General features: G+C 35.7%; 1 protein-coding gene across 6 annotated transcripts; it reads left to right on the forward strand.

Moving 5' to 3' along the window:
* Positions 1-2584: 2584 nt before the first annotated feature.
* GABRG2 (gamma-aminobutyric acid type A receptor subunit gamma2) lies at positions 2585-97033 on the forward strand (the record flags this gene model as incomplete). Of its 6 annotated transcripts, none has more annotated exons than XM_080698269.1 (10): positions 2585-2694; positions 27586-27737; positions 29916-29983; positions 30888-31108; positions 34851-34933; positions 35941-36105; positions 86672-86824; positions 92634-92839; positions 95346-95369; positions 96758-97033. In XM_080698269.1, the coding sequence occupies 10 exons, from the start codon at positions 2585-2587 to the stop codon at positions 97031-97033; spliced, it is 1458 nt and encodes a 485-aa protein (XP_080554395.1). The 6 variants fall into 6 exon arrangements, with proteins under 6 accessions (XP_080554395.1, XP_080554396.1, XP_080554397.1 ...); XM_080698270.1 differs by having other exon boundaries at positions 35941-36078; XM_080698271.1 differs by having other exon boundaries at positions 35941-36078; positions 86675-86824.
* Between the last annotated feature and the right edge of the window lie 47146 nt (positions 97034-144179).

Raw genomic sequence — 144179 nt, forward strand, 5'->3', positions numbered from 1 at the left:
GTGGATGCCTGTAACCTCAGTACTTGGGAGGCTGAGACAGGGGGATTGCAGGCTCAAGGCCAGCCTCAGCAACCGAGTGAGACTCCCTTTCAGAAACACAAATTAAAAAGGAATGGAAATGTAGCTTGAAAGTAGAGTGCTTCCAGGTTCAAACTCCAGTACCACAAAGAATATAAAACTTTACATTGGCATTAAAAAATTAATAATGTCCTACATGGTAGAAGACAGAACCTTCACATATAGATTTCTTTTTTTGTTTTTAACAGTCTAACATTTTATATCTTAGTGGCTTTCATATGTGTTTGATTTGGCTTTCTTGGGAAATTTTATAAAGCTTATTGTTTCTATTTTTTCTAGAAATGATGAGAAATAAACATGGACAACTCTTTTTAAATGGCCATTCTGTAAAAAATAGGACAGGGGGTGTAGCTAATAGGTCGAATGCCCCTGGGTTCCACCCCCAGACCCACAATAAATAAATAAATAAATGGCCATTCTGATGTGTGTGGTTTTCACCACTTCACCAATTCATAATATCAGTGTGTTTTTTTCATTTATCTTATTTGCTTGATTTTTGTAGGCATCTAATTAGCCTTATGGAAATATGATCAGATATCTTTACTACAAAACAAAGTTATAAACAAACTAGACTCTTTAAAATAAATTAAATGGTGACTATAAGGAGGGCCAATGTTCCTCACATTGCAAGTAGGAAAAAAAGAATTTCAGAGTAAAGGGGAATTACATTGTTTTGTTTCCATTTAGACAATGGAAAAAGTCAATTGACTGTGCAGGAGTGTTGTCATTTTAACTGGGTACTGTACAAATGTCATAAAAAAAAAACAAACAGCTTTTTTTAAGCCAGAGTTCTCAAGCCGTGAAAGTTTCCAGGTCTATCTGTCAGGCCTTTTTTGCTTCATCATGAGAATTTACACCCTCTGCCTATGCCATTGCCAGAAACCACCAGTTATTCTGCTATTCTTGAGTATAGTTAGAGTTTCTCATGGAGTTTGAAGCTGATTGTCTTGCATTCTGTTTCTATCTTCTGGACTCCTTACTCAAATTCCATTTCTGGAAGATACTCTTCATGCACAAAAGGCACTGGTTTAGAGATGGCTTCCTGGCACTTTCCAGAAAGGGGTTCTTGGTGGTTCCTCTTCGTTTGTACCTCATCATGAACACCTTGGCTTTGGTACATCAACTCTATAGGAACCAGGAGCAGTTCATCCACTTTCTCTCCCATAATGAGTGAATGGGGTTTCCTCTGCGGTGGATGAACTAAGTTGGCATAAAAGGATATCTCCCTTGCATCAGTATCCATGGAAACAGTCTAGGCAAGAAACAAGCATGCTAACACCACTCATCCAACCCAGGAATTTTCAGGATTGCTGCCAACATGACTAAAATAAAATAATAAAATAAACATTAGTCCTTATACAAGAAACAGGAATTCCTCTGCACTGTTAAGTGCCCCCTTGACCATCTCTCTCTTTCTACTTTTCATCCTCAAAACAGCTGCTTATCTTGTGGTCTTTATTCTGTACTTGAGAAATGATTCCCATGCAGTTATGTTCTTCCATCTCCAAGTACTTCTGCTTCTTTACATTTTCACTTGGAATGGAGAATAGACAAGGGAGGAATGGGATTCTGGGGAACACACATTTTTTCCCATGTCTTTCAATGCTATCAGTATTTTCTCCCTTCACTCAAATTGAGATAACCAAATCTGTCCTCATACAGAAGGGCTTACAGGAAAACAGCCCCTCCTCCTCTCCTGTCTGCTGCCCTACCCCCAACATGTTATCAAGATTTCTTAGACTACACCATTTTAAATTAAGGATTCTGGGAAGAGTTGACAAGACAAACCTTCTGCCATTGGTGTTACAGTTCCTGGGTTTGCTAAAACATCTCTTGTGAACAGCAGGCATTCCATGTCCCTGCTTGCAGCAAAGGGTTAAAAAGCCCTGGCAAGACAGCATGCATGTGTTAATTCCCCGCTGCTGCAGCATGCACCACTTCCTCTTTGACCTCATAGTTGATCTGCTTGATACTTAATCACGCAGAGACTCTAGTGATTTTTTTCCTATTTCTTTTACACACACACACACACACACACACACACACACACACACACACACAGAGCCTGCTTTTTCTAAAAGAAAAAGAAAAAGAAAACCAGGAAAATAAGGAAAACAAATAAGTGAAATCTGAAATGATGGAGCTGGAGGAGTTCCCGCGAGTGTAAGCAACGTAGAAGTGCCAGCCTTTTCTCTCTTATTTGTCTGGGTGCGCATCTCTCCCTGCACCCTCCCCCTGCCTCAATTATATTATTCCCCCGGACTTGGAAGCCGCTGCCTGAGCTGACGCTTTGATGGTATCTGCAAGCCTTTGTGCTGATCTTATTTCTGCCCCCTGAATATTAATTCCCGAAGCTGGTAGCAATATATCTCCCCAGTGACGGGATCTACTAGAGGCAGGTGGGGGGAGCCACCATCAAACCATAAGCATAATAATAATACAAAGGGGAGGGGTTCTTCTGCAACCGTGAGAGGCAAGAGGCCAGAGGGGAGGGGGGAAAAAAGCGATGAGTTCGCCAAATACATGGAGCGCAGGAAGCTCAGTCTACTCCTGGACTCCTGTATTTTCACAGAAAATGACGGTGTGGATTCTGCTCCTGCTATCGCTCTACCCGGGGTAAGCTGTGCCTTTTTAGGCGTCGTTTTGTTCTGGAGAGATGGGGGAAGGGGTGAGAATGTGGAATTATGAAGACCACCCAGATTTAAATCACTCTTCTAGGATTTGGGTCTTTGTATATATAAGGCAGTGTAAATGCCTGGGGCGGGAATAGTAGGGAAGAAAGAGGATGGTCACGGTCGTGTGTTAGTCTATTGAATTTGTGTGTGTGTGTGTGTGTTGTTTTAGAGCAGTGAAGCTAGCCTGGTGAAGACCTTGTGTTTGGGGAATAGCATTTTGATACTGCTAGAGTGTGATGTGGAGGTGCGCTAGGCTGATCGACGCTGGCGTTTGAGGCCATGTTGAAGGTATTTGGGAGGGGGTCTGGAAGAGAAAATCACAAATTGGGTCCTGGCACACAAAAAAGAGCTATGTGTGAGGGAGGATGGGGTGGGGGAGGGAGGGCAGCTCTGTTCCAGTACACTCAAGTATCCCTTGTGCCAGCACCTGGGCTTTCAGTCAGCCAGGTTTTCTATCCAGCCCCATTGACCCAGCAGCATGGATCAGCACCAAGGACAGCGCTCCTGCTCAGGGCTACACAGAAAGAGGCTTCTGAATCTGCACAGGACATCCATAGGAGCAGACAGAAGGCCCACAGAGCCGAGGAGCCCTAATGACGTGGAATCCCAGGGACCCTGTACTGATGATTGATACTCCATCCTTGGGAGGGAAGGGGGACTGTTGGACAGCGAGTAGGGGGTGTAGTTGAATAAAGGTTTAGAAGGACTGCATGTCTGGAGAGGAGTTGGTCTTGCTGCAGTCTTGGAAAACATGCTGAACTGAATGCATGCGATTTCAAAATTCTGAAGTGGGCATTAGTGTTTTATATTCTTGCTGCAACAGAGTAGAAAAGAGAGGAAGGGAGGGCATGGGCTCCTAAAAATCACGAGCATGTGTGGGCCCCCAAATGCTTTACATCTAGGTTTCCTTGAACTTTCTGGAACCAAAAGTACCAAGGGAGAATCCCTTCACATAGTGCAGTGCACCATCCATCTCCCCACATAAATAGCTTTCACCACGTCACAGTTTCCAACCAGGACCAAAGGTAGGTTAGGGGTCCACTATTTGTGTTACTTGCATTCTTCTATGTTGCCACTTTGAAATAATGCTCCCGAAAGTATTAACCCACATTCTCCCTATTCTTCAACCTCCCAAATTATTTAAAAAAATAAAAAGAGTTTTAGAATATATAAAGACACTACACTACCCTAAGGTTTTCTTGAGAGTTGACACTCCTATGTAGTAGTTGTAACAAAATAAGCAGAAAGAGAGGATAGTTAAACTGATTTTTATTTGATTGAAAGTAACTCAATGGCTTTTCTGGTCCCCATTCTCTAGGACGGGTGATGGGGTATGTAGATGGCTGACAAGAGCTTCAGACAGAACAAGGAGTAAAGGCATCCCTGTACAGTTTCTAAGGAGGGTGTGTGTGCTTCTCTCTTCTAAACCTTTCATACATTTCTCCTTTATGATAAAAAATAGAAGATAATTTTTATTAATAGTATAAGATTAAGAAGTTTACTCCGAAGGGAAGAGGGCCATTTATTGGAAATGGTCATTTTTGAAGAAAGTAGAGAGTTCATAGGTGTTTGCTGAGAGAGAATAACTTTTCTATATTTTTTACAGTGTATAAAACCTGTGGATTAAAATCTTGACAAGACATGAGGGAATATATATTTCTTTTCTACTCACATCCATTTAGAAAACATTTTTAAAACTAACTAAAGAAGTATATTCTAAGGGATTTTTGTCTCCAATGGTCCAGTGGTTTTATTTAAAAATACTTCATTTTATTTTTTATAATATTACAGTATTTAAGATGTCTCCTTGTTGTAATAACCCCACCTTTTAATTCTAATATCATATAAAATAAATACTTGGTATATTTTATTTCTCAATTTATCAGAGTAGCACAGATATCATTTTTAAAGTCTTCAGTAATGAAAATTCTGTCATAAAAACTCTGCTATAATATTTTTTTAAATTTTCTTAGTAATGATAGAGAATGGGGTCCTTGCAGTTTGGTGCAGAGAATGTGATCAGAGTTTCTGTTTGCTGCAATCTCATAAAAAAACACTTGAATGTCTGAGTAGGGCTGGATAAAAACAGAAGCTTTGATCTGTAAATCTGACGCTAAAAAAAAAAAACTGTAATTACTGGGGAAAAAAATGGGACCCTGGGAACTTTGTGTGTTAAACAGTAATAACATCATCACATGAAAAGTTGAAAAAAGATAAAAGAAACTTTAAGAAGATATTTTTATTTACAAAACTCTAAAAAACAAGCTTTTTTCCTATACTGAATGACTAATTACATTATATATACATAAAGGTAAAACAAAGAAGAAAATAAAGCACTGAAATGAATATATTAGTGGCTATTGTCTCTTAGAAATGAAATAATCTATTTCAGAAACTCAAAAGTTGTCTAAACATCACATGTGTTGTTTACAGTGCCGTCATAAGAATTACCTAAGGACTTAACTAAAATGGAGACTATTGAACCAATCACTGGATGATTCTGATTATTTTCCTGGAGTAGAGTGAAGGATATTCACTTTTAAGAAGAACCCTAGATCTTACTTTGAAGAAAATAGTTATACTTAGCTAACTTAAAAAAGTTTTCTCCTCACCTTATTTAATATTTATGAGCACATTGATTTCTATTCCTTGACAATTCAGTTGGTCATATTCAGAATTTTTTTTTTATTTACATGTAAACCATTGAGTAAAACCACAAAGTGAGGACTAACATATAAACTTTAATAAACTCACATCATGTATGAAAAACATTTTAAAAAAAAAATCAAAGATATATACATGTATGGATGTGTATGCAAGTATATTTATAAACTCTATGTACTTCACATACATGCAGAGGTTTGATAAATAATTTCATAAATTTATAAATTCTTTCAATGTAAATTAATTCTCAATTCAAAATTACTCTAACAGAAAGAAAAATTTAAATACAGCAGAAAATCATTTATAATTTATTTTATTTCTCTTAGAATAAAATAACTCATAATATACTTAGAGTGATGGTGAATTGTTTTTTAAAGATAGATTGAACAGACGTTGTAATGAATTTTTAATAATCAGGCTAAACTTTAAAGTTCTAGCATTGATTTTAAAAATGAAAGTTGAACTAAAGTTTTATAAATATTTTGTTCTTAGCTGTTGCTGAACAGAAATATTTCAGGTGGCTTTTTAAGAGTTAATGTTTATTTTTTTATCCCAGGAGTAAATTTTACAGAAATTTTAACTTCTATAAATTACTACTACAAATTGGGTTCCTAGTCTATCATATATGGTTGACAATAACTACTTCCCAGAGTCATACTGAAGATTAAATGTGTATTCATGAATGTATATATAGATATCTTATAAACCAGGAGCAAAAGGATACATTTTTTTTTAGCAGAAGGCAAATATCCATCCAAATTAAAATCCTGGGTCTTTAATTTCTTATTAACAAAGATATACATAGTACTCAAACTTTCAGATTGCCTTATTTATAACTTTTAATCAATCATCTGTGATCCACTAACTTGACAGCAGTACTTTGGGGAACCCCAAGTATGCATCATTCCAGCAAAATATAATGTTTTTGTATCAGTTTCTATATTTATAATTTTCTGATTCTATCTTCAGATAACAAAAACTAGAATGGCTATCTTAGGTCCAATAGACCCCTTGGATAAATGGAAATGTTAAATATAATCTATTCTGGAATGATTTGAGAAAAATCTGTCTTCACCAATTACACTCTGACTAAAATATATTTTATTGTGTTGTTGAAAAGCTCTAGAAAAAAATGGTTTGTTATTCAGTTGTTTTATGAGTTTAGGAACATATTAAATGACAATATTTAGGTCCTGCACCAAAAATAATATTTAGAAAAGATATGTTCTCAATGTTTATGTCCATGTAATATAACAGTTTAACTTGTAATTCACTCATTACCCACAAATGTAATTACTGTGTCGCACTCTTATTTTATTTTTAAAGAGATCTTGCCCTCCCATTTAGCAAATTTTCAGGTTACTTTTATCATACTGTCCTTCAGTTATCTTACAATTATTTTTTTTAGAAAAGTAATAACCCTGAGCATGGGGTGGCTCACTCCTGCAATTCCAGTGCTTGGAAGGCTAAAAAAGAAGGATCTCAAGTTCAAGATCAGCCTCAGCAATTTAGCAAGACACTCAGCAACTTGGAAAGACCCTATTTTGAAACAAAAAATAAAATAATACTGAGGGTATATAACAGAGGTAAAATGCTTCTGGGTTCAATCCCCAATATAACAGAAATAATTAAATAAAGAAAAGAAAAGAAAGATATGTAAACTACACAGAATGCTAGGGATATTACCAGAATGCTACAGATATTTTCATTTATTGAATGGGAAAATGGAATATATGTATATTTCCAATAAATAGATACTAAAGGATGACATATTTTTAATCATTTCAGTCACACAAGCAACTGCTTGATTAACTTTGCTTTAGAACAACATCAAATATCAAAACACTTTAGTTTTAAATTCTAGAAAAATAAAAAAATCATAATTTCTAGAAGTATATTGGGACTTCAATTTTTACAATGTTTATATCCATGTTCTTATGAGGGAAAATGCTATTTTTCTCCTTCTGAGAATTGTAAAAAAATGACATACAAAGAGATGAAGGAGCTTATCTAAAACTTCTTGACTTTTAGAAGTATGGAAGGATTAAGATTCTTCTTCCTGCATTCCGGGTGAATACTGCACACAGGTGTAGTCACTGTATTTCCTTCAAAGTGTAAGAAAATTCTTGTATTGTGGGGAGACACAAAAGATCTTTCCACTTTGACTTCTAGAGAGGGTTATTTTTTATTCATTTGTTCCATGCTATTTTATTACACTAGAGAATAAATATCCTTTAAAAGAGAATAAAAAGCTCATTTTAAGATACACATTAGTGGCATAAGGTAAAAATAAAATTTAACTCCAAATCATATTAATCCCTATGCTATTATACTATCAGAACACAAAATGTGGTAATAATTCTATATTATTACAATATCATTGTATAACCCTGCATAGAAAAAGTACCATGTAAACGTGCTAAATAAGTAGCCCTAATATTACACTCCTTACCCATTCTTTACTTAAATCATATGAATACCAAATAACAACAGTGGGGGAAAACAAGGGATATTTTGAAAGCAAAGATCCTTTGTAATAACTGAAACCCTACCATGAGCCCACGTGCCAATGTACAACCAAAGTCTGTGCAGTACGTTAAACATAGAGTGAGTTCCTTACATTTTTTAGGCATATTTATATAAAATGTCCATAACCAACTCAATACAATTATGCCAACAGTCAATATATTTTGAGTAGAAAAAAACAAATGATAGATAGGTTTTTGTGTTCTTTTTAATCATTGCCAATCCTTTTTATAAATTGCTTCGGAAAATAATTTGCTATACATAATTGATAAAAAAAATAACCATGGATATAAGAAGTACAAATGAATGTAAAATTTCTTAATATACTCAAAGAATAGCATTTTAGCCAGGTCTGCTCTCAAGACTAGTTGTGTAATTAGAGGCAGCAGAAGCCATGTTAGTTATGGTCATAGAGTTTTCCATCTCATGCAGTGGTGAGAGATACTGGTTAGAGTGTTGTAACAATAATTACTAAATTAACTGAGGAAAATGTTATAAAGGAGAGTTACATGGTGATATGGGAGGATAGAGCATATTTCTAGTATGGTAAAGACATAGGACAGAGAATCCAAGACTTTTAAACCAGCTGAAACTCATCTATATTACCTAATTGGATGGTTTTATATTCTGACATTATTTTTATGATCACCATAGTTTAAGTTGGAGTTGTTATTGTTAACTGCAGAAGATAATACTTAAAAATGAATGATATGAGTTTTTTTGAAGAAGGAGAGGTGTATAAAATTTTGAAATGTTAATTTTTTTAGCATTTAAAAGTATCTATACAATAGATAAGGAATTCTATCAAGGATGATGAAATAAATCAATTCTGTAATATGGCATTATCTCTACAAAACCTCAATTTATGAATCAATAGCTGGTTTGTGCATTTTTCTTCCACTCACTTTTTACCCAATAGTCTGTGTAAACACAAGACCTCCAAGCTATATGCATGGATATAGATCTATTTCTTACTATCCCCTCCTACTGATACATCTTCTCTGCCTTTGGCAATTCAATGTATATATATAGTCAAATAATATAGTCAAGAAGAAAAACTGTGACTATTATGTTTATCAGCAGTGAGCTGCAATGATTTATAGAAATATTAATTTATTTGTAAATATATGAATAAAATAGCATTAAATTTATTTCTAGTTATATATACTATTAAAATGAATTCATTTGGAACTTTTTAGTATTAAGTGCAAAACACAGTATATTTGGCTTATAAAAATACATATGGGAGATTTTAGAAACATAAGGTTTTTAGGTATTGGAAAGGAAATGCTAGTAGTTATATGTCAATAACTTGCCAAATGTTTTAAGCCTATTTTCATTCACTATTCTCAAGTATTCTATCAAAAAAAGCCAATGAGATCTCAGGGAATCATTACTGAACATGGACAGAGTCATGAGTTCAAGGACATACCTGTAAATCTAAACTTTAACATAATGCTTCTGTCTCACAGAATTATATTAAATATATTTTTAAAATATTACATAAAAGGCTGAGTGCATATGTATTTCTCCTCCAAATGAAAAAGCAAATAAAGAATTTTTTGAATTGGAAGATATATTCAGATATATTTTCTCTTTTTTATTTATTTTTTATTTTTTATTTTTTTGGTGGTACTGGGGTTCCTGGAAGCCCTTCTACTTCCGGGCTACACTCCCAGACCTATTTTATATTTTTGAAACAGGGTATCTTACGCCAGCATGGCTGGCTTTGAAACTGCGGATCCTCCTGTATCCGCCTCCCAAGCGCGGGGATTACAAGTGTGCGCCACCACGCCCGGCTTTATTTTCTCTTTTTTAATAGAAAGATGTTCTTCCCAATACCTCTTAGTAAAGAAAATTTAAAGGGATGAATTTTAGAGTTAATAACCACATCTAGATGAATCTGAGTGAGAATTATCATTTTATTAAGTAATCCTCTCCTTTTAAGTGCCTCTTTGTGGATAGAAATCTGTATTCCTTATTTTTAATCCTTTTTGTTTTTAATAAGACACATCTTAACCTTTTAAAATTTTGTATCTACAGAATTAATTATTTTTGGTTCAAGTCCATAATAAATGTCTTAAATAATAATTTAGATTACTTAAGTAATTCCCTCAGAAAACCATAGTTTATTTACCAAATTATTGGACACTTTAAAACTCAATTTTTTTTTTAGTTTTTCCTATAACTAAGTAATTCCTATAAACTAAACTATCTTATGGAAGTTTCCTAACACTGCAGATAAGATTGTTTTATATCTATAAGACTTTTCATTGACATGTTGACATATGTGATGCCCTCCTCTAAAATGTGGAGAGTACATGATAACAGAATTGTAGCCATGTTTAGATGTTAATATTAATTCAAAGATTTTTAATTTCATGCTTTAGCTTTTGAGATGATGCTTAATCTGTCTGAATTACTCCATGACTGATTTATTGAACCAGCTGTACTTAGGAAGGTATGGCATAGAAAGTACGTTCTTCTTCAAGCATTTTCCTTATACTTGACCAATATCTCTGATAAATTCCAAAGGTTTCCCATTCACTTTAGGGTTTAAAATAATTTCATTTTTCTGGGATTAAAATCTCATTAACTCGATCTTAGAATCTCCTATTCAGTTTTATTCTTCCTCTCTTCTCTGGTCAGGTCCAACTGAAGACTTTTGCAGACTGAATCAATTTTTAAAATTTTTTTTTATGCTCTCCCAATTTTTTGTATTAAGCTGCTTTATTTCTTCAAGAATAGGGTAGAAGGAGAGAAGAGAGTGAGAAGAACAGAAAGATTTTAATTTTTACTATTTTCTGACAGATGCTGAAAGGCTGAGTCATTCATTCACATGTGGGGGTGGTAGTGATTACATGGGTTCTACGGAGGCCATTTTCTTTATCTTTCCCCCTCCTTCTGAATCACACTATTTTTTGACCTGGAAGGTAATGTGTGAAGAATGAAATTGTAAGGCCTCCCTCAACTTCACTTCAAAAATATATCCACCCTGACGCTGCTAGTATTGCTACATTAAACAGGCTATCTTTGTAAGATGGTCCAGTGTGGCTGTCTTTTTAGTATCCACTTAATTAATAAGGGAAAATAAAATATACAAACTCAAATAAAATTACCAATGAAATTAAAGAAATGAAGGTCTTTCTTGCTTAGATTCACAGTTAAAAGTCCTGCATGCATGAATGAATGTACATCCTTGGATCCTACTACAATGCATAATTCTATCACACCGATAACAGTTTTAAAAAACGGACAACGAACCTTCATATTTCTCCAGGAATAAAACAGGCAACAGCAGTCAATAGGATATTCACAGTATAGAGAAAGCACGAGCCAAATTTCCCTAAGATCATTTCCTCTTTCATCTTTTCATTCTCTTCCTCCTCTGCTTCCTCCTCTGCCTACTCCTCCACATCCTCATCCTCATCCTTCTTGTTTGATACTGGAAAATGAGCCCAGTTGTGCTCTGCTTTCGAATTAGACCACCAGATTTATTTTTATTTTTTTATTTTGAAACAGAGTCTCAGTAAGTTGATGAATTTGGCATCAAACCTGTGATCCTTTTATCTCAGCCTCCCATGTACTAGGGTTGCAAATTTATGCCATACCTGGCTGGGTTGCCTACATTCTTTCTCCCCTATCCTAAGATAGCAGTGGATCAAAGCACCTCCATAGGAATATAAAGTATAAAATTGCACAGTTCTCTCTACTCTTAGGTTAATAATTGGCTTCTGGAGCTCCTATCTCATTAAATCATTAAACTTCTATTGCACAGATGTAAAGCAGGTAAAGGAGAAGGTACTCATGACTGATTTGTGGCCTTTTTGAGCAAGCTGTGCCCTTTCTTAGCAGTCTCCCACATTTATATTAAATGAGACCACAAAATCTATTACCTATTTTTCTCAGGTTTGGAATTCCAGGCACAATAATAATAAGGAACATTTTATTTAATGTACTTCTGTTCCATATGCAATGCATGTCTCAGAAATATCAATGGTATAATTCACATCCCTCAAGTCTTTGCTTGAATATCAACTTCTCAACAAACCTACACTAGCCATTCAATGTTATATTACAAACACCCGATTTCTCTTATCTTCTGTGTTCTACTTTCCTATAGTTCTCAGTTATAGACATGAGTCAGTGATAAGACTTTTTATTTTTACTATGCTGTTTTAGTATTTTTGAAATTTATTTTTTCTCAACTAGAAACTAGGATCCATGAAATATAAGAGAATGCTATAGAAAATGCTTTATTTCTTCTGACATTTGTTTTTTTAAAGAAAGAAAAATGTTTCATCTTTTTCATAGAATCTGCTTGAAGTCAACTGTATATGGCTGCCAAACACAAACAAACATAAAATTAAACCATCAGTTCCTAGATGGGGTGTGCTACTTAAGAACTTGAGCTATGAAGACACACTGGGCCAGTACTCACATGCCTAACGTTTTTATCTGTTACTCAGTAACCCTCAGCCAACTTATTTAATCTCACATTGCCTCTGTCTATTCATATACAAAGGGAATATTATGATTATATTTTGAGCACTAATTGCCATCATACATATTAGAGACTTGACATAGAGTAAACATTTCTGACCTGACACTGTTGTTGTGGCTATTGTTATTGTGTTTTTTTGTTTTGTTACTACTACAGATCATTATTTATTTCCTAGGTATATCCTAGAGGCATAACTAACCTCTCTACTCTTGTTAAGCTCTAAATCTGGGGAGCCTACCAAAGATAAATTTATTTTTCTAATTAGAAAACTTTTAGTAATTCTGCCTCTTGTTTTTTTTCTTTTTTTTTCTCCCTTTTTCTTTTTGCAGTACAGGGGATGGAGTCCAGGGGCATTCTACTTCTGAGCTACACACCCAGACCTGCTTTTTATTCTTTATTTTGAAACAGAGTCTCACTGAGTTGCAAAGGGCATCATTAAGTAGGAGCCGAGGCTGTCCTTGAACCGCAATCCTCCTGTCTCAGCCTCCCAAATGCTGGGATTACAAGCGTGTCCCACCACACCTAGCTCAGCCTCTTGCTTTCAATAAGTAAACTAAAATAAGCAAATTGGATAAAAGTCTTTTATTTTCTATAATTCTTATATTTCTAATTAATTTTTAGCACACCATTTCTGTAAACATAACATCTCTAACAGTATGAATTAAGACTTAGTGGGAACATATTTACCATTACATAAGATTTCTTCCTGAGGATAACTTTCCTAACTACATGAAAAAAAAATTTTCCCCTGAAGATGCTGTTTAGCCATTGATATTGAGTTGCTAAGCAAAATTATTCAACTCATTCAGAGCAAACTTAGGTTACTAGTCTTAAAGGTGAAACGTAGTTTGTTCAGAATAAAAAGAAAGCAGGCTATTGAATCTTCTGGAAATAATGAGAAAGGAGAAAATACAATCTGGTATTTTTCTATTCAAGGTCATGGCTAACCCTAATTTCTCTGTGTGTCTCATAGATCTGATGATTTAAAAAAAATCCCATCATCAAGATCACTACATCAACACCCAAAATAACTTTCTGGTACCAGTTTCAATACCTTCCAATTCATTCACCACATAACTGAGAGACTCCTCTTACAAACTATACGTTCAAATAGAGACATAATTTAGATTCAACGAATTGCTTAAAGTTCAATGTGCAGTTAGATGAATTTCTTCCTACTTTATCTTATCTGCCTTTCTTCTGGCTCATATCAACATTGACTATTTTTTCTTGCTTGTCAACTACATATTGACAAAAATAACAGGGTGTGCACTTTTTCTGCCTAGGTTCTTTTGTTCAACGTAATGTTTTTTATTTTATTTTGTTGGTACCAGGGGCATTCTATCTCCAAGCTTTACTTCCGGCCTATTTTTAGTTTTTGTTGTGAAACAAGGTCTCTCTAGGTTGCTGAGAGTCTTGATACTTGAGGAGGCTATCCTTACACCTGTGGTTTTCCTGTCTCAGGTGCTTTACTACTGGGGTCAATGTAATGTTTTTGAGACACTGATGTTGCTCACCCCATGAGGGGGTTTTATTGCTTTATATGCCATGGTATAGGATATAGCGTATGTATCTATTCTCTTTTTAGTGCTTCCAGTTTGAGTTCATTGGGGAGGGCTACCATAACATTACTGTGTAGTTTGTCTCCATGGTTTTTTTGATGAAATTGCTGAGGCATAAAATAAAGATAACCAAACAACTTTTCCAGTGCATCACAAAGTTGCTCCATATTCTTATCATTTTTTATATCATCTGTCTTAGCAATTGTTACCTGTTGACATAACCAATTATCCAAAAATTAGCAACTTAAAGTAGTAAATGCTTTTTATTTTAACGTTTCTAAAGAAAAGAAATACAGAAGCAATTTAGCTAGGTGATTATGGCTTAGGATTTCTCATGAGATTACAGTTAAGTTATTAAAGAGGGTTCTCCTGGTGCTAGAGAAGTTACTGATTCTAAGCTACTGATTCTAAGCTTACTTCAATGTGGCAATGAAAAGAAAGTAAGCTTCTATTCCTATGTTATAGGCTCTTCATGAGTTTGGAGATATGAAGGAGAGAGAGAGAGAGAGAGAGAGAGAGAGAGAGAGAGAGAGAGAGAGGAGGGAAACAGAGAGAGAGAGAGAGATTTCATAGCACAAAATTAAAAACAAACCACTGTACTACTTTATCAATAATTTTAAGTTTTTAAGCTTACTTTCTTTATGTTTCAATATCAGTAAATTTCAGAAGAATCTCAGGTCAGAGACAATTTTGGAGGCACAGCTATATGAATTTTAGCTTCTATATAAATTCTATTAAGTATTAACTTCTTACTCCATCCCCAAAAGAATATCCTCACCCACCTTGTTTTTAGTTACCACTATTCCCCATCTGTAACTCTACAAAGTGCTCTGCTATTCATCGCTGAAGATTCTTTCAAGAATACCATATAAATAGAATCATGTAGTTCACATGTAAGGTACATATAGCTTACTGAGGTGGCAAATGAATACATCTTAGCTATTATTTATTAGGCAAATTTAAACCACAATTTGAAATATCTACATTCCTATTAGAATATGTAAAATAAAAACAATGCAGACAAGAATGAACATTAGGATATATGTGGAACAACTGGAATTTCTCACACATTGCTAGTGGAAATATAAAAAGATACAGAACACAAGTTGGCAATTTCTTATAAGATAAAATGTCCAACATACTGCTCAGAAACTTTACTCCTAAATATTTACACGTGATAATTTAGAAACATGTTTAAGAATAATGGCTTTAAACAGTAGTGATTATCTAGCTAACATTGTTTTTCAACAATGTTAACATAAAATGATCACATTATATTTCCTAGACAAATTAAGTTTCCTTTATTTTACTTAATAATATATAATTAATTGTATTTACCATGATTTTTTCAGTGCTTATATGTTTCGCTTTTACAGTGCTGGTGATTATGTACCTGAATATATTGGAAATATTAGAAAAAAATAAGAGAGAAGATGGGAGAGAAGAGCATAGATTCTATAGAAAACTTACAATTTGTGTTGCAGGCTCTTGAAAAAGAGAATGATGCATTACTCAGAAAAAGCAGTAGTAGCTGGGTGTGGTGGCGCATGCTTATAATCCCCGTGCTTGGGAGGCTGAGACAGGAGGATCGCACAGGTTCGAAGCCAGCCTCAGATACTTAGTGAGGCTCTCAGCAACTTAGTGAGGCCCTGTTTCCAAATAAAATAGAAAATAGGTCTGGGAGTATAGCCTGGAGGTAGAAAGCCTCTGGGTTCTACCCAAAGTACCATAAAAAAAAGAAAAGAAAAAGAAAAAGCAGTAGTAAAGAACACAATTATGTCATTTGCAGGAAGAAGGATGGAGTGGGAGAATGCTATGCTGACATACAGTTTTAAAAGGTCAGAGGTTGTATGTTTTCTCTCATATATGAAAACCAGAGAAAAAGTAGGAAACAAAAGGAATTCAGATTAAGGTGGAGAGAAATCGGTATAATAATCAAAGAAGGTGGGAGAGGAAAGGGAGGAAGGGGGAAAAGAGGCTTAGAAAAAATAGTTCAAAAATGCTATATCCATATGTAAAGGTGTCACCACCAATCTGACAAACACGTATGGGAAGGCGTAGAGCGGGGCAGAGTGCAGAGAAAAACATAGCAAGTGTGTGTGCATGTATGATTGTATCACTTTGAGCAGGACTATGTTGTATGTTTACAATGCATACAAGTATATTTTTAGAAAGAAATAAAGCAATAAATTATCTTGGTGTTTCGTTGAGGTACTCTTTCCATAATATGAATTCATAAAAATAAATTCATAATACAAATTCATTAAAATACTTCCAGCCCAAGTGAGTGCTAAATAATATAAACTTGTCAATCTATAAGGGATATAAATAGCCTTTTTCTAATATGGAAACTTTTTATTAGCCTATGAAGCCAACATGCCCATTTACTTAAAACATAGTTAAACTTGGAGTGAAGATGAGAAATTTAGAATTATTTAAAATTTCTGTGGGACCTTTTTTTTTAAATAATGTTTCAGAATTCTTGGAATAAGAATAATTTTGGACTTTTCAAATATATTCCTAGAGCACTAACTTGTGTTCACCCTCAGTAGAGAATTTAAAAAATAATCATTCTAAGAGCTGAGGAATTTTATTAATGAAGTAATATGGTAGTTTCTAGTTAATGGTTAAATTGGTATTGAGGCCTCCATTTTTGTCTTTGTGTCTTTCCTATCCTATCCACATCTCCCAATCCATGAAGAACCTACATCATTTTTCCTATCCCTAGTTAACAGATTATAGTTTGGACTCTTCTCTGCAAAACGTAGTTACAGATGAAAAGAAGCACAAAGTGCTTTGCTGATATCAAAACAATTCTCATTTCTTTGTGGAAATTAAACAAATATCTGAACATCTAGAAAAAGATAACACTTAAAGAAAATTGCAAGACAATAATAAAACATTCTCACCAAGTAGGGCATGACTAACCTGTCTGTCAGCACCTCCAGCTTGACTTGAAGGTTACACCTATCAGTGTGCTTCTGTATTCACTTAGATATCTCAATTTCTATGGGTAAGAGACATATTTTCTTCTAGGATAAAAATGTTTTGAGGAGCTAATAAAACTTTTGGTTCCCTTTATAGCAAAAAAAGGTCATGCTCATAAACATGCACATGTTTTCAAATATTTGCAAGGAGCCCACAGATGGAGTATACAAAATCTGTGCATTTTGAATAGGAAATAAATACATGAATAAACTGTCTTGAATTTAGGATATTTTAAAGGTCGCCGAGAGCAAGTGTATGAAAATGAAGGTCAGTTTTATACCATCATTATCTCCTCCTCCTTCTCTTCCTTCTCCCCCTCTTCCTACCCCTCCTCCTCTGCATTTTACTCAGGGGAATTCGACCTCTGATTTACGCTCCAGCCCTGTTCTATTTATATTTTGAAATAATGTCTTACTCAGTTACTGTACACTGGCTTTGAACCTGAGATGCTCCGGTATGGCCTGTAAAGTACTATATCTTTTAATATAATTACTTTACTGAATGCAATTAATAAAACTAAAATCCTGAAAAGTTAATGCAATTTTTCATAATAGAAGATAACTGAAAAATAAATGTAATTAAGCCAGAAAAATGCTATCAAGGTTTAATTACATATATTTGTCTATCAGCTGTGCTGGGTTTGTTATTGCTCTCTTTACAAAGGAAATTAGTAAATGGAGAGAGGGACTACAGACATATTGCAAATAAACTGAGATTTTTTTAACCTGGATATAATTAGATATGCTAAAAGAAAATTACAAGGTGAAAACTTTCAAATTATGTTTTTAAATTCTTTTAATGCTGTGCATATGGGACACTTAAGATTGTCTTGTGTTGTAGGGACAGGTAGTCTCAGCTTTCATAATAGGATGCAAATTTTGAGGATGGTACTATTTTAAATTTCTAGTTTACTCTGAAACAGTATAGTAAGTGACATCTGAATTGGCTAAGAGCAGTTTCCAACGTGCTTATTTATTCTCAGCAAAGAAAGAAGAAATTCCAGGTGGCTGTGTCTTGTTCTTTCTATAGCTCTTAATTTTCTCCATACCTTAGAATTAACTGAATACCAATGTCCCAGACCTGTTCAATCAGTATCTTAAAAGGCTGACCATCAGCACTGGCATTTTCATAAAGTCCTCCAGGTAATTTTAACATGAAGCCAGGGTTAAGAATCCAGCAGTTAACATTCAGTGCGTATTGGACACTGTATACTCTTAATGTTTGATAGTCATCATATAAAAGAAGAAATACAAAGTATTTTCTTCTTAAACTATTTCTTGGTGGTAAACAATCACATCCTTCTCTGACATTAGCTTTTCAGTTTTGTTTATCTTTGTGTTAAAAATGGTCTTGGATTTTTTTTTTTTTACTGTCAGAATATAATGTGGATTGCAGAGTCCATGAGTGTTTTAGGAATGAAGGAGATGACCTCTCATATTAATTCAGCTTGTAACCATCCTATTATTATATTCTAATAGCAATACTAGTGTAGTTGATAAAATCTGACTTCTCATAGGAAAAAAATTCTGTGTTAGGTCCAGATACTCATGGACATACTTCACAATGGTGTCTTAAAAATTCCTTATCAGTGTACTGTATGTAGGATGAGCTATCCTATTTACCTAAAATCATTTGGGTTATGTAGCCTTAGGTTAAGTGGAAAAAAGTCTCCATAACATCTTTTCTATTACAAAAAATTCCTATTATGAAATAGGAAACTGAAAATACTATATTTGTCATTTTTGTAAGTAAGCACATTATATTACTTCATAAATAAGTGATATTAGAAATATACCAGTTAATGCTAATAAATTACCCATTGATGCTAATTGCAATTCACCATCCACATGTTTATATCATTCCTTATTCAACAGTTATAGGCAGTTGTGATGACTTTAGAATTGATTTCTCATGTTAGCCTTGACCTTGTTTCAGTTTATTGAAAAAAAATATTTTCACTGCATTTAATTTGAGTTTTCTCTTGCAGAGAATCAATAGTATTTAATAAAGGGAATAATAACAAACATGAATAACACACCGGCAGTAGCCTGTTATAGAAACAACTTATCTAAATATTGGCTATAATTGTTTCCTAGACAGGAATATAAAAAGAGGTTATCCATTTTACTAAGTTAATTTTCACTAACATTGAGTCTTCTTTAAAAATAACTCATACGTTCCTTGATTCATTCAACATTTTGAAAACTGCAAAGATCAGGGAAAAGAACATTGTTGAGGCTAGAAACAGTTCTTGCCCTTAGGGGCCTGATGTTCTGCCTCTAACCTTGACATTTAAATTTAATTATTTTAACCTTTTCTTGGTTGTTACTAGGAAGTAAACTGCACAAAAGTGCATAAGACATAAATAGAGCCCAGTGAGTTATCACAAATTGAAATAGAAACCCATATAATCATCAACCAGTCTGAAAATAAAGTATTGCCAACACCCCTGAAAATGTCTTTGCTGCTATCACACTTTTCTTCTTTCTCTTTCCTCAAAGTAACTGCTGTCCTTACTTTGAATACTATAGTTGTTTTTTCCTGTCCCTACATTTCATATGAATAGTATATTTGTATATAGGATGTAGGTACAGTGTCTTTGCTCAGATTTTTACTTCTCGGATTTATTTTTCTGCATGCAGTAATCATTCACAAGCTATATTAATGTATAATTTTTAATTGTGGTAATATAAAATATTGTTCCATTCTATTGTTGATCTAGGTTTTATCCATTTCTACAACTAATCCAATAATGCAACTGTGAACTTTCTTTTTCTTTTCTTTTTTATTTTGGTACGAGGATTAGATACAGAGTATTCTACATCGAAACTAAACCCATCATCCAACTTTATGTGTTATTTTGAAATAGGGTCTTACTATGTTTCTGAGATTGACCTCAAACCTACAGTCCTTCTGCCTCAGCCCATTGAGTACTTAGATTACAGAGGTATGTGTGCTACTCCCCAGTGCAACTGTACTTTTTCATGTGCATCTTTTAGTCGACATGTACATGCATTTTAGTTCGGAATAAGTCTTTGGAAAAAAATGTCTGGGTCATAGAATATACAGATGGCCATCATTAACACACAATGTCAACATATTTTTTCTTCCAGCAGTGTATGAAATCTAGTCACTCCACCTTCTTCCACTTCTATTTGAGAAGGGTTAAAACAGACAAATAGCAGTAAAACACATTAAGGTGCAAACCTAGAGAAAAAAGACTTTAGGAGTAGTGTACTAGAACATGCACTCACGTTGGTGACTTTCCTTCTATCACATGCCGTTGTCCAGAGTGAGCATGAGGCTGCCTTCTCTGCATTTTTCTTCACTACCTTCTCAAACTCCCAAATTTCTGTTGGTATCTGTGAATACCCCAGGCTTTTTCAGGGAAGCTGATTCTGACTTTGAGACGAGCAGTAGGAGAGATAATTAGACTAAAAACCTCAGCCTATTTTCATCCTCTCCCTATAGGTATTGGCTTCATATGTATGATCTCAACCAGACTGGTGGCACACAAAACGAGAGTTTCTGGTGGCTTTTGGAAAAAAGAGCATTTCACTCTTTGTGAGAGAGCTCTCATAAGTTCACCTATTATTTATGAATGCAGACAAGGAAGCCTGGCAAGGAAGGGTCAGTGCCAGCAACCTGTGACCACATTGTTCAGCCAAGATTTGATTGAAGCTGACACCATGAAGAACAGAAGAGAAAGTGTAGATCTGAGTTTTTAGATAGGCAGTGAAAAAGCTGAATTAAAGCCTCCTGAAGCCCACCCTACATCATTCTTTATAATTATATGTGTTGATATTTTCCATTTCAGTTTGAATATACTGATACCTGTAATCAATATTCATCTTATCTAAAACAACCCCATGAATTTTTACTTGATATGGGATATCTATGGCTTGTTAATAAAATAAATTTTTATTTTATATACTAGAATATATTCACATATATCTGAAAACTGATCTAGTCAAATAGACAAATGTATTAAAATGTCAAAGAACTGAACTAGGCATGAAGTAAGAAAATCATTCTGATAGGACAATTTACTCTCAGAATGTTTTTCTTTCCTGCTCATTTCTACCTTTTTTGCAACTACACACTCGTGTGTCCACACACACATACACACACACACACACACACACACACACACACATACACACACACACAAATGGAATAGCCTTCTCGATAAGTACTGCACAGGTCACTTACAGGCCTTGCTGAGAGGTAGAGAATGCCACAGGCTACTTAATGGTCCACAAAAAAGAACTACTCATAATCCAGTTCTCCTGTTCATGAAATACCACTGTGTCCTGGTTCTCCTGGAAGTAAAGAATGGTGTCCCCATCCCAACCCCACACACTGAGTTCTCTAAGTCCTCTGGGGATGTATACTCCCTTCTCTACTTGCTCCTGCACAAAGTCCTTCCATAGTAGAGGCCAGAGGGCACCATTTGATATTAACCCGCTTATCAATGTGCCTTGTTCCTGCCAGTGTATTGCTATCACATCCATTAAGAGAAATTTCAAGCTTTGTTGTTATTCCTCAATATGGGGAGATCAAATCATTGGGATCTTCAATGGCGAGTTTATAAAATTCAGATATTATTTACCTTGTGCTGAAGGTGCCATATTTTCTATTGAGCTCAGGGATAAACTAATTTATCCTCCTAAAGGAAAATGAGCTAAAGGAGTTCTTTATTTTAGATGATCTTATTGTTTGATGCAATACAGTACCAGATTCTTTGGTCCCAATTTAATTTTAAAATCTTGCAGCATAATGATTACACCTTTTGTTTTGGCAAATTAAAGTGTTTAGTTGTAATTATAATTTTGTATCTTCACATGAAAAATGAAGATAATTATAAAAATGTCAGTTGTGTGTGAGTGTGTGTGTGTGTTTGTGTGTGTGTATGTGTTGCTGGGAATTAAATCTAGGGGCATTCTACCTTTAAGCTACATCACCAACACTACTTTATTTTTTTTATTTGGAAATATAGTTTCCTTAGTTGCTGAGAGCCTACATTGCTGAGACTAGCTTTGAACATGTAATCCTCCTGTCTCAGCCTTCCAAATACTGGAATTACAAGTGTGCACTCCCATGCCTAGTTGGAAAAAAAGTGTATTAAGAATTAAATAAGCCAGACATGGTGGCACACACTTGTAATCACAGCATTTGGGAGGCTGAGACAGGAGGACTGTGCAAGTTCAAAGCCAGCCTCGGCTACATAGTGAGGCCTTTTGCAACTCACTGAGACCCTGTTTCAAAATAAAAATTAAAAAAATAGGGCTGGGAGTGTTGCTTGGAGGTAGAATGCCTCCGGGTTACATTCCCAGTACTGCAAATAAATAAATAAGCATTAAATGAGATAATAATTTAATTCTATAAGGTTGTTTCTATATAAAAGTGAATGTTTAACAGTAACTATTTTTCATATAATTATTTCTCTGAAGAAAACCAATTAACAAAAATAATTCTGTCTAATAATCTCATTGAAGTACATGCTCATGAAATATGGAATTTATTAACGGAGATAAACAATAGGCACATCAGTAAGTACGTATCATGATAAATACTATGAAGCAATCAGTTTTCTGGTTGGAGCACATGAAGGATAAGGTGGCCAAATAATGTAGACAATACAGTCAAGTCCAGCCTTTGGGAGAAGATGCTGTTGAGTTGAAATTCCAAAGATAATATGGTATAAGATATCCTAAGTATTAGGTTGAGCGATGGAACACAGCAAGGGTGATATTTGGAGAGGGACGTGTACACAAACCACTGTGGTTTGGCCTGGTTTCTAGAACTCAGCCAGTTCTAAGGTAGCATGATGATGTGAGATGGAGACCTCCCACTAGTACTGATGGATTTGGAGTAAGACTCCACTGGACTCTACATGAGATGGGGAAGGAGCTGTGGAGCAGGGTCCCCGTGAGTGTGGCTAAAGAAAGGAATAAAGGCTTATAAAATATACACAGTGGTATTAACAGCTTAAAGGTAACATTAGCAGAGGAAAATACCCAATGTACAGGAATTTCTAAGATAAACATTAAACGGTATCATTTTTCTGTCATATTTATCTTGGGAGATAAATCTTGACATATAAAATGCCCACATGTGATTGATTTTACCTATAAATGTCAACCCAAACTGTACCAACAAAACATTAATAAAATCCATGTTATGAAAGAGTAAAATGCTCGTGATTTAAAAATATTCAGAGCATCAAAATAAATAAGCTTTTTTATTTTTAGTTTAACTACCTTTCTTACCCATGTTAGGGAAAGAAAAATATATATTGTCTTTAAGATGCATTTAGTGTCAATAAATTAAAGATACACCAATCAAATGGTAACTTTTTATTTCTCATTTAAATGTTTGTTCTTCTGCTATGCTGAGAGTGCAAGGTTTTTAATCCACCAGACATAGAACTTTATAAAGTCTATGAGAATCTGAAATACTTAATGAAAATGTAAAAATCCAGAAAATACATAGTCTCACAGTGGCAAACATCCAAAAATATGTACCACAATTCATATATTTAGAATATTTTACATAATATTAGGCAAATTCTCGATGAATAATGTCTAACTAGTGTGTTTTGTTTTATAAGCTCCTTCTATTCTCAAATAAAAACAATTTTATTGATTTTGAGGTGAGTTAATCTTTATAATTATATCTAAACTCAATGTATATGTGAAACTGTACAAACAGAAATAAAAATGAATAATCTAATTTATAGCATGGAGATCACAATTAAGAAGATCTACGGCAGGAATCAGAAAATTTGTTTTGTTAACCCATGTCAACACACACACACACATACACTTTCACACTCTCATACACACATAGCCAAGAGTAAGTTTCATTGTAACCACTCTATGACAGACATTCTCAAGTGTTAGTATGTACATGAATGTCTTGTGGAACCTGCTATAATAAAGATTCTGATTTGGGAATCTGGGTGGACCCATGGATTCTGTATTTCCAGGGATTCCCAGGGAATGCTTCTGCTTCTGGTCTGTCTCTTGGACAGATGGCTTTGTAACAATGTTTTGAAACTTTCCAGAAATGAAAAGGTCATTAACCTTTTCTAACATCATCTCATAGAGTATTGTCTAGATGACCTCCAAAATGTTTTTATTATGGCTATTTGAGAGTAACTTCAATTTCATTTATTTCCCTCAATAAGAATATTATTTTAAACTAAAGACCACCACGATTACTTGCATTAAGATAAGTGTCTTTTGCCAGAAGGTCAGGTTTGCTAACACACACACAACAGTCAAGACCATTTTACTGAACTGCCACCAGTCTACTTCTGCCCAGGCATTATTAAGACATGTACCATTTCAAGGAGGCCTCAGCAAATGGCCAGACTTCATTATCCTCAAATAAAATAGTCTGCCTACAAATGCAGAGGTTCTAACTTCCGGGTAAGTCCAGAGAAAGAAACAGCCAACCTTGAAAGAAGGAGGTTCTTTTTATAAAAGCCAAATTTAGAAACAATTCCAGATTATGAATCAACCTCTTTAATTTAGATCTCAGCTGGGAGAGTTGTAGAGAAGAAAAACTCTTATTTATATGTAATACAGGGGCTCATTATTTTTTCTTCCTGGAAAGCATCTGCTTTTAGTTTCACTCAGCTCATATTAGATAACACTCTTGTAGTAGCATCTATGAATTTACTTACATGGTTGGAGCTCTTTTATAAATCCAACAGTGATAACTTTATAATAATAATTTTAAGGGACCGGTTTCCCCCATGCCAGGCACTGTGCTAAGTACTTAATAAGCATTATTTTAATCTTGCACAAGAATGTGAAATGAGTGCTAGTATTTTTTAAAGATATTTCAGACTTAGCAAGGTTAAGTAACTTGTCCAAGGTCATAAAAGATATAAGACATGAAATCAGAAAACAAACCTAGTACTTTCTAACACCCACAGATATGTTCTTGATTTTTTTCTCTGTTTTCAGCCTTCTGTAGCTAAGTAGACATCTTGAAGAGTGAAAAAAATATCTGTAACTATACTTCTATATAATCTACTAGACTATTCTTTTGGCATCCAGTTAGATGACTCTGAGAAAATCATTGGTGCAAATCTGGAAAATAGCATTAAAATATGCCCTATCTTTTAATTTTATATATTGTTTGATCCCCTGATAGTCTGACAGACAGTTGTAATAAAAGGAACACATAACCAGCACATTTGGCTTATTTATTTGTTAGGATGAAGAGGTACTCTAACCAAGGAAAAAAAATCATGTTAAATATCCCCAACCACTAAATAAAACAGTAAGTTCCCTATGTCTGACAGATGAGAGGGGGGGGGGGAGAAGCGGAGAGGGAGAGACTTTTCAAAAAGGTACTTTTGCAAGAATGATTTCAATGATAATTAAATTCCATTATTATGACATTTGATGGGCTCAACATATTTTTTCTCTTTGAGTTAAATAAATTAAAATTTTTCTTGCCAGAGGTCATTTTCTCTCCTTGAACTATCAAGATTTGGGGAACTAGATTTGCACTCTATTAGAAAAATTTATCTGTACTCTGAAAAAATGGACTGAGTCTCCAGAGGGATTTTCCTAGCAGAGAACTAGTCTCTTTGCCAGCAGTGAGGTCATTCCCTTTGAAAGCAGGTTGAACATTACCCAGCCCATTCTACCTGCTGTGGGACACTATTAAATAAATGTTTGTTTAAGGATTCTACGCTCACTGAAGTGTATGATGTAAACCCTGGCTATTTTATATTTTTCTACATGTGTTTATAGTGCTTCTTATAGCATTAAAATAATTAAAGAGATGACTATAATCTTTTGCTAAATTGATCCATATCGGTGATTACACTTAAAATTTCATCTTCTATCCTTATTTATTTTGTAGTATTGGGGAAAGGCTTTTCTACATCCGGGTTATACTCCCAGACTTATTTTATATTTTTTTTGGAAACAGGGTCTCACTAATTTGCTGAGAGCCTCACTAAGTAGCTGAGGCTGGCTTCAAACCTGTGTGATCCTCCTGTCTCAGCTTCCCAAGTGCTGGGATTACAAGTGTGCGCCACCATGCCTGGCTATCCTTATTCTTATCCACACTAATTAACATTTTCTACAATATTTAGTTATCTAAATATTTGTAGGTATATATACATGTATGCATATTCACATAAGTATTTATGTGTATATAAGCATATATATGCATACATGAGAGTATATATATGCATAAACACACAAATATTGAAGCTATTTATGTATGTACACATATATCTTATATATATTTACATATATATATATATACATATATAAAATAGCTACATTATGGAGTATGTAAAATGTATCAATGTCTGAACTATGATTGAAAATGGTGACAATGGGTTTGAGTCTCTCTCTATATTCATATATATGGTAATATAGCTCATATATACATAACATACATATAATGCATTTATATACTCATATATATGGTAATGTAGCAATTTCACATATTAAATTCTTCTATACCATATATTCAGAAAAGTAAACTGAAGTTAGAGATAGGGGAATTTATTTTAAGCTTATATTTTTTTCTTCTTAAGTTTTATCCTAAACTACAGATTCACAGAGTACTGATAAAAATGACAATGGGAGATTTTGCCAAGTTTTGTGTTTCTCTGGGTCTGGGAAATATAATTGTCCTATGCAGGGAGAAGAAGGGGTTAGAACTTACCTGAGGCAGAGGCAAAAGTAATCTATAGCAAGTTCACTCCTACAAATTCTTCCTTACTTTACTTCCATCTGAACTGTGTGAGAGGGTTTCAGACAGGTTTGGCCATATGAAACTGGACAATATGAATATTACCTAAGTCTTTGATTAGTCAAAATAGGGAATTTTATTTATATGATTATAGTATCCAGCCACTTGTGTAAAATTCCAGCTTGTGAACATTTGCTATAATAGAGGGCAACTTAAAGGTCTACAAGTACATTTTTCTTTTTCACGGTACCAGGTTCTTAACAATCTAAGAAAAATGAACAGCCCTTGGCTTCAGTGCAAGTTGGGAAAAAAATACACAAATACACATGCCCTGGGGGAGGCAAATGCAGCAAGACTAAGCCCTCCTTAGTAATTCAATAGAGGTCTGTGAGAGTGAATCTAATTTTCACTCTCTTACTTTCATTAATAAGTTGGGACAAGTTAACTTCTCACAGGAGGAAGAAGGAGACATTATACCTGAATTCTTAGACTACATTATGATAATTTAAGCATCATCTTCACACTAATTTTTTCTCTTAATATGTCCTTTATGAGTCTGGGCAGGTGGTTAGGAAGAACATCAAATATCAGAAAGGCAAAAATAAATGATAGCACATGGTTTATTTATAGATGGGAGGGCAGAGCACTTTGGAAAACCAGACAGAACATGTTAGTATATTTTAACTCATCTGTACAGTTTAAATAATTAGATTCCGAATCAGGTGAACATTTTTTGCTGTTTTATACATTCCTATAATTTTTCCCATTTCTCCTTTGCTGCCAATGATTTGAGGTAGGAGTGAAGTTGGGTGTAGTCTATGTTGTTCTTGACCAATATTTTTTGTTTCCTTAGCTTTACTAGCCAAAAATCTGATGATGACTATGAAGATTATGCTTCTAACAAAACATGGGTCTTGACTCCAAAAGTTCCCGAGGGTGACGTCACTGTCATCTTAAACAACCTGCTGGAAGGGTATGATAATAAGCTCCGGCCCGACATAGGAGGTATGGCTAAGCATCTGTGGTGTGCTACAGTGAGGGACACAAGTGTGTCTACTTAATTAGAAGAAAACATCAGCATATTTTAAAAGACAGAAAGATTTAATTGATACTTCTGTTATGTTATAAAAATAAATAAATAAGCCAGGCAGGTGGTTCATGCCTATAATCCCAGTACTCAGGAGGCTGAAACAGGAAGTTCATAAGTTTGAGGCTAGCCTCAGAAACTTGGTAAGATGATGTTTTAAATTAAAATATAATAAATGGATGGGGATATAGCACAGAGGGAGAATGCTTCTGGGCTCAATTCCCAGGACCAAAATAAATAAATGAGTAAGTAAAGCCGGGTGTGGTGGCGCACGCTTGTACTCCCAGCATTCAGGAGGCTGAGACTGGAGGATCTTGGTGCGTGGACAGCCTCACATACTTAGCGAGGCCCTCTGTAACTCAGTGAGACCTGGTTTCAAAATAAAGAATAAAAAATAGGGGTGGGGGTGTAGCTCGGAGGTTGAATGCCCCTGAATTCCAATCTCAGACCCGCAAAAAAACAAGAATAAGTAAGTAAGTCAGTAAATAAATAAATTAATTAATAGTATGTAAATAGCATCCAAATCTGTGGATTGGAGAGGTAGTGATAAGTTCAGTACTGAAAAGATACTATTTTTCCAAAGGAAGTTTGAGAACTAGAAATTTAAATTTTCCTAGATAAGCAAAAACTCTGAAGTGTGACAACTTTTTATGAAATATCATCAAACAACAAAAATAATATAATAGCTGTGAGGATACAGTGGTTTATTGGTTTATAACAAACAAGGACAAAAATACAGCAGCACACAACAAAAACCACTTATTTACCATTTCACTGGGGGATGGGCTGATCTTGACTGAGCCACAGGAGGGCCACTCATTTAAGAGGGTGGCACTCCAAGTTGCTTTCATTTTACTTCTACAAACCAGCACACTAGAAAGGAGCAAGGGAGGAAACAGAAACTCCTAAGGCTTAATGCCTAAGCTTCAGATTGACATGGTTACTTCTGTCTGTATATTATTAGCCCAAGTGAGTCTGGTCAAGCCCGCAGTCCAGAGGCAGAGGAATGGCTTTGCTGAGAGGCAGGCAAGAGAGTAGTGGATGCCTTTTCTGAATTCGATCCACCTGAATTTTGATCCAACACAGTTTGAGCATAGCACTTTCAAGGAAAATGAATAAAGATGAGAAAAATGTGAGCATTGAACTGAAGCTCAGAATGATATGATGAATTTTTGTTCATTAAATGTTTAATGAAAATGGAACGCATGCATCTGACCATGGATGTTATACTACAGGTTTTTAATATCCGTCCTCCCTGACAAATAGATGTATAATGGGCTCCCATATGGTTTTCTAATATTATTCGTGCAGCCACAGCAGCTAATAAATCCTTGCGGAAGATTGATCTGGGCTTGGCTAGAGGTGTGTGAGGTTAAAGTGGTTGGATAAAGAATCAGCCGGCATGAACATTTCGAAAACAATTCATATCACTTATAGTTCTTTAAGTCCATTCCACATGCACAATGTCAGAAAGTAATTATATTCTATATGGATAAAGGCACGTTAAAATATTCAAATAGATAGCTGGGTGTGGTGGTGCATGCTTATAATTCCTGTGCTTGGGAGGTGGAGACAGGAGGATCGCACTGTTGGAAGCCAGCCTCACTGGCTTAAGAGACCCTGTTTCCAAATAAAATATAAAATAGGTCTGGGAGTGTAGCCCAGAGGTAGAAGGGCTCCATCCCCAGTACCACAAAAAAATGAATTTATATATATATATATATATATATATATATATATATATATATATATATATATTCAAACAGATTCCAAAGTTTGAAGGGAAAAGTGATCAAATTCACAATATCTGAGAGAACTCTACAGATAAACCATGAGTAATTCCTATATTTTTATATGCTTTTAAAAGGATAAATGTCAAAACTCTACTATGCTCGCTTACTGTAATTACATGCTTAAAAGGAGCTATTTTTGAAAATGATTAATCAAATGTAGTGAATTAGTTATTGAATAAAACACTCTAATGTAGTTAAGTAAGTTTGTTTTGGCAAATAAAGACTAAGCCGGTGTTGGTAAGGTACAACAAGCCAGTGTTGTACCTCTCCCTTGGGCTCATCTTTATATGGTTCTCTTTTCAGTGAAACCAACATTAATCCACACAGACATGTATGTCAACAGCATTGGTCCTGTGAACGCTATCAATATGGTAAGCTTCATAATATTACTGTCCATTTTATTAACATGGTAGTAACAAAAACATGCCGACAAAAGAAAAACAATAAGTTCAAGATTTTGGAAGGGAAGGATAGTCTTTCCGATCCATTCATTTTTCTCATATAATTTGAAGATAATTAAAATTTTAGGATTTTTTGTAAAAATTAAATATGATCACATAAAAATTAATTTTCTGTAAGTATGCTGTACCATGGAAATATAACAATTATTGTGTGTATTCCAGGTGCTACTTCCTATACAATAAAACAGAATATTGTACCACTTTTTAGAAAAGTGATGGTGTGGCTATAGCATAGTTGGCTTCAAATCAGAAATGTATCTCAGAAGACTAAGTGCATTGGCTTTCAAGATAAATGCAGCTTGGTTTTTATATAATATTTTTTACCAATATCTGAAATGAGGAACTATACCTATTGTTTAATGTAAAAAAATAAAATAGATTAATGAAGCCCAGAAGGTCATAATGTGATGGAGTTGCGATGGGATGGAGGGGTTAAATGTCTAGATGATAGAAGCTGAGGATGTTACTGAACATCCTATACACAGTACTACTTTCTATATCCAAAAATTAGCTGTCTCAGAATGTCAGGAAAAGTTTTGCTTTTTAGACATGGGAGGAAAATAATTATATCAGGGCTGTATAACCTGGCATGGGCATTTGTTTAGACAGGTCTGTTTGTTCATAACAATATTAAACTGGTCTACAAAAGATAGATATGGCAGTAGCCTTATCAATAAAGCTATTGTTCCTTTTGGAGTACTCAAAGCCAAAGTGGTATTGCCTTATATTGGTGATAAGTACAAGAATGATGAAATATAGAAATCATTCACAAAACACTTTTGTATTAAATTTTTTTGTCTTTCTTAATAAACAGGAATATACAATCGACATATTTTTTGCCCAAACATGGTATGACAGACGTTTGAAATTTAATAGCACCATTAAAGTCCTACGATTGAATAGCAATATGGTGGGGAAAATCTGGATCCCAGATACTTTCTTCAGAAACTCCAAAAAGGCAGATGCTCACTGGATTACTACTCCCAATAGAATGCTGAGAATTTGGAATGACGGTCGAGTGCTCTACACCCTAAGGTATTCTTTTAGAAAAGGATAAGAATAATTGCTGGGAATTAAACAGAAATGAGTGATAGGACTTTAAAAAATGAAATAAATGTCTAGCCTACATTAAGGTTGGAATGTTTGATTTAAATGGCATATGACTCTACAAAATTAGTTCTTCCTTCCAATAAGCTTCATTAAAACACTAATCATAGTTAGAAGTAATTTTCTGTGACTAATGTGAGAACACTGTTTTCTCACAACTGACATGAAAGGTCCCTGCCTTTGAGATATCATCTGACTTTCGCAGCAATGTTAGTCTTTTGGGTTCATTCCTGCTACTTGATAATATGGAAGCTTAAGTAATCATCCAGACTTGGAATGATCAGCTTTTGTGGTTGGAAGTGTTTTATTTTATTTTATTTTATTTTATTTATTTTATTTTTTTGTTGAGGATCCTTTGGTTTTATTAAAATGGAATCAAAGTTAATATTTAATTCAATATTAACACTTATAATCTAGTAAATAATTTTCCTGAGTAATACTTTACATCTATGTTTTTTAACAATTTTATTATTGAACATAAATAGTATACATTTAAACTATATTTGGTGCCCTCTCCCCCTGCCCCCGTTTTCCCTTCCCCCCTCCCACCAATGGTTGTCCAGGTTAACCATGTCTTATTCATAATTTTACGCATGTTCAGATGTAGACCCTCATTAATCAAGATCAGCCTTTCTCCTCTCCTATCTTTCCATTCAAACTTTGCTGGTATTCCCCCTCCATTATCTGGAGTCCCACTGGTATCCTCTGTGTTTCCTAGTTTGGGCATATTAGAGGAAACATATGTACCACTCTGGACTCTGAATCCAGGAAGTCTTTTAAATGAAAACACTTCCAATTCAGACATTCTCCTTTAGCAATGATTTCCTTACAATAAAATGATAAGGAAATGATTGCTAAAGGAGAATGTCTGAATTGGAAATCTGTACACACTCTTCTCTTTTGAGTTACAGGATGATGAGCCCATAGAATATGTCACCTTCCATTCCCTGGCACCCCTCTCCCCATGATATGGGTATGCCATGTGACATAATTTATTGTCTATTTTTATTTATAAATCTTTTGGAACATTTGAAGTAGCTGTCTTATACCTTTTAGACTTAAATATTACAAAATATTTGGGAAATTTTCTATGTGAATTATTTTGCCATTCATTTCTCATATGCATTTTAAATATTTTCCACTGATGTTTTTGTTGGCAAAAGTACAATATTAAATAGCATAATAGATAAGTATATATACTTCAGGATCAAGAAGACCAGGCTATGGTGTGTTACTCTGTCTTTCTAGCTGTATGAAGTAGAGTGATTCCAGAATCTATAAGACTGTCTATAAAACTTAGGGAAAAGCTGTATAATAATAACATTTTTGGTTCTAGAAGACATTATACAGCTTTGTTTACATGATGTTTTGTTTATATGATGATTTACTTTGCATGGCATTTTTACTTGATTATATTTTTATTGAGATTAGTTAAATATGAATTGCTGGAAATTATGGAGAAAGAAGGTACCATCCCCACTGAGCCACTACAACTTCAGAAACCTTGATCTTTCATTCCTTTATTTCTATAAAATACAAATGACTTTTACCTTGCAGAATTGTTAAAAAGTGGGGTGATATATCAAATGTTTAAAAGAGCCTGATCTAAACTGAGCATAGCAGACATTCAAATTACTTGTAGAAATTTTCAGATAGAAATGTCAGTGACATCCTGTTTCAAAATAAAGAATAAAAATGGGGCTGGGGGTGTGACTCAGAATGCCCCAGGGTTCCATCCCCAGTATCACAATAAAAAAAAGAAATGTGAATGATATGATTACTCTAAATCTTTGTATCCTAGAACTGCCTAGCTTCCACATTATTTATTTTTATGTACTTGTGACATATACGTGATGCCTAATATATTCAACATCTAAAATATAATACTTTAAAATGGCTCCAAACCCCTTTTTTCAGAGTTAGATATGTTACTAGGAAAAAAGGCCACAACTTCAAAAGAAATCCATTGTATCTATTTTATACTCATCGTGAGCTTTATTAAATTAAAGATAAGGTAATGACTGAAATTAGAAAGCTAGTGGAAAAATCAGGATCTGTCTGATGAATCAGAGCTCCGTCTAGCTTTTGAGATATGAAACCAGTCACCCTATCTCGTCTCTTATCTTTCACACAATAGCATAGCCATTTTTACTTCAATCAATTTGAGGAATCACTACAATATTTAATTATAAAAGCCACCTCAAAAATGTCACTCATGAGATTCAATTAGGGCTTAAAATCGTTTTCAGTCTATATACAGAGATGATTTTATTCTGGTTCCTTATCTATAACAAGCCATAAGTAAGTGTGTCTGTGTATGTGTGTGTGTGTGTGTGTGTGTGTGTGTGCGCGCGCGTGTGTGTGTCTGTTTTGCTTTGATGTAGCAGTCTGTCTCTGTTATTTTGATATTTTTGATAATTCAAGTTTAATTTGGAAATCATCATATTTAATTATAATTCCTTTTATGAATAAAACCAATCTTTACTTTTAATAACATGTAATTGCAGAAGGCTAATGATTCAAACCTCCATCTTTGGAGACTGATAAACCTAAGTCCAAATCTCAACTGTTCCCCTAATTTTGTGACTTTGGACAAGTACAACAGAGCCATAACTCTACTTATTATATGAGAAAAATTCACTTTATCCAGGGCTTTATAGATAATTAAGAATATATTTACAGATCAGTAATTGCTCTGCTACACTAAAAAAGAATAAATCTCCCCAATTAAAGTCATGTTAAAGCTATGCTAATTGAAAAATCTCTTAATTTTTATAAACATATTTTTGTAGCTTTAAGAGTGATATCTGCACATCATAAAGAAAAAGAGGCAGCAAATATAAAACAAAAAATGTCAAAATTTACAATTTGGGATTATATTCACACTTCCTCAAGGGTAGTCAGAACATCTGGTCTTCTTTTAGCCTTCTCCCTATGGCATGCCAGCAGGACTTAACACTCAAAATCTCTGCTATAAGAGGCAATCTAGACTCAAACTAATTGAGACATGCTGGCAAACATTTTTCTAATATGTCTGTGCATATGTACTTAACATTTCTTGTTTGCCATTAGATATTCCTCTACTGTGTAACATACCATTAATGACTTCATAGTGTTCCACTTCACAGAGTAAAAACACATAAAAGGCATTTTTAAATTTACCTATAGCAATTTAAAGCTAACAGCTGACAAGCACTTGCAAACAGAAGGTCCTGCTTTAATGAGCAGATAAGATCTGAGAGTTGTCAGTGTGCATTTATACGCAAACAGCAAATAAGCTTAAGTTCTTAAAACAGTTTGTTCTGTTAAGTTAAATATATTCATCGAACAATCTCATGTGTACAATTAATCTGAAAAAAAACCCAAGTAAACAAAACTTAAGTGATTACACATTAAATAAAGGGAATTTAGGTAAATGCAATTCAGTGGTTTGGTTTGCAAAACAAAAACAGAACAAAAAAACCACAAAACAAATGAACAAACAAAAAATTAATAGACTACATCTAGCCTTAATTTTTGCCTAGACTTAGTGGATTTCTTCAGGGAGGATCACTTTTTTGCTGTCTAATTGTGAGGTATAGTCTAGAAATGATGCTGATGTACATTTTAAAGTTTATTTTTTATTTATTTTAAAAACATCTTTATTTATGTTTAATATCTTTCTATTTAGGTTAACAATTGATGCTGAGTGTCAGTTACAGTTGCATAATTTCCCAATGGATGAGCACTCATGTCCCCTGGAGTTCTCTAGTTGTAAGTAATACTTCCCCATTCTGAATCCTCTCTCATTTCTAGTCTTTCTGGTTGCAATGCCACACAATTGGGAGAATCAGTGAGCATGGCAAAATAGCAGTAAGCTATGTTGTTGACTTGAGGAATTTTGACAATCATAATTGGAGCTTGTCCCAATTAGACATTTTCTGCAAAAGAATGGATCTATTTCAAATCAGGAATCTCAAATAGGTTTTGCTGGGTTGCAAACTTTTAATAAATCAGTAGTGGTTTTCTGGAGTCCTTGGTTGAGACTGGCCCCAGGAGAAGAGTGTTACAGCATATTGCTTGTTAAGACCTACCCTACTGAAATATTTTCTGTTGGCAAAATATATGTAAAATGTTTTGTATGCTGCTTGACAAAATTAGAATCAATAATGGTGTGAATTTTTATTAACTATTATTTTTGTCAGATAATAAAATATATTCAAGCTTATCTACAACAAGTGTAACACAGATGAAGTTTCAGTAAATTTCATAGGCTTTTGAACCCAAACAAGAAACTCTCAGTTTCCCAGTGTGTTTGCCTTATTATTTGTTCAACATATATTTTAGCTCATTCTTCTCTACCTTAATTATGATCTGTCAATTGAGCATATTAGGCAAAATAAAATCTGATTACAGATGTTAAATTTATGCATTTATTTATTTATGTTTGTGCTGGGGATTGAACCCAAGGCCTTTTACATGCTGGGCAAACACTATACCATTGAGCTACACTCCCAGTCCTAAATTTTTATTTTTATAAACATAACTTCCACTCAGGGAGTCAGGGAGAAATCATAACCATAGTTGTTTTAAAAAATAAAATGGCCAAAGAATCATTAATTTCTCATTATATCCATTTTAGTGGGGACCACAGGAAAACTAAAAAATTGTACATCAAGCATACTTAGAAAAATTTCCAGTAGAAATGTATTTCATGGAAGGTAGTTAGTACATATGTTATTTTATCATTTTTTCATACAAGTGTTCCTATGTCCCCATAGATGGCTATCCACGTGAAGAAATTGTCTACCAGTGGAAACGTAGTTCTGTTGAAGTGGGAGACACAAGGTCTTGGAGGCTTTATCAATTTTCATTTGTTGGACTGAGAAATACCACTGAAGTAGTGAAGACAACTTCAGGTAAGATGCACCTGAAAAGCATTTTAAGTGACTTTTACAGATTTAAGATTCTGACATTTCTGACTTGGAAGGCTTTCTAATGCCTGTCTACAAATGATATTCAGAAAATTAATGAAGTGTTTTAATTTTCTTGAGAAAATTATAATTGCTATTCTACTAGAATAGATAAATATAAATGTATTCTATCAATTTGAAGCAAATTGGATTCAAATTGGATTAGTAAGTTATTTGTAATTTATTTAGGCAAAACTGAATAGCAATTATTTTTAAAAAGAAAATATTAGGTGTAAGTTTATTGTTTCTTTTGGGAAATGTTTTTTTTTTCAAAGTGTGAAAGTATTCTATTTTACAACATCCTGAAACCCTGACACCACTCCCACATCCTGCTGCTCGCTTCCCCTCCTGCTCATTCAGTGCAATGTCCTCAAGTGTGACTGCAGAGGCACTCCCTCGTTATGAGCAGGGATTCATAATGCACTGACTCCTCATCCCTCCTGAGTAGATAAATATGTCTCTTAATATACCGAAATAGCAGCATTTGAAGCGATCACACAGAAAATAAACCTTCAAAATGTAGGGAAATTAGTGCAATGGATATAGCTTCATTCTACATCCTGAAATTTAATATTCAGAACTGGCTCCACTGATGAATAAGAGACCTAGCCTTGTATATTGGACAGGCCTTAGTCCTAATCCTAACTTCAGCTAATCCAATTTATTGATCCTATAAGGGGATCCACTTTCTCAAATATTCAATGTATATAAAAACAACTTCTCATAGAGATTCTGTTTGTATAGTAAAAAAATTTAAAAAAAAAACTTCTTGGGTGATACCTGGCATGTGGAGAATACTGAATCAACAGTGCCTCTTACTAACATTAGACTTACTGGGTGTACATGCAGCAAAATGTGGTCTGTATTTTAGAATTTCAAGAGAAGCTACAAATCAATATTTGATATAAATTCTGATGCTTTTTATTGGTATTATTTACTTTATATAATATTCCCTGTGGAGCATATTAGACATATTTTCAGACCAGAATTTTCTCATGCGTGCTCAGCTGGAGCCTTCCGCAAGGATGAATGTACACTGTGCAGATCGCTCTAATTACTCCAGCTAAAATAGGGATCTGGGGGAAGGTTCACCAGGGCTGGATACATGTACATTCCTATCACTCTGAAGTTTATTATAATGTGTGATTACGATGCAACAATAGAAGTCCATTTTTTAAAAAATTAAACATTTAATATGCAGGTAAATTAATGTGAATTTAAATATGGCTCAATTTCAAATACATTACATTCTCAACTTAAACCCATTAAGACATGTGATTTAAACCAGGCTTGATGGTGCATGCATGTAATCCCAGTACGTGGGATGCTGAGACAAGGAGATTGCAGGTTTAAGGCCAGCCTCATCAACGTAGGGAGTTTCTCAGCAAATTAGTGAGACCCTATTTCAAAATCAAAATAAGGGCTTAGGTTATAGCTTAAAGACAGATTGTCTCTGGCCCAATACTCAGCACCAATAATTAAAAAAAAAAAAGGTGGGGGATGAGTGTAGGGTAGAACCCCTTGGGTTTAATCCCAGAACAATAGCAAAATATATGCCATTTATACTAGATTTCCATGGATCTGTTGATTTATTCACACATACCTTATTTTTTACCTAAAATTTATAGGGCAGAGTGTTGTGCTGAATAGGTTGGAATAGGTGTTGATCTATGATACAAGAAGAAGCAAATTTTCGCTCTTGATAAAGATGCAAATTTATGGTTCTACTTCAAAAACACCATTTTCTAAATCATGTAGTAATTTGTCCAAACATTGTTTTCAGAATTCACAAGTATCTTCTAAAGGCTTTCTTTATTTTGCAAAAAAAAAATAGAAGCAGAAAAGTCAAAGTAAAGCTTGAGTATATTTTTGAAAGGTGGCCTTCTGTTCTTTACTGAAAAGTAATCCTCACCATCAAGTACTAAGAACAATCTTTCATTTGGTTCAGACAAACAATAAAAAAGAAGTACAGGATTGCCTTAGAAGTGAAAGGAAGGACAAACTTGTGAAGATAATCTCTGAATTTGTATGCTTCTAAAATAGGAAATTGGGCATTAAAGTTCTGCTGTATATTTATATTTCTATAATTATTCTAGTACCTAAAACAGAATCCACAAACTCATGACTAGCAGACTTTTTTTTTCCCCCTTAGGCACTTTAGGCTGGAGTAGCATTAAGATCAGATGACAGAAAGAGAAGGTCTGATTTTACATCAAAGGGCTTAATATCACTCCTTCCTCAATGTTCATATGGAGCTTGTTGGGGCATTTAACTGATTACTAAGGAATAATTTCAGTAGAAAATTATCCACTGATTTTATCATGGACTCTACAAGGCTATTAGTCTTCCTTTGGAAATCACAGCAAAATTTTATTGAAAAAATACTAGATTTGATATTTGAATAGCTTCATTTAATGGATTTCATGAATTCCTTTGTAAATTTTAATATGGTAGTTCCATATTTAATCTTTCTTTCCGTGGGTGCGCACAGTACGATTTTGTTGGACTCTACACCAAAATCTAGCATAGATATTTATGACAGTTGATTTTCTAACAACTGGAAAATTTGTTTGATGTTTTAATGCCATTCTTCTCTTGGAAGCTTAGACCCATAACCAGTTAATATATACAAAAAAACTGTACTAACTTTCTTGGGACTTTATTAGAATTTCAAATTATAATCATTTGGAATCTTGGTCATTATTATGGTGTGGTTTTCTTCTAGACTTGTGGTAAATGGATCTTCCTCCAAGAAGCCTCTGTTGTAATGGGACAAGGATATTGCCTAGAATGTAATAGAGCATAGTGCAGGGTTTTCTAAACTTTATTTGTTCAAGCTTTGATGCATCTAAGGGATGACTGTGCTGCTGGTTATATTATGTTCCAGAAAAAAATCAATTGTAAAAGGACAGACCCCGAGTTGCCTTGAGACCAAAGGAAGACACAGATAGATCTCCCAGTGAGTGAAATTTGTTGGGGACTTACTGACAGACACATGGCCAAGAGCAGCAGCCAGGAGAGTGGATCCCCAGAACTGGGTCAGAGGGAGGGGCTTACATAATGGTCAGGCTAAAAACGGCTTTTTTTCAAGCCAAAATGTACCTGCTCTGGCTCAACCTAACATCAAAAACACCAGACACATTCCTGGAGCTGACAGAAGCAGGGTGTGGTAGCAAAGAATGCTCCCCACTCTTAATGGCATCTATTTATAGTGTGTAGGGGAGCTCTGGGGGAGGAGAGACACCAGTGTTATCCTGGAGCAGTCACTGTAGTGATGGCTCAGGGTGGCCTCAGATCAGATCAAGCTGCATCCCCACACTTAGTATATATCTTTTTTATGTTTTTCTTAGTAAAATAAATGTATTTTTTAGACTACTAGAGTTAACAGAAAATCAGAACCAAACTGCCATAATAGAATTTGATATTCAATACAGTAAGAAAGAAAATGTTCTTAAATTTTAAGTGTGTATATTTGTGTTGTTGCCCAGACTCTGAATGTGTTGATGAAGAGAGATGTCAGAGTTCAGCTAATACTAAAGGAAAGCTTTGTCCTTGATGAAATAAGGACAAATTAAACATTTCATAGGGAAACATTTTCTCACCAGGAAATTTAATGATAGTCACTTTATCCACCACCTGAATTGTCTTTGAGTTTTATCGGTACCATGCTTGAGAAAAATATTTTCTTGGTGGTAGATAGACAAGACTGAAGGAGTATGCTTAATTCAGAGTCAATACATCGGAATGAATTTGCAAATTCATGGTTTCTCCTCCAAACCATCATCTCCTCTTGCCTGTTCTATATCTGTCAGAAACAGTGCCATGGCCCCAGTGAGGCAAGATGAACACTCAGTGTCATGTCTCTGCCTCCCACATCTAATGAATCATGAAGGCACTTATGCCTCTGAAAAATCTTGTATAACCGTCCTCTTTTCAGTTGTCATTGCAACTGTCCCAGTTCACATTTTTGTCTGTTCTCATCTGGACAATGTCGGGTGCTTATTAAGTTAGGTCCCTGCTGTCAGCCTCTCCCTTCTAAGATCTATACTTTACACAATACTAACACAAGCTAACACTTAGTGCTCACTATCAACATGCATCATAAGGCACTGTGTGCAAATGACCTACTTTAATTCTCAAAAGCAGAGCCGTTCTTAACAATTATTATCAACAATGATGGTAGGTATCATGGTCAGTGAGGAAACCAACTTTAATAAGTTCATTTATGTGCAGGACTCAAGTGCAAGCTATAGGACACAAATTCCAGTGACCTTCTTCCAGACACATGCTCTTAATCATTATACTATTTCACTCCATGGTGGCCCAATGTGTCCTTGATATACAACTTTCAAAACATGTCAAAAATTTACTAGGTTCAATTAAACACAACCTGTTATTTATTTATTTATTTATTTATTTATTTTTGCAGTACTGGTATTTATAATATGTAAGAACATGATTCCATGAACTTTACAGCACGTTTTTTTGATAATCTCTCAGACTGTGGCAGAACCCACCTGTTAATATTTTTTTCTGAATTTAAACGTGTCAATCCTATGCTCACATTTAAAATCAGTTTTCTTTCTCTCTGGCCTGGCTTAAGTCATCAGCACCATTATATCACTATTACTATCAGGATTAAAGAAACAGCATCTTCTCAGTAAAAGGATTAACCATTTGGGACAGTTTCTAAGAATGTGGACTCTAAAATTCAGGCAGGTCATTCCAACACCAGCTTTTCCACTTGCTAGGGGCCCGATTTTGGATAAATCGTTAAACATATCCAAGCCTAATATTTCTACTACCATAAGATTGCTCTCAGCATTAAGTTAGTTGCTCCATTAAAAACCCTTAAAACCCCCTGAATCCTGAGAAGCACTTAGTAAAGGAAAGGCAATGTCAATTCAATTACTATCATCATCATCATCATCATTATTGCATAGACTTCTTTCTGAGCATTTCACTCTCATTATGAAAACAAAGTTGCAGTGTCCAGTTGCTTGACACTTGTTTTACTTCCCAGTCCCAAGCCCTTTGTGTCACTAAATGCGACAATAATACTGATAAAACTATATAATGTTTAATTATTTCATTACATAAAAATATATATTTCTTATTAATTAAATACAGAAACTGATCATCTATTTTCCCATTCTCAGTGTTTAAACTGGAAAAGTTGACTCTAGTCATGTTGCCATGATCTGTTCTTTACCAAATTCTCTCCATAAATTTTGTGTCAAGCAGACCTTTATTTCCCCATGTTCTAATTCTGAGATGGGGTCTACAGAAGTGAGTAAATGAGTTTCCTAAGAGAAAATACATTCTTAGGATCCAAATGTTATTATCATGAATCAAAAGGAAATTTAACATGTCCTTCTGCTATTAGAAGCTTGCCATTAAAGCTTTTGAACAGTCCTTAACAATGCATCTGAAACATCTGTTTCATGAGACATATTTTGTCATAACCATGTTTATGAGCTATTATTTATTTCCTTTGTTGTCTTTAACCTATCTTTGGAGCTTAGATTTCATAGGCTATTTCTTCTTCTCATTTCTGTTACAAGGAATATGAGAATAAAAACCTGCACAGCACAAAATTAATCTTCCACTCCACCAATGGAATACAGATCACAATTTTAGAAATACAAGATCCAAGAATGAAGTCCCTACTTGTTGCTTCATTTCTAAAATATCTATAATTTATTCTCTATCTTTCAACATTTTATGTCATTCTCCCACTATAGAATTTCCCTCCCCTCTAATTTCCAGAATATGTTTCACTGACTTCAACATCTTTACATATTTTTATTTCATTCCTTAATGCCCAAGCTCAAGCCCCAAATTTTGTGCAGTCAGGTTATTTTTGAGTTTCAGTGAATCTGGAGCCAGTTCTAATTAATACTGAGTTATTCCAACTATTTGAAGTAACTTAATGTCTTAAATTAGTGGATGATTGTACAATGTAGACTTTTATTTTATTTTTAAACTTCAATTTAAAAAATTACTCTGGTTTCTGGAGAGGAAAATATATGAATGATGTAACTCGGCCTGTGAGAAGAGCAGCCATGTGAAGTCACTTTCCTTCTCTGACCTGGAAGTATCTCATCTACAGAAGGAAGGCACTGGATCAGATTTGTCTTTTTGTCTTAAAATAATTTGTTTTATTTTAATATACTTTTAATTTTGTGGGTCTGAGGATACAATCAAGGGGTATTTGACCTCCAAGCTACACCCCCTGCACTATTTTTTATTCTTTAATTTGAAATAGGATCTCACTGACTTGCACAGGTTCTCACTAAGTAGCTGAGGCTGTCCATAAACCACGATCATCAAGTCTCAGCTTCCCAAGTGCTGGGATTCCAAGTATGTGCCACTACTGCTGGCTCTTAGTATACTTTTTGTAATGTGCTATAGTCCCAAGTCATAATATAGTTCAGAGTGATGGGACATACATGTATACAGAACTTGGGGAGCTTTTTTTCCCCTTTTTCCACCTTGGTTCCCTCCCCATTCCTTCCCCTTCTCCATATATGATATTGAGATTGGCATTGATAATTTTATGTATGTATCTAATGTCAGTGGAAGTGTTTCCTTCATAATTCTCTCTCCTCCACACTACCATCCTCTCTTAAACCCCTCTATTAGATGTTCTCTACATTAAGTTTCTGTTTAGGAGAGTGCTCAAACTCAACAAAATTCAGAAAGAGAGAGAGATGCAGCCAACGGTCTTCCAAAACAACAGTCTTAATATCCAGCCTGACCTGATGTACCCCAAAGTGCCAGCTTCCCACAAATCAATGTCACATGGAGGGAACCCCAAAATTCTACAAGGATTGTACTTTCTGGGAATATAATTCCCTAATTGACAAGTTCTTTAAACAACATGTGCTTTGTTGTTTTGGCACAAGGCCATAAAAAATGTTCCTGTCCTTGTCACTTTTTTATAACCCCTAATATAAACAAGATTACATCCTAGATGTCCCAACGTAGGAGCTACTTTATTTACAAATGAATGATTTTCTAGACTATTTCTTTCTCAAGTTTTTAATTATGTTTTCATCATAAGATAAATGCAAAAACAAACTATATTTAGGTTTTTAATTTAGAGAAAATGATATTTCTTCTATTTGTTTAGTAATGTTATGTTTTAATAATAAAAAAAACTGTTAACTCCAAATGGCAACTTACTTTATTGCCATTGTAATTATGGAATATTCACATCTTACATTTTAAAAATCACACATTTGATTTTTAAATTCCAGCATTATTTCTTCGTTACCTGTTGGAAGACAGGTTCTAATGGGTGGGGGAGATTACCATATAGAAGTCAAATGAAATCCAAAGAAACTGCTTTTACATTAATACATGTCATTTCTGCTTTTGTGCCCTTGGCAAGTTGCATGATCCTATGAAGATAAGACGGAGCTAGGATCTACAGCTCAGTTGTGTGTGAGGAAGGACAGTGGGCTTTTGACATTATCCCATTTGTGAAAAATACAGAGTGCCATTTTATTCCTATAACAAGCTCCTGAGAAAGGTGTTTTCTTTCCTTTGATAGATGACAAAACTGAAATTTTGATGAGCTAAGTAATTAGTTCAAGGATATTCAGTGAGTAGATTACCCAGATTCAGAGATTTACCTCACTGCCTGAGATAAATTAATCAATAGAAACCTTACTCTTAAACTCAATAGCTATTTTACAGACACATGCAATAAGCAAATATCATACTTTTTATAACTATATATGCATAAATAATGTTATCATGCAAGAATAGCAAGCATATTAGGTACAGTAAAAATTTTAAGTTAGAAAGTTAAATAAAGATAAACTTTCACTTTCAGAAACACATTTATAACTTATGGGATATTATAATGTATGACCTAAGTGGACCTCTACATCACCATTCATATTTGATCTTGACTAAGAAACTATTAGTTAAAGTATATTTGTTTAAATTTGTTTCTTAAGAAAAAATACAATTTGAATAAAACCACTATAAAATATGAGCTTTTAAAAACAATTATTTTGAGAATTAATCTCTTATTTTGAATGTCTATCAACATCAACCAGGTCAAGCAAGCACTAATTTTTATCCAAATTATTTTTCTCAACTCACATAAAAATTATATCTTGGTATAACTAAAAAACCAAATATCAGTTTGATCATATGTATTCAAGAACTCACTCCTGTCTTACTACTACTCCAAAATTTGTAAATATTTTGAGGCTCATTTCTTCCAAACTTATTTGAAGCTGAGTTGTGAGTTTGGAATTTTGTTTCTGTGTTTGTTTGGGTGGGGTGGGGGAGGGAAAGGATTTTGTACTTGGAGATATCTTTTAATTTAAAGCACTGAAAGCAATTCCAATATCAACAGAATTACTCCAGGTTAAAGCAGAAAAAATATTAAGTAATTTTTAAAGATATAAAAGTGAGTGAAAATGAGACTGAAGCTCATAGTGTGATGTGAAGATCATACTGTGCACACCATCTCATTAGTTGCTCCTTTTTCTCAATTATATGGAATTGAATGATTCCTTCATATTATTTTTGTATTTTTTCAGGAAACTTAATGCTATTTAATGCTGCATATCTAAAACCTCTTTAGCCTATCACAGACCAAAAAGGAAACAAATACCAATGTGTAAAATACTGAATATTATTTTTCTAAATTTTACCTTTTTTCTTCAAAAGTGACTATTATGAAAGTTAGAACACATTGCATTGCCCAAAAGACCAGAAAATAATTTACTGGCACAGAGACTATAGGCTGGCTGTACTTTGTTTACCATTCTGAAACGCTGTTCATTTCACATAGTATTCCATTTATACTAGAAAGCCAAGAACATCTAATTCTATAAACATACCCAGAAACCGATAAAAAAAAATCTCCAGGAAGAAAGATTGACAATTTTGTTAAATATGATTTGCCATGCAATTTTTTGTTCAATTTTATAGATAGGTGTATGTTAATTAATTTTCCATTACTGCGACAAAGTACTTGAGAAAATCACTTAAAAGAAGAACATGAATGTTTTGACTCACAGTTGGAGGTTTCAATTCTTGGTCACTTGAATCCATTATGCTTGGGCCAATGGCATTGTGGGAACATCATGGTGGGGAACGTGTGGTGAAACACAGATGCTCAACCTCAGGGTATCTGAGAAGTAAAGAAGCAGAGAAAGAGGCTAGGGTCCAGATTTTCAAAGACACACCCCAATTGCTTTACTTCTTCCTACTAGGCCATAACTTTTAAAGGTTTTGTCAGCTCACAAGAGCACCACAGCCTGGTGAGTAAGACCAGCATAATGGACAATTGGAAGGAAGTTATTTAAGATCGAAACCATAAGGGAATGACTCTTCTGAACTGATAGTCCTTTATATTTAAAGATGGAACCCCACCATAAATATCCAACTTTTCACATTTCTACCTTTCAATAACCCACTTCCAAATTATCTGTTTCTTTGAAATATACCATCTTTTAGAGTGAAGGCAAAAGGTATTACTAAAAAAGAGCATTTTCTTTACATTATAGTTTTACTCCCATGCCCAACACTTGATTAATTGCTTTGCCCATAAGTGCTTCACTACCAGATGTATGACACTTTTCACTATCAATACTGGTATACAATAAAGAAGTGGCCTGCTACTTGGGAAGCTGAGACAGGAGGATCACAGTTTCAAGGACAGCCTCCGCAAGTAGTGAAACTCTAATCAATTTAGCAAGATCCTGTTTAAAAATAAAAATAAAATAGGGTGAGGGTATACCTCAGAGGTAAAATGTCCCTAGGCTCAATTCCCAGTACCACAAAAATAAGAAATAGAAAAATAATTGACATGCTAATAAGACTTAAAGTTAAAAATTTCAAACTAGACGATTAACTAGAAGTTTTCAAACATAACTTCTAACCTACTTATATGTATATTGCTAGAAGAATCATGTACCTTTATTTTCAACATTTATATCTATTATTCACTGTTAAATAGTGAACCATGTAATATAATAGGTGATGTATAATTCATGAGCTATTAATAACTTCTTGTTAGAGAGAGATAACAAGATTTTAGACACCAATTGTAGCTGCTTAATATTCACATTTAGTTGATATTCATATTTAGTTGATATTCACATTTAGTTGATGGTGTCCTGTTATCATATTAGTGACTGTGAAATTAGATTGATACAAAACCAACATTTTAGTGCTCAATCTAAAGGATCAGTCCCAACTGTAATTTTACTTACAAAGAAATTATTGCAAAGAAATTAACCCAGAGGTTGTGAATTGGTAACCTATTGTCTAACTCCCACATAGAGCATAGGTCATTAGTCCAGACAGAGTTCAATTATTTAACTCATTTAAATAGTTGTTCAACTCATTACACAATTGAGAAATTTTATAAGAAGACTAGAAAGATCTTTTCTTCTTGTTTCTGATATCTATACTCATATGAGACCAACATGTGAGCCCTGCAATCTCCAGTCACCAAAGGCCCTACCACTTCCTGTCATATTTTCCGGGTTATATTTCTTACTTCTTGAATTATTGCTTCGTATTATAGAAAACAACATGCATGCATGTGAATACTGAAAGTGGAGAAAGATTTAAGATAATCATCCCTCAAGTAACAGCACATATATATCTGTAGAAATGAAAAACATTCTATTATCTTTCAAAGGCAAAGCAAATGTCTCATACAGAAAAAAAAAACATTCTTAAGAAGTAAATGTAAGAACTATAACTCAACCGGAGTGTGTCTGGGAACAGATATTAAGTGAATTGCAAAGAAATAGCAGACACTGCCCAGTCTAGGTCCAACTCCTTTTCACATTCTACAGCTGGGTTTGTGTCCATAAACATCTAGTAGGACCAATGCAAACTGATTTTCAGCTCGTTTGGTCTATCTTTACTATCCACTTTCATGGGACACAGATTTTGAATGAAAATAAAATTATGAAGTTCTATATATGTACATCTGTGCCGATTCTCTTCATGTTTCTCTTTCAACTCACATCTAAGCAGCTAAACACTTTACTGCCATTTTCCTGCACATTTCTAATTAGCAGTCTTGCAATGCCAATTAACACTTCCTCCTTTGGTAGTTTTCTGAAGATCTATAGAGCTATTGGTTTGCAACAAAATCCTATTCTTCATTTTCTATAATGAAATAACACAGCTGGGTATAGGGCAAAAAATCTATAATTCCTGTTAAAGGGTCGTTGCTCTTCTTAAACCACCATATGGTTGAATGAACTTGACCAAGTCATTTTCACTTTTGGTCCATAATTGTTTCACCTAAAAAAAAAATCATATTAGTCTGCTTTTGGAGGATTTTTATGTGCTTAAAATGCTAGGCTCTATTTCCTTACATTCAGCTCCTTTCTTATAGAAAACAATTTGACGTGTATTTAGATTGTCTCATCCAGAAGTTCCTAACAGAAATCCCTACCTTTTCCCTTCTTATGTCACACCCAGAAATAAGAAAAGTACTTTGTCTGTTGTGTACCAAGCTCTTCAGAGGCAACTGGGGGTAAAAGGCTTTGCCAGAGAGCTCACTGGGGCATCAGCCAGGTTTGATAATGTGAACTCGCTATGGGAAATTCAGGCTTATTGTGGGCAGGAGGAGGGAGAGTGGATGATAATTCAATTTACTGTGGATGAGAAATTGGGAGGAGGTGGAGGTAGGATAATGGCTGTAAGGAGGCTTTCAAGAATGGAGAAAGAACAGATGCTGTGTGTTCAGACACAAAGAACATTTGCAATCAAGAGTATCTAGAATGGCCTTCATTTTTTTACCCATTATTTTAAATAGGTTAATTATATAAACGTGGCTGGGCACTTAAAGGCCCGAGAATCTGCAGTCCATTCAAAAAGGAATGGCAGAATTACTCCACAACAATAGTAACAATGATGACAGCAGTATGTGCTGGCATTTATAAGCCCCGTGTATGTACTGTTCCATTCTCTTCTCCCAACACTTTGCAATGTGATCGTCATTTTCCAGCTGAGATTATCATGTGCACCCACTTTGTAGAAAAGTATCGAGCCGAACATGGTGGCGCACACTTGTAATCCCAGCATTCGGGAGGCTGAGACTGGAGGATCGCGGTTCGCGGACAGCCTCAGCTACTTAGTGAGGCCCTGTGCAACTCAGTGAGACCCGGTTTCAAAATAAAGAATAAAAAATAGAGCAGTGGGTGTAGCTCAGAGGTCGAATGCCCCTGGATTCCATCACCAGACCCACCCACACACACAAACACAAAAAAAAAAAAATCCAAAGAGAGGACCTTATCCAAGGTCATGCAGGACTGGACTAAAAGGATACTCATGTTTCCTTACACTCTGATTTAAATCCAGCAATGACATAAACACTACAGTTGTTTCTGAATTTGCATTTGAAGAAATAACATGCTCTTGGACCTACATATTTATCATATAATTTTTACTAGTATAGCATATTTATGTCTATTATCTATAATCATATAATAGATTTAGTACTAAAGATTGAATCCAGGGGGCAGTCTACCTCCAAGCTACACCTCAGCCCTTTTATTTAGTTTTTGAAATGGGGTAGTTTTTAGTTTTTGAAGGGCTCACTAAATTGTGGAGGCTGGCCTCAACCCTATAATCTTTCTGTCTCAGCCTCGCAAGTACTGAGGTTACAGGTGTGTACCACCATGCCTGACTACCTATACATTTTCTATCATCTATTTGTCTAAAGCTATTTGCATACAAGTATGGTAGATCCAATCTTATTGGTTAGTTTAAGCTAGACTATACCATAGTAGCAAGTAGCACCCACAACTTTAACGATTTAAACAAATGAACAAATAAAAGTTGAGGCTGCACTCCCTCTTAGGACATGTCATTATTGTAGCCGAAAGGGAAAGATACAAAATCAAAATGATTCTTAAAGTTTTGGGTGAGCCCAGCATGGTGGCGCACGCTTATGATCCCAGCATTTGAGAGGCTGAGACAGGAGGATCATGGTTCACAGACACCTTCAGCTACTTAGTGAGGCTCATTGCAGCTCAGTGAGACCCTGTTTGAAACCAAAGAATAAAAAATAGAGCTGAGGGTGTAGCTCAGAGGAATCCCTGGATCCCATCCCCAGTACCAAAAAAAAAAAAAAATAGTTTTTGCTTTGGCAGGCATAAGTCTTTTTGGATTACACGCTATTGGCCAAAGCAAAGCACGATTGTAAACCTGATGTCCATGAGGTGAGTTGCATACTCTCTTTGCCATCAGGAAAGTCTTTGAAAGGATAAACTGGAGAACAAGAGGCAGCGATTTCTGCATGTGTATGTGTGGGAGACTGGAAATTGAACCTAGGGGTGCACCACCTCCAAGCTACACCTTCAACTCTTTTTTTATTTTGAAATCGGGTCTCACTGAGGCTGGCCTTGAACTAGCGATCTTTCTACCTCAGCTTCCCAAGCACTGGAATTACAGACATGCATCACTGCACCTGGCTAGAGGCAGCAAATACTTAGAACCATAAAAACTCACCCGCAACTTGCATCAGCATAACCCTGAGTGCTATAAATGGTTTCCTTTCCTGTTCATGTAAGGTGTGGGAAGTCAGGAAGGTCCTGCCATTAGTTCTCAAGAAGTTCCTCAGAGGCGTAGTACACACAGTGCATTATGCTCTCTGAAGCTGTATCGCATACCATAATTTTGACAAAAGTCCCATCTTCTTCGAATGGGTAAATAAACATTCCGCACGATCTATTAGAGAAATAAAGTTCTTGGTTGGTGGTTTGTCATTGTCAATTTCTGCTGACATTCAGAGCTCAAAGTCATAGGCCAGGATAAGTTACCCTTGGGGGTTGGGGGAAAGAATACCTTACTCTCAGAGAAAATACAGCTGAGTAGAAAAATGTCTCTCACTCTGAGGATTATCCTTTTGAAAAGAGGCTGTTTGGGGATTAGGCTTCTTCACTTTATCATTGACCTATGGCTGTTGCTTCTTATTTATGTAAAATTGCTTTCAGAAAGAAGAGGTAAGAAGACACGATTGTAGGATGAAAACGATTATAGGATGAGGAGAACTATCACGCCTTATAAAGATGAACAAAATTTACCCTGCCCTACTGCTGGGACAGCTTCATTAATTACAACAACAAATGAATCCATATGCATTTTACTGTGCTAAATTCAATTCCACAGATATTAGTTAGTGGTAACTTCTATGAAACAATCAACCCAAACCATCTTCTTGTCAGTAGGGGAAGCAATTGAACATGATTTAATAAGGAACGGTCACAAAAGAATGAAAGGTCAGGCTGTTTTGATTGCTCTTATTATTATTTTTTTTTTTGGAAAAAAAACCTTAATGTCTAATAATCCTGGATAAGAAGAAAACATGATAAAGCAGTTTCAAGAAAAATTAAATGCTTTCTTCTGTTTAATCTTAAAAATGAGATGAAACTTTGACCTTTCCTGCAATATTTTAAAAATTAACTTGATCTTTTTTTATAGATGAAGTACATGAAGCATAATGCTACCAACAATTTAAAACCCTGCCACATAGCTAGTTATTAGAAGGACTGAAGCCAATCAACAAGCATTTGGGTCCCCAAGCAACTGTTTCCTGGTCACTAAATTAGACTAAATTAGTATAGAAAAGAACTTCCCTTTCATTAGCTAACACTGAATAAATGAATACTAAGATATTTCGGTCCTAAAAATCTGCCTGTGTTAACCTATATATAGGGAAGTAGTTTGGATAATGATAGGATAATGGCCGGCTTGATTGGGCATTTCACACACGAAATACACTATGCTAAGCACCCTACAAAAATTGCATGAACCTGTAACAACTTTCAATTGTAAAACTCATTTTTATTTTTCATAATCACATAGCGGTAAATATAAGAACAGGACTTTAAACCCATAATCTGAGACCCCTGGAGAAACCGGGCCCAGTAAGACGCTGGGTTCTGGGCGGGGGTCGCACGCAGGGCACGCCAGATGGGCCCCGGGTCGTGGGACTCTGGGCCCCGGGCCAAACTGCGAGTAGCACGCCAGACCCCTGGAGAAACCAGGCCCAGAACAGAAAAAGATAAAGAAAAATATCGGAGAGGAGGTAAGAAAGCCGTTTTGGATGCCAGGACACTGGAGATGCAGACAAAACTTATCTAAATGCACTGGAACTTACAGAAAAATTCGCCGTGAAAGAGGACTGCTATTTCTCTATATTGTTAAGAATCTCAGACATCACCTGTAAGGAGAGAGCTTAGCGGAGACCAAGGAGAAATGCGGTGTTGAAAGAGTTCTCCGCGATGGTGGTGGAGACTTGTATTCAGGAGAAGCAGAAACCGGATCCTACCAACTTTATTTTTTTGGAGAAATTACACCAAATGTCAAATGCTACCATCACGCATGCTTAGGAACTCTGGACAACATTCAGAGTGGAAAAAGAGCCTGGGAAGGATTTGAAACGGTGGAGGCAGTGGCAATGCCAGTGGCCAATACTCAGGGGAGGCAGAGATCTGATACATTACATGTGGAACCTTTGAAATAATAACCACAGAGACAGTGATCGGAACCTGCTGAGGGGTTAGGCGGGCGCCAGTGGCCAACATCGGAGTTTGCTGTGAGGCAAGGCCACTACTGAGGCCTGCGTGGCCGGGATTGGAACCTGCCGAAGGGTTAGACCGATGCTGGGGCCAGCGAGGCCGGCATTGGAGCCTGCCATGAGACAAGGCTTGTGCTGGGGCCTCCAAGGTCGGGTTCAGAACCTGCTGAGGGGTTAGGCCGGTGCTGGGGCCAGCGAGGCTGGCATCAGAGCCTGCCATGAGGCAAGGCCGGTACTGGGGCCTCCGAGGCAAGGATAATAGCCTGCCGAGGGGTTAGGCCGGTGCTGGGGTCAGCGAGGCTGGCATCGGAGCCTGCTGTGAGGCAAGGCCAGTGCTGGGGCCTCCGAGGACAGGACTGGAGCCTGCTGAGGGGTTAGGCCGGTGCTGGGGCCAGTGAGGCCGGTATCAAAGCCTGTCATGAGGCAAGGCCGGTGCTGGGGCCTCCTAGGCTGGGATAAGAGCCTGCCGAGGGATTAGGCTGGTGCTGGGGCCAGTGAGGCCAGCATCGGAGCCTGCCATGAGGCAAGGCCGGTGCTGGGGCCTCCGAGGCTGGGAATAGAGCCTGCCGAGGGATTAGGCCGGTGCTGGGGCCAGCGAGGCTGGCATCGGAGCCTGCTGTGAGGCAAGGTCGTTACTGGGGCCTCCTAGGCCGGGATCGGAGCCTGCCATGAGGCAAGGCCGATACTGGGGCCTCCAAGGCCAGGATAAGAGCCTGCTAAGGGGTTAGGCCGGTGCTGGAGCCTGTGAGGCCGGCCTCGCAGCCTGCTGTGAGGCATGGCCGGTGCTGGGACTTCTGAGGCCAGTATCGGAGCCGGCCGAGTGGTTAGGCCGGTGCTGGGGCCAGCGAGGCTGGCATTGGAGCCTGCCATAAGGCAAGGCCGGTACTGGGGCCTCCGAGGCCAGGGTAAGAGCCTTCCGAGGGGCTAGGCCGGTGCTGGGGCCAGCGAGGCCAGCATCGGAGCCTGCCGTGAGGCATGGCCGGCGCTGGAGCCTCCGAGGCCAGGATCGGAGCCTGCTGAGGGGTTAGGCCGGTGCTGGGGCCAGCGAGGCCGGCACCAGAGCCTGCCATGAGGCAAGACCGGTACTGGGGCCTCTGAGGCCAGGATAAGAGCCTGCTGAGGGGTTAGGCCGGTGCCGGGGCCAGCAAGGCCGGCATCAGAGCCTGCCGTGAGGCAAGGCCGGTACTGGGGCCTCCGAGGCCAGGATAACAACCTGCCGAAGGGCTAGACCAGTGCTGGGGCCAGCGAGACCGGCATCGGAGCCTGCCGTGAGGCGAGGCCAGCATCGGAGCCTGCCGTGAGACATGGCCAGTGCTGGGGCCTCCTAGGCCGGGAACGGAACCTGCCGAAGGGTTAGGCCGGTGCTGGGGCCAACGAGGCCGGCATTGGAGCCTGCCGTGAGGCTAGGCTGGTGCTGGGGCCTCCGACGCCGGGATTGGAATCCTGCCAAGGGGTTAGGCCGGTGCAGGGGCCAATGGCCAGCATCGGAGCCTGGTGTGAGGCAAGTTCACTCCTACGGCCTCCAAGGCCGGGACCAAAGCCATCTTAGGGGTTAGACCGGTGCAGGGGCCAGCGAGACCAGAACTGGGGCCTCCCATGAGGCAAGGCCGCTGCTTGAGTCAGCGAAGTCTGGATCAGTCCACTGAGTAGCCAGGCCACTACTGGGACCATAAAGAGTGGGATCGGTACTTGCAATGCAGCATGCACAGAGAAATATCGCAGAAAATATAAATCAGACGCTTCTCTTAATCAGCAATAACTAGGAGGAAAAGGGCAACAGGAAGAGGTTGAGCTATAGAAAGGGCCCTATAGTGAAGCAACTAATGTGACCAATCAGAGGGTATGTAATACCGGAGGACAGAGCCTCTTTAAAACGCAGGAGGTACATAAACAAATGTATCAAAGTAAATCACCAAAGAAGCATGGGATGGAGGGAGGGGGAGGGAATGGGATGGGGGCTGGAGGAGGGCTAATTGGATGATGTGTGCTTGTATATCCTCTCAAGTCTTGTACTCCAATGTGATTGATATATGACTACAATGCACCAATTTAAAAAATAAATTAATTTAAAAAATAAACAAAAATAAATAAATAAATAAACCCATAATCTGAGAGCGGCCATAGCATTTTTGTTGGGTCTTCTTTGTAGACAATGATGATTTTAGGGAGTAGTTTTATTTAAAAAAATCTATTCACACAAAAGGAGTGTTCCTATGGTGTGTGTAGGTGTGTGTGGGCGTGTGTATGCTTTATAACAACTTGTTTTTTAAGGTACTCAATGTGAACCATATATTAAAACAACATTAAGTGTTGTTAACTCAAACTGTGGCAATTGTGTTATAATGAGCAGTTTACAAAAATTATGTAAACCTGCCAAACACTTTCGAGTTTGTATTTTGATAATTCACTCTATCCTGACACGTCCTTGTTTCTTAACAAAGATAGCAACAAGGTAGTGATAGGAGTGTCTTGAGCATGGGTAGCTAAAATGTTCTTCTGACTAGAAAGATAATCTAGGACTCAAAGAAAACTCTAGGTATAATTATATAAATACTACATTAGCAAAACATCACTATAAGTAAAATTTTAAAGTGAAGCATACTGGGTGAGGGGTAAGTACTAGCTGAGCTTCTTTCTATGTCTGTATTAGAACAAGCCATTTTAACTCTCAGTTCTCACTTTGCTATTCTGTAAATTGGAAGCATTAAAATGGCATCTTAAATATTATATTTTATTGGTGTATTATAGTCTTACGGCATAATGTAGTTCAGAGTGATAGTGATATACATGCACACAGCACAGGGCACGGAAAGTATTCTTAAAACATAGCAAATTGTGAACAGTTTTGAAAGCAGAGGAGTATACAGTTATATTTTCCCTTAATTTAACCCTTGAAACTTAAGTATTTGTAATATGAGAAATACTAAAGAATTCCCTACATATTTAATTGCTCTAAAGAAAGCGATTTATGATTTAGTGCAAATCTATAGATCGATGCAATGATCCCCTTCTGCTTGAGTTGGTAACCTTTCATTAAGACTACAGCAAGGCAAGATGTGTATGGGAGCACTTTTAATAGCCATAGCAGAGTGGCTTAGGAAGAAAACTCTCTGAAGACTTGGGAAAGGGATTTTATGTTCACAGTTTGCCATCGTCTGTTCCACGCGGTTAAGTGATCTTCTGTGCCATAGTTATAAAGATAAAGGTGTGTAAATAAGCAAGACACTTGACTTCTATGGTAGAGTTATTTTATTTTCTGTATTTAAAAGATGAAGTAGGATGTAATATAGCTTGCATAAATTATCCCATATGGCTCCATACAGAATGCAACATATGAATCTGGTTTCCAGATCTCACCCCAATGGATTTCTCAAGGCCTCCTGATTAAATTCCAGAAATTAAAAGCTTACTTTAGCTAGTCCTCTCTCTCTCTCTCTCTCTCTCTCTCTCTCTCTCTCTCTCTCTCTCGCATTGGATGTCAAGGAAGAACAGAATGAAGAAAACTTAAAATTAAGGAAGGAAATAAATAAGTTCACAAGATGGCCTATTTTTACATTTGCTGGGAGATTTTGATATTGAATGCTTCATGGTAAAATAATGTACAAATGGCCTAGGATTTTAGAGTATTTGAAATTATTTATTATTATATGGAATATTATGGCGTATAGAAAGAAAAATTCAAGGAAGAGTTTTTTTTTATCCCAGGTTCCAGGCACAGGCTGCCATTAGCATGCTGCACCACCTGGATCAAGTCCCTTTGTCCCCGTGTGCTCCAGTCTCTCATCAGTAAGGTGTGCGTGACATTAGAGGTTTCAGTTCTCACAGAAGTGTAGAGGGAATCAAATGTGATATGGTATAAAAACATATTAGACCATTCTGGGAGTGCTGCACATATGCAAAGCTTCACTGTCTGTGATATAATTATCTGTAGGTTTGATGGTCTTAAGCCATGCTTTAGAATTAGGACTTAAGGCATATGTTTGTGCCAAGAAGAAAACTGAGGCATGAAATGATGAATCATTTATCATAAGGCCAATCAGGAGGCTGAGAGTGACTCAAGCATCTGTCTTTCTCTTGGGTTCCCATAATCAGATTTGTCTGTCCACAGGACTTCAGCAGAATGTCAATCAGTAACAACCAAGGAGATTATGAGAGCAACACAAAAGACAAAATTCAGATGTTTTCTGCCATTCTGGCAGGGATAGGGCTATGAAAATATCGATACCTAACAAGGATGGAAAAGGATAGAGGGAAGGCATTCCAAGGACCAGCAGAGGTAGAATTTGGATGGCTCCTAGTATTAATGCATTTTTAAACTAAAGCCCATAAGGCACATGTAGTTTTGAGGTCCCTAGGGATATGTGTGTGTGTGTGTGTGTGTGTGTGTGAGAGAGAGAGAGAGAGAGAGAGAGAGAGAGAGAGAGAGAGAGAGAGAGAGAGAAGAAAGAGAGAGAGAGGAGAGAGAGGAGAGAGGAAAGGAGAGAGGAGAGAGAGCAAGGGACCTCTACCTGGTTCAAGGCATCTTTTCTTTCTTTTAGGAATTGAAAGTTAAGCTTTCAGATGAGGAATGCATTATAGACACCAATTTGAAATTAGACTTCACATAGATATTTCAAAACATGTAAAGTGCATCACCCTTTAATTTCAAAACAATGGATGTATTATTTTGCCTCTAAGAGGGATGAAAGGAAAATTACAAAACTCTTCATCATTGCTAGTCTCTGTTCTTTCTTAGACTGAGAGAAACGCTGCTTATTTACTCTTGAAAACCAATAACTTAGTTGAACATATTTCTCAGGATAATTGCCATATATTTTCAGATTTTATAGTTATTCAAGGTTTTAATAATTAATAACATGTTTTATTTATTGAGAACATGCTGTTTGCAACAAACTGCCTATGGCTATTCATATTAAGTATCTCTTGAATCTCCACAAAACCTCAAAGTAGATTTGACTTTTACCTTCTTTTCCAAGACAAAAAAAATCTATAACTTAGGGATATAATGTAAATAGTACAAGCCCTTCCAGTTAGTAAGACAAACAGGGAATTTCAAATCAGATTCAACCTTTCATGGACCCCATGTTCTTAAACATTCTGATGTATAGGACTCCTTGGAAACGCCTCTGGTGGAAGGGTATGCAGAAGGCCGAGAGAGGACAGCGAGGCTGGGCCTGGTTGTGCATGCATGTAATCCCAGCATTCAGGAGGGGGAGACTGAAGGATCATGGTTTGTGAACAGCCTCAGCTACTTAGGCCCTTTACAAATCAGTGAGACCCTGTTTCAAAACATAAAAATACTAAAAAATACTACTCTGAGGGAGCAGCTCGGAGGTACAATGTCCCGGGGTTCCATCCCCATTACCACACAAATAAAAGAGAAGACAGGGGAAAATTAATTCTATAATTAAAAATGTAGTGCAGAGTGGCACACAGTTGTAATCCCAACATTTGGGAGCCTGAGACAGGAGGATTGCAGTTTGTGGACTGCTTCAGCTCCTACTTATTAAGGTCCTTTGCAATTCAGTGAGATCTTGTTTCAAAATAAAGAATAAAAAATAGGGCTGGGTATGTAGCTCAGAGGTAGAATACCCCTGGGTTCTATTCCCAGTACTTCAAATTCAGTGAAACAGGCCCAACAAGTTGCTCCTAAGGTTTGCCAAAGACAGCTTGACAGAGTAGAGTCATGGCCCTTTCTCAATGTGGTTTCCTCATCATGTGTTAACTGATAAGAAGAAAAAAATTAAAGGTCACCTGGAAAACACCTGAATGTGTTCAGGAACTTCCTTGTTTGTTTGTTTGTTGGTTGGTTGGTTGGTACTGGGTATTGAACTCAGGAGCACTCTACCTCCAAGCTGCACCCTAGCCCTTTTCATTCTTTTAGTTTTAAAACAGGGAATCGTTAAGCTGCTGAAGTTTCTGCTGGTTGCTGAGGCTTGTCTTAAATCTGCCATCTTCCTGTCTCAGCCTCCCAAATACTGACTTACAGGAGTGTATCATCATGCTGGCTCCTATTATAGTCTTATTTAGTCTGAAGACTCACCAAGGCCAGGAATAGCCAGAGACTCAGCACAGAGGAGGGGCTCACGTAAACTGGAGGCTAACCCCATGCATAATATATCAGAGAGAAAGGCAGTCTCTTGCCTCTTCATTTAACTGATTCAGTTTTATTGTCCAAAATAGATCTATCTTATGTTTGAAGAAAAGTTCAAAATAATTTGTTTTGTGTTGTTAAGTGATAATCGATTCTTAGTTTTAACTTTCCATGTAGTAGATAATAATAGATCCAGTGGGTTTTAATAAAGCCATTCTATGGGTAGAAAGAAGGAGGCTCAGAAAGGATGGCCAACTGGCCAAAGGTCACATGGCAGATGAGTGGAAGAACTGGGATTTGGATTCAGTTCTCATCTTGGAGCCTGCCTGTGTACATCTGTGGTACACGCTGAAGATCCACGGGAGTGCCCAAAATCTCTATTGAGCTTCTTTCTTTGGATCAGCTCAGTTCAACTTATTATTTATTCAGGCCCTCCTGTGTTCCAAGCACCACTAATAGGGTTCATGAAGATAAATTTCCCTTAAGATCATAGACCAATGGAATAAAAATGAGTCAAACCTAACTGAATTTTCAATAATTTAGACATGAATCTCTATGCGATAAACCAAAGCAGCATTCTTCATACACAAAATTCTATTTTCTACTACACCACAACAAATCAGTGCATAGGTGTTTCTACGGCCTGTCATCCTCACTTTGACTTTTCTGAATGAAGAATTCATTACCCTAAAAATACCTTAAGTTCTTAAAATACCTTAGTATATGTTTGGAATATAATTTGAAGGTATCGGTACAGTCATTATCTTGTTTAAGAGCTATTGTAGTTCATAATTGTGACTGTTCCTCGGGCTTATTTTAGCAAGATGCCTACTTCCACCCACCCCTCTTCCTGGCACTTGGGATTCTCACGCCCCTGCTTACGATGTCTGGTGCCTCTCAGACACTGGCTGGTGGAAGAAAGGCATATCTGTGGAGTCCAACCACCAGCCCCGGCATGATGACACCTGGAGTTTGCTTGAGAAGGTGGGAGGTCGGAGCTTTGCTAAAACCTCAGACAGTGGCAAAGGTGGCGTTTCCACAGGAGTGCCAGTTTAATGCCAAGTCAGATGTTGAATGGGTTTGCGAACCTTCCCTTTTGACTTTCAGGTTTGGGCTTATGGAATTACCAGGCATGAGTTTTGCCTCCAGGCAAATTTGATATGCCTGCATCTGTAGAAAGGAGAGTCATTTTATGTTCTCTCCCATACTTTCATCTGATATCAGTTCTTCTAGATCTCAACAAGGTGCCGTTGAGCTGGGCACAGTGGCATACACAAGTAATTCCAGTACTTAGGACTGAGAATGGAAAATCGCAAGTTTGAGGCCAGCCTCAGCAATTTAACAAGACCTGGTTTAAAACAAAGCAAAAGCAAAAGCAAAAACAAAAACAAAACAAGAAGGGCTGGGGTGTAGCTCAGAGCTAGAATGCCTAGAATTCCTCTGGATTTAATCCCAAGTACCATAAAAAGAAAAAGCAATACCTTTATTATGTAGTACTACAGTTTATGCTTGAATAATGTATCTTCCTAACCTACATAATGGACTAGGGAGAATTCTGAGGAACTGGATACCCTGCATTCTGGTAGCATCTCTGTGAACTATATGAACTTGGGCAGTTTCTACCTTGTCTGAGTCAGAGTTTTAGTGTCTATCAGCATTTAAAAATTTGGTTTAGCTAACCACATAGGATCTTTAGGATAATTAAATGAGATTAAAGCATATAAAAATGACTTTGGCTAGACACAGTGGCTCATACCTGTAATACCAGCCACTTGGAAGGCTGAGGCAGAAAGGGCACACACTTGAGGCCAGTTGGAAAAGTAAGTGATACCTTGTCTAAACATAAATAATTATAGCTGGAGATGGTGGTGCATGCTTTTAATCTCAGTACTTGAGAGGCTGTAACAGGAGGATTGCAGGTTTGAGGACAGACTCTGCAATAAGTGAGACTGATTCATTAACCTAGTGAGACTCTGTTTCCAAATAAAAGTAAAATAGGGATGGAGCTGTACTTTACAGACAGAACTCCTCTGGGCTCAATCTCCAGTACCACAAAAAATAATAATAGTAAAGGGCTAGGGATATAGCTCAGTGGTAGACTGTCCCCAAGTTCAATTCCCATGACCCACAAAAAGAAATAAGAAAGGAAGTGAAAGAAGAAAGGAAGAACGGAGGGAGAGAGGAAGGAAGAAAAAAAGAAAGAAATTGACTTCAACTACAAGCATCGCATTAAGTCTATGGAATCATTTGTACTGTATATGTAGATAAATTAATTCTCTCACTAATTTGTAATACCATAGTGTCATTGAAGGCAAAAGTCAGGTTTTAAAAAATTCTTTAAATTATATAAAGAAGCATAAGAGAATTTATGAAATAGGGTATTATATATATAGGGTATTATATATATATATATATATATATATATATATATATATATATTCCCTTTGTTTGGGGCTTGAATTGTTTTACTAGCTCTATATGTTATATGCATAGGCACACATACACACCCACACCCTCCACACACACACATGCGCACACATGTACCCTGATCACCATGATACACAGGCTTATTTTAAAATCTGACAACGTATATACTTATATAACTTAAATTGCTTTTGAATTATTTAAAGTTAAAAGAAAGTATTAATAACTAACTTAAGAGAGAAGGTGAATATTTAAATGCAATCCATAGATTCTGTATTGTTAGACCTGTGCTATAGTGTTGTATCTATAAGAATGAAAGCACACTCAACCAGAACTAAAAAAATTGGTAAAATACAATTTCCCAAAACTTAATCCTTCACTATCTTTACCATATTTATTTATTTAATAATTTATTTATTTAATTTTTTGGTGGTGGTACTGGGAATGGAATCCAGGGGCCTTCTACCTCCGGGCTACACTCCCAGACCTATTTTTTATTTTATTTGGAAACAGGGTCTCCTAAACCTGCTGAGGCTGGCATCGAACCACGTGATCTTCCTGTCTCAGCCTCCCAAGCGCGGGGATTACAAGCGTGAGCCACCACGCCTAGCACCATATTTAGATATCATCTGCACTATATTTTCTTTCTTTATTTTTTATTTGTTTGCTTATTTATTTATTTTTGGTACTGGGGATTGGACCCTGGGACATTCTACCTCTGAGACATACCTCTAGCTATATTTTACTTTTAATTTTGAAATAGGGTCCCACTTAGGGTCTTGTTGTTGTGATGGTCTTGGAACCTGCAATTCTTCTGTCTCAGCCTCCCAAATAGAGAGTACAGACATGTGCCACTGTGCACTGCTTACTTTATATGTTTATATGAAAAAGAATAAAAAAAAACAACTTTGAGTTAACTACAGTACACTGTGATGTTGAAGAGATACATTTTGGAGCCAAATTTTCTCAAATCCTCTACAACTGCTTTTAAGCAGTTAGCTACCTTATGTCCCTCAATTGCTTAATCTGAAATAATGAATGATAATAACCACATAATCTCACAGAATTGTTTAAATATCAAATAGAGTTTGTAGGAAAAATATTTAGATGAGTGCCTGGTATTCTTATTGCTGTTGTTATATTTTCTGTGACTAAATACATGGACTCAGGTTCAAATTTTAAGCTTGCATATTTTTTGTAATATACACTTTAAAAAGAAATTTTAAAAAAATTAAAAGTCTACCCACATAGCATTTCAATTTGCCCTCCAAAGTTAGTTGATATATAATGTATTTCAGGAAAGACTGCTTATTTATGCTTTCCTGCTTGTGCTTCTATTGTGTTTATATAACATATGGAACAGGCATTTTTAAAATATCTCAAGTGGGATGTGGTGGTTCAGGTCTATAATCCTAGTACATGGAGGCTGAGAGAGAAGGGTCCCCAGTTTGAAGATAGTCTCAGCAAATAGTGAGAATCTTTTCAATGTAGTGAGATTCTGTTTCAAAATAAAAATAAAATAGAACTGGGGGTGTAGCTTGGAATGCCCTGGGGTTCAGCCGCCAGTCACACACAATAATTAATAATAATAATAATAATAATAATAATAATAATAACAACAACAACAATAACAATAATAATGTTAATAGTGGTGAGCCTCAGCTCACTCTGTTCAGGTACGACTCTTCTCTTCCTAAGTCTGTTGAAAACCTGCCAGGTTCCTGGGTGGATATGAACCTCCCTTATGCAAATCACTCAGTAGATCCTACTAGAGAATGAGGCAACCCATGTGAGAGGGAGCCTTAAAATATTGTTTCTTAGGCCCAAACCAATAAACAGCTACAATATTTTTTGGGGGTTGAGTCTGCTCAAAATGAGAAGAAAAGCATAATTATAGAAAGAAGTGCATGGTTCTCTCCTTACTCCATTTTCCATGTTCTAAATCTCAAAGTTGACTAAAACACAAGGCTAAGAAGGCTTTGTATTCCTTAGTTCTGGTATTTAGCAACCTCCCTGCCTCAGTTTCACAAGTCATATAAGGGTGGGTACCCTGTTCCTTCTCTCCATCATTCCATGTGGGTGGCCAGTGCTGGCATCTTACATATTCTATTATCAGAAGTAATACTATAGCTTTTAGTCCTTTTTAAAAAGGTCTTTCTGAGAAGGGACATATGTTTCCTCTAATATGCCCAAACGAGTGAGCATTGGGGATACCAGAGGGACTCCAGATAATGAAAGGGAAATCTCAGCAAAGTTTGAATGGAAAACTAAAAGAGGAAGGAGGCTGAACTTGATTGATGAGGGGCTACTTCCAAATAGGTGTAAAAGTATGAATATACCAAGGTTAGCCTGGGTATTGATTGTCGGGAGGGGGGGAAGGAAAAATGAGGGGGAGCACCAAATATAGATTAAATGTATAACATTTACCTTCAATAAAAAATAAAAAATAAAAAAAGGTCTTTCTCAAGTAGATAGGAGAAAATTTCAAGTCTTGGCGTTTGAGATCATTAAGAATTTACGAAGTTTCAGTCACACTGAGAAATCATACCAGGAGATAACAAGGTTATTATGAAAAATGACTCAGTGAGATTCAGGAAAATTAATGACAACTCAGCCATGTTCAGTTGTAGTGCCTTATAAATTAGGGAAGACTCTGGGTAAAAAATAATTGGGGGTGAGCAATAGGAAATTAATTAAATGCCTGGAAGGCTTCTACCCAAAAAATATCCTCATACCCAGTTGCATTTCCAGGCAACCTTCTTTTAATAAAATGTATACTGTAAATTATTACAGTTCTGATTAGAATTCCTTAAGACATATATCATTAACTTTTGTCTATGGATTGAAGTTGAAATAACAACCATATAAAATGGAGAGTAGAGCAAGCAAAATAATAAATTTAATGATATCGCAGTAAGAAAGCATTAGTCCTTAATCCTACTTAACCAAATATATATTTAAATACAAATTTAGAGTAAGATATTCTGCCTAAAAGAAGAAACAAAAACCAGACCTTTCAAGGAAGTGAAATTTGTGAATTGAGTTATTAGCATGGAGTAATTATTTAAACTTATTTTGAATAAATAGTATAATGTATTAATGTGTTAAAAAGCAAAGCAGCCATTCCAACACATAAACCTCAGGGACTTCATGAAACAATGGTCTTATCTTCTCTCACTTATTCAAAATACAGATTTCTAGGCACCACTTCCATATTTGAATTCCAGAATCTCTAAAGGGGCACGGCCTTGGAATCAGCATTTTGAACAGAATTCCAAGATGCCTCTTAGTTTGAGAAGTGCTGCCTTTGGTGCTAAGGATAAGCTGGCCTTTTCAGTTCTTCTTACATAAGTGACTCTCTCTTACCTCTTTCCACTTACCATTTTGTAATGCCCTCTGCATTCCTCCTGCCAAGGCTGCCCTTCACAGTCTCTTCTATTGTATCTGACATGCTTTTCAGTCTCCCGGAACATTTAGCTCTAGCTTCCTTATTGATGATGGTTGCTATTTGAGCTTCTAAGCAGCAGACTTGGAATAACTCCTGGAGAAACAGAGTACATTAACTGTGTTGAGGAAATTAAAACAGAGACAGCAAGAAATATTAAAAATACTAATATTCTCTTACCAGTAATGTATTAATATTAAAAAAAAACATGGTGAGGGTGTAGAGTAGGTGTTCACAGTAGAATATCTGAGCAAAATTAATGAGGCATATGAAGATGTGTTGATCCCTGTGGCCAAATGGTACCATAGAATTTCCTAAAACTCAAAGGAAAGCACATAAGGAAGGTTTTACTTTGCTAACTCTGAGTCACTAACTTCCAGCTTTCTGTCATTCATCAAACAATATGGGAATAGCATGGATTGGCTCAGTAGTTGAAAAAACGAAGGAAAAAATATCAAGCATGCAATTCACTACTTTGGTATCTAACTTAAGTTAGCCATTTTAAACAGACATTTTGGCATCTGTAAAATAAAGTAACATATATCTCAAAGTGTATTTAGGTTGAATAGAAATAAAGAGAGCAAAATACAGTTTAATTATTTTGTCTTCTAACATAGGTCCAGTTGCATTCGTAATTCTTTCTAGTACTGGATTATTTTGTTAGGAAAATATTTGGACAGGAAAATCAAAATTGAATTGCGAGCTACTTCATAGGTGGCAAAAGTGGGAGTCAGTACAGAGAAAAAAATGTTTGTTGAATTTTTGTAATAACTTTTGTGGGTGTCAGTGACAATGTGAATTGTGAGTAAGAGATGGATGTGGGATTAGATGTAAGAACCTGCATATCCAAATCTATGTCTGTTAATAATATAATGAAGTATAAGCTAAGAAGTATAAAACAGGAATCTTTTGAAAAATTATAAAAAGTTCAATTCCAAATATTGCTTCTTTTTTCTTTGTCTTTATAGCCTTCATGAGCATAATATGATGTTATGATATAATGCATATTCTGAGTTCCCAGATTTGAAGATTCATCTATTCAGTGAGATGATCAAGCCCCATTTCCAAAAACATGGAGCTAATAATAGCAGAGACAGGATTTAAAACAACATCTTTTATTGCTCTTCTGCCCAGTGTTCTTTTCATTATTTGGGTCATCTCACTTAATAAAACTTTCATCATAAATGCAGAGACTTTTAGTACATTTTATGAGTTGATTCTTCCCTTTTCAATTCCCAAACCATGGTTATATACTTTAAGCCTCATTCCTATTAGCTGCATTATAGTCCCTAGTAATGAAAGTGAGGAAAAAACATTGGCATTTTATTATGGGGTCTATAAAATAGAAATTACCTCAGTTGAGTTTTATTCCAGGTATGCAGAACTACCTAAGGCTTGCTTTGGTCTTGTGCACCATTTTGGAGGGGTCAGATTCCTATGTTTATAAATACTACCTATTTATATACAGTTAATAGAGCAAGAGCTGCCTGGAATGTCCAAAGAAAAATAAGAAGTTATATTTGGATGTAAATAGACATCAAGTAGAAGAAAATTTGTGTTTAATAAAGACAGTGCTTGTCAGTTGAATGATAAGAATAAAGACAACGTTCATACAGAATAAGGTTAAAGAGGACATTGAGAGGATAAGGAAGAATACAAATATTATGAAATCAATGACTGGGCGTGGTGGTACATGCTTATAATCACAGTACTTGGGAGGCTGAGACAAGAGGATTGCAGTTTCTCAGCCAGCCTCGGCTCCTTAGTGAGGCCCTCTGCAACTTAGTGAGACCCTGTTTCAAAATAAAGAATAAAAAGTAGAGTTGGGGGTATAACTCGAAGATAGAATACTCCTGGGTTCAATCCCCAGTACTGCAAAAACAAAAACAAACAAATAAACAAACAAACTATATATATCTATATCTATATCTATATATAGATATATATATATACACACACACATACATATACACATACATATATACATATACATATATACATATATACATATATGTAACATATGTATATATATATATATATATATATGTAATTATATATATATAATCAGTGGACTGAAACTCTAAGTGAAAAGATTTTTGGAAGCCAGAGTACCAGAGATAGTTAGAGACAAATAAAACATGTTTGACACATAGTAGATTCATAGAGATTATGGAAAATTTGCAGTTATTAAACAAAGCACTTGTTGTTCATGTGGGTGAGGTGAGGAAGTCAACATCATTGCCATATTACAGTAGAGAAATTCAAGAAAATAAGGGGCAAATATTTGTAGATCTTACAGAGATCTTTGATAACTCTACAAATTAATAAAAAAGAGGCATTAGAGTTTGCGATAGTGAGCCAGTAGTCAAAATCTTCAAAAAAAAGGAGGATGTGATGACCTGGTTAGATTAAGATTAGACGTGGTAGATTCAAAGCAGCTGGTCCTGGTGCATGGTTGAATGCTTGTCTGAGGACACTCATTTATGGTTCTAGCTTTACTTAGAATGACGTTTCCATATGCACTAGGTATAATATTGCCAGAGGCCTTAAAAATGATTTGCATTATTCTCAGGACTAATTCCAAACTCCTTAGCACAACATACATGAAACATGGTTCCCCAAGCCCATCTTTACCTTCCCCTTCGCTCAATCTAAACATTTAACATTAAAAGTACAACTCTGTGCTACTTTAAACACGTCAGGCTTCCCAAGTTCACAGTGTTTTCCCTGCACTCTTTCTTGACAACTCCTCTTTGAGGTTCATCATTAGGTTGAGATGCAGATACTTCTGAGACTGTCCACATCTCTCTCTCTTCACTTTCATTTTTTGTGCACTTATAACAATGCTTTGAATTGCCTGTTTACCTGAAGTTTCTCTTTGTACATCAGTGACACTTTGAACAAGCTGAGACTTTCTTGTGTACTCTTGTATCTCCAGTTCCTACCCCTGAGAGACGTGATCAATAAACATTGGATGTTGCCAATTCATTTGATTTTTAGTCATAATTGATCTGCTTGAATCTTTCAAAATTTACCATTTCGGAACTTGCAGAAGTAATTTCCAGGCATCATAACCTCTGCAGAGCTACCTTCATTAGAATTCACCAGGGGTACTATTAAAGGATAAAAAGAAGGAAAAAAAATCCTGAGTACAGACACATAAGTAATGGAGATTAAGAGAGTGGCATTGCCTGAATCTTGTGACTTTTTTTTATTTTTGGTGAAAGTTTTCTTTTTCCTTTCAAAGTTATCCAGTCCCCACACACTGGCAAATTTATGTGTTTTGAATATGAATGTATTTTCTTTTGCTTGTAATTCATCTCTTCAGTATGTCTGCTCTCTAGTAATTTGAAGTAAATAGATTTTCACCCTCAAACTTAAACTATGCAAAAATCCTCGTTTTCCATTGTGTTGTTTTAGTTTGGTCTTTTCATTAAGTCACCTGTATGTTTGGCATTAGCGTCTGGCAAAACCTTAGATTTTTTTAAAGACTGGGAGTATTTCTATTATCATGTAATCCAATTACTATTCACATCTCCAGATAGCAAAAAATGGGTTTTGTCCTTGAGGGTGGATTAGAAAGTTAGTCTTCTTAGTGTGTGGTTTAGGATAGAGGGTGGGTCTGAATGTATTTCTATCTTCCTGTGTACCATGAGACCAGAAAACCTAGAATGAAATATCGTGTCCTCTGAATACTAAGCATTGGGTCTTTAGAAATCCTCCATGAAGTGCAAATCATTAGGAAAAGCCATCATCAGACATCTCATCTCTTATGCTCTTGTTCCTATCAGATCAACCAGAAGGGAGTTATGTGGCATAGATGGAAGTTGAATGGAAACACAAAGACCTGAGCAGTTAAGTAACTTAATGTACACTTAGCAAAAAGCCAAGGGAGGCTGCAAATCCAGACTGGACCTCCATTCCCAGTTGCTTTCACTGAATGACACGGGAGAGCAGGCTGTTGCTTGGGGTAGATGGATCTACAGACACCCCATGTGAAGAAGAGCACAAAGTGGCCAGGAAACCTTTGGTTTCATGGCACATAGGACATCAAAAGGAAAAGACCAGAGAAATGGGAAGTATGCTATATAAATTCAGTCATTATTGTAGGTTTACTTAACTCATTAGAATCAAACACAAAAAAAAGGAAAAACCCTGTGTTCTTGTAACTGCCAGTCCCATTTCCTGAATGCCCTTCCTTCCTGGACATCACAGGGTATGGCTCTATGCCAAGCAAAAGTACTCTTCCATTTACCCCACATTCTCCTTGGCTGAGATACAGTGAGACAGTGTATTGATTTCATCTCAGATTCTCATGTGGCTCATTCAACCCACATTCAGCAAGTGGCATGCTTTCCTCCTAGAGCCAAAGAGATGCTGTCAGTCTCTCCCTAGAGGACAGTTGACTAAGTGTGGTGTGACTATTTGCTGGCATCTCTGCTCTGGGTTTGTTTTACATAATCACATGCCACAGCCTGTCATGGAACAAGGGGAGAAACCACAATGACTCCCTCTCCTGATGTCTAGGAGGAAACCAAGATCACTTGTGAAATGCTGTTGGCTCCAAGCTTCACTCTTAGCAGGTAGATAATCAATTTTCCCTAATGTCAAGATTTTTCCAATGTGTTCCTTTTTCCCCAATATATTCTACCATACCATGACCGGGCAGCAGAATATTTCTGATTCTGCAGGACAAGGATGAGAAAAAGAAGACAGTTTTCTCATTTCTAAAAAATAAAAGGAATGAATAAGTTGATATTAAAATTTTAAATTTCTGTGGTTATAGCTATCATATTATTAGTTTAGCTCTATGGCCCTTAAAATTTGCTATGTACTTCCAGGTGTGGTGGCACATGCTTGTAATCCCCTTGCTTGGGAGGTGGAGACAGGAGGATCGTGCAGGTTTGAAGCCAGCAGCACTGGCTTAAGAGGCCCTGTTTCCAAATAAAAATATAAATATAGGTCTGGGAGTGTAGCATGGAGGTAGAAGGGCTTCCAGGAACCCCAGTACCACCAAATAATTTTTTTTCTATACATTTAATGGAATTTCACAGAAGTTTCAAATTCTGGGTCAAGCAACCTACATCTGATGGTAATTGTGTGTTATTTTAGCTCTCTGAGTTTTAGTTATAGGAGAATGACATGACCCTTGATATTTCCTCTAAGTATAAATAGTCTAAGTTATATACCCTCTCTTTTCCAATTGGTATATCTTTTATTTAAAGTGATAGTGGCTTAAAGGAATAAGTTTAAAATTAAAAATAAAGAGAACTTTATTGATCAGTGTCCTTTCTTAACAATAACCAAACTTGCAGTAGGCAAGAGTGTCTGTGGGGAATGTTTACATTACCAGAGTTTTCTTTGCCTTTCTGCAAAAGATAAACCATATGGGTTTGCTGAATTTGACACTGGGACAAATTACAGATTGTATATGGGAACTGATAAATGGCAAACAGGGACATTAAGGGGTCTTCTCTCTCTTTTTTAATATAAGTCTTAAAATAACACCAAGAGTATCATCCCTACTATAGTTCAGAACTGACAACAACCTTTTACTTAAAATGGCTATTTCCTGTCTCTAATGTCCTATATCTAGGAAACAAGTTTTCAAAAATTATTTCAATTATTACATCCTTGTAGCTGAGTGCTATATGTTGTTAAGAAATTGGTTGGAAGAAGTAGAGACTATATACCAATGAGTAAAAATTGTACAAATTGCAAGCCTATAAAAACTTCTCTTATATTTGAAAATAATATTTTTTCTTTAAAAAGATTATAGGAGGAAAGAATAGCACTCCTATTTGTTCATTATTTAAAACTGATCTTCCAAGTAGGCTACATATTCATTAACATCAACAACAAATGCTCATTGAGACATCTCTCCTGATCAGCTTACCAAGTTGTTATCCTAATGCTGAAAAACCAGTAGTGTTTTATCAAATAATATCACTCTTTGAAATTAAGAATTATGTTTTTTCTTCTTATTCTTTGCAAACCATAAAAGCTATGATTCCACATTAAGGACTGTTTGGCTCTAAAGTTTATTCAGGCTCTTAGGCATGAGAAAAAAAAAAGAAAAATCTATTAAATCTTTAATGTATGGACCATAGTTCAGTTTTATAACTCATTTATTAAAATTCCATTATTAAAGAAACAACAACAATAATAAAAACAGCATGCAGGGATGAGCTGAGAGACCTGGCTTTGGACGCAGAGTGTATAGTATAAATGATGCCCTTTGGCAGACTCTCTACCTCTCTGGACTCCAATTTTTTACCTGAAAGATGAAAGAAATGTCCTGATCTCTAAATTTACTTTCAGCTCTGACACTGTAGGATCAAATCCAAACTCTTATCCAGCAATGAAAGCCCTGAGCACTTCACATGTAATGAGGCCAGACATGGATTCATTTTGGTGAGCAGATCATTATGCCATTGTTCTTGGTGCTGATTAGACACAGAATACCATCTGTGAAAAAAAAATCGAGTGCCAAGTCCAAGAGAATGGATTTGGAGGACATTGATAGTCTCCAGTATGAAACCAACAAAAGTAGAAGCCAGACAGGGGCAGATGCTCACACACCTTGATTCCCATCATCCTTCTCTTGGAATATTTGTTCCCAGAGGCCCCTTCTGCTCACAAATACAATCCAGACCTTCTCTATAAACAGAAAATGCTGCCTGACAGCCCCTATTCTGATCTTCCCTGTATCAAATGAAAGACATAATATTCCATGTAGCAAACAGGTTGACACTGGAATTCATTCTTTGCTATGTAAATTGAAAACCAAGACAACCTCTAGTGTCAAAATCCAGATGTAATCTGACAATGCACGTCTCTCTGCATGCCTCCCCAGACTCCATATTATTTTGCTTGATTTCACAATCCAGCCACAATTTTTGGTTCTCGAGATTTAAAAGCCCTCTGAGAAAACATCAGGCAAAGTAAAATCTAAATAATAACTCTCAGGATTTTCTGTTAAGTCCCTACTATATATCACTCCTTTTCTAAGCACGCTACAGAAATTGTTTCATTCAATCCTTATTATGATATTATGAGGAAAAACTAAGTCTTATCCCCATTATTACATGTTTGAAATCTTTGACCGGAGAAAGTAACTAGGAAGAGGCTACAAAGCAGGTTAATGTCAGACTAAGAAAAAGCCGGTTTTAATTTTCATCAAATGTATTTAGTTATTTACTTTTTAGAAATAAATTTAGAATTCCCACTGGAGAAAGTTGACATGTCTCTAATATGGAGATTTAAATAACAATATTATAAATAATTAAGCATGAAAATAACAGTTAACATATAATATTTCCACTAGACTCACTTTACAATTGAACCTGTTATATTACATAGAGAAGAGAAAACAAGAATCAAAGAGAAGGTATTTGCCCAGGATCACATGACAAATCAGAAACAAACAAGAATTAGAACCCAGTTCTTCTGACTTTGAATTTAGTGCTTTTCCCATCAAGAGATGAAACATTCTTACTGAGAGAAGTTGAGCCTTTTAGAACTATTCCTATGTAGTATGGTACAATTTACAAAGCTATACACACACACACACACACACACACACACACACACACACACACATCGACAATGAATTTTAATAGCTGCCTTAAAAATATCCTTGACTATCACAAAACACAACACTTTCTGGTAGAAGAATTCCATGAAGCGAGGAGGATTTTAAAATGTGTTTCTTCAGAGTAAAGGGCAAGTAAGGCCAAGTTGTTAAGCTCATAATTTTGCAGAGTATACCCAGGAGTGATTTGACATCTTGGGAAACATTTTTTATTTGACCTTTTGCGACCATTTTCTGAAGTTGCCTGAATTTGAACATTTTTTTTCCAACTTCTTTCAAAGCCATTTTAGAAAGCACGGGAGTCTGACAACACAGGGTTTTTTAATTTCGGTGGAGCCTTTTCTTTAAAAGGTGCCAAAGCATGGGTTAAGTCAATCAAGTCTGGCTTCAAATGCAAAGTCTCATCAAATACAACTGACCATACAACTTAGGAATGAAGACTTACTTGTGCACAGATAATTAGAATGATGAAAACATATAAAATGAAAATAAATGTACTTACATGTTTATTTCTCTAGAAAAATGATTTTAGATTTAATCTGATAACATTAAAATTGATAACATTTCTCTGCCTCTAGATTTTGAAACCACTTGGGTAGTAGGTCCTAAGTTGGAGTCGTAGCTTTCAGATATCATCTTTGTTGCTGGTAGCACGATTTTCTAAGATAATTTTTTAAATTACAGCTTGGGTTCCTACTATTTATTCTCCAAATCTGACCAACCCAAGAAAGAGGTGGGTATGTAAGATCCACATACTTGATTAAAATAGCTAGATGATACCTATTGAGTACCCAGAAAAGGGATAAATTGAGGCCATTAAATCATATTCTAGCTGGGCATGGTAGAGCACACTTGTAATACCAGCATTCAGGAAGCTGAGACCAGAGGATTGAGGTTTCTGGACAGCCCCAGCTACTTAGTGAGGCCCTTCACAACTCAGTGAATCCCTGTTTCAAAATTAAAAGGACTAAAAAATACAGCTGGGGGTATAGTTCAGAATAGGAAGTGCTTGGGTTCCATCCTTAGTACCATAAAAAATTTCTGAACATGCTGGGCGTGGTGGCGCACGCTTGTAATCCCCACGCTTGGGAGGCAGAGACAGGAGGATCGCGCAGGTTCGAAGCCAGCCGCGTGCGCTGGCTTAGGAGACCCTGTTTCCAAATAAAAAAAAAAAGTAAAAATAGGTCTGGGAGTGTAGCCCGGAGGTAGAAGGGCTTCCAGGAACCCCAGTACCACCAAAAAAAAAAAAAATTCTGAACATTATTCCTTGCCTTGATATGAAAGAGATTATAAAAATTGAGGATAGAAGCAAGACTTTACTAGATCTACCCACTAAGGAAACACTGAAGTAGCCAAATGTATTTTTTATCAGCATCCCGGTCAATATTCTCACCACTATATTCCAAAACAACTGACCACACAAATTAGAGGGAAAATTATTTGTTCATAGTTTTTGGGACCCACCTTCTCCAGCTACATCCCACCTATCTAGGATACAGCCCAATAAATCCACTGGATTAAATTTACCCTCTCATGAGACTACAGCCTTCATGACTTAAATATATCAACTCTGACCATTAATGTCTTTAGGGGACATTCAATATCTAACCATAACAACCAGATAATGCAAAATGAATAAGTGTGAGAAGAATAAAATATTTTTTCTAATACATGTGAAAGGATGGATATGCAGAAAAAAATGAATCCTAAAGAGAAGTGTGTCCCTGAGAAAGTCCTGGAGAACATGTAGATCAATGGCCATAAAGGGTGTTCTCTAAAAACATAGTTCTGAGAAAATCAACATTTGAAAAATTCTGAGTTAAAGGCAGACACTTTGTATACTGCAGAAACGTGCCAATGGTAGTGCACATTGTAAATCTCTACTGGGACAGCGTGTTGCACCTAAAATCAAATGTCCTTGACTAAAGAAGTCATTCTTTTCAGTCTATTATGGAACAAAGCTCAATGAAATGTATTTTTAGAAATGCTGCTTAAATAGTACTTGTAACTAATTTCTTCTTTCTTCTCCATCACATCTTTTTACTTATTTGTTTTTAAATATTTTAATTTCTGGTGTTTCTTAAACAATGCTAGAAATGTTAAATGCTGAATGAAATAAATCATGAGTTGTAAAAGGAAACACATTTATAAAAATATAACTCATAAAGTATTAAAAATATTTATACAGATTAAATATACACAGATTTAATTTCTTTTACAAATTAAACTTATACAGATTAAACATACAAGGATTAACAAATGCTAATTTTCAAATCCACCAGGCAGCATCAGTTTAATTATTATTCTAACCCATATTTTATAATTCAAATTTCCCCAATATTTGCATTGCTTTTCTAAACCTATTGCATCTGTTATCTTTAGAGAGCTAGAGGAAAATGAAGAATAAGCTTTGGCTTTAGAATCAAAGTTTGGTTTACTGATTTCTCTGATGTTAGTAACCATAGCGTTAATGGAAGCTTAAAACTTTTGTAATATAAATCATTAAATTATGTCAAAAACACTTTGCCATAAATTTTGGGTGGTATTTAGCAACAGTTTTAGGCACATAGAAGGGGTTCAAAATGATGGTTATAACAAAAATGTATTAATTATTAATCAGGTTTCTATGGCAGATTTTGTCATTTCTATTTCACAAAAATGGAAAGCGAGGCCCAGATTGGTTTGTTAACATAACCTTTTAATATCACAAATTAGTTTCTGATCAATTTAGATTCCTTTTATGGATTCCAGACTGGTAACATTCTTATCAAAGTTAAAGACAACTAGACTATTGCATAAGCTCTCATTGTTGTCTCTCTTCTGAACTTCTGAAAATATTTTCCTGAGGCCCCTAAGAGCTAAGAGTAGAATATGAACTTACATTTAATATTTCTCCTGAAATTGGATTTCTTAAAGGGGTAAATCAGGAGATCTGTTAGTGTCACATAATACTCTACCCAAGGGTATCTGCACATTGCAGAATGTTTGTTTCCTTTGACTACCAAGCCATATTGCTATGTAATTACTTTGCACCATAGAGTCTGAGCTGACAAAAGAGTATAACTTTACTGGCACAAATCTGTAAACTCTATTAAGATGAAACTGTGTTAATGGGTTCATTGCAGTTGTTGTAAACAACAAGATTAACTGCATTCCCATTATCCCTGAAAGTTGCAGGTTGCCTCTTAACAAAGGTTAAAAATATCTATTACTCGATGGGAGGTTTACTTACTAAAGTTATAGAATTTATTTTGCAACACAATTGTTTTGAGGAAGCTATAGTCCTATCTAATCTATTCCATGTATTTGAAAGACCAGAAAGCACTTTCTCTACCATTTGCAAACGTGGCTTTTACAGCAGGCTTAGCAACACTATGCTTTTTTCTATTCACTGGCAGAATTTAAATGAATCAGCCAAGTCCAGGTACCTTGTTATCCATTTCCCCTGTTATCACTATTACTTGTACATGAATCCTGGGACCAGATCTGCTACTGGGAAGGATTCTGCACTTAGGTAAAACATGTTTTAATATCTAGTTGGATGTTTGCTGGAGTTATAATTAATTATGTTGGGAAATTGCATTTCTTTTTGATGGATCAGAGTGGAAAATATATTCATTTGTATCCACAGTTTCAGATTTTTCAGCCAGGGTTTTTATTTGTATAGATCTCTAGGTGAATTCATTTGCTGCGGTTTTAGAAGTCAATGGTGGATTCAAAATAATGAACTGCACTACAAACGTCTACATTGTGCTAGGCATCTGGAGTGACTCTCTTGGAGAAAAAGGAAGAGAAGCAGATGCACTGATTAGTCAAGGTGTGCAGAAGATGATATTAATAAATTCATCATTTTGAGAACCCACAAAAACCACCACACCCTGGAGGCTTTGCAAAGTCTGAGTTTCCTTTCATCTAAGGCTACTCTCTAAGAGGAAAATTTCACTAGTGTTGTTAAGTCTGACAGATTGGTATTCCAGCCCATTTTCTAGCACCCTAATAGCATTATGTGTAGTTTTAAGATGCAAGAGAAAAGGAAGACACAACTAATTCAAAATAAAGAGTCCATATTTTTCTATAGAAAATGAGTGGGATTCTGAAGCAGGAGTCATATGCATACCTATAGAAAGCTCTGTCTTGGGTGAAATATCCTTCTTTGATGGGCCTTAAATGTTTGATCTTTAATGGATATAACTGTGTGGTATAAAGTATAAGATTTTATCAAACTCCAATTCTCTATTGAATGGTTACTAACATTTCTCTTGTGCTTCTTAAGCAACAGAATAGTATTTAATCACACTGAATATATTAATTCATAATTGATATTAATGAACATTTACTATGTGCTGATATGTACACACAGGTATTAATTCTATCCTCACAATAACCCTATAAAGTAAATTATTTTATTGTCCCTACATTATAGATAATAAAGGTGAAACTTGAAGAGCCAGGCATGGTGGTGCACATCTGTAATCCTAGGATGTGTGAGGCTGAGTCAGGAGAATCACAGATTTGAGCTTAACCTCAGCAGCATAACAAGACTCTCAAATTTTGCAAGATTCTTTTTATAAAATAGATTGCAAGTGCTGTTTGAAAAGAGAGCACATTGGGCTCAATCCCATTACCTTAAACACACACAAAAGAAGTAGCTTGATCACACAGTCAGTAACAAGACTAAGATTGTTGAATTTTGCTAATCTGACAGCTGTTTCAGGGGATGCTACTTTCATTCCCAACACTCTACCATCTTCCTTGAGCTCATGCATCCATACCCTAGATGCTTCTGGGATATGCTTGATGAAGACTACCTCATCTCAGCATACATGAAAGAAAAGGATTTCCCTCGAAAGGATTTTCCCTGTTCTCTGACTTGCTTTGTAAATTAATTTGTAGCAAAGCCTCCTGGAGACCCACTCCCTCAGGATGAAGCAAATCCCTGCTTATTTTTTTTATTTTTTCTGCTCTTTCTACTTCCTGCACTACCTCTTTTTTGAGAGCCAAATCCCAACAAACCACCTTCATCCCCCTCCCAAGAGTCTTGGACTCTAGCTCTGCTTCTAGGGAATCTGACTTGAAGCAGTCTCTGCTCTGCACTGCAGTATCTGCCTTTTGCCCTAAGTGGAGGGTAGGATGGCATCTTTAAAGTGTAGATTTGACTTGGGAAAATTACATTATTGACATTTTCTATTTTTCATTATATTTTCCCCAATTTTTTTGTTTTGTCCTGTAATATTTGGACTTAAATCACAGGCATAACAAACTAAATAAGTAAAAATTTTAAGCCCAAATACAAATGAATTCTTTTTAAGCACAACCCAGTCTAAGGAAGCCAATTTCCCTACCATTTTATCTTTGGGGCAAAATGTTAATATTATTAACAGCACACTGTGATCTCATATGTCCATCTCTGGGGATGAAGTTCAATAATATATTCAGAAAAATATTTTCAAATGTAGTAATCCTTCAAGTAAAATTTTAATATTTTCAAATCTCATGTTGTTTTCTGCCTTGGCTTTAAGGATTTGGAATATATATTTCATTCAGGATTTTATTCATGACATTCTGAGATAAAGCATTTGTTTATGTAGCAAATAACTTGAATTCCTTCTATGTAACCAGCACTTAATAGATGCTGAAATAGAACAAAGCACCACATCTACCTTTTTCATGGAACTCATGAACTAATTATAAAACAGACTGTTCAGTCTCACTAATAATTTACTAGGAGTTATTACCTAGAACATTTAATCCATTAAAGGTTTTTTATGATGATGAAATAAATGAGTTGCCAACTTAAGAATGAAAGGAGTTAGTTCTATAATGATGTAATGATGGGAATATTAAAGTCTGAGTCAGAGATTTTGTCATCTAAAGAACATCTAAGACAAGCGGGAGCAGAGTGGGGTCGAAGCATATAAGAAACCCTAAAAACTTCAATTAATGAAAAGTACTATTTAAAATGAGACTGGAGAAATAGTTAGGGGTAAAGTCTATATGAAACCTTATAGACCACATGAAAGAATTCCATTGTTCCCAGATATCAATAAGTGATTATTGAAAAAATAGAAAGTATGCATATGTGGGGGACAACATATAGAAAACAAGAAAAAAATGAAAATTTCTCCTGTGGGACAGGAGATATGGCTAGATATGAGGAGATTACCCATTACTTAATATGGGTAAGAATAAAATAGGCAAATCCCACTACACAGTGTAGATTTTATGCCAAGAAACTTGAAGGAAATGTGCCGAACAAGCATGCATTTTAGAAAGAAGAGTTTAGTCTATGTTATGGATAGGTAATGTGCCTTGAAGTGCCCATGCATTGATGTTCAGAGTTGATGTGATCAAATCTTGAAAGTTGTAATCTCATCAATGGGTGAATTCACTGTGATGGATTTACTGTGTGGTAACATAGGCAGGTAGGTGTGGGACTAGAGCAGTTGGGTCACTGGGTGTGTGGCCTGGGAGATCATGTTTTTGTCTTTGAATCTATTTGCTTGCCCTCTGCTTTCTGGCCTCCAAAATTCAAGAGCAGAGCCTTTCCTCTCTCCATCTCTCTGCTTCTGGTCACCATGCCCTGGGTTCCCCAGACCCTGACCTTTTATAGACCGAACCCCCAAATCTCCAAAACTTGGATCAAATAAGTCTTTCTTCTAATCAGTGTCCAACTGGATTTTCTACAATGAAAAAACTCGACTTTGCACAATGAAATTATATATTAGTTACTAGCCACATGTAGTACTGAGCCATTGACACGTGGTGAATGTGGTTTGTGCCATATATGCAACTAGCTCTTAAAATTTTATTTAATCTTAAATTATATTTAAGGAAGATGCCATTTGAGACAGAGCAGGTCTAGAGACACTGAAGTATGTGTGTGTGGTACTGATGGGTTTGTTGTATATGTTCAGAAGTTTCAAATGAGGAAAATGGGTGAAGAGATTATTTAAGAACTTGTAGAGAGGTATCAGAAAGAATAAAGACAAAAAATATAAAAGTATGAAATAAAAATATACAATTTCCTCTGGTTTGGGTTTAGAGAATAGAATGTGAATAACAAAAGGGAAAGACCTTAAGGTTAAATTCAAATTACATAAAGCCTAGATGTCAGGCCAGGAGCTTGGATCATTTTTTAAAAGGAATACGGACACAGTGAAATTTTGTGAAGATTGGCTTTATTTAATTAGAGCTTCCAGAAATGTGCCTGCCAGGGATGTGAATGGTGGCATGTAAGATAAATCACATCTATCTGCCCTATTAGAGCCCTTACACTGTTGTGTAGTGGTGATATATTGACATGTCTTTTCTAGCCCCAGGACAGCTTGATGGCCAAGGCTATAACTTAGCTATGCATCTTGCCCTCCCTTGACCTTGTGGCAACTAGTTGGTGGGAAAATGTTGAATGTATTCCAGAATTGTGAGACTAAACTACCTCTGGGAATGTTGGGTTGGTCTCGAGGTAACATGCATAGATGTTAGTAGCTGATTCATTTTGACAGCTTCTCTCCCCAGTTGTGTTCTTCAGCCCTTAGCCTCAGGGATTAGAAATTCTCAAGCTTCTGGGTATATATCAGACCTTGAGAAGACCTTGGGGCCAACTGAAATGTAATATATATATATATATATATATATATATATATATATATATATATGTGTGTGTGTGTGTGTGTGTGTGTGTGTGTGTGTGTGTGTGTGTTTGTGGGTCTGGGGATGGAGCCCAGGGACATTTGAGCTCCAAGATACACCCCCTGCCCCATTTTTTATTTTTGAGACAGGGTCTCACTGAGTTGCAGAGGGCCTAAGTAGCTGAGGCTGTCCATGAACCATGGTCCTCCCATCTCAGCCTCCCAAATGCTAGGATTATAAGCGTGCGCCACCACATATTCATCTCAAAAATCTAAGAGTGAACATTTTTTATATACTTATTGATGACCTTCCAAAAAGTTCACATCAATGTATAATCAATCCCCTTCCCAAGATGTAGCTCTACTCTTTGTTCATATCTTGTCATAGATGGTTGTTGCCAATCAGGTTACTTTTCCTAAATCTGATGGACTAAATATGAAATGTGATTATTTACTTTGCATTTGACTGTGTTCACCACTGAAGTTGAAAATATTTTCATGCAATTAATTTCCATGACAAGAATTCTTCATGTCTTATTTCAGCTTAGTTAAACAGTTGTGTTTAGATAATGGGGGGGTAATCTCAATGGAGCTAAGGTGGTGGCCTAGGGGAGCTTGGGGGTGGGGAAAGAGAGAATTAATGAAGGGCACACCCATTGCCATTGTGTGTATATATGAGAATTCCAGCGCCAATCTCAGCAATCTCAGTAGCATGCATAAGGAAGAGGGAGAATGGGGAAGCAGATTGAAAAAAAGCTCAACAAGTGCTGTGTGCACATATGTCACCATTAATACTATGAACTGCATTATAATGCGAAACTATAATGTAGCAATAAAGTATATTTTTAATTATGACTCTCTCCCAACATTCTCTTCTTTCTCTCTCTCTGTTTCTCTCTCACCTCTTTTTGGGAGAATGCCACCAAGGGGCATTCTACTACCAAACTATAGCCCTGGCCCTTTTCATTTGTTATTTTGTTTGTTTGTTTGTTTGTTTTGGTGGTACTGGGGTTCCTGGAAACCCTTCTACCTCCAGGCTACATTCCCAGACCTATTTTTTTCTTAGATATATATATATTTTTTTTTTAATTTGAAAAGAGGGTCTCTTAAGCCAGCGAGGCTGGCTTCGAACCTGAATGAACCTCCTATCTCCACCTCCTAAGAGCGAGGATTACAAGCCTGCACCTCCACACCTGGCTTCATTTGTTATTTTGAAAAAGGGTTTCTCTAAGTTAGATGTCTCTAAGTTGCTGAGGCTGACCTCAAGCCTGTGGTCATCTTAGCTCAGCCTTCCAAGTATCAGGATTATAGGCTTGCATCACTCATGTCTGACTAGATTTCTTTACTTAATGGAAAAACTTTTTATGTATCGATCATATTAGCTTTTGGTTTAATTTTTATTTGAAAATATTCTTTTAAAGTGGCATTTTACCTTTTAAAAGTACATATAGGCAGGCATGGTAACACATGCTTGTAATCCCCGCACTTGGGAGGCGGAGACAGGAGGACCGTGCAAGTTTGAAGCCAGCCACACTGCTTAAGAGACCCTGTTTCCAAATAAAAAAGTATAAAATAGGTCTGGGAGTGTAGCCCGGAGGTGTAAGGGTTTCCAGGAACCCCAGAACCACACACACACACATACAAAATATATATATAAAATTCTTTATAAAATATATTCCAAATTTTACAAAGTGAACCTGTAAACTTTTTTTCTTTATACATTTCATATTTTATGTTTTACTTGAAAAAGCCTTTTCTATACATATTATAAAGAAAACCTATATTTTTATTACTGATTTTGAATCTTTTAAATTTATTATTTGAGGTTACAGATCTAACTTCAAAAAAGAATTTCTAACAGGTCATGGTGGCACACACTTGTACTCCTAGTACTTGGGAGGCTGTGACAGGAGGATCACAAGTTTGAAGCCAGCCTTGGCAACTAAGTGAGGCTCTCAGCAAACTAATGAGACTCTGTTTCCAAATATGAAATGAAATCAGGCTCAGGGTGTAGTTTGCAAGTAGAATACCTCTGGGTTCTATCCCTAGTGCCAAAAATAGTAAAAAGAAAATGATTTTCTTCAATAATAATTCAGCCTTTTAACTTTTCTGCCTGCCAGTAGTCAACAAGTCACCCAGAATTATGAGTCAGATTCAGGCATTTTATGAGGAATGATGAAGGTAGGTTTAATGCATTGTGTCAATACATCTCCATCTGGGTTGTAGAGAGAAAATTATCTTTCCATTCAGTCCATTTGGTTTAGAAACAACTGTGAGATCCCATTGGTCTTAATCTACAAATAACCTATATTACCTCATATAGTACTGTATGCCTAGCGGTGGTTAAAAGTATTTGTTGATTTAAATAAAGGAACTGGGGAAAGGAATGTAGAGTAGAACACTGTTTACATCCTCAAGGATAACTTAGTTGAAGAAGATATATTCTCTTCAACTCTATGTAAGTGGAGTAGAAATATTGAAAGGACAAAGTGAAGATAAATTTCAAGCTTAGTTTTTTCACGATCGTGACAAAGTATTGAGGATGTTTTAAGATTACATATGCAAACCAGTCAGCCCAGTGTCTGGACATTGTGGATATTCATTACGGGTAACTGGAAAATAAGTATTTTTATTATTCCAGGGGTTCAATGGAGACAAAGAATTCTCTACTAAATAATCATTATGTTTTGGAGAGAAGATAGTTTTGTGTATGTATGAAAGAAGCTAAACACTCTACTAAATACTAAATTTATAATGTTTTTATATTTTTCATACCACAGGGAAAGAAATAATTAGAACCATATGTTTCACTGACATTGATAATTGCTTCTTAATACTAGACATAAGAAGCTTATACAAATAAGAAAAATATGGACATTTCTGGTTATTTTAAGTTATGTTTCCTCTCCTTCATCACAGCCTTTTCCTGATACATACTAAGTTTGGAGTATGAGTTTAATATGAGTTTAAATATCATGTGTTAGGATGAGTCAATGTAAAGGATAAATCTGAAATGGCTGAAATAAGCACCTTTGAGTAACCGGTCATTTAAACCTTTTGCACTTGAGGAATCACTGATGTGGCATTGTAAGGGGATTTGATATTATAGGCTCCTCAGCCTGCAAGTTTTTAAGAATACAAAAAGTGTCGTGGCCTTGGAGATAAGACAGGCACAAGACTGTCACTGTGAAGCTGCTTTGCTTTCCAATGGCTTGCTCCCAATTTGAATCCATAATCCACTGGTAGAAAAGCTCTAGAATTGCTGGCAAACATGACAGATCCTCAGGAGCAGAAGCTTTCCTCTAATGATAGGAAGGGATAGATAAGTAGACTATGGAGGTTTAGGTCCTGACCCAAAGGGACATTAAGAATTGAATTGAGATGATTATCTTTAATGCTGGGCCAAATTAAAGTTCACCTTTGAAGAATCAGATCATTAAAGTAAAAGTACAGATTTTCATTCATTTACATGAAAAAGGAAGGGGGGAAAGTTATGAAAATTGTGAGGCTTTAAAGAATACAATTTACAAATTTTATCTTAAACATATTTACAATGTGGAGAAAACTCAAGGATGTGGTAAACAGGAGAAAAAGCACACTTGGGGATGATTATTTAAAGAGAAACCCTCTTTCTTTTTGTTTGCTGTATTGAATAAGAGAGCTTGCATTTGCCTCTGGTATTCTGATCAAAGGAATGAGAAATAAAAAGGTAAACATGAATACAGCCCATCTCAAACAAAATGCTTTACTCCTCAATTACAGCCCCTATTATATTTGAAGTTAGCATGAAAGGAGAGACCAAGCTAATTTATGAAATGCTGCGATTTTAAATAGCTTTATGTTCAGATAAATTAACACAGAGAAGCATAATTTCAAGTAATTTTGTCATTAAAAAAAAGTCTGCCTTTAAATCTTCAGGCATAAATATTAGGTGGTTTCTACTGATTGAGATCTGGGAGGATAGTGAAGCTCCATGTAACCCTAATGTCCTTTTCAGTGTCATGCGACAATCCCCAGTCCCATTTAGACGAGTAAAAATATCTGAACCCAAGAGGCAGTGCTGAGAGGTGTTCAAAACTCGACCACGGGGATACTGCAGGCTCAGGGGAGAGTCTATGATCCTTTGAAGCCAGTGAGGGCTTCCTTCTCAGCAACATGGAAAAGCAAAGGATGAATCTGGACAGTGGCAAATAACTAGACTGAGTGGTAACTCCCTGCTAAATTGCCTGCTCTGCGTGAAGCTTTGTAGGGCATCTATGTTCAAATCAGATTAAATCTGCCAAGTGAGTTGAGAAACACAGACACGGAGCCAAATAATTAACCGAAACACATAATTTGAATTGAATTATCTGTGTATTTTAGGATGAGATAGAATTCAGTAAGAAGAAGCAATATTTAAAATGTGGTCCCATGCATTTATTTCATATAGTGAGCATAGACACAGTCTTTGAAGCTGGTATTTTCAAATAGTATGCAGAAAGTTTAAATGTCTTGTAACTGAAATGCAAATCCTACCATATTCTATAATTTAAAAAGTTAAGATGATTTAATATTTTACTTGGACTGAACATAAAATAGTGAACCTGGATTTTTAAAAGCAACTTATGCTTAATGATTTTTAAAAATCAGAGGCTTTATATTATTTTACAGGAAGTTATTCTTATCCATAGGTATATGGTGATTCTTTAATTCACTAGTATGTTTTAATAGTATATTAACTGGATTATTTATATAAATTCTGTTTTTAATACAAATGCTTTTTAATACAAATGCTTTATAATGTACTTTTTACTTTAAAACTTTTCTTTTAGAATTTACAAACACATTTACCTATTGTTTAAAAAAAAATAGCCAACAGCCGGGCGTGCTGGTGCACACATATAATCCCAGTGCTTGGGAGGCTGAAACAGGAGGATCGTGAAGGTTCGAGCCAGCCTCAGCTGGCTTAAGAGACCCTGTTTCCAAATAAAATATAAAATAGGTGTGGGAGTGTAGTCCGGAAGTAGAAGGCCACTGGGTTCCATCCCCAGTACCACACACACACACACACAAAAAAAAAAAAATTAGCCAACAAATTTAGCTGAACACCTGTTTGGAGTAAACCAGGATGCTAAATACTGATTGTATGTACAATACTGGGCTAAAATAGGCATTGTTCATGGGCTTATGCAGTTACAATCCAATACAAAAGAAAGATATGACAAAAACCACCACATACATTAATGAACACTTACAAATTAAAGTAATCGCTATAAAAATTATATGATTCAGTAAATACATGAGGGAAATATTTCATCATAGAGCTGGCTCTAAGTTCTGAGTAAAGTATTATCTCTTAGTGGTTAGAACCAAGATATTCTGTTTTTTTCTTCTTATTTATTAATTTTTATTGTTCCATTGTATTTATACCTCATAATGGGGTTAAAAGACTTGTGTAGGCATAAATGCACACATCACCCAGCCAGCCCTCATCCAGTCCCCACCTCACTCCCTCCCCATCCCTCCCTCCTATGCTTGCTTTAGTGGTTGACTTTGATATAAGTGTATCATGCACTTTAAAACGTTTCCCTCTCCCCACCTCCCATCCCCACAGTTAGGTTGTCTTATTTGCTCCTCTATAGGATCTCTTTCTTCACCTGGAGTTCCTCCTATGACTCCATTCACCCTAGCTTTCACGTATTAGGGAACACATCTGATTCCTTACTTTTTGTGACTGACTAATCTCACTTAGCATAATGTCCTCAAGATCCATCCATTTCCCTGAAAATACCGCAATTGTATTTTTTTTTTTATGGCTGAGTAAAATTCCATTGTGTACATATCTCACAGTTTTGTAATCCATTCATCTGATGATGGACATCTTGGCTGGTTCCATAGTTTGGCTATGGTGAATTGTGCAGCTATGAACATAGATACACATGCATTAGTTTGGTAGTTTGGTTTCCTTTCTTTTGGGTAGATACCCAGAAGTGGTATTGCTGTATCAAATGGTAAATTTGTTCCCATTCTTCTGAGGATTCTCCATACTGTTTTCCAAAGTGGTTGCACTAATTTGCAATCCCATCAACAATGTTTTAGAGTTCCCACTTCTCCACATCCTCACCAGCATCTGTTGTTGTTTGTGTTTTGAATGATTGCCATTCTAGTTGGAGTTAGGTGAAATCTCAGGGTAGTTTTGATTTGCATCTCTCTGATTGTCAATGATGTTGAGCATTTTTTCATGCATTTATTGGCCATTTGAATTTCTTCTTTCATGAAGTGTCTGTTTAGTTCACTTGTCCATTTTTTGATTGGATGATTTGTTTTTTTAAGTGTTGTTTGGGTTTTTAGAAAGGCAGAAAATTGGTACAATACTTAGAATGTACTATAGGCAAGATGGGCATACTTTAGAAACAGTGCACCCATCAAACAAAAATTGTATGTATTGTGCATCAAACATGAAGAGGGAAAAAAAGCTAAGAGTCATTTTCAAGAAGAAAATGTGATTAATACACTAAAAAAATGTTTCTTTCTGTCTAGTAGTTGCTTAGATTTTGAGAGGCTCGGGACTCTGTTCAGGCTAGGTTTTTGTTTTTGTTTTTTAAACCAAGTGGTTAGGAGAGTTCTCAACATAGCCCTTCTACCACTCCTGGGTATCTTTTCAAAGGTACTGAAATCAAAATACAATAGTAATACATGTATATCTATGTTTATAGCAGTACAGTTCAAAATAGCCCAAATTATAGAACCAACCTATGTGTTGATCAACAGATTAATGGATTACAAAATTATGGAATATACAGACAATGGAATTCTACTTAGCAAGAAAGAGCAAAATTATGTCGTTCACAGAAAAATGGAAAAATGGATGGACCTGAAGAACATTATGTTAAGTGATATCAGCCAGTATCAAAAAGTGAAGGACTGTATTATTTTCTCTTATATGTGGAAGCTAGGGAGTAATTGGGATCCAGACAGACTTCAGATAAAGCATGAGAATCTTCACTGGAGTTAGGGAGGTGATCTAGGGGAAGGGGAGAAGGAGGATCATAGAGAAGGGAAGAGTGTAGAAGGAGCTAAGGAAAAACCTACCAAGTGTTGTGTGCATATATGTCACTATCACTGTGAACAACATTATGATGTAAGACTATAGTGCACCAATAAAAGTATAAAACAATATTTAAAAAAAAAACTTTCAGCCGGGCATGGTGGCTGGCACACACTTGTAATCCCCGCGCTTGGGAGGCTGAGACAGGAGGATCGTGCAGATTCAAAGCCAGCCACGCTGGCTTAAGAGACCCTGTTTCCATATAAAATATAAAATAGGTCTGGGAGTGTAGCCTGGAGGTAGAAGGCTCCTGGGTTCCATCCCCAGTACCACCAAAAATATAAAAATAAAAAATAAATTTAAAAACTGTCAAGGTGGGAGTAGTAGTGCACGCTTGTAATCCCTGCACTTGGGAGGCTGAGAAAGGAGGATCGCACAGGTTCTAAGCCAGCCTCATCTACTTAGTGAGGCTCTCAGCAATTTAGTGAGACCCTCTTCCCAAATAAAGTATAAAATAGGTCTGGGAGTATGGCCCGGAGGTAAAAAGCCTCTGGATTCCACCCTTAGTACCACAAAACAACAACAACAATAACAACAACAACAACAACAACAACAACAACAACAAACAACAACAACAGCAACTTTCAATTTAAATGTATGCTTAGAGATTTGGATATATATTTATCTTTAAATGCTTCCCATTTTTATTAGAAGGATTACTATGATGCTATCTTTGCTTTATTCCAGGAGACTATGTGGTCATGTCAGTCTATTTTGACTTAAGCAGAAGAATGGGATATTTCACCATCCAGACCTACATCCCCTGCACGCTCATCGTTGTTCTATCTTGGGTATCTTTCTGGATCAACAAGGATGCTGTCCCAGCGAGAACATCTTTAGGTGAGACACATTGCTTTGCTGTGTTGTGTCCCAAGACAAATGTCCAATATAAGCAATCATTATTTTAGCTATATCTAGGTTTATTTGCCCTAAACTCAGCCAGCAATGATATAGAAACCCATTTGTTTCATTTTAAAGAAAACTAATGCCTGGAGTGGTGGCTCATGCCTGTAATCCCAGATGTAAGGCAAGACTCAGCAATTTGGAAAGACCTTCCACAACTTTGAGAGATCCTGTTACAGAATAAAAAATAAAAAGTATTGGGCGTTTAACTGTGTAACTGGAAGGCAGAATTCCCCTGGTTTCAGTTCCAACTACCCAAAATAAAAATTCAAAAATAAAAAATAAAGAAAGGTAGCACAATTTTAAAAAATAGTGTTTATAGTTTCCTAGTCATGTAATTCTGTTTTATTGTCTCAGTAGGTTGCCTTTCATAAGTTTTCCTACTGAATTTAATTTAATATTTTTTGTTTAATTTTCTTTCTGTTTTGTGGTACAAGGTATCAAACCAAGATGTTAAGCAAGCTTCTACCACTGAGCTCTATCTTTTTCCTAAGAAATTGAGTTTTGAAGTCAAATGAATAATCTGGATTTTCAGCCACACATACAATATGACCTTGAAATGTCCTTTATTCTCTGCAACTTGGGTTTTCTCGGAAGTAAAACACGCATCATTTTCTGTATCTAATTTGCAGCGTTGTATTCAGGTTAAATAAGGTTTTCTATGCAAAGCACACTGGACAGACTCAGAAAGACTCAGAAAGGGTAGCCACTATAGTCATTTTCTGACAAAAATGGTCTGTACTAGGTTATTAAATTGAGAGCAGAAGTGATTACAGGGGGAAAGACGTCATTTGCATATCTGTCCTTTTCCCAACCTAATTTAGTTTCCCATCTGTTTCAAAATGAAGTTATTTTGATTTTTCCTGTTCTCTGCAGTACTTTTTGTTACAAGTCCTATTCAACAATTAAAATATCTTGTATGACACTATAGGCTGAAACATACCCCAAATACACTGAGCCTAATACTACAGGATAATTCTTGTCACTCTGAGTAAAATGCGTTGCCATACATTCTCACATGTCCAACTCTCAAATCACAATGTCAATTTCTATTTATTTTTTTCTTCAGTATAGTTCCTGGCACATAACTGCTACCTCAACAATTATTTAATTAATATATATGCTTATGAAACAAACGCAGTGTTATATTTTATTCTACCCTCTTTCTCAAAATATTTTAAGGGAAAAATTTCAATCAGTTTATTTTTTTGAAGTTTGAATTCCTGCTGGTTAAAGTTCCTCTTATGACCCCTTAGCTGGCTCATTTCAAACACTCATTAGATGAGTTTATGTTGGCAGAAGGGATTAAGATGAGTGAGTTAAGGAATGAGGATGAGCTTCCTGAGCAAATAGCAGGCAGGTTCTCCTATTCCTGGGCCATTTTATAAATCAGACATGTTCAATATGGTCACTCTATCTTCTCTACTCTTTGTAATAACTGTATGTTGAAGTTTCAGTAACAGCACAAATTATCACTCTACTTTTTAGAGCAGAGCTAAAGAAGCTAAACAGCCAAAAAGTAATAAATCTGCACCTTGGCTAATGGGACCGAGTCTCCCTCTGGGTGTGGAGTCTTGCTGAAGGCCAGTTGTGGGTAAAGTTGAGAAGCCAACCTGAGCCCATGACTCTGTTTTAACTTTTGGTGTCTTACTTCACAAAATCAGTGCCTCTTCAAACTAACTTCACATGTGTATCCCTAGGAGCACTTTTTAAAGTACAAATGCCTTAGTACCACACCAAAAAATGCTTATTTAATTTGTCAAGAGTGTAGCCTGGTTGTTGGGCTTAAAACATATTCTCAAGTGTTCTAACCTTTTAATATCCTGTTCTAGATTTTGAGTTCCATTATCTTTTTTAGTGTTTAGAATGATGAATTAAATGGGATGATCATGAACACCTGCTGACTTAAAGCTTACTGCCCCAGAACAGAGAGAGCCAAGAGGTTTGAGTAGTCAGATAAATATACCCATATTGCTCAGACACAGGGACTATTTTCTAAGCACAGACCATGAGAGTATGGAAGAACAGTTGTTCTGGAGCTTTCAACACTTGAATGTAGTTTCGGGCACAGATGGCAGCTAAGGTTTGATCATGCTGCTGCCATAATGAACAAAAAAAAAAGATAAAAATGCCAATTGGTATTTTTCACCAAGTCATTTGAAGTTGGATCAAACCCCTAAAAATGCTTATTTGACACCAAGACTGAAAGAATTGATATGTTATGTTTAATTTTCTTCAATCCCAATGATAAAGAGTCTAATGTTTTTGGTTATCAAAACAAGATTGAAACACCACCCCAAGCTATCTTATTGTTGGTTGGTGAATAAAGTAAAACCAATATGTATCTACTTTCCATTCTTTATTTCACAGCAGTTCTTGCCTATGGCTTCAGGCTGTGCTCTGAAAATATCACGAAGGGATTCTTCAAGATAACACATTGCATGGCTGATGGACTTTCATGCACCTTAAATAACTGCTTCCTGATTTGCAAGATCTATATTTAATTTACATATCAGAATGTATTTTCCCTGATGTGCAACAACAGATTTTCCAAAATGAACTCATTCATCTAAATTATCTATCACAAACAATACATTTTTACTTGTCATAGGTCCAATGTGACATTGAGGTCTTATTATAAAATACATGAAATGCTCCAATTTAGTTTTTAAGGTTTCCACAAAGGTATAAGCTTTAATTAGGTACAACCAAAAGCTTTAATATGAACTCATGCATAGACAAGGTAATTAATTTCTTCTCTAAAATGATTGAGACCATTACCTAACATTTCTTGAGGCTTCCTAGACATTGGCACTCTGTATTACTCTGCTTTCCATTACTATAACAAATCCCTGAAATAAAGAAGCTTAAAAAGAGAAAAGGTTCATTTTGGCTCATGTTTTAAAGGTTTCAGTTCATGTTCAGTCGACCCTATTTCTCTGGACCTGTGGCAACAAAATGTATCATGTTAGGATACACGGCAGAGGAGGCCTGTTCACCCATGGAAGCCAGGAAGAAAGACAGTGAGGAAGGGGTTGAAGTCCTAATATTTATTTCAAGGGTACACCATCCATAATACAACTTTCTCTTATGAGGCCTCACCTACTAAAGGTTCCACTGTCTCCCAACAGTGCCAAGTTGAGGATCAAGCCATTAACACAGGGACCTTTGGAAGATATTTCAGATCCAAACTGTAGAGGCCTCTATGAACATTATTCAATCCTAAAAGCCTCATAAGGTTTTCAATCCTCCACCCTCAGCTGGTAGATAAAGAATTCAAACTTGCCGGCACATGGTGGTACACGCTTGTAATCCCAGTACTTGGGAGGCTGAGACAGGAGGATCACAGGTTTGAAGCCAGCCTCAACAACTTAATGAGGCCCTTAACAATTCAGTGAGGCTGTTTCCAAATAAGAAATAAAAAAAAATCAAGCTGGGAGTTTAGCTCAGAGGTAAAATGCATCTGGATTCAATCCCTAGTGCTACACACACAAACACACACACACACACACACACACACACACACTGTCAAACTTCTTCGGGCTCCTCCATTACAACACAGAGACCTCAGACACATGACACATATTAATCAGTCATCTAATAGTTCCCAACTTTCTGGTGCTATATGCAGCATAGTCTTCATATATTTCCATATATTTATAGAAATAAGACACTGTGGTTCAGAATACACCATGAAATCAGGTGCCTAGGTTTGTATCTAATTCCTACCACTTTCTATCCTTGACAAGTTTTTACTTTTTCTGTGTTTTATTTTTCAGTGTTTTTCAATTATGAATAAGATGGATACCAGTTCTAGGATATATTACAGTGTTATCATGAGAATTTTGTTGGATAATATATAAAGTGGTCAGCATAATCCCTGGCCAAAGAAATTAAACTATTTCATATATATTAGATATAAATTTCTATTTTCATATACAGACTGAGGCTTTTTAATCTCTTATATAGATGTATCCACATATTATGGTATACATATACATATTACGGTATGAAATATGTTATATATTTATATATATATATATATATATATATCTTTTATATATTTTATTCATTGATTCATTAGTTCCCAATTTTATTAAATAAATATTTATTGAATCTTAGCATTATGCTTAACTGTGAAGTTACAGTGGTCACCAAGACAGATATGTGCTGTCAAAGAATACACAGAATAGTAAAGGAGTGGATCAGTGAATACTCGGCAGCAGCAGAATACAGGACTGTGGCATTTATAACCATAGTTCCCTTGATTACTCCTCTCCTCTGATAAAACCTGTTCTTCCCTGTGGAGTTGTTCCAACCAATACTTTTTTTTGTTCCTTCTGTGGGATTTTATAACACTTTTTATACTCAGGAAACCTTGATGCTAGGATTCAATGGCTCAAGAGAAGAAAGCCACATATTCTTGGAAACATTGGTAAACCTTTTTAAAAATGGCTATGACAAAAATATCTTGAAAGATGAGGAAGAAATATACCCATTTTTCCATCATTTCTACCATTTTTTCAAGTGTTTTTCCTCCCCTCAGTCCTCTTCTGAGCATGTTATATCATGATCCCCATCAAAGGCAAAATGCTTGCTTCTCTGTTTCCATAGGGACCACTGACATAACATGCTACTCAATGATGGAATCTTCATGGAATTTTTTCCCCTATTAGAAACAGATCACAAAGTCCGTGATGGCAAAGCACAGAGATACCCATTATTGAGCGCAGAAAGACGCTGCCAGTCATTACAGGAAATTATAATCATGAAATTAGAATTAGAATCATAGAGCGATAAGAGAGGGAGGCTTTGGAAGAGCTTGTTCAAGGATGGGGGAAGTAAAACCCAGATGGTTCATATGACTAAGTTCTTATAGCAAAAGCTAGAACCTATTTAAATACTGAATCTATGATGCATTTGTGATACATAACACAGCTTTTATAGGAGAACCTAGGATCTGTCCCTGCTTGATGCGTAGATTGTATTTTTTTTTTCCTGTCTGAAATAAACTATTGAGGAGGACTAGTTGGGGTACTATTGTACAATAAGGACAAGAGTTTAAAAAATCAAACACTGAATTATTTTGCTCAAATATCCAACTGCGGAATATGGGGCCAGTCCTTTTGTTCATATTCTCATTTTAAAACCAGAATGGAAATAGATCTTGTTAAGACTCAAAGAAACAAATTCGACAAAGTACATAAAATAGTGCCTACAAAAATAAAGTTTTCAGTAAATATTAGTTATTATGTTACTGCTGGGATAGTCATTTTCATCATATATGTCTTCAAAGAATCATCAACTAGATCAAGTCTCTTATGCACAACCTACCTCCTTTATCCAACAACAGAACCTATCATTCAGTGCTTGTCACAACAACTGATACTTAGTAGAGGGACAATGATATTCATGAACAGAGTGAATTAGTCCCAGTTACGCCTCCTTTCCCATTGCTGATGCTTCTGGTCACCAATTTTTAATTTTTTATTGTGGTACTGGTAATTGAAGGCTGGGGCATTCTACCTCCAAGCTTAACCTAACCCTTTTTAAAAAATTATTTATTTTAAAACAGGGTCTCACATAGTTTCAGAGGGCCTCCCTAAGTAGCTGGGGCTGCGAACCTGTGATCCTCCCGTCTCTTCCTCTTAAGTACTGGGGTTACAAGCATACGCCACCACTTTCTGCTCTCAGTAAACTTACTGATGTTATCATACCAGCAAATTTTTATATTGTCTCTTTCTAGGGATTACCACAGTTCTGACAATGACCACCCTCAGTACCATTGCTCGGAAATCTCTCCCCAAGGTGTCCTATGTTACAGCGATGGACCTCTTTGTCTCTGTATGTTTCATCTTTGTCTTCTCTGCTTTGGTGGAGTATGGCACCCTGCATTATTTTGTCAGCAACAGGAAACCAAGCAAGGACAAAGACAAAAAGAAGAAAAATCCTGTATGTATCTTTTCCTGTTGGGGACACTGGAATTTTTTTAATGCAGAAAGATCACTTGGTTTGGTTTTATCAGTTTATCTGCATGTTGAAGGTCAGCACTTTGGGCTTCAAGAAGAAAATAGAATGTGTAAGTTTGGGTCAGGCTATAAAGATATGTCACGTGTTCGGAGAGCCCCAGGTCTCTAAGATTTATAATGTAAATGTTACTGCCTGTTCTCTTAATTTTGAAGGGATTAAAAGTATTGCTGAGCCATGTGTCTACTTTTTATTTGCTATTATTCTAGGTTTCATTGATTTTCATAGTTTTGCCCAAAATACTATAATATTTTAAATTGTTGGTGTTTTTAATTAATTAATCTATTATTTTTAAAAATTATGTTGGTTTAATGTAATTATAGATCATAGTGAGCTTCGATCACATATGCTCACAATAAAAGGTGTTTCAGTAGGAAGGTAGAGGTTCTTGAAAGTTCAAGGATTACCACTTTTCAAATAATTTAATATGCATATGAGCACATGTACCTATGTGCATGCCTTTCCACTACAAGACTTTTAGACTTTTCTCAATTCCATATTTAACAAAATTTTTTGTTGTTTTTAAATCATATGGCTTACTAGGATTTGATCAAGTTATTTAGCCTCCATGTTTTCTTATTTTCTTATATACAAAATAATATGAATATTATTAAAGTACATGTATTTGGGGTTGATATGAGAAATAAATGTTATAATAGAGGTATACAAATAAAATACAAACACATTACAAAAAATACACGTGCAAATCCTATCAGTAGCTGGTGATGTGGATTGATGTTGATCTATACAGTTACCAAGTTGAATTTCTTTAAGCATCTAAGTATTTTGGAAACAGGTAGAGATGGCTTCTACTCACACTAAATGTTAAACAGAGAATATGGGGTACAAATATAAGACCTACGGCAATTTTCTTTTATTGTGGGTATTGAGGAGAGCATGAAGCTACCCATTTGCCCACCGGAGCATACTGTCTGGCTCACAGGAGGACCATGAAATTAATGTCCATTCTCTTGCAAGGGAGGGAGAAAAGTAAAGGCCCTGTCTTGCTCTATTTACAATTTTTTCTGGTTATCTGCTCCAAGAGCCATGAGGACCATGGACTATTTGACCCATGGACTTAAGGAAGGAATCTAGCTAATTCTAGGTCACATCCTCATGTATCTACAGAAATCCCGATGAATTCCTACAACGAAACATGTTTATTTGGCATAAGGCTCTGTAGCAGGTAAAGAAAGAAGGATCATTGTTCTTGATGATTAATGAAAAAGAGATGCTTATTTTTAATTTTCCAAATGTTTTTGTGCTTTATGCAGTCTTTTCCCCTGTCTATTTGCCTTTCTCTCTCTCTGCCTGTTTCATTTTTCTATCCTTATTTTATTTTCCTTGCTGTGTTTTTTTGTTTGTTTGTTTGCTCCTCCTCCTTCACTTTCTATTTTATTTGCTCCCAAGATGGCTCTATTGACACTTGGCACCATTACTTACAAGCTGTAATAAGGATGTGAGGGATGGCTTTTCAGATGAATTCTGAAGAGTCCTTTAGATGTCCTTTGGCCTCTCGATCAGCTGTGTCACTGCAGAGTGGATTTTGTTGCACAGGTACACAGTCAGATGCTTTAATCTAGGGTTGTAGAAATAGCAGCAAGAAAAAAATTAACAAAAAAGTAGAGAGAAAAGAAGATTAAACAAGATGAGAAAATGAAATTGCCAGAAAATTCCAGGCATTTGATCTTTTAAGCCAATTTGTTAATTTATAAAAACTAGTAGGACCCTAAATGGCTAATGAGAAACTGAAAATTCATTTTGCCTGTTTAATATGCCTTCAACTTATTATGTCAGGATTCATCTGTTAAGGCCTCATTGTTGACAATTAGAAAATAAATCAAAGCATGTCTCTACAGGGAAACAAGGCGATTGGAAGCTTCCTAACAATTGAAAAATATTGTTTTTCCATTCAAATAACTAGATTCATTTGTTAATATTTATCCAGACATGGTGATATATACTTGTAATCCTAGTACTTGGGAGACTGAGACAGGATCTCAGGTTTGCAGCTAGCCTCAGCAACTTAGTGAGGCCCTCTGCAACTTAATGAGACCCTGTTTCAAAATGAAAGATTAAAAAAAAAAGACTTGGGTTATATATCAGAGGTATAATGTTCCTGAGTTTAATCCCTAGTACCAATAAAGGAAAGAAAGAAAAAAGAAAAGTAAAGGAAAGAAAGGAAGTAAAACAAAAAGAAAAATAATAAATTTCACTAATAATCTCAAAATTTCGGTTCCTAATTTTAGGCATATGCTTTATCCTAAGCTCAGAACTTTCCTTCTGTGTTTATAATTTCAGTTCATTTTACTTACTATGTTTTAAATATGTATTTTAATTTATCTTATTTTGTCTCTTTTTTTTTTCTTTTACCCTTTTCCTTCTTTTTATTAAAAAAATACGATTCTCTTTTCTGTCTACAAACCCAAAGCTTCTTCGGATGTTTTCCTTCAAGGTATAATGTTTTTGGAATGGAAATTCACTGCATGCAACTGCTGAATTTAACTATTAATGCTTACATGGTGTTTTATTTTTTTTTACCAGTAGATATTTAAGTATTCTAGTAGAGATAACATGTTTAAGGATGACAAAAGTTCTGGAAATTTTATATTTCTAGAGTTGATTCTGCAACTTTATTCTAATTCACACAGGTTTTGAGCTTATACCAAGTTCCAAAGCTGTAAGGTTGGTGAGATGTCATAGGTAACACAGGCCTCTTTAAGCATCAAAGCCAAAACTGATCCTCTCTTCTCAGATGAAAATGGTATTCAATTTCACTGGCTACAATTGCCATGTATGTTCCCTTTTAAAACTAACATTTAACTCTATAAGTCCTAACTTAAAAATAATGAGATTTTTAAAAATTGAATTATAATTTTAATTTCTACTTTTATGAACTATACTTTAGAATTTTATAAGAAAAAATACTGTCTTTAAAAGACTTTAAGCTGAGACATGCATGCTTTCTTTCTAAAGTGATCAAGCCTTTTGGCTTTACAAAATATTACAATGAAATTCGTATTCAATTCTCATAGCTGGCTTGGAGATACTGAAGCTAACTCAGACGTATCAACATTAAATAAATACTTCACTTTTTATAGCTAGTTTATTATTGGTCTGGCAGCCAAGATTAGATTAGCATGTAGTTAATTGGGACTAGTTTCTCCTCAAATGCTAAAAAGAGTTTCATTCGTAGTTATATATTTTTTTGAACATTCTTTCTCATATAGACCAACAGTACTGATATTCTTAAGTTTGGAGTTGGTGAATGTTAGACAAAGTATAATCTCTTAAAATATAAATTATACCTTTATGGTATAAAGTCAGGAAACACTTATACATTTAACATTTCTTATTACTATCATTTAAGGCATTTGCTAAGCATAATGGGCTCACACTAATGGGGCTTCCTATTTGCCTATAAGTAAGCATGATGTAACATTTGATTTCAAAATCGATGCCTTTTTATTTCTCTGTTTCACTCACATGCAGTACCATTAAATGCCTTCATGTAACAAACCTCACATCTAATAATTAACAGAATAAGTAGTTCCATGTAGTTTGATTTAAAACTTCCAATTTTAGTTCTTTTGGTGTTCAATATTCGCTCCAGCTGTTAGCTTGATGATATTATTTTCAGCTGCACTGCTTAAGCTCCACAATTTGAAATCTGCCAATGTGCTTTCTCAGTTCAATTTTGCCATTGTAGATCACGATGTCATAGCAATTTCCCGAGTACCCATTTTCAGATTCATCATCCCATGGGTGACATTGTGGACACATAGACTGGGATTTCTCAAGTAAACTAACTTGGATCCTCTTCCTTCCCTACCCTTGTCTCAGGCCCCAACCATTGATATCCGCCCAAGATCAGCAACCATTCAAATGAACAATGCCACACACCTTCAAGAGAGGGATGAAGAGTACGGATATGAGTGTCTGGACGGCAAAGACTGTGCCAGCTTTTTCTGCTGCTTTGAAGATTGCCGAACGGGAGCCTGGAGGCATGGAAGAATACATATCCGGATTGCCAAAATGGACTCATATGCGCGGATCTTCTTCCCCACTGCTTTCTGCTTGTTCAATCTGGTTTACTGGGTCTCTTATCTTTACCTGTGAAGAGGTATGGGGCTCATTGACATGGGCCTTTTTCATCAAATCTCATGGAAAGATGTCCTTTCTCGATCCACTTAAATAATCCTTTATGTGGTTGGTAATAACCTGAATTCATTTCTATGTCCAGACCTGGTAAACTGTATAATGTCATAATGTCTGTGCCCAACTCTCCTTTGGTTAGTATAATTTGAACTTTAATGTTTGCTGTGTTTCATACCTGCAAGGCAAAGAAAATTAGAGCAAGGACATTAGCAAGATTTTTTTTCAGCTACAGCAACAAAAATAGTGAAAGCCCTGTTTATAATGGTGGTATCCTTACTGATTCATAATAGAGTGAGCTCCTAAAAGTCTAAAACCAGATACTTGGTTCACTTGGGATCAAGTTGTGGTAAATTTGAACACATTAGAATACCTCCCTCATTCGAGAAAAATCACCACGCACTTTAAAAGCCTAGTCTAGAAATCAATTATTTCTTTATCCCATAATATGAAGAAAAATTTCTCTACATCTCATGTACAATGGTGTAAATATTTCAATAACGTAGAATGCTTCCAGTTTAATGCATGCACCTCTTTAGAGCCAAAACAAATGGACTGATGTTATTATCATAAAATATTGTCTTTTATTTTGTGTTTTTGGGGTATAAAAGAATCATGAATGTAATTATAAGGATCTGGGTTTGGAATTGGAGGGAAGAATTTTCATTGCCTTCTCTCCTATGCATGAAGATTCCGTTGATTTGTTCTTTTCTTGTATTACATATGACAACACTTTAAGTAAAATATAGACTGAATTATTGACATTTGCCAACTCTATTAAATATGCCCGATTTTCTAAGTAGGGTATAAAATAATCATACGTGCTTGCCGCTGTTTTTTCCTTTTAGGATGATAGATCTTAGCAGAACTTACTCTCCATCTCAAGATCTGCTTCTAGTGATTGTTAGTGCCTTGTGGGCAGAACCCTCCTCATTTCTTGTTGGTCCTTAGCACCTTGCATAGTGCGTGGCACATAGTCCTCCATAAATATGAGATGAGACAAGTTGCTCTCATGTACTTCTGGTAAATCTCTCTGTGCTGGCCTGGAATGTACAGCTCCATCTTTCCACATTGGCATTGTCAAATGATGCCCGATCATGTAGAAGTAACCACAGGATCCAAAGAACCTTGGCTACTATGTTCATCTTCAAAAGTTTGTTTTAGTTAAAGTTTGCTCTCCTTTCAGTATCTATGTCCTGTGTTTGTGCACAGAAATGATGATGAGGGCACAGAGTTTATTATTTTTTCAGGTTTGCCTGTGAGTCAGTCCCCACCATCAAAAACTCTGCTTGTGAACTTTATGACAGGCATTCATAAAATTCAGATCTAACTGGTATTCAGAATGTAGTATTCTCTGCCTTGTGGGGTGGGGGAATGTACTGAAGATTACCTTAAACATCAAAAGTACAAATGAATGGCTCTTATGGAGGTCACTGAGCCTATGACTTTGGCCTCATTCCATTATGCTGTGATCAAATGAAGGGATGGTTCAGATTTCAAACATGGTTTGTTGAGCCCCCATCCTCATACACTTACCCTGAATCTGTATTTTTCTAAAATAAGATGCTTTGCCAGTTCTGCTTTATGGCAGTCATTGCTCTAAGTCAGAATTTAAATCATAGCTAGTGCAACTTTATAGATAATCTAAACAGAGTAGAAAAGAGAGAGTGGCTTTGTGAATATAAAACCCTGTAAAGTCATCATCAAGTCATCTGGATGAATCTTGAAACACATTTAGCTGCCAATTTTACAAACCTTTAATATATATATATCAGTGCTCCAGTATTTATCCTCAAACAAATGTAAATAGAATGAATTATTTTCCTGTTTTAAATTGTCAAGATAGTAAATGTTGATTCTTTGGGAGAGTTGTTGGCAAATTTCAATGGTGAGAAACATGTTATCATTGTCAACTTGAAATGTGTTCTGTAATGGAGACACTAAAAAAAAGAAAGAAAGCTAGCTTTCCAATGTGTGCATAGTATTGGAAAAATGAATACATATTATATATAATCTAATTCTTAATGATCAGCTGCTCTCTGTCTATGTATTTGAAAAGCTTTTCACAAAGAGAATTGCCTAAAATGTGGACTTTTACAATAAAAATGCTGTATTCTAACCCATGGTAGCATTTTAGTAGTCTGGATGGTCTGTTTTTCTTATACACTGTGACATGTTTTTTGTTGTTGTTGTTTCATTTCCCCAAATTTCCCCTTGGTGAGCTTTATTCACTGGCCATGTGGACAGTATTTTACATGGTGACTTTTCCCCTAACAAGAATTAAGAGATGTATTATATGCATGTGGTGAAGAAAGGAAGTGGAGCTAGTCTGAAGTTGGTCAAGCTTAAGTGTTCTTCACTCTGAGACTTTTCATGTGGCCAAGAATATGGACTAAGCCGTGAGACTCGGGATCCTAAATTTACTACTTATATGTGTCTGCCAGTTGTCAACTCAGCCTTTCAAAGCCTCTGTTTTCTCAGCTTTAAATTGAGTATAATAATGCACTTAATCAATTTTCTAAAGCTTTCTCCCTCAAGCCTAATTTCTCCCCATGAAGCCCCTTCCAACCCCATGAAATCAACCCTTCAAAAAGAACCATGCTACATGGAGATTTTTAATTGCAAAGAAATATTTAAACACAATCTTTCTTTTAAACTATATGTTGAAAATCCAGGTATCTTGTTGAAAAAATTCTTACACAAAAGATTATCTCTATTGTTTGTTTGTGTGTGGGGGGGTGCTGGGGATTGAACTCAAGGGTTTTCTACCTCCAGGCTATACTCCCAATTTGTATTCAGTTGTATTCAGCCCAATCTTCTATGTTTTTAATTTGAAGCAGGTTCTCACTAAGTTGCAGAGGGCCTCATTAAGAAGCTGAAGCTGGCTACAAACCTGCAGATCCTCCTGTCTCAGCCTCCCAAGTACAGAGATTACAAGTGTACACCACCATGTCCAGCTTAAAGATGATCTTTTATATGGCTTGAATAATTCTGAATAATTGCATCTCCAAAATTTAAAAATACAGGAGTTGATTATCCCAGTTCCAGAAACCGTGCTGTATTTTCTGAAGTCCTTTGAAATTTTACAAAGCATAAAGTAATATAATCCTTTACTAGAAAGAGCTGTCCTAATCTCCTTCTCCCCATTATATCTTTGCCCTTAGTTGCTCCATGAATCTAATTTAAACATGAATTTCTGACGTCCAAGACATGTAGACATATAGTTTTTACTATTTGTAAATATCATAAAAATTGCTATTTTTATGCTTTGTCATCTTAAATTTTTGTCAAATGTGAAGAAGAAGGTGGGATGACCCACCAATGGCTCTGTTATATTTTCAACATTCAGTGAACTGTCAAAGGCCATATAATCAGTTAATAGATGAATGAAGATTGATCTAAGAATTGCTCTTTCTACTATGCTTCATAGTATTTGAGGGTTTCAAAATAAAATGCTAGAATATTTTATTTTAAAGTAATGCTTTAGAATCACAATTGAGAATTTCTTCTTCATTCATTGGTTAAAAATAGTGATGTAATATAGTTGTACAAATTAATGTGCTTTGTTGCAGAATGCATATAACACAATTGGCTGAATTTCATTCTTCAATAACTTTCTTTTCTCTTACCCCTGCATTCCCCTTCCTCAATCTTATTGGCCTTCCTCCTATTTTCATGAGTTATATTTTTATCCCTACCTTCCACATGTGAGGGAAAATATGTCTTGATTTTCAGAGTCAGTCTACATGATGTTCTCCAGTTTCATCAACTTTTCTTCAAATGATAGAATTTTGTTTTACATTCTGCTTAATAAAACCCCATCATGTGTATATAGACCACATTTCCTTTGTCCATCCATTTGTTGAAGGACACCTAGGCTGTTTCCATAACTTGGCTATTGTGAATTGTGTTGTTGAAACATGGGTGTGCATGTATCTCTACATTATACTGTTTTAATTCTTTAGAATAAATACTGAGGAGTAGCATAGAGGGACCATATCATGATGACATTCAGTCCTTTAAAAAATCTTCATAGTAATTTCCATACTATCTATACTAATTCACATTCCTACCAATATAAACTATAAGTTCTTCTCTGCCCAACATCCTCATCAGCATTTATCATTATTTGCATTCCTAATGAGTACCATTCAAACTGGAAAAAATAAAATCTCAGTGCGGTTTTGATTTGTATTTTCTATTATCACTAATAATGTTGATTTTTCAGGTATTTGTTGGTCAGCTGTACTTCTTTTTAGAATGTGCATTTAGTTTATTTGACCATTTATTAATTGGATTATTTTTATTTGTTTATATGGGTAGTAAATTTCTTGAAATGTTATACATCCTTGGTATTGGTCATCTCTTAGAAGTGTACCTGATAAAGTTTTCTTCCATCCCTTAAACTTTCTTCATGCTATTGCTTCCTTTGCAGAGCAAAAGCTTTTAAATTTTATTCCAACACATTTATTATTTATTGGCAATATTTCTTGAATTTTAGGAGTTCTATTGAGAAAGTCATTGCCTATGCCTATGAGTGTTTCTCTTATGTTTTATACTAGAACTTGCAAACTTTCTGGTCTTATTCACATGAGTTTGGTCAATTTGAGTTGACTTTTGTACAGGGTGAGAGATAAGTGTCCAGTTTCATTCTTCTATATATCAATACCAATTTTCCCAGCATCATTTGTTTAAAAGATTGCATTTTTTCAACATGTTTTCTGCACCTTTGTCAACATTCATCTTGCTGTAATTGTGTGGATTTGTCTCTGTGTGTTTTATTGCATTCCATATGTTTATGTGTAATGCCATTCCATTGGTCTATGTGTCTTTATGGTCTTTTTTTTATGTAAGCTCCATGCTATTTGTGTGATTGTAGCTCTGTAGTAATTAATTTGAAATTGGGTATTGTGATGCCTCTGGCACTGATAATTCTAATCGAAGTTGTTTCTGGTTATTCTGGGTCTCTTGTTATTCCATCTGTACATTAGAACTGGTGTTTCTAGTTCTGTAAAAAAAACATTGTTTGTACTTTAATGGAGTTGCTTTGAATTTGTAGATTGCTTCTGGTAATATGCCCATTTTAACAATATGTCGTCTACTTACCCATGAACATGGGAGGTCTTTTCACTTCTAGCATCTTCTACTTCTTTGATTTTGGCCTCATTTTGGTTCTTTTAATTGCAATTAGATAGAAATTTTAGAGCACCCAGTAACATATACAAATCAATGATTTTTTTCATTTATTTTATTCCCTATCATATTTGATGACCAATCATTCAGTGTTATCTCTCCTGCTTCCAGAATTTACTTTCAAAGAGTGGGTATTTTATAATTTAAAAAGCTCCAGAATTGCAATTGGCTTTTTTATTCCCCTTAGGCACGAGGCAGAAAACAACTCAATTTTTCCACGGCTAGTTTCTGAAAACATATTTTCCACTATTTTGCAAAATGGAGGAGAGTGTATCACTATTATTATTCTTTCCAAGACTAAAGATTTTAGGCCAATTACCAAATCGACTGTAAATTATTTTGCAAAATTTATGGTAATAAAAATTTTACTCTTAGCTGGGAATGTTGGCGCACGCTTGTAGGAGGAGGAAACAGGAGGATCGTGCAGGTTCAAAGCCAGCCTCACCGGCTTAAGAGACCCCGTTTCCAAGTAAAAAATAGATGTCTGGGAGTGTAGCCCGGAGGGAGAAGGGTTTCCAGGAACCCCAGTGCCACACAAAAAAAATGTTACTCTTATTATTTTTATAATAAAATAGAGAAACAAAATCTCTTACTTCAGATTTCTTAAGTTTAAATCCTGATTCTCTCCATATGTGTTATGGAATTTTTATCTGCCTCTTTTCTTATTTGAAACATCAAGATAATATTGGTATGGTCACATAGTTTTACTATAAGAAGTAACTAGTTAATGCCACAAAATAATTGAATATCACTAATTATTTCACTATAGATGTGAAGTTTCAGAAAAAAGTGCAAGGATCATGTTTACTTCACTTTAGAGTAATAATAATAATTATTTATATAGGTTCTTATGTCCTGTCAAAAAAGAAAAAAGGGGCCAATGGGGCATGATAGAACAGAGATTGCCTTAAATATCTCTATCTTGATGGAACTCAGTTTCTCATCAGTAAATAAGGAAACTTGGACCCCCTGTCCTTCTGGCAAGCTTTATACTATCTCTTCTTTGCTGTTTCTTACAGCCTGATGTTATTCTCATCTGACATTAACATTCTATTAAACTTTTACTTCTACACATCTATGTTGGCTCATCTGTTCTGTTTTCTCTAAAAAAAATGTGCCATATTCCTAGAATTTCCTTCAGTGCTAAATAGACTCAGCAGTCTCTATTTAAAGATTTTACCTGGTCTAAGATATTATTCTAGTTTTACTGAAGTACAATATGCTGTGTTCTTTTCTTTCTTCTAATATTTGATGTGATTTTTTGAGGGACCTAGTCCCAATGTTTACCTCATATGAGAACTTAACATCCATCCAATGCTCTAAGTAAACAAATTTTAAATGAACAGTGTTGTGACAAGAATATATTATAAATAATTCACTATCCATTTGCATCTTAAATTAGGCTGTTTATCTTCTGCCTATCTTTCTGCTATATAAATTCGCCTCATAATTTTTTCTGTTACTTGTATGTGTTATGAGTCTGAAATTGAGTCTTTTATCAAAGGAACTTTAATTAAGCACCTAAAAATGCAACTCAGTAGAAAGTTTTCAGTAAACACATACCAAAAGCCTCACATAAGGTACTTTGAGTGCAGAAAGAGAAACATTTCAGGCATTCTTTGCTTGAAATGTCCATAATATGATAGAAGGTACAATTAAGAACACAAGCAACTGTAATGTAGCTGCACTCTATTGCGGGTCAAAGAAGTAATTATTCTGTGAGTAACACTATAAAAGAGTTTCTTGCATAATGCAAAGCATTCCACCATCTGATAATATGCCCTATCACTGTTTTATCAATTCCTTTATGATTACTAATGAAAAACATTTAGAAGACTTAGAAAATAAGCAAAACTACAAAAAAGTTCTGAATCCATTAGCAAGAGAAAATCCCTAAAACAATTATATATACTCTTCTATGCATATATATATATTTATATTTATACATAGCTATATTATTAAATAGGTAGGTGGATAAACATGCAGATATAGATATGGATTTGTCTACTTTGTAGATTTACTTTTTTACACAATTGTGCATGTGTTTATGCACAGCTGTGACCTAAACCCTGTCTAGCAATCTATTATTATATTGTGCAACTCAACCATAATTCATCTCTTATTCTTTATTCTTATTCTAAAAAAAATCTCCTTTTATTTTGTTTTTATAGAAATAGTGCCATAGTAAATATTTTTGTCATATCTATGCATACCTTCCATAGATTATATAATAACCAATTGATCTCTAATCTCAGACTTTGCTATATAAAAATGTGTAAACATTTAACAATTATAATCCTGGTAGAAAAGAGATTCTATACTCTAAGAAATAATTGAATAGCAATTAGTGGAGAGATTACTTTCAAAGTCCTAGGCCAGGTTAAGGTTCAGCCATAAATGGTTGGTCTAATACCACGGGATCCGCAATAATGGAAATCCAGTATTACTTTTTGATTGACATTATACTGAAATATCAAGTTTCCATGAATTTAATAACTTAGACGTATATGAATAATCATATCCGAAGGTTGGAAGTCAAAATATGGGCAGGGCTTTGTTTCTTCTGAAGGCTTTACCTTAACTTTTTCATTTTTCATAGGCTTCTTACATGAATCAACCGGTTGTTTTCTTCCAATTTCAAAGCTAACAACCAAAGAACTCTAGTGTTTCCTTCACTGTATCGTAGCTCTGACTTCCTGCCTCCCTTTTATGAGAATTCTTGTAATTATATCAAGCCTACTTAGATAATCCAAAATTATCCTCTCATCTCCAGATCTTTGTTCATGTCTGCAAAGTACGTTTTATCATATAAGGTTTCTTCACCATTTTTGTGGATACAAATGTGGCTAATTATTCTACCTGCCACACCACTCTAGCCATGAAAGCACAGGGAAATGGAATACGGATGGGACTTCAGAAACAGCAGTAGAACTCAGAAGTTTGGCTTTCAATCAATGCAGCTACTGCCAAATAGCTGCCATTCAAGAAGGCAGGATAAGCTTGGCGTGGTGGCACATGCTTGTAATCCCCGTGCTTGGGAGGTGGAGACAGGAGGATCGGCAGGTTCGCAGGTTCGAAGCAAGCCACGCTGACTTAAGAGACCCTGTTTCCAAATAAAAAAGTATAAAAATAGGTCTGGGAGTGCAGCCCGGAGGTAGAAGGGCTTCCAGGAACCCCAGTACCACCAAAAAAAAAAAAAAAAAAAAAAGGAAGAAGAAGAAGGAGGAGGAGGAGGAGGAGGAGGAGGAGGAGGAGGCAGGGTAAGCATAAATACGCAGAATTCACTCTTCCTAAATGAAAACTAGAAGACAAGGAAACCCAAAAAGTGTGGGCTAGACTTGTCAGGGGGCACACCTATGATGGAGAAGGATAGATACTAGATTTAGAAAACTGAATGGAAATTGCCTAGCGAACTTATCCAACATTTAGTATATATGGTAGAAAAGCAAACTTCATGGTTTGCACTCTTATCACTATAACTTTCTGAAGATAAAGAAGATAAAGGAGAAATTTATTCTTTTTTTTTTTTGGTGGTACTGGGGTTCCTGGAAGCCCTTCTACCTCTGGGCTACACTCCCAGACCTATTTTATATTTTTGAAACAGGGTCTCTTACACCAGCGCGGCTGGCTTCGAACCTGTGCGATCCTCCTGTCTGCGCCTCCCAAGCGCGGGGATTACAAGCGTGCGCCACCACGCCCGGCAAGAAATTTATTCTTAAAAGGAAAAAAAGTTTTCCTTAAAAGAAATTATATTAGACTATTATAGCCCACCTATTTATGCCAAATAATCTGTTCAGCATTGAAAACTTCTCAATCAGCTTTCTAACTGTCAAGTAAATACCTTTCAGAGGCAAGTTTTGGGGAGTTAATGTGGGTTAATAGTCATGGCCCTCTGGTTAGTCCCAGAGCAAGGGTGCCAAGCCAGTCAGTGATATGCAGGCTGAAGTAGCCTTGAACTGTCTGAGGAAAGATTGGAACTTCAAAGCCAATATTTCTCATCTTTTATTGCAGATCTTAAAAAGAAATGGGGCTTCTGAGTCACTGGGTACCCAAGGGTACAATTCTATACTGGGTTAAAGGCTAAAAATAGCAGAGCCACAGTCCTATTTCTGAAAACACGATGACTATAAGGATAATTAAAACTTAATTGGCACAACTTAATCTAACGCGACAATAGCTGAACCATTTGGCAAACAGGCCATCTTGGGCTGTGTTTAATATTTTCAGACCAATGTTAACTATGAAAAACTGTAATCCGTGTGTTCTACTAAAATTCACAGGCCCCAGGCATATCCAGGCACCTGCAAAATGTTTGTCTGATGTACCATTTTTTATAAGGCCATCAGTTCCTTAAAAGTAGGTTTAGGGATATTGCTCGTAAGATTCTATTGCCTAGTTCAGTGCCTGATCCATTATAACTGAGAGATGAAGGTTTCTAAATAAAAGCTACAAAACTGATGCTGCTCAATTATTATTTATAAAATTCTAATTTAGAATACTCATGATATTTTAGGTTTTTGAAAAAGGAATTAGAATATATATTTTTCATTAGAAATTTTCAAGGCATATTCTCAGAACCCCTTCACCAGAAGAGTACGCTAACTTTATGAACAAAATCAAAAGTAATCTTCTGATGTTAATGCAAGACCTCAGTACAGTGTCTACTGGAAAATGTAATGAAATTTCAGAAAAGTTAATGAGGTTGCTATTCACCAATTACCCATCAATGGTAATAAGTACACTTAATTAGCTTTGGGGAGAAAGAAGAAAACATTACTTCAAATAAGATTCTGCAAGGGACAATCTGTCCAACAAGAATTAAGAGTAAAAACACTTTCTTTTTTCTTTTTTGAAAAGTAGGCACTTATTTTTATTGTCTTTATTCACCTTTTTTTTTCTTTTGGTACTGAAGATTGTATTCAGGGGTGTTATACCTTTGAGCTACACTCAAGCCCTTTATTTATTTATTTATTTATTTATTTATTTATTTATTTACTATTTGAAACAAGGTCTTGATATGTTGTTGAGGTTAGCCTTGCACCCAGTGATCCTCCTATCTCAGCCTTTCAAGTACTAGGATTACAGATGGTTACATTACCACTGTGCCTGGTTTTGATTCAATTTTTTTTTTTTTGCTTTATTGTACTGGGGATGGAACTCAGGGGCTTTCTACCTCCAGACTACACACCCAGACCTAATTTATATTTTATGTGAAAGAGAATTGTACAAAGTTGCTGAGAGCCTCAATAAGAACCCACATGATTTTCCTGTCTCAGCCTCTGATTAGTTTAAGGCCTCACCCAAACCAACTTTGGGGAATTCTTGTTTTTCATGTATTTTGTTCTCATAACCATTCAGAGGGAGGAAAAAAAAAGAGATGACCATTTTCTTGTTATCTTGTATAACTTCTATACACTTCAAGGGCTTATTTTGACTATTTTACATGCTATATATAAAATGCAAGAAATAAATTATCTTTATGTCTTCAGAGCAAGTGGGAATATGAGCAAGACCAAAGTGAATGAGAAAAAAATAAATGGGTACAATGTGGAATGGATGCAGGTATCCACACTTCTCTGACCATTCATTACTATTACAAGTAATTTAACTAGAATTTAACCATTCCATCAGATTTGAATTTGATTTTTATTTTTATACTGTAATTATATATCATTATAGAGTGATAGAACACACACACACACACACACACACACACACACACACACACACACACCTACCTCTTACAGTACTTCCTTCACAACCCTGCTCCTTCTCCCTTACCACTTCTCCTCCCATACATGACTCTGAGGCTGGATAGGTAATTTCGTAGGCATAAGATAGGTATCATTATTTAAACTTATACTCTATGTCTTCATTCCCCCTTCTTTCTTCACTAACCACCCTTGACCACTACACTGAAGTCTCTAATGTTCTATCTGATGTTACTCTTATTTCCACATTTCTCTCTAACTTACAAACAAAAGAGAAAATATACACCTACTTTTTTTTTTTTTGCACTGGCTAATCTCATATAGTTCCAATAATTTTTTACAAATGACATTATTTTGTTCTTTTTTTATACCTGAGTAAAATCCCATGTGTATATGTACAATAGTTTTGTGATCCATTCATCTAGTGATGAACACCTTTAGATTGATTCCATAATTAACTTCTGTGCATCAAAGGAAACCATCAAGAATCTATAGTGAGAGTCTACAGAATGGGTGAAGATCTTTTACTATTTACCTTCTGATAAAAGATTAATATCTAAAATAATAAAAAGCTTAGAAAACAACATAAAAAATCCCAATTAAAAATAAGTAACTGAATTGAATGAAACTTCTCAAAAGAAGAAAAAGTACAATTTATCATTAAACAAATGAAAAAAAAATGTTGAACACTTAGCATTTAGGGGACTTAGAATTTTTGTTGTTCTTATCAAAATTAACATGAACCTTCATTTTACCTTTAGTAATATTTTGAATACTTATATTTGCTTATTTAATAGAAAATACTTTTAAGAGTTTTCTGAATTTCCTTTTCTTTATGACAAAGTTTAATCACAGTTGGTTGCTCACAATTTATACTCAATAAATGTCTGCTTTAGTACATGATAATTACAAGAATTATATACAAGAAAGTTCTATCTTTACATTTTGGTACATATTTACCAATACATTTTATTGTATTAACTTTGATAATTTATGATCCTTGCCATATTGCAAGAATAAATCCTAATAAATTTTCTCTGGTGGAGGTATAGTTTTTATATAATTCAGTTTAAAAACTTTTAAAAATTAAAAATTCTTTGAAGAAAAAAATGTCATAGTTAAAATACAAAAAGTACTAACCCTAATATGAACAAGTAATACATTAAATTATATTAAAATTTAAAACTTCTTTTATTCAAAAGATACATGTAAGAAAGCAATTAACATAGGATCTAGGAGCAATCTGCAGGATATATGTATAGAAAAGATTCCTTCAAATTACATGAAGAATTTCTACAATTCAACAAGTAAAAAAAATAATTGAAAAATGAGTAAAAAGTTTATTAAAAATAAATATGTCCAACTAATTTATTGAGTCATGGTGTGAATACAAATTAAAATTACAATAAAATGTCATTGTACAACTACTAAAGCTACTTTAAGAAAAATGACACATAAACTTCAAGTATTAACCATAAATGAAAGGGCAGCAACTCTCCTGCTCTGCTTTTAGATGTGTAAACTGCACAGTATGTTAAAAATATCATTGAAAGAATCTACTAAAATCAAGCTACACATACCCACTTATCAATTCACTTCCAAAAAACCAAAATACAAACACACACACACAAACACACGATAGTTGTAAGAATAGTCAGAGCACTATTTTTAATATAATTAAAATCATAAGACTCCTCAAAAGCCTTCTCAAAAGACTTCTACAAAATGGATAAAACAGCTGTATCATATTCTTATAACATTATATTGTAGAGAATCTACAGCAACATATACAATAATGATATGGATGAGTCATGCATCTATAATGCAGAACAAAATGTCAAACTAAAACAAGAACATTTGTAATTGCAGTGGAATGGATATTTATGTTCCCACCAAATCCACTGCTTGAAACCCTCATCCCAATGTGTTGGTGTTTGGAAGTGAAGTCTTTGGGAAGTAAATACATCATGAAAGTGCAGTCCTCATGCATAAGTGCTCTTATGAGAAAAGGTTGAAGAGATAGCAAGCTTCTTTGTACTATCTAAAGATACAACAAAAACTCAGCAGCCTGCAGTCCTGAAAAAACCCTCACTGGAAGCAACCACGTTATTATCCTGGCCTCACAACTCCAAGCTCTAGAATCATAAGAAGTAAATTTTTGTTCTTATAAGCCAGTAAGTTTATAATATTTTCTTAGAGTAGGATTTCCTAAGACATTAAGATTTCCATTTACATATATTTTTAAAAATCAAAGCTATTCTATGGTATTGAAGAAAAGAAATTCTTGTGCATGTATGTATGAAAGGAGGAAAGAGATTTCTGTCTATGAGAGCAGCTTCTGGGATGCTGTTAAATTTTGTTCTTTATTTTGGTTCTGGGTATGTGCGTAGGTCATTTTGGAAAAAAAATATTTGATCAGTACATTTCTCCATATGCATATGAAATTTAATAAAAATTCAGAACCATTTAAAACAATTATATTCATGTAGCTACATTTTCATTCATTTATATTTCTTTACAAATAATAGCAATCTACCCTGAAACCTAATGCATCCTTTGGCATGGGGCAGAATATAAAAGATCTTACAGAAAATCAAATCAATTCCAATCTAGTTTCAGCTTTGCAATTAACCAGCATTGAAACCACAGGAAAAAAAATAAGAGAATAGGCTTAAAGTTTTCTTATGAGGATGTTGGACCGTATTAATTCAAGTTTTATCTTTCATATCTTATACTCCATCTACTATGTATGGAATTTTATATAAACGCCCCAGGTATAGATGCTGCCTTTGAAAGAGAACAAAGAGAATGCATGCTGTATTTAGAGTCCATAGATACACTGGTTTATTCATTCCAGACTCATACTAGGTTACTTTATCAAATGTGTTATAGTATTTGAGCACAGATTTTTACTACAGAATTGGAAGTTGGTAAAATTTAAATGTGACCTTAGCAGTTTTAAAAGATTCTGCAAGTTTTAGGAAACCAATAATGAAAATCCCATATAAATATACATATACACATATCTGTATCCATACAGGAACCTTCATTTCTTTGTTTAAGAGAAGTTAACCCTTGCAAATGAGGAAATCTCTCATGTCATTTACTTTCATGCATATTATGTACATTGGCAAACTGAAAATCAGGCCCACAAGAATTATCTTTGTGACAGGTGATTAGAATCTACTGTTTTTATGTTCATAGCCTCAGTATCAGTGAGCCTGTCTCCTGTGACCAGAATCGCAAGGCCTTCTAGCTATGTCTAAAATTCATTAAGTTCAGCTCCAGAAGAAAATTCTCCAAGGAGAATCAATAAGACTTTTGCACTCCTTTGAGAACAAACTATAAAAAGTCACTCGTGTCCAAAACAAATGATTAGAAATTTCTCTGGAAGTTTAACTGTGGCTTTTTCAAAACAAATTTAGACCACACTACCAGAGAGACCTCAGATAATGGAGCAGAAATGTCAGTGGCTCCAGGGAAGTGGTCCAGGGGAAAGGGGGAGAGGATGAATGAAGGAATTATTTTCAATGACATTATATACATATGTGAAAATACCAATGTCAATTTCAATATCTTGTATGGGGACGGAAGAGAGCCCACCAAGTGCTGTGTGTATATATGTCACCATCACTCTGAACTGCCTTACGATATGAGGCTATAATGCACCAATAAAAGTATAATAAAATAAAATAAGAAAAATCCTGGAAAAAACTTTCAAATTTGGTAGCTATGTTAGAAAGAAAGTTGATAGGCAAGTAGACAGAAAAATGCTAAAAATATTTATGCTATTTGAAGCATTAGAGATTATTAGTGTGGTTTAAAAAAATCTCTCCCTAATGTTTTCAGAAATCTTTAGTTTTGAACACAAATTAGTTGTATATCCAGAAGAGGGGTATGCTATTCGATTAGAATGTTGGTATGATTAATGTCTGAATTTTAAAAATACATTAAACATGGGTAGTATAGGAAAGAACTTCCTTAGAGAACAAGAAATTCTACCTGCAAAATCAATACTAGCAAAGTAGAGCACAGTGCTACAGACAGAATTTATCAGAGTAAAAGAAAGTTTATGTTAAATGTCAGATGTTCTGAAAACCAGCCGTCAAGTGCACTCCCTTTCTGCTGATGATTAAACACATTTCCTTTGTCCTCCCTCCAAGCCCTTCCTGTTTCGGATGGCATTTCCATTTTGGGGGAACTATTTGAAGATTCAGCCCTGCCTACGCCCACACCTCCACTTTTTGTTCCTTTTCTTTTTAAAGAATACAGAAAATGCCCATGGGAAGCCACAGAGTCCTAGCTCTGGAGACCGGGCTTACCTTTACCTTTCCCTCATTAGTAGACCTCAGGTGGCAGTAGCTGATCTCTGTTCCATTAGGCCATGATGGTATGACTTTCCATATTCCTAATGTGACAGGGCCCCAAAACTGGGTCATAGTGGCCCTCCTCCAGTTAGTCACAGCTCCCCTGCTGTGTGGTTGATGGGAGAACACTGAAACATTCCTCTTCTCTAAAGTGGACCGAGTGAGAATGACCAGTGTGCTTTGCTCTCCACGGTGCCCACACAAAGAAAACAAAATAATGTGTTTGACAAAGATACTGTGGAAGTATCATATTAGTTTTTAAATAAATAAATACATATAATATTGATATATAATTATAATCTTTATATGTATAGTTAGAATTCATAGCTTATGAGAATTTTTAAGATCATCTGTTTCCCTCAGTGAAGAGTGAATTATTCACTCTCTAATGGATTATTCATTCATTCATTCATTCAAATATATCTAGTGAGTAGTATGTGCCAGAAATGAAACTTGAAGGTGAGAACAGAACAATGAATATACCATTGAAAGTGACATTTTTCCTTTGTGTTTTTAAAAGATTCATTTATTTAATGAATAGGCTTGAACATCCAGTACGTGCCAGATGCTATGATGTATTAAGACTAGGAGTGTGTACAGTCCCATTGCAAATGCTGGTGTTGTACACATCTACCATGCATATTTCATGGACAACACCCTAGACTTCAAAGGCCTTCTGTATTTCTTTACCTGGAGTCCTTCGGCTCTCTGGAGTTCATTTTAACATTTCCACAATAGCCAATAGCCTAAAAGTGCCAGGGAATTAATAGCCACCTTCAACCCATAAGTCACCTGTCCTCCACTTCGCTGCCTTCAACCACCCAACCGGTGATAGCTGATGTTAGGTGTAAACAGGAGAGCAGGTCAAACAGTGAGTGTGTGAAGACCTTCACTCCTTTCTAGGCTGGTCTACTCTGAGGCTCAGATTTACACTGGCTTTTAGGCTTCCAGGCAGCCTCAGCATACTGAGCTCTGCTTAACAAGGCCAGTAATATACTTGATAAGCTCTCTGTATGGATGATCTTTCTCTTTGTTTCTCTCTTATTCTACCATCATTATCAAATGCAACCATGTTCAGTATTATTTATACTTGAATTTTTATTTTGGACTGGGCTCTTGGGGTAAACCAAGCTAAAAGAAATATAACATATACCCTTGAAAGGACATCAAGAGAAGTGATAAGTCAGGCCAAAAAAAATTTGAAAATGATGAATTCTAGTATCTGTGTAATGACTAAGCTCACAAGAAAATAGAGGGGGAATCTTGGGGAAAGAGAACCATATAAGAGGAAGTTCCATGTAAGCAGAACTGTGAAGGATGAGATGCAGCCAATCTACATCAATGAAGACGGTAAAATCATTACACAGGAGAAAAGAAACTTTTATTTTTTAAATCTTAATACTGAAATAAAGCAAAGCAGGCTTAAGTGTACTCCAAATAGCACTCTTTGGTTGGAACTTAAAATACAGTGAGTGCTTCTGATAGGAAGCAGCCTGGGATTTAAGCAGATGCTAGGTCATGAATGACCTTGGATGCCCTGCTAAGGAGTAGGACTTTATCCTGAAGGCAGTGGAATGACATTGACAGGCTTTAAGTAAGCCAGCAGGTGATGTGATCAGATTTGACTTCAGAAAATCACTCAGACTGCATTGTGAAAAATGGATTGGAGAGGCTATGACCTGAAGCAGAGACACCAGGCAGGAGGCGGCAGGAATTCAGAGGAGGGTTGGTGGTGTTGTAAACAGAGGGGAAGGGAGAAAGTGCTGCATTTTTAAGGTGCTAAGAACGTAGACGCTGTAAGACTTGTGAATAATTACATGGAGTCTGTAAGAGAAAAAAAGTTCATCTTCCTGAGTGTGTAAATTAATGAAGAATTAGAAAATCATTGTAATCATAAATAAGATGGAACATTTCACTTTGGAACCTGCTAGAGTTGCGCCTTTGTGAAGTAGCCCTTACATATTTATCATTAGAAATAGTTACTGACTACTTGGAATTGGAAAATAAACCCAAATGGATTTTAGTTGCAAGTATTGAGTAGTTTATTAAATAGCTCTAAAAGGTCTCAATATATTTATATGTAAATGGGTATATTTAAAGGTATTTTGTAAGAGTGAAATGATTTCTAAAATATGGTAATCAAAGAATCTGGCTTTCTTCCTTTCTTCTCTTTGGGGTAGAACTCCAATGCATTCTAACTCTGAACTACATGCTCCGTGCCTTTGTTTTATATTGTATTTTGAAACAGAATCTCAAAAAGTTACCATACCTCAGTTTCAAATGATCCTCTTTTCTCAGCCTCCCATGTACTGGGATTACAGACATGTGCTACCGTGCCTACTGAGCTTTCATTTATTATTATCTTTATGGGTAATAGTAGTATTATCATCTGTGTTGTGATTTTTAGTAGATATGTGTATACTTAGACTGGGGCCAAGGAGAAATATTTACACTGGAATTTTTTAAATTATAAAACAGCGCATGAAGACCACAGGATCACCAAGGAAAAATGTTACACATGAAAAGAGGATATGGTTTTGAAGACAAACAGAAGGACATCCAATAAGGAAGTTCAAGAATTGCATGGTAAGAAGGGTGTGATGTCAGAGTGTGCCTCCTATCTACTCCAAAACAGAGTGAAGTTTAAGGAGAGGTTGATGAACAGATCTAAATCTGCACAGTTTAAATAAAACTAGGACTGAGATGTTTCCCCTGATTTGGGTAGCAAAGATGTCAATGGCGATTTCATCTGCAACACTTACAGCTGAGTAGAGGTGGCAGAAGCAGACTGCACTTGTCTAACCCACAGATGGGAGGTGAAAAGCTACACAGCCAGCTATTGTACATGACTCCCACAAGGCGCTTGACTGTGATGTGAAGGAGAGGTGAGAGAATAGCTTCAGAGAGTCTGAAAGAGGTGAAGAGGAATATTTAATTTTAAAAGATGAGAGGGAATTTTATTGCTTTAAATACTGTTGAGAACAAGTCAATAGAGAAGACAAACTTTAAGATAAAGAAGATAAATTGTACCATTAATAATCCAGGTTCATAAAAAACAGAATAACTGAATATAATGGGATCCAGTATATACACAAAGGAAAAACACCTAATATTATGGCTAACGGAAGGTAAAAAACAGAGCAAATGTAATGAGGTATATAAAAGATGTCTCTAGAAGACTGAAACTGATGAATAATAAGGTCTAGGCAGGAGAATGAAGACATTAAATTGTGACAGGGATAGTTATTGTGAAAAATCATAGACTAAATCTAAATTGTACAGATTCATAGGTAATAATATAATTTAAAGGATTCAAAATCTTGATACTGAACTCAAGCTTCTACTTTCTAGATCCTCCCAGATAATTCTTATAAAATTCAGTTAGATCCAACTCATGAAGAAGCATTAGAGAAATATTACCTAGTTGCACTTAAGCACAAGTTGGAAAAAATAAAATGATTAGATGGATCAAGATAACAACAAAATCCAGTTATTGTCATTGAGTGAAAGCCAAGGGTCATTAGAATTGGAATGCTCAAAAGATTCAGGCTATGTTGTTGGATGAGTGACCCTTAAAATGTCAAAAAAATTGACGTTAATCCTAGAACTTGAGATTCTTCAGTCAGGTGTTTTATTCTCTTGTAAATGATGAGGAGCACCAGAAGGATTCTTAGATGTCATCAAGGAGTAGAGGCAAAAACGAGTAGTAACAGAATTGAAAGTCATGCTTCCCCAAAATTGGTTTGATTTTTTTTTTTTTTTTTGCAGTACTGGGGATGAAACCCAGGGAAATTCTACCTCCAAGCTATACCCTGAACCCTATTTTTTATTCTTTATTTTGAAACAAGGTCTCAAACAAGTTACAGAGGGCTTCACTAAGTAACTGAGGCTGTCCTCAAAATGCTATCCTCCTGTCTCAGCCTCCCATGTACTGGGATTACAAGCATGTACCACCACACTTGGGTTGCCTTTTCTTTTCTCTCTTTTTTCTAATCTTTTTTTATTTTTACTTTTTAAAATTTTTCATTGCTGCACTGTAGTCATACGTATCTTAGTAGAGTACAAGATGGTATAGGCATACACGTACGTATCACCCAATTAGCCCTTTGCCGAGTTCCCTCCTTATTTTCCCCCAATCCCTCCTTCTCATGTTTGTCTTAGTGATTTACCTTAATATGTTTGTTAATGTACAACATGTATATTAAGAATTTCCCTCTTCCTCCTCTCATCGCCCTCAGTTAGGTCACATTATTTGCTCATCTATAGTTATCTCCTTCGTCATCTAGAGTTCCTCGTATGACCAATTTCTCTCTAACTTCTGCATATTAGGGAGAGCATTTGATTTCTTAATTTTTGTGACTGACTAATCTCACTTAGCATAATGTTCTCCAGTTCCACCTATTTTTCTGTAAAGGACATAATTGTGTTTTTCTTTAGGCTGAGTATACTCTGAGAATTCACCCTAAAATAGGAATAAAACAATGATGTTCAATGTCACCACTTCTTTTTAATATAGTACTTGAGACTCTAGCCAGAACAATAATTCAAGAAAAGGAAATGAAAGTATTACAAATAGAAAAAGAAGAACTCAAGCTTCACTATTTGTAGATGACATGATACCATACTTAGAAACCTAACAAACTCAACCAAAAGGCTTACGGAACTGATTAACAAATTCCTCAAAGAGTCTGGATACAAAAATCTTAAAAAGTCAGAAGCTCTTCTATATACCAACCATAAATCCACTGAAAAAGAAATGCAGAAAACACTTCAACTCTGGATATCCCTCAAAAAAAGTAAAATACTTAGGAATAAACTTAACAAGGAAGTAAAAGACGTCTATAAAGAAAATTACACAACATTGAAAAAAGAAATCAAAGGAAGCCTTAGAAATGGAAAGATCTTCCATGTTCATTAATAGGCAGAATAAATATCAACAAAATGGCCATATTTCCAAAAGTGATCTACAGAGTCAATACAAAACCCATGAAAACTGTTCAACTTCATTAGAAATCAGGGAGATAAAAATCAAAACTACCCTGAGATTTCACCTAACTCCAACTAGACAGGCAATCATTCAAAACACAAACAACAACAAATGCTGGCAAGAATATGGAGAAGTGGAAACTCTAATACATTATTGGTGAGATTGAAAATTAGTGCAACCACTTTGGCAAACAGTATGGAGGAGCCTTAGAAGAATTGCAACAAACTTACCATACGACACAGCAATACTACTTCTGAGTATCTACCCAAAAGATGTCAGCTGAACTAGCAAACTAATGCATGCACATCTATGTTTATAGCTGCACAATTCACAATTTCCAAACTATGGAATCAGCCAAGATGTACATCAACAGATGAATGGATTACAAAACTAGGGGATATGTACACAATGGAATTTTCTAAAATCTTTTCACTGATGCATTTTAGTCATACATCTTAATGGGACTCAAGATGTTAGAGGCATACATACACACACCACTCATTTAGTCCTTTCCCAATTCCAACTCCATTCCTACCCTCCTTCTCATGCTTTTCTTAGTGATTGACTTTGATATATTTGTGAATGTACATGATGGACAATAGGGAATTTCCCTCTTCCTCCATCCCATCCCGTTCAGTTATTTCACCTTTTGGTCATCTACCATTTCTCTTTTCTTGTCTAGAGTTTCTTCTATGACCGCTTTCCTCTCTAGCTTCTGCAATCTTAGAACATCGGATATTTTTTACCTTTGTGACTGACTAAACTCATTTAGCATGTTTGCCAGGTTTTTTCCTTTTTTCTTTTTCTTAATCTAATAATCTAATGAAATAATTGCTTAGAAGGCTTTTTCATAATGAAGAGTAGTTCTGACCTTACTGAGCAAATTAGTTGTAACAGAAGAATACACAGAACCAAAGAAATGAAGTGAGTTTTTCTAAATAATGGTTCTGAGTTTTCTTGATTTCTACTATATTTTTCTCTTTCCTAGCTCCTTAATATTTTACAGATACATAAACAAAGGCCCGCAGGCTTAAATAATTTGGCACGTTACAAATGTATTAATTGGTAAATCATGTTCTACAATGCACTGTCAAATGTCCTTGCCAAGGTATCTTAAGGATTCATATGGAATTTCTAAAATAGAATCTTCTCTGGCTATGACTGATGGCTCCCATCATAAATGATTTGCCAGGACTAGGAATATATATATGGAGTAAATGGCTATAGAATGAAGCAAAGTTAACCAGCATCTTCAGGATACAATTTCTGTCCTGAGGAAGTTAAACTACTTCCATATCATATTAATTTTCTAGGATTGTCACAGTAAATTACTGAAAACACTGTGACTTAAAACATAAATTTATTCTTTTATAACTCAGGAATCCAGAAGTCCACAATCAAGGTATCGGCAACTTCATTGTTCTTCTAAGCTCTCTAATATAATTCTTCTTATTTCAGCTTCTGGTGGCTTCAGAAATGGATTTTCTTAACTTTACAGCTGCACAGCTGTGTTTTCCATCTTTACATGGCTTCCTCTCATGTTTCTTCTCTTCCCTGTGTCTTTTTAAACTGAATACTACTCATTATTGGATTTTTATTTCTTGTAAATAACCTAAGGAAATCTGATTCTCAAACCCTTAATATAATGATATCTGCAAAGAACAGGTTTTCAGATATGGTCACATTTCCATGATTCAGAACATAGTCATATTTTAGAGGATACATTTCAATCCAGGACATAGCTCATATACCAGTTCTAGCAAACTAAAAATTATTCTTTGGAATGTTGAGTAAGGTCTTATTCTTTTAAAACTGACCTTGAAGACTGACATTTTATACCCTAACAAAAGAAAAAGGGACACAGGATTGGTGTGCATGTGGGGAGGGGGTTACTAGGAAATGAACACAGGGGCATTTTACCTCTGAGCTCCACCTCCAGCCTTACTTTATTTTTTATTTTTGTAACAAGGTCTCACTAAGTTGCAGAGGGCCTCACCAAGTTGCTGGGGCTGGCCTTAAACCTGGGTTTCTTCTATCTCAGCCTCCCAAGTACTGTCATTACCAGTGTGTGCTACCATACCACACCCAGCTGTAGCACATGCTTTTTTTGATACTGGGGGTAAAACCCAGGAGCTTTCTACCTATGGGCTATACTCCCAGACCTATTTTTTATATTTTATTTGGAAACAGGGACTCACTAAGTTGCTGAAAGCCTCACTAAGTAGCTGAGGCTGGCTTCGAACCTGTGCGATCCTCCTGTCTCAGCCTCCCAAGCGCAGGGATTACAAGCGTGCGCCACCACGCCTGGCTGCACATGCTTTTTATATACTAATATGGTTCACTATAAAAGTAAATTCTTCCAAATAATAGTATAGAATATAAGCATTTTTCTTGAAGAAGGCCTTATCCGGCATTTTAGAGAACTTTCAGTCAACACATTATCAAAACCAAGTTAATGTCAATACTATTATTATTATATATAATCTGCTTCTTAAAATTCTACCAATGATTCGTATTTTAACAAAGAAAGGTTAATTTCCTGCTCCAAAGAGCTGAGATGTCTAAAACTTGTTTGAAGTCCACATGAATTCTTTTAGTTATTGAGTATTTTTGTATAATATCATTTTTATGATAAACTAAAGTTATTTAGCAAGGGTCACTGGTGCAGAGGTTAATGAACACCCTAGAATATACATGGGTAGAATTTCATGGATGGATGTCAATTCTCTAAAGTTACATATTTTTTTAAATACTCAAATAAATAAAAAAGAACCCACACTATATATAGTTTAAGAGAAATGCCAACCGGTACTGTTCACCTAGTTCATAGGTCTCCTTCCTACTGACATATTTATCTCCAAACTATACATATCAATTCAGATTCCCGCCAGAAAAAAATTTGAGAGAATCATATTTCTCACACTACTGATATGTTACTCTAAGACTTTAAGAATTTTTTTCTAATGTGTAGGATTTGAAATTGTTCAGCTTTGTTTTAAAATTGCAGTTTCCTTGAAATTTCCAATGAAATTCATGAAGTTCAAAATCTTTTTTGTGTGTTTGTGGCCATTAAGATTTCTTCTATAAATCGATTTTTATGTCATCTATTGATTTTTCTTTTATCTTTGTACTTTATTATCCTTTTCATTTGTGGGTGTTGGGTGTTGGTTTTATGGTTTGCATATTTAGCCTTTGTTAGAGATGTGTAGGAGTTTTAGGTATCTTTTATGAGTCTACCAGTTTTTTAAAGTTAAAATGGATTGTGGTGTAAAGACCTTTTGAATTCACTGTAGTTAAAGTTTTCTTAAAGTCTCCCCTATTTATTGATTATAAACTTGTATATTTTATTGTGATAACTTTACAGTTTTTTAATTTTTTGTGTGTGTTACCAAGGATGGAATCCAGGGGCATTATACCTCTGAGCTACACCCCCAGCACTATGTTTTAGTCTTTTTATTTTTGAAACAGGGTTGCACTAGTTGCAAGGGGCCTCGCTAAGTAGCTAAGGCTGTCCATGAATCATGACCCTCTGGTTTCCGCTTCCAGAATACTAGGATTACAAGCATATGCCACCACACCTGGCTATAACTTTGTAGTTTTACTTCTTTTAATATTAGGGTGATTATTCTCAAACCTATTTATATGATTTAAAGTAGAATCTAATTGTATTTATTCCAAATGTAGAATCATTTAACCAATTAAAATATCCATTAATCAATTACTTACCCCATTAAAGTGCACATTATTTGTTCTATATTAAATTTTTATCTCTTTCAAGAACCTCTACTCTGACCCAATGATTTATTGGTCTATACAATATCCACAGAATATTTTGAGGAATTTTTAAAACATCTATATATTGCTGCATTTTGGCTAATAATGTAAATTTGGAAACAGCTATTAAGAGGAGATTATTATAAATATGATACATCTGTTCACCATGTCGCTAGGCAGAAACTTAACTAATAGTGTGGATCTGATCCTCTATGTACATGCTTAAAATATGCACATTTAAGTATTGCTTTAATAGTATATATTATGTATATCCTCAAATTATACTATGGTCAGTGTGTCCTTAATATATACTTAAGCATGCTGGGCGTGGTCGCGCACTCTTGTAATCCCCACACTTGGGAGGCGGAGACAGGAGGATCTCGCAGGTTCAAAGCCAGCCATGCTGGCTTAAGAGACCCTGTTTCCAAATAAAAAAGTATAAAATAGGCCTGGAAGCGTAGCCCTGAGGTAGAAGGGTTTCCAGAAACCCCAGTACCACCAAAAAAAAAAACCATATATATATATATATGCATGCATATATTAAAGATATGAATTTAAGCATATATTTGCATATAGAACCAACCAAATCTACAAATTATTCTTTCTCTACTTGCTGAACCTAGTATATTTTCATTCTCCAATATAACAGATTCTTCTTTGATAAAAACTATACATTTGTTAACATTGTATTAATCTAGTAAATGAGATAACTGAGACTTCCATAAGAAATTTGTAGACTTCTTTTATCACATACCCATCTATCTTTCTAACACTCTCAACCCAGCCGAACTTTTAGGGTTAAAATTTATATATAGTGAAACGCAAAAATCTTAATCATATCATTATACAAGTATTGATAAATATATATACCTATGTAATATAAACCAATTTCAAGATATAACATCATTGCTATCCCCAGAGTGTTTCTTCTCTCTTTCTAGGAACTTTGTACTTTTATCTCTCCAGAAACAATCATTGTTCTGATGTTTTTCATCACATGTTAAGTTTTACCTGATTTAAAATGTCACGTAAATGGAAACATACACTGTATATTTTTTTCATAAAGTTTCTTTCATGAAGGACAATATTTTTGAGATTCCTCCTGATTACTGTATATATCCATAGCTTTCCTTTGTATTTCAAAGCATATTATACTATTGTACAGTATATTATCGTATAAATAGAATTAAGCTTGTTTATTCACCTTTCTATGATGGAAAAGTACCTTTTTTAAATTTTAAGGCTATTATCACTAAAGCCATGATGCACATTGTTTTTCAAATCACTTTGGGGCATATGATTTCATTTATCTTGAATAATAGAATTCCTAGATCAAAAGATAAATGTTTTAATTTATAGGCAACCAACCCAGAGCTTTTTCAAATATGTTGCACTATTTCTTAGCCCCAACAACAATGTATGTTATTTCCGGCTGCTTCATTGTCATGTAATATTTGTTATTTTTGTTCATTTTATTTACTCAGGTGGAGATATCTCGCGGTGCTAGGTTTACTTGTTTACTTACTGATCTTTCTAAAACTGAAAGGCAATGAAGCTTCTGGGAAGATATTGCACGACCACTTGAGGATTTTGAATACAACCTGAAAACACCATTTACATCTCTTAGTTTTGGGAGTATAGCATCAAAGGTTAAATTTCTGGAAGACAACTGCATTCATTTCAAGACAAGTATTGGAACACCAGATGGTTTAAGCCCTCAAACAGGCTGATTAAATGTGATTCCATTGAGAAAAGCAATTTCAGAGAAAAGTTCAGGAAAGCAAATGATAGCTTGGTTGTCTTCATCACAGTTAATGTTATCATTTTCTAACTTAACCATGTATCTAACAATTTTACCTCTTACAAATGTGACTTTCAACCCACAACTTATTTTGAATGGCTTATTTTAAACATCTACTTTCCATCTTCAGTTTTCAAAGGTTGAATCTATTATCTCCAGTTCATCAGAGGAGAAATTAAGATATTCTGGCTATCCTACATCGATGGGTTGGGCTCACCACTTTAAATTTGATTTGGATGCCAAGACTGGTAATGTTTCAGATGCACCAAGAGGTCATGGACATGCTTATTATTCACTTAATGAGGGTTTCTGGGGAGTAAACAGGGATGTACTGAAGTTGGTAAAAAATGGTTTTAGAAAGCAAGGAAATTCTTGGTTTTAATGGTGGCCGATTAATGAGTGTGGAGTTGTGGGTCCTAGTGCTTAGGCTAAGAATTGCATGGTTTAAATTTTGGGGTAACTCCAAAGGAGAGAGCATCTAGGCTTTCTTATAAGCTTTCTCAGGTTGTAGGCAGAAAGGAAGGAGGGGTGTCAAAGCTATCAGTAGTCAGCAAAAAAGAAAAAAATAGAACCAGACACCTTTGTAATAAAGAAATAAAATTTCTATATATTTCACAGCATGCAAATATACATAAATAGAAAGTAACATGCTAACTCTGCTAACTAGGTGGGTGTTTAAAATTCTAAAAATAAGAATGAAAATGTCACAGAAAATTGCATCTACATATATGTTATTTCAGGCTGTGAGTGTTTAGAATCCCCATTTTATCTTTTTCTGAGTCCTAATTCCCAGGCCACAGGGATTTAGAGCATCCATATGTTAGCTAAGTGTAAGGACTATGTAAGCAAGACATAGTTCTAAGTCAAAAAGTCAAGTAATGACTTGTTCTTTCATTCAGTATTTTTGAGGCAGCTGGCCATACCTTTGATAAACTTCAATATCCCTGGGTGCATTTTATTTTATTATAAAATAAAAAATATGCATTTTATAGTATTATTATTACTTTTATCACCCCAAATGTGAAGCCATAACTAGCTGTCACTGATAGTTGTAACCCCTTTACATAGAAAGGACTGTGGTCACCAACTTAACTCTTACACTCACTTAGGTGCATAGAGAAAAATGAATCATGATTTATGTGTCAATATAATGTTAATCTATGGAACTGGGTTCTGAAGGGAAATGTTACACTTTATGTAACTAACTTTTTTAACATAAAAGAAAAATGAAGTTGCATATTGTCTAAACCACAAGTTTCAAAATGTAGGAAAGCATAATACTATGCCTACCCTGTATGCATGATGTCAAAGGATATTAGTGCCAGCCAAATTTGTTGGTGGCATTTTCCAGAAGACTTGGCAGATCACTGACAATGTTTCAATGCCATGAAAAGGTAATGAGCAATTTCTCACACATTCAATGTTGCCATAAAGCATAAGATTAATACTAGAATTAAAAATATAATTTCTTGTGTTATATTTGGCAAAGTGCCTAGAACTAAGTAAATACCCAAGTGTCTGCTGCCAATAAAACCACAACTAATTACTACTATTATTCTAATACTATTAGGCATACCCTGTTAAATTTGAAATAAAATTTAAGCATGATGGTTATTTGGAAAGGCTATAGATTAAAACAAACACAACATTGGTTTTCAGCCTCTCTATTAGCTTTGTAGCTGTATTAAAAATCATGAGGATTATAAATTGAGATCCATGACCGATGTCCTGAGACATATTTACCTAAATGAATATTGCTTTATCTGATAAAATAATTTTATTAGGACAGTTTCTGATATAGATTTGAAAGATTCTGACCCAACCTGTATTTAGACAATAAAAAAGTTGATTATGTTAAGAAAAAAGATGTTTTAAAGAAGACTTGAGGGGGATAAATTTGGGTTTTACTTTCAAGAACCCAGACAGTTCCCATCTCATCTCTCTTCCACTGTTAGTCTTGGTTCCATTCTTGGTCTGTTTGTCATAAAACACAAAAAAACCCATAGTTTATATCTGATACTTCACCATTCAGAGCATGGTTTCTCAACCTCAGCACTAGCAATATTTTGGGCTGGATGATTCTTTATCATGAGGACTGCCTTATGTATTGAAGGGCGTTTAGAACCTTATCTGACTTCTACTAACTAGATGTCAGAAGTGCTGGCCATAGTTATCCTCTAGTTATGAAACCCCAAATGTCTCTAGATATTGACCAATGAACTCTGGGTGGGGAAGGTCAAAACTGCTTCCAGTTGAGGACCACTGGTTTAGAGGAAGAAAGAAAGCTCCTCTGTGGCAGAGGTTCTGCAGAAGCCATTTTTTTCAAGCTGTAAAAATAAGAACTGAGTCATATATACTTGAAACAAATGAGGGTACTCTCAGTTACCATCACAGGAAATGAAAAACTGAACACTGTTTTAGTCCTTTCAGAAAGAACATCAAAGTATATAACTAAATAGTATGTTGCATACCTTCTACATTAGAGCAACTAACATTTGTTGCTATAGTGGAAAAAGCCCGAGATCTCAAAAGTTCAATATTATAAAGATGCTAAAACTTCACCTAAAGTCTTACATGATCAGTGTGACGTGTCCCCAATTTATAAAATAGAAGAGAGATGGCATAAACATGTTAATTACTTGTTTTGACCTTTAATTTTTGAGCCAATTCAAAACTTACAAAATATTTGCAAAATGTAGTGCAGAGCACTCCTGTCCATCTCTGACTCAGTTTCTCCTGCTGTTAACATTTCACATCGTACAATAACCAAGACAAAAAAATCACACCGGTACAATAGTATCAACCAAACTTCAGGCCTAATTAGAAATTCACCAGTTTGTTTGCTAATATCTATTCTATCATCTCCTTGACCTTAAAGAGACAAGGTCACTTCTCAGAAATATATATTTATATTTACATATATTTATGTATGTGTAAATAAAGCAAGTAGGGTGTTTGAGCCATATATACATTTTACAAATGAGAAATGTTGATAGCACTACTATGACAATGTTTAATATACATTGCTAGTTACTTTGAATCATAGAAGCTTAGTAGATTGAGAGGATTCGATATTCATATAACATCTAAAATCACATTTTAAGGTGATTTGTATATTCCAACCAAAAAATGAGTGACTACAAACTATATTTTTGAGAAGAGAAAATTCAAAGAGAAAATCAGAAGTTTAATGTTCTGTGCTACTTTCTACTAATTTTTCCCCTTTATTTTTTCTATAATGTTTCCTTACAATATTTCCAGAGAACTGGAAAACTGTGATATTTTAATATAGATTTTTGTTGTTGTTGTTGTTCACTAAACACTGGGCTAAAAGAAGGTGAGAATCTATCAGAGTTGCCAAAAGGAAAATGTTTGGTGATAAATTATCTATCTGAGCATGTACAAGGGACACACACAATATTCTGCAGCTGTCAAATCAAATGTAAGCATGATTAGAATAAAGTCGCTCTATGTCAAGGCCTTGCTTAAATAAAAGTGACAAGTACTGACAGGATTTCTGCCTGGTATGGATGACTGACTAAGCGTTGAAATGATTTCTGAAATAGCTTTTTTTGGTCAAGATAACATTCAAAAGTCAAAGTTGTTCTGTTGTGTATCATCTGCAGACAACACCTCAGAAATGAGATGCCCTGCTGCTTTTCCAGAGCTGCCCTTGCAGACATTGAGGTGTGGCCTTTCTCTCCCTATCTTTCACTTATGGCTGGGCCTGGTCTTTCACCAACTGTGGGGTAAAATGACCCCACGATTTTCAAAACTACAAGAAAAAGCTGAGCTCAGTGGCACCACCTCTGGTCTCCACAGTTTTGTTGTTCAAACAATGCATCTCCCTGGAGTGACACTTACCTCCTCAGAGCTGGCATGGACCTTTTTATGAAAGACAAAGCTGTCCTGGGATTAGAGAGGCTCTTCACCCTGCACCGACCGAGAACCAAGCAAAGGACTTGAATAAGCGACTTGCTCTCTCTTTGAATCATTTTACTTCATATAAAATAGGAAAAATGTTTTCAACATGAATTAGATCCATGCTGCCTGTGTGCTACTGTGACAGACATGGAAAAGAGTAAAACGTGCTCTCTTTCCCCAAAGACTACATAATCTATTTATCTACTAAACAACTGGAGTTGATTTAAGACCATGTTCAAAATATAAAGCAGATATACACATTGAGAAGGAGAGGAAAGGACAAAGAGAGACAGAAAACCATAAAAAGAGCTTATACTTATTAAAATTTTAGTGGTGTTTATATCGATATTTTATTTTAAACATGATTTTCAAGATGATGTGCACCACTTTGTAAAAAAGAAACAAATGATGAGTCATCTGTGAATCATTTTTCTGTGCTCAGATAAAGGATTTGATTCTTTCTCACAAGGTTGCAATTTTGCCATGTCCATCAGTGTCTGACTTCCATGCTCCTTAGTTAACATACACATAGACTCTTTTCTGTCTGGCAGACTCTTTTCCTCAATACTGAAATGAAATGATGGAAGGCATGCATGATGAAGATTTTATGTTCAAGAAGTTTTGAAATTTCCAGGAATTTGATGAGCAGGAATGGGAAGGTCAGACATTGTAGCTGATGCAGAATAGTGGAAGGTGTTTTGATATTAGCTGATCTTAAATGCAGAGAGCCAGCCCCACTTTATGACAAGTGTCCCCCAAGCCTTTGCTGAACAATGTAACTATCAGCTCCCAGGATCAATTTTGCTATGACATGTGAGTCACAGTATTTTCCTTTCTAAGGTAAGTCTCAGTTAATTAAAAGTGAGTTTTAAAGGTTCAAATCTTTCAACAGCCATACTTTGTAGAAAAGAACCTTTAGATTGGATACAAAGAAGTGCCCATCTCTACTCTTTTCATGAATTATCTCCTGGGTCATCTAGTGCTCAGCTGAAGGAACAAGAATTTAAAATATATAGTCATTTACTTGTTACTAGATTTGTTGTATTAGCTATTTATTGCTGTGTAACAAATATCCCCATAACATGATGGCTTAATCACATTGAAAATCTCGCATTTATTTTCTTTCTTTTTCTTTTTCTTTTTTTTTTTTTTTTTTTAGTGGTACTTGGGATTGAACCCAGGGGCATTCTACCTCTGAGTTATAACCTCATGTCAATTTTCTATTCTTTATTTTGAAACAGGGTCTCACTAAGTTGGGGAGGGCTTCCTTAAGTAGCTGAGGCTGTCCACAAACTGCCATCCTCCTGTCTCAGCCTTGCAAGTACTGGGAATACAAGCCTGTACCCTCACACAATTTCTAAGAGTTAGAATTCTAGAGGTAGATTATGTGGACGCTTCTAGTTTATGGTTGTTGTCATAACTAGGCTGAACAAACTATTAAAGAAACCTAAGTGTTCATCAACAGATAAATGGATTATAAAATTATGGGACGTACACACAATGGAATTCTACTCAGCAAAAAGAACAAAATTATGTCATTCATAAAAAGATGTAAAGACCTGGAGAACATTATATTAAGTGAGATTAGCCAAGCATAGAACGAGAAAAGGCATATGTTTTCTCTAATATGCTCAAGGTAGGGAGTATTTAAGATTCCAGAGGGACTTCAGATAATGGAGATCCTCAATGTAGCCAGAAAGAAAGGGTAGAGGAAGAAGAAGGTTGAGGTTTATTAATGGAATTGCTACTTGAGACTATGTTTATACATGTGAATATAATATTGTTAACCCGGGCACTTGGTATTTGGATAAAGAAAAATGGGGAGACAGATGGGTGTACCAAGTACTGTGAGAATGTATGGCATTATAAATATGATATACATTATGATGCAAGACGACAATGCACTAATAATAATAAAAATACCATAAAAACTGGGTTGGGCAAATTATGGAACCAAGCTCTGTGTCCATCAACAGATGAATGGATGACAAAATTATGGGAAATACACACAATGGAATGTTATTCAACCACAGAAAGTGAAGGGTCATATTTTTCTCTAATATGTACAAGCTAGCGAGTAATTAGGATACAAGAAGGACTCCAGATAATAAGAGGAGAAACCTTAGTAGAACCAGGGAGGAAATCTGAGAGAAGAGGAGGAAAAAGACTGAGGTTCATTTATGGAAATTCAACATTGACTATGTATATATATGTGAATATATCAATGTCAATTTCAGTACCCCATATAGAGAAGGAGGAAAATGGGGAGGTGGGGGGACCACTAAGTGTTGTGTGCATGTATGTCACGTCACCATGATTTACATTATGATGTGAGACTATCAATAAAAGCACATATAAAAAAACTGGGCTGGGACTGCTGTCATTTCATGACTAGAATGGTTCCTAGCTAGAAGCTTCTGTTTCTTGCTATGTGATCCATTTTACCAAACTTCTTACAGCACAGTGGCTTACTTTCCACAGAGAAATAACAGAGATTGAGGTTGAGGGGGAGAGAGAGAGAAAGAGAAAGAGAAAGAGAAAGAGAAAGAGAAAGAGAAGAAGAAGAAGAAGAAGAAGGAGGAGGAGGAGGAGGAGGAGGAGGAGGAGGAGGAGGAGGAGGAGGAGGAGGAGGAAAGAAAAAGAGAGATTGAGAGAGTGAGAGAAACAACAGAGACAGAGACTACACAGAATTACCAATGTGCCTCAGTGGCCCAACTTAGAGCAATATTCTTTCAATTCCACTTTATTCTATTTGTTAGAAATAAAACACTACATCTAATCTAGTCAAAAAAGGAGGGGTTTCAGATACTTCACTTGCATGTTTGTTTGTTTTTTTATTATCAGAGGTGCACTCCAATTATTGGGGGACAAGTATCTTAGCTTTTGCCTCTGGCCATAACTGATTCTTTTCTCCTCCCCCTGCCAGGACCATTAATATTCAGTTAATGTTGTTTTGCTGTAATGTGGGCCTCTGTACAGGCCCTTGTGAGTACTGATATTTTAATAGTCCATAGAGATTGGTTTTCATTTTCGTGGATGGTTTCACTAACACTCAAGCAATTCCAAAACTATGATAAGATTGTTTTTCATCCCTTGATTTGCTCATCCTTGCTGTCCCTAACTGGTGATCTTTGGATGCCCCAGAGGAGACTGAAATTTTGCTGGGAAGAAGCATGGACCAGAATACATCTTTTCAGGTTAAAAGCTTGTTAAAATTTTTGCTCCTATATTCACAGCCTGAGGGAAAACTAGATTTATTAGACAAGAAATGCCTGTTTTTTTTTTTGCAATATACTATTCTCTATTGCTCTCTCTTTTCCTCAGCATATGAAAACATTCACAGTAGAGGCTATTAATTTAATAAGGTCACTTTATAAAAATTATACATGAATTAATCAAGCATAAATTGTACTTTCTGGAAGATAAAAACAGTCTAGATAAGAAGCTATTACTATACCCATCTTATGATTGTACCATGCTTCAAAGTTTATAAATAACTTTGCACAAGTAATTATATTTGATCTTCATAAGGAACCGCTGGCAGAGATAAAATTAGTATTAATCCCTTCATTGTATATATGAATGAGGACACACAGAGTTCGAATGCCTTAACTAAAGTTCTATGATAATTTAAAACATCTTGAAGATGTTTTAAAATAGGTTAGTGGAAAAAGAAAGAGAACAGGAGACTGAGATTAAAACCAAGTACAACAACAACACCCAGCAGGTACATGATGGAGCCCACACCAGAAACCTGGCTTTTAAGGCCATACACTGACTCTCAAAGTTAATACAAAAAAGAAAGAAGAAATGCCGAAGTCTTTGGGTTTGGGGACTCACAGCACTATGAAAAAAATTGAACCTTAAAACTTTCGTTTTATCTTAGCATTTTTCTTAAGATGGAAAATCAGCCCTTTTCCTAAGATAGAAAACCAGTCTTTCTCCTAAGATTTCCTAAGAATTGATCCTCAGATGAAACTTTCATTTTATCTTAGAATTTCTCCTAAGCTGGGAAACCAGTCCTTGACCAAAAAAAAAGTGACCAAAAGCATTGTAAAATAAAACAAAGAAAAGGAGAAATATAGTAACAAGCATCTTGCCAAAGTCAGACTATAAATTCTCCTTATGATTCTCTGGTGAGAAAGCATCAAATGACCTGAAACTTCTTTAAAACACAGAATGAGAACCCCTACCCCCACCAGGCTGTCTGATTTAGTTCATAGCTCTTGAATGGGGCCCAATAATTTGTCTTCATAACAAGTTTTGAAGTAGTGTTTTTATTATTGTTTGGAGGATCCAGCATTGAGAACCCTAGTCTGTTCTGTGTTGGTAGATCTACAGTATTAGTTTGGCCTTGGCCTCTGACATTGAGTTAATAACCAGCTTGTGTCTACCGCCCCCTGGTGGCTTCTTTGCAGGACCTACCTAGAGAGGTTTATCTAGATGGACTTGAGAGTGAAGATGGTATTAGTAATAACTACACTGGGATAATCTAGGTAAACAAGAACATATATCTAAGTCAGTGAATCACTGATTTGACTCCCTTCTCTATATATAATCTATCTATTTTCCTAAATACCTGCATTAATAGTTAAGTTCAGTTTTATAGGGGAAGCTGTATATAATGGTATTTGCATATGTGTGTGTGTGTGTGTGTGTGTGTGTGTGTGTGCAAGTTATAAAACTTTTCGAGGCCTTAAATACTTCATCTATAACGTTGCGTGAGGGACAGTCACAGAGGTGGAGGAAAATTTCACAGAGAGTGAGAGAAAATAGAATCTTTTCCCAAGACAAGACTCAATAAACTACATATCATGCTGTTCTCAAAAAAACACATTGGAAGCAAAATCAAAACCCTTAGGTTTTTGGCATTAGACAAGTCATAAGAAAAATAGGCTTTAATGGCTGCATATCTGCAAGGTTACAAAACTCAAGTTTCTGTTCTTCCCAGAGGCCTTGCCTCGGAAGGGCAACGTGAGTCACATAATCATGTCCCACTCAGTGCTGTTGGTTAAAGAACATGTCCTCCTCACACAGTCTGAAACATGGCCAGAGGCCTCTCCAAAATTAAAGCTTAAGATAGCAGGGGCTTCCTGAAGCACTTTCCACATAAAATAAATGAGCAGATGCTCATGTCACATAGATTTGCTTAGTATCTGCCAGGTAATTGCTGAGCATTTTTTTGAAGACAAAGTTTTGCCAAGTATGAAAACTTTGTGATTTTGCAAAAATGGAAGATTTGATTGCAGTCTCAGGGAACTATTCTTTAAACAACAGGCCAAGGTGGCAAGCTATGTAGCAGAGTGCTGACAGCTGGAATAGCTACAGCTCTGAGCAGGGAGGAAAGGAAGAAGGCATCGTGTCCAATACATCAGGGGAAGCAGAGAGATCTAATGAAAGCATAGAATAGTCAGAATGCAGGAGACGGGCACACAAAGCTTCCTATTAACAAAGCAACTCTTCTTCAAGAAGCAAAAATTGATGAGAGAACAGTAGGGGGGTTGGGGCACCATTTCTAACTTGATCTATCTTCAACCAGACTATATAAAAGACGCAATAAATATTAACACTCATGTTCTAAGACTTAAAAGGCAAAACTTGAAAATAATGTTTTTGAGCTTTCTTTTGCATTATACTGAAATTAGCATTTCACATTAACTAGAATTAGTCTTTTTTTAAAAATCTGTCAGATTGATACTCATGTCTAGAGACAAGGAAACTGAGGTTTGTAATTGTCATGCATGAGCATGTGCTCATTTGAATTCTGGTTAACTTGACCACAAAGCCAGGACACTGAGCAGTGACGTTAGGATAAATCAACACAGGTGGAAAGTTGTAGGTGATTCTCATTATTTATGGTAGTTTTTTTATATAATGTCCCTGTAAACACTGAGTAGGCTGAACCATTGCTCTCAGGAGAAATTCAGAGCTAGAGTCCTGCAAACCTGTGGTTACAAAATTTTCAAAATTGATCAATATATAATCTTATTTTATGTATTTCTGTTTAAAATGTCTTCTATAATATATTGTTTATACATTAATATTGAACTCTTAACCAACAGCACTATAATTCATGACTAAATGAAGTTTCTCTAATATATATTTTCTCCAAAAGGCACAATACAGCCCTCTTAAACTGAACAATCACTAGACAACACTGTCACACTATGACTGGAGTATTTTATTTTATTTGGTATAGGGGGGTTGAATCCAGGCACATTCTACCTCTAAGCCATACCCTTGAACTTTTTAAATTTTGAAACAAACTCTCTCTAAGTTGCTGAGGGATTTGCTAAATACTTAAGGTTTGCCACAAACATGTAGTTCTCTACTCTAGTCTCAGCCTCTCAAATACTGGGATTACAGGCAGAGCTATAAATCCTGGCCACTGGACATCCTCTTAAATATTAAAAATAGTAACATAAAGTAAAAAAATGGGGAAAGCATAACACTACATCCACCACTGTAAAGGAAACTTTTTTACAGGCCGAGAGCTTAAACAAGAAGGCAGGGTGCCATCTTGTTTGGCTTCCACTGGGACATGCATCTTAGGTGACTTTTTTTTTTTTTTTCTGCTCTGAGCACTTCTGCAATGATTGCAAAAACATTGTGAAGAATCTGTTTTCAGGTTACAAATAAATCTCAGAGTAAATTAATTAATTAAAAGAGAACTTGAAAATAATGAAGATTAACTACATATATTCTGTCCATCCTCATGTGCTGATAATATACTAAAAAAGCAGAAAATGAAGGATTCTAGGGAAGCCAAGGAGAGGAACTCAGAGTCAAAGTAGATGCAGGTTGCCCGGGTCCATGGTTTCAGTGACTCAGTTCTTGCTTCATTTACTGTCTTTAAGTTCCTGTGTTGTAGCACTGTCTGACAGAGAGGATGGTCTCCTATCTGAAACCCAGCTATCATTTATTTCCTCCTGGTTTTCCAGATTCCCCAGAAATGAGAATCTGACCTGCTTCAGCCCTAATTGCCTGCAAATCCTAAAGTGCTCTTTTTAATCATAGTAAGATTACACCAATACCTCCTATTTCTAGGCTTTCTTTTATCTTGTTATTTCATAATTGGAATGATTAGATCATTTCCTGTTGAAAAAAAATTTATTGTATGAAAATGATCAAAGTGGCTACTTAGTGAGGCCTTCTGCAACTCAGTGAGACCCAGTTTCAAAATAAAGAATAGAAAATAGGGCAGGGGCTGTAGCTCAGAGGTCGAATGCCCCTGGGTTCCATCCCCAGACCCGCAAAAAAAAAAAAAAAAAAAAAAATGATAAAAATGTATTACCTAATTTATCTTGTGAGATTAAAGAAAGCCAGGGGTAGATCTGAGCCATAGGCTTGGCTGGAAGAGGGGTCTGATGTCCAGCCATGCTAAGAGCCTCATTTCTATCTCTTGAACTAAGATCTCTTACTGTGCTGACCCCTTCTTAGAAAGGGACTCTCCCTGAGATTACTTTATGGTAGGCAGAGGCACCAGGGGCAAAATCTTTCCAACTCTAGTACAAATCAAGTGAGCATCTTTTCAGGCATTTCTAACAAAGACCCTAGGTTGTAGCTGCCCTTATTTGAGCTATCCTGACTTAAACTGACATGTGCCCATCTTGATTCCTGTGAACTGAGAATGTGTGCATGATGGAGGAGCATCCCCTAATGCAAACTGATGATGGTTCTAAAAGCTGGACACCTGGGTAGTCAGGCATAAACAAACTGCACCAGGAATACTTGAGTTCCATCTGCTGTCTGACTCTACTCCCCTCCAAACAAGCCCCCTCTGAAAGTCCCGAGCAGCCCTCAACACTAAGAAATGGCGAAATGAGGCCTGTAAGGATGCCCTGGAAACTCAGCCCCCAGGGGCCGGTGGTGAGATGCACCACCATCCTGAGTCATGTGGATACCTGACGCCAATCTGAAGCTTCCTGCCCTCTCAGTGCTCAGGAATTTGACTGTCATGCATACTCCCACTCCTGAGAATTCTGTCTGCCATCCACTGTCTGCTTTTCTTAGGCCCCTGGCAGCCCTGCAGGGCCAGAGAATTAAAGCTCCCTAGGATGGACTCTCAGGCAGGGTCCTTACAGTGGGAAGACCATGGGCCACACTGGATTCCTGATTAATTCCATGAGGACTAAGGCCCAGGGTAATTTTGGAACCAGAAGTCCCTGTTCTGTCTCTTTCTTGTTCTCTACCAGTTCTTATGGAGGTCACCTCCCAAGTAAACCTCTTCTTTGAATTTTTGTCTTAGGGTCTGTACAGGCTCAGGCATATTGTAATTATTTTAAATCCCTGGCTATAAAATATTTTTGCAAAAAAATACTAATCTTCTATTGAAGTGGTCTCCCTACCACAGAATAAAAAAGAGAGAAAAAAAAAAAAACAGGAAAGCAGTTATCATCTCCTTCCTGGGACATCCACTGGAAAGAAGATTTTCCAGAAGAAAGTAAGTAAAAAGAATATCAATTTATAGAAAAATATGAACAGTATGATAGTATAGAACATAAAAAGAAAATTTCTATCTGCTCACATCCTCTCTACAACTAATGATAACTAATTCCTCTGAAAAAAAGGAGGTTATGGAAAAAGAAAGAAAGAGAAAAAAGAGGAATAGCGACAACTATTTGATAGAGAACTGGCCCCTGAAAAATCAAGTTTTTAAAAAAATTCTTTACATAATAATTTTAACTTTGAATAGTTTTCTTTCTTAAATTTTTTTATCGATGCATTGCATTCATACATCTTAATGGGATGCAAGATGGTAGAGACATACACGCACACATCACCCAATTAACTCTTGCTCAGTTCCCACCCCATTCCCTCCCCCTCACTCCTTCTCAAGTTTGGCTTAGTGATTGAGGTTGTTATGTCTGTTAAAGCACATCATGTGCATTGGAGAATTTCCCTCTTCCCCCCTCCCATCCCTTCAATTAGGTCACCTTATTTGCTCATCTATAGAATCTCCTTCTTTGTCTAGATTTCCTCCCTCCTTGAATATTTTTCTAATAAAATAACCTGTACTATATTTAGGCATATTTAAATGATGAACCTCTGACTATGATACAGATTAGTCAGTGTACAAATAAGGACACATTGAAATCTTTCCTACTAGATGAAAATGAGAAGCAATAAAGTCCTAAACATAGCCCTAAGAAATTATTTTATTCCCAGAGTGTACAATTCTTTTAAAAGATGAGTTATTGCTGTAAAGGGAAAAAAAAATAGAGGTGTTTCAAAAATACTTCTGAATAGTATGTTAAAATTCGTTCTCTACAGATTTTTCCTGTACTAATAGTAGAAATTATAAAATACAGCCTTCATATTAATCTTTTTCTTCTTGAATGTAACAATGCTTCAGAAAATTAATAGCATTGATAGAATCTGAGATACTGCAGTTTTTAGTTAAAACAAATCAACACAGCATCTATACAATATGTTCAATCTCAAAAGTAAACACAGTTTTTATTATGTTATTCTTTGGCATCCTTTATTCCTTGTTATCTTAATTATTGTTTTGGACTTTCTGAATTATCTCTAATTAAAATAAGCAAATAAGCTAAAAACAGTAGTACCTCAAAAAATTGCATTTACTTTTAGGTAGACAGATTGATACATACATACAAAAATAGTCATATTTGTATGCATGCAGAAGCTCAATAAACAAAATCAGTATACTGAGGAAAATTTTTCTATCAAATAATATAGAAAATATCTTATTTTTTTCATCTACCTCTGGCTGTTCAAAACAATAAATAAAAAAAACAAGAATACAGGTAGAAAAAAATAATATGAAATAAAAGTAAAATAAATCTTTTAAAATTTTATGCAAATGTTAAATGTTACTCAAAATATAGAAAATACAAACTAAAATCACAAATTGACATTTTTGTCAATTTGATAAATTTCCAAAGTTTAATATATCAATATATTAATCAGAATATGGGGAAACTAGTCCATTCTATTTCAATTTATGTGGGAAATGAATTATTTACTAGTTCTTAGAATAAATCTCTAAAATCCAAGGATCTTTATACCACTCGTAAATTTATGCAAAATATATATTCACTGATATAGTTATAAAATTGAGAATGTCATAAAAAAAACACTGTGAAGGAAAAATATTGGACACAAAAGCTACCCGTAAATAGTTTCTGGCTAAATAAGCAATATACAAGTAATTCAATAAAAAACTGTGTAATAGCTTAAATGAATGATGACATTTTCTTATACTGAAATAAAACCTTTATTTATATATTAATAAGCAAGAAGAGCTATATAAAATGTTAACATTTATGTCAAAATTGAAGAGCTTCATGTTCCTCAGTTTTTATTTTTAATAGTAAATTGGCAATTTATAATTATACATATTTATGTTTTTTATATATGCATGAAAACCAGGAATTATATGAAAGGTATGGGAAAGTTGATGGCCATTGAATAAGTCATTGTGTAGTCAGGGCCCAGAGGCTGGAAAAATGAAGAAGTATTTTTCACCTATAATTATATGTCATTTCAATAGTAGCTTTTGAGACATATTTGTAAAGACTTTCATATGTTGAGATTATTAAGAAAAAATTCCTTATGTTTTCATTATCAATATTTAAATCTTTGAGTTCATTGGTACTTCCATTGAAAAAAATTAAAATATTTTATTACCTATAAAGAACTCTTGTAACTCCATGGGTAGCCTGTTGATTAATAGTACAAGATACCATATACATAGAAAAAACAATATTTTTAAAGAAGTGGTCACACATGTCTTTTTGTGTGTGTGTGTGTGTATGTGTGGTACTGGGAATAGAACCCTTCTATCTCCAGGCTACACTCCCAGACCTATTTTATATTTTGTTTGGAAACAGGGTCTCTTAAGCCAGCAAGGCTGGCTTTGAACCTGTGCGATCCTCCTGCCTCCACTTCCCAAGCGCAGGGATTACAAGTGTGCGCCACCACGCCCGGCCACCCATGTCTTTTTATAAGCCTTTTCCTTGACTAAAACCTTGAATAGTAACCATCCCCTTGAATGAGCACCTCAGGTGCTGGACAGGGAGCTGAGTTACTGTCAAGCATTTCCTACCTTGAATATAAAGGTGCCTTGGGTATGGAATCAATTTTTGAAATCTATTCTGTTTATTTCTTTTCCTGTTTAGTGCTTTTTTTGTATAACTCTACTTTAACTGTGATAGCATGATATATTTCCTTTTCCCAAAGTACTATTTTTCCTTTTTTTAAGAAATCTTTATTATATTTCAGCATGCATATTTTTTATAAACTGGATATATATCTTTATTATAGATAAGAAAAATGAAAATCAAAGAAATAAAATGTTGAAGTCAATCATACTGTAAGTGTAAAAACAGGATTCCGAATTATTCGTGTCAGCTTCCAAAATCTGCATTTAAAGTCTTTAGATCTGAAACCTGCAAGCAGGAAACATGATTGTTTACATTTTTTATTTGTTTTGTATTCTTGTAAGTTGTATGTATTGATTTTCACTTTTTTCCAGCGTTATAAAAAACTACTTGAAATGCTAAATCCACAGATTTCAAAAGTATATCTCCCCCAGGGATAGGATTTGATATAATTGATTAAGACTTGGAATATTACAGTTTTGTGGGCCATGAATATCCATGACTTTATGGGAAACTAGGAGAATGTAAAACGGAAGTGAAAGAAACTAATTTAAAAAAATTTAAGTAGTTTCACATTTCCAAAGGTAAAAACAATAGTTAAGAACCTGATTCATTATCCTGCTTACCCAGATTTTGCTAGTTTAATAGTTTGTCTTTTTATGCTTTTTATATAATATATATCTTACAATTTTCTCTAAATTGTTGGTAATAAATTTGAATGCATCGTAAACTTTCACCCTTAAATACTTTAGAAAATATTTTCTTTAAAAATATAATTTTAGAGCCGGGCATGGTGGCGCACGCTTGTAATCCCCGCGCTTGGGAGGCTGAGACAGGAGGGTCGCACTAGTTCAGAGCCAGCCTCGCTGGCTTAAGAGACCCTGTTTCCACATTAAAAAAAAGTAAAAAATAGGTCTGGGAGTGTAGCCCGTGAGAGTGTATCCTGGAGGTAGAAGAGCTTCCAGGAACCCCAATACCACCAAAAAAAAAAAAAAAAAAAAAAAAAAAAAAAAATATATATATATATATATATATATATATATATATAATTTTAACCATAGAATAATTATCAAGGCTATTACATTGAATAGTTATATAGAATTTTATCTAGTTTACCAGCAGCTTTTCAAGTCAGTCCTGAATATCCTTTATAACATTTTATTTCTTCCAGTATAGATTAATCTATGGTCACATATTTAATTTAGTTTTATCACTTTAGTCCTATAATCTGGAAAATTTCTTCAACTTTTGTCTTTTATAATGTTGATATTGCTAAAAAATAAAGCTCATTTCCTATTTTTACAGCTCCATTTATCACCTTAATATTCTCTTTTTGTATCATATGGTTGTTTCAAAATTTCTGTTTTTGAACTGAGGATTATACCTAGAGCCTGGCACCTGCTAGGCAAGTGCTTTATCATTGAATTCCATCCCTGGCCCTGACATATTTTACATAGAGTAGTTCTAGGCCTTTCCAGCCAGCGAGGACCAGAATCAGAATGTGTATTACAATACCAGAGGTGCCAGGATGCTTCAAGGAGGAAATGTTACAAACACAACGAGCTTTTTAAGCAAAGGTAGAGTAAATAAGACAGTTTAAATTTTAAATGTTGGCGGTTTTCAACTAAAGAGAACCTGTTGTTACAGAATAAAATGGGCAAAAAAAAAAAAAAAAGGGAAATGTCATGTTGGCTACAGCCCCACCATCTGGTGAAAAAAGACTGATGTCCTGGGGCAACAGTGTTCCATTAGCATAAGAGGAGAATTGAGGAAATCAAAGCAAGTAATGATGTGGTGCTTAATCTCAGCAGTTTCTGCTCACCATAGTGAAGCTGTCTGTATTATATATCTCTGTTATAAGCCTAGATCACATGAGAAGAAATACACGTAGAAACATACTTCAAAAGTAATCTACAGATTCAATGCAATACCCATTAAATTACCAAAATAATTCCTCACAGACATAGAAAAATCAGTCCTTAAATTCATTTGGAACAGCCAAAGTCATTTTCAGCAACAAAAACCATGCAGGAGGAATCACAATACCTGACTCTAAACTATACTACAGAGCAATAGTAGTAAAAACAGCATGGTACTGGAAAAAAATAAAAATAAAAAACAGATACATAGACCAACTGAGCAAAACAGAAGACTCAGAAACAAATCCACACACTTACAGCCTATTGATTTTTGACAAAGGGGCAAAAAACATACATTGGAAAAATTATAGCCTCTTCAACCAATGGTGTTGTCAAAACTCGTTAAATGTAGGCAGAAAATTGGAAATAAACCCCACTTTCTCACCCTGCACAAGAGTCAATTCAAGATGGATCAAAGACTTGGAAATTAGACCAAAGACATCGAGGCTCCTTGAAGAGGGCATAAATCCAACACTGAAACACATAGGCACAGGTAAATTTTCTCAACAAAACCCCAAAGGAACAAGAAACTAAAACATGGATAATTATGTGGCATTGCATTAAACTGAACAGCTTCTGTGCATACATATACCATTAAGTAAATTAAGTGGGTAGCTATGAGTTCAAACTAAACTTTGTAGGACATTTTTATTGATTATTCCACATAAAGGGTATGGCACTTTTTTCTATTTTATAATGTCTCTAAATGAATCCATGCTTTAAAATCAACAAGAAGCAAACAAAACAAAAGCATAGAAACAAATAAATAATATATCAGGGACATAGATCAAGAAAAATACCTCTAAAGCTGGGCGTGGTGGTGAATATTTGTAACCCCAGCATTTGGGAGGCTGAGACGGGAAAACTGAGGTTCACAGACAGCCTCAACTACTTAGTGATACCTTTGCAACTCAGTGAGACCTTGCTTTAAAATAAATAATAAAGCCTGGCATGGTGGTGCACACTTGTAATCCCCGCACTTGGGAGGTGGAGACAGGAGGATCCCACAGGTTCGAAGCCAGCCTCGCTGACTTAAGAGGCCCTGTTTCCAAATAAAAGTATAAAATAGGTCTGGGAGTGTAGCCCAGCAACCCTAACCGCTAAATAAAATAAAATAAAAAATAAAAAATTGGGCTGGTAGGCTCAGAGGTAAAATGCACCTGTACAAAAAAAGAAAAAGAAAAAAAATTTTGTATTTTTTCTTTTCTTTTTTTTTTTTACTGTTATACTGGGGATTAAATCCAGATGCATTCTATACTTGAGCTACACCCCAGTCCATTTTGGAACAGGGCCTCATTAAGTTGCTGAGGGTCTTACTACATTGCCCAGGCTGGCCTTGAACCTGTGATCTTTCTGTCTCAGTCTCCCAAATCCTGGGATTACAGGTGGATGCCATCAAATTTACCTTTTTTAAAATTTTAATCCTTTTCTTCTCATTTTACTAAATCAATAAACATGTGAAATAGAATATTTTATGAAAGACAGAAATTCTTTTGTTTTTTTTTCTAGGAGAGCAAACAGGACAAGACAAAATGAGACTACAGACTACGTTTTCTACCCAAAGTACACTGGTAGTCTAAAAACTTTAAGATGAAGTCAGAAAACTGTTTCAGGTTCCATGTAGTGAATTATTAAAGAAGTAATGTACTTACAAGGAAAATCACACAATGGTTCAGCATTCTATTTTTCATGTCAAGAGCCTTTGGACCTATTCTCTGTCTTCGGCCTGAATGGCAGAGTAAAGTTCAGCCTCAGACAGCATTTGATCAGATGCTAAGTACTTAGCTCTGTACTCCAAGAGTAGACTCCTTTCTAATGAAGCCCATCTATACCTATATAGGTCATAACTTCTGCACAGGTCCTAAGCAGAGGTCTACCGACTATGATATAAGTAGAACATGATGTGTATAAAGCACTTCTCTATATAAGTTTACAAAGAATAAGCAATAAAAGCTGTGCTTACTACCTTTACAAATGAGTAGGAAACAAGAGAGTCCATGAATTCAATGAAGAAGATATTTAGCTTGTGTATAGAGAAGAGTGTGAAAATTACTGCCAAAAACAAAAGAAAACTTTTCTCTTGTTTGCTTGCTTGTTTAATATAGAAGCAAGACAAAATTTTCACAGAGTCTTACATCCACAGAATATCAATTTCTTTCAACTTCTCATACCCCAAATTTCCCACTGATTCATTTGCTAGTTATCTTCTCCAGCAACTCACTCTCATTCAATAATACTATGTTGTTTTCCTACCACAGCTCTAACAATTTATAACAAACTTAGTGACTTAAAATAATGTAAATGTATTGAATGACACATTTATTTTAATAGTTTGAAGTGGTTTTCACCAGGATGAAATTCAATTGTGGGCTTGGCTACATCCTTTCTGAAGATTCTAGGTAGAACACCTTTCCTTGCCCTTTCCAGTTTCTAGGGGCCACCTTCAATCCTCGGCTCATTAGCTCTTTCCATCTAGGCATCAATGATGATTTGAGTTTTTTCTAATCCTATCTTCCTGAGCCTGACTCTATTGCCTTACTCTTTCTCATGGAAGAACCCTGGGATTACAGTGGGATCACATGTATCATTCATGACTAAATACCTATTTAAGGTGAGATGGTTAGCAATTTTAACTCCAGTTGATATCTTACTTTCCTTCTCATGTAAGAAAACATTCATGGGTCCTAGGAATTACACCATGAACCTCTTTGAGGTTCCTAATTATGGCTCTGTTATGCTTCTCTAGGCACAAGAAGTCCTTATTGGTTATTGTATTGGTCTCTGGTAGCTGTTTTCCTTTTGTCGTATTTGGGTAACATTTAATGACACCCAGAGACAAAAGCATCCAAAGACTTTCACTGCTTTCGTGGCTGGAGCCTCCTCTCCACCTCAAAGCTGAGCTCTAGTTATACTTTGTAATCCTGACATATTACAGTCCAGAGATTTTACTCAGGTTTAGCTTCAGATCATTGGAAGCCTGCCTGCTACTACTACCAACATCATCTCCAACATATCAGAGTCTAGGAAATATATCTTCCTAAATTCAGTAGACATACTCTTTAGCATGGCTGAAATTTAAAAACAAAACTATGGAACTTATAAGAGAACTGGCTAAAAATGGCTGTAGGTTATACTTGCAGAGGTCCAAATATCTCAGGGAGCCATTAGATTTCCAGCTCACAAAATTCTCTAGGACAAACTGGTCTTCCATTCCTATGTGGTAGTATTCAACTTTCCTGAAAAATGAGCTATCAGCAATGAGATTTTGAAGAAACTAGAGTATTGCTTCCAAAATAGACCTGTTCTGTATAATTGCAGAAACCCTGGCACCAGGGTTGGTAGACCCAGATAATTTCTAGGAGAGGAGTCCCAGAAATGTCTGGATACAGAATGATCTGGGAAAGAGTCCTGGGCATTTCCTAGAGAAGGGTTCAAAGAATGATCTCTGAAGGAGCCCAAAAACATATCTAATGAAGGGTCAGAAAGCTAATGCTGAGAAAGAAACAAAAAGGGACAATTGCTCATCCACTTAATTATTTATTTTCATGTTCTAAGAAAGGAAATAGAAAAAGCATACAGAAAATAACCAAAACATAGCCTTGGTCAGAAGGACATAGCGGATCAATCAGGATATACATTCTTCACAGATAGCTCCTCTCTGTCTGCATTGTCCCTTTATGAAAACTCCTATATATATGCTAAACTATAAAACTGTCATCTTATTGGGTCAATAACATCAGTACTTTTTGTAGCATTATTGTCTTTTTTTGTAGCATTATTTTCTTGGCAGGTGTTAGTCACCTACTTGATATGACTTTGTTAATGGTGGCTATGGGATCTATCTCTCAAAATCCTTGAATCTGTAAAATTTTCAAGCAAGAAAAGCCCAAGCGTGGCTCCTTGTCCAGGCTGTAGGTTATGCTTACAGAGGTTGCAAGAGTACCAAAGAAGGATAACCTTGTTATCCTTGAGAATGCACATTTGTAGCAAGGGTAACTTTTTTTTAGATACCCTTGCTCTGGGAACAGCCTTCCCAGCTTCTCATGTCATCATTATCTATGAAGAAAATGTAATTATATAAATAAATATTTTTGTGTGTGTGGGTTTGGGGATGGAACCCATAGGCATTTGACCTCTGAGCTACATCCCCTGCCCAAATTTTTTATTCTTTTTTTTTTGAAACAAGGTCTCACTGAGTTGCAGAGGGCCTCACTAAGTAGCTGAGGCTGTCCGTGAACCACGATCCTCTTTCCTTATCCTCCCAAATACTGGGATTACAAGCATGCGCCCCCATGCCCGGCTTAAGTA

The sequence above is a fragment of the Muscardinus avellanarius genome (genome assembly GCF_963383645.1).
Source record: "Muscardinus avellanarius genome assembly, chromosome: 7".
In the NCBI taxonomy this organism is placed as follows: Eukaryota; Metazoa; Chordata; class Mammalia; order Rodentia; family Gliridae; genus Muscardinus; species Muscardinus avellanarius.